At 39.8% G+C, this 144,179-nt stretch overlaps 4 protein-coding genes and 3 pseudogenes across 5 annotated transcripts; all 7 read right to left on the reverse strand.

Annotated features, from left to right (window-relative positions):
• Window positions 1–7,587: 7,587 nt before the first annotated feature.
• Window positions 7,588–8,521, reverse strand: LOC133251804 (olfactory receptor 7A17-like; annotated as a pseudogene).
• A 21,402-nt stretch (window positions 8,522–29,923) lies between these two features.
• On the reverse strand, window positions 29,924–86,961 carry LOC133250500 (olfactory receptor 7A17-like). 2 transcript variants are annotated; one of them, XM_061421821.1, is made up of 3 exons: window positions 86,874–86,961; window positions 70,335–70,498; window positions 29,924–30,971 (listed from the first exon to the last, which is right to left on the reverse strand). In XM_061421821.1, exon 3 carries the CDS (start codon window positions 30,952–30,954, stop codon window positions 30,022–30,024), a length of 933 nt encoding a protein of 310 aa, XP_061277805.1. In that variant the 5' UTR covers window positions 30,955–30,971; window positions 70,335–70,498; window positions 86,874–86,961; the 3' UTR covers window positions 29,924–30,021. The 2 variants fall into 2 exon arrangements, with proteins under 2 accessions (XP_061277805.1, XP_061277806.1); XM_061421822.1 differs by lacking the exons at window positions 70,335–70,498; window positions 86,874–86,961 and adding an exon at window positions 34,053–34,130.
• Window positions 36,863–37,786, reverse strand: LOC133250501 (olfactory receptor 7A17-like). Its single transcript, XM_061421823.1, has one exon. It carries the CDS (start codon window positions 37,784–37,786, stop codon window positions 36,863–36,865), a length of 924 nt encoding a protein of 307 aa, XP_061277807.1.
• Window positions 63,994–64,933, reverse strand: LOC133251944 (olfactory receptor 7C2-like; annotated as a pseudogene).
• Window positions 79,707–80,722, reverse strand: LOC133250499 (olfactory receptor 7A17-like). Its single transcript, XM_061421820.1, has one exon. The coding sequence runs from the start codon at window positions 80,720–80,722 to the stop codon at window positions 79,793–79,795; it is 930 nt and encodes a 309-aa protein (XP_061277804.1). The 3' UTR covers window positions 79,707–79,792.
• A 17,589-nt stretch (window positions 86,962–104,550) lies between the features above and the next one.
• On the reverse strand, window positions 104,551–105,519 carry LOC133251805 (olfactory receptor 7A17-like). Its single transcript, XM_061424593.1, has one exon. The coding sequence runs from the start codon at window positions 105,517–105,519 to the stop codon at window positions 104,551–104,553; it is 969 nt and encodes a 322-aa protein (XP_061280577.1).
• A 10,134-nt stretch (window positions 105,520–115,653) lies between these two features.
• LOC133251945 (endogenous retrovirus group PABLB member 1 Env polyprotein-like) lies at window positions 115,654–117,905 on the reverse strand (annotated as a pseudogene).
• Window positions 117,906–144,179: the final 26,274 nt, after the last annotated feature.

Below are 144,179 nucleotides of genomic sequence, written 5' to 3' on the forward strand. Positions count from 1 at the left end.
CAATAAAATAAAACTTTTTATGGCCAAAAATATCCTCCAAAAGTCAATTGAAAAGCTATGATCAGTAGAAATTTTTTGAAATGCTAAAAACTGTAGAAAAATAGATAATTATTATATAGGCCAATGCAGGAGTTGGGAGTTTGATTCTTGGGTTGGGAAGATCCCCTGGAGCAGGAAATGGAAACCCACTCTAGTGTTCTTGCCTGGGAAATCCTATGGACAGAGGAGCCTGGAGGGCTACTGTCCATGGGATCACAAAAGAGTTGGACATGACTTTGCCACGAAACAACGACAACAACATAATAATAGGCAGATCAAAATGGTGATCAAATATGTAAAGTGTGATGAATCTGAGCTATAGCTTAAGAAACAAAGAAGTGTCTTTCATACCCATCTCCTGACTGGTGGAGTCAGGAGAACCCTAAAAGAACTATCACGTTGATTGTGATTAGATCTTTTAAACTGGCAGCAAAAGCAGTTCTCTAATTTTGCTGTTAGAAACATAAAATGTTATAAGATTGGAAAGAAACCTGAAGACAACTATAAGTTCAGTTTAGTCACTCAGTCGTGTCCAACTCTTTGCGACCCCATGAACCACAGCACACAAGGCCTCCCTGTCCATCACCAACTCCTGGAGTCTACCCAAACCCATGTCCATCGAGTCGGCAACCATCTCATCCTCTGTCATTCCCTTCTCCTCCTGCCCTCAATCTTTCCCAGCATCATGGTCTTTTCAAATGAGTCAGCTCTTTGCATCAGGTGGCCAAAGTATTGGAGTTTCAGCTTCAACATCAGTGCTTCCAATGAACACCCAGGACTGATCTCCTTTAGGATGGACTGGTTGGATCTCCTTGCAGTCCAAGGGACTCTCAAGACAACTATAAATATTGCAATAAATGTTGTTTTTTTAACTCAGGCTTTCTCAACCTCAAGTGCTGTGAATATTCTGGGCCAAATCATTCTCTATTGTGTGCTCTGTCCTGTGCATTGAAAGATGTTTACAGCATCCATGGTCTCCACTCACCCCTCTCCAGTGTGACAGCTAGAAATGTCCTTGGACATTGTTCAATGTGTCCCCCAGGGAAAATCTAATCCCCTGACTAGATGCACAAATTTAAATTAACAATCTCAACATATTTTTCTAGCACTGACATAACAGCAATTTAATGATAAAGAATGTGAAAGATGGTCAAAGGTATAAATAGCACTCTTGCATTGTGAAATATGTAATCACAGAAATAAACACATTAATTAATCAAACAAAGGAACAAGAGCAGCAGTCTCTTGCCTCTGGGCTGAGTTGAACTGGCTTCCATTCTCTCTGACCATCTCATGCACCATCATCTGGGTTGTTGAACTCACCTGGATGGGAACTGAGAGGAAGGTCTCCGAGGAGGAGTCTGAACCCCTCCTTGGACGGTTAATGATGGAGACTAAGGTTCTGTCCCCAGACTAGCAGCAGGAAAGAATGATTCTACAGCCCCCCAGCCAGGATTAGGACTCAAATCAAACAAAACAAAATAAAGGCCCTTCTAGGTAAGGTTTGCAAACACTGAGGAGACTTCAGATGGGGAGATATTTATAGCTCCCTGTATCTGCTCATTAAGCACACTTCTCTCTGTTATTTCAACCTCTAAGTACATAATTGCCCTGTGGAAAGCTCTTCTGGAAGAAAGGAAATTTTTCCTAATGATTTTCTGGTCACAAGAGGCCAGTGTAGAAGTCAATTGAATCCAGTTTTGTTTTCTTCTTTTTACTCCTTCTCCATTAAATTGCCCCCCTTTCATATCTCTAAATCTCTTAGCATCTTATCTCAGCTCTCAATTAGAATTTTCTCCCAAGTCAAAAACTGAAGAACCTGTCTGGATTGGGTGTCTTGTGTCTTCAAAGCTTTGATTTATGATGGGGACACAGACTCCAAACCTCCAGAAAATTTCTGTTCTCCTTTTTAACAGGGGGAGGAACTGGGTTCTTTTGTTAGTGAACCTTGGGCACTACATACAAGCCTCCCCACCTCCAGCCTCCAGAGCCGGGCAATTGAGGATGATTCCTTGTGAAGTAGCTACAAAATCCAGGCCTTTGGATGTAAAAACTGGGGCACCAGACACATGTGAGAATTCCACTCCAAGGCATACTGGGAGTCTGGGGCATGGTAGAGAGAGAGCATGAAGATAATATTCATCTTTCAAGGTAACTGGAAAGGTTTATAGTCAGACCATGTCCTTGTATTGTAAAGTCATTAAGTTGTGTCTGACTCTTGCAACACCCCTGGACTGTAATCTGCCAGGCTCTTCTGTCCACGGGATTTCCCAGGCAAGAATACTGGAGTGGGCTGCCATTTCCTTCTCCAGGGTATCTTCCCGGACCAGGGATTGAACCCATGTTGCATTGGCAGGTGGATTCTTTACCACTGAACCACCAAGGAAGCCTGTAGGTATGTGTTAAATGAGAAGCCTGTCTTTAAGACTGCAGCTACAATTGATGATAATGTTGTAAGCTTATTTCACAGAAAGATCGAGTATCTAGGTCTGTTATTTCCTGTGTCCTGAAAGTGGTAGCAGTTTAAGAACTCTTCCTCCCTTGGTTATAGTCCTGCAGTTCTTGAGAGTACAAGCTCCACTGTCTTCCTGGGATGTAAGGTTGTCCCAGGAAGCAGCTGCAAAAATCAGGAGGCCAGACAAGGGTATAAACTCACTATCAAGTTGAAACAGAGCAGAGGCAGAGCACAAAGACTTATCCACCAGGCTCATCTCTATTCCCTGAGATCATAGCCACAGACCTATGGAGCACACCTGAACAGAAGCCTGCCCCTAAGGCCAAAGCTCCTGGACAAGCAAGTGGGGGCCTCTATTCCAGAAAGGCTGGAATGTGATTCAGTCTGCTACCTGTGCAATGTCCTGGAGGTGGTAGGCTGTCAAGAACTGTCTTTTTGATTTTGCAATCCAGTCAGACTTTGGAATGCAAGTACCCTAGCCTCTAGAGCCAGGGACACAAAGAATGTCCTCTGGAGTGCTGACAGAGAAACCGGGATGCTGCACATAAAGAAAAAAAAAAAAATCATAGAGGACCAGACATGTGCAAATCTCCCCTCTAGGTGATAATGGTAGTGTGGAGCTTGACAAAGAATGAGCCAAGGAATTATATCTTCTGATTTTAGTGATGCAGAATGACAGTGTGAGATGGCTCCCACCAATGCCTCCATTCAAGAGAGAATTTCAACAGGCTTCTGGCCTTTTGGTGGATGTAGTTAGATTAGCAACTCAGTATCCCCCAGGTGGCTCAGTGGTAAAGAATCAGTCTGCCAATGCACTAGACATGGGTTTGATTCCTGGGTGGGGAAGATCCCCTGGAGCCGGGAATGGCAACCCACTCCAGTATTCTTGCTTGGGAAATCCCATGGACAAGAGGAACTAGTGGACTATAGTCCATGGGATCTTGAAGAGTTGAACACAACTTAATGACTAAATACACAGCAACAGTCCCTCACATATAATCTAGGCACTTTTCAAACTTTTGCTTCAGCAGTGAGCCTTGAGTTTATGTGGTGATTGAGTCTATGTGTGAGCCTTTTAAAAGCAGTGTCTCCATTTGCTATGTCTCTTCGCATCTCATAGACATAAATCCTGATGGTTTTCAACATCTCCCACATGCAGGTCTTAAGAGTTGGGGTCTTAATATTAAGAGCAGGTCTTAATATAGGCTATGAACATTTTAATCCTCAAGAAGAGGCTCCAGATTTGTAAAACCCCTTCTGAATTTGGGTTGCTGCATCAGGGTTGGGGGTTTTGGCAAGAGATCATCTCAGTCTCTCCTATCTGCCTCAATGTGGTCTTTTCTCATTTGACACAAAGGAACATTTCAGCTAGTTTTCAGGTCTTTTTTGGAGGAACTTGATCCACGTGTAGCTGTAGATTCAGCATATCCATGGGAGGAGTTAATTTAGCATCTTCCTGTATCACCATCTTGGACCAGTCTCTCTATGGTTCACTTTAAATCTATGCTTAACTTTTTACAGTTTTTTTTTTTTTTTTGTTTGTTTGTTTTTTGCTCATAATGTTTTTAAAATTTTTATTGGAATACAATTGCTTTACAATGTTATGTCAATTTTTGCTGTACAACAAAGTGAATCAGCTATATGTATGTATATATTCCTACCCTCTTGAGTTTCCTTCCCACTCCACCCCCTATCTCAGGTCATCACAGAGCACCCTGAGCTGAGCTCCCTGTGTTATACAACAGCTTCCTGCCAGCTGTCTATTTTAGTCATGGTGGTATATATATGTCAATGCCACTCTCTCAGTTTGTTCCCCCTCTTTTTTCTCCTTTGTGTCCACAGGTCTATTCTCTACATTTCAATCTCTGTTCTTCCCCTGCAAATGGTTCATCAGCACCAGTTTTCTAGATTCTGTATGTATGCATTAATATATGATATTTGTTTTTCTGGCTTACTTCACTCTGTATGGTAGGCTCTAGGTTCATCCATATCACTACAACTGATTCAATTTCATTCCTTTTTATGGTTGAGTAATATTTGATTGTATATATGTACTACATCTTCTTTATCCACTCAGCTGTTGATGGACATCTAGGTTGCTTCCATATCATATCATGGCTATTGTAAATAGTGCCTCAATGAACATTGGGGTCCATGTGCTTTGAATTATCTTTTTGAATTATGGTTTTCTCAGTATATATGCCCAGTAGTGTATCCTCTCCAACTTTCTCTCAAGCTTTCTTTCTATATAAAATATAGAACCACAAATGCATTTCTGTGTGTACATACATAGGTATGCTTATGCTCATTTGAAAGGTAAGTTTATATAAATAAATAAACACAAGCTTACATTTGAACATTTTCTTAGGATTCCACAAAATACATCCACTTACATCATTAATTTCTTGAAATCCTCCTCTGAAGTTATGTTTATTATCCCACATTACCTACATAGATAATGGTTTAAGCTCAGGGAGATTAACATATTTAAACACTTTTAAAAGCCTTTCAAGTTATTGTGCACTGTCATGAATTATGTGCAATGGAAATATACAGTATGTATTGTAAATTTGGTACAGATCATTTTATTTATCATTTCAAAATATGCAGTTTATGGAATGCAATTATTTTCCAGTACGTCACTTTGAAGTCTAAAGGTGCGTGGATCGGGATAGGATCTAGAGCACAGATAGCTGATTCATACTGAGCAGTGATGGGAGATATCTCATTACCCAGGTGAAAAGAAAAGTGTCATATATGGGTATAGAAATAGAAGTGAATTAAAGCAATTCACTCTTGGTACTCTCTTGGTAAAATTCAAGATACAACCAGAGAAACAAACTGATCACATTGGGTCAAGTGAAAAAGTACCATCTCATACATCGTATCATGAATAAACCTAAGAAAAGCAATGTAGAGACTCACAGCTGAGTTCACACTCATTAGGAGATCAGCAGAGCTCAGAACAACTCTACCTTATAATCTCATCTGGTAACAAAGGCAGTATATTACAGCATTAGCTTTAGGATGGCTTGTTATGCAGCAATATCTAACTGATAAAATAATCAAAGTGAACAGAATGAGGATAGTTATAATTGCTCATGATTATTGTCATTTTGTTTGTTTGTTTGTTTTTTGTTTTTTTGTAAGGGATTTTTTTTTTGTACTTTACAATATTGTATTGGTTTTGCCATATATCAACATGAATCCGCCACAGGTATATACATATTCCCAATCCTGAACTGCCCTCATTTGTTCTTATATTTCAGGATAGCTTTCATGGTTACTCTGTCATTTCAGTTCATTTCAGATAACTGTAATTGAAATCTCTCACTGGGCTTCATTTCTCAGTAATCAAAAGAGGTTGAAAGGACATGCATGTCTATGTAGGAAAAAAGACGGTAATCCTGATTCACATGACTGGACAGCAATTGAAGATGTCTGTTGAGTCTCTCTTTGATCATAAAATGTGAATAGAATCGTGAGTATAACAGAATTATGGAGGATGATAGTGATCATTCACCATCCTTCTTGGGTTATGACAAAATGCAGTGGAGATACAGTTCCGTTAAATCAATGACATGAACCATATTACAGATCACACTGAAAGTTTTCAAGCAGAAACAGGAAGATAATTGAATAAAAAAAGAAAAAAATGTGAATCAATTTTTCACTAATATGTATAAACCTCCCCTTAACACATGGACACCAATCCTCCATTCTCCAATGAGTAGATATACAGCATGGAAAATGAGTATTTTTCAAAGTAATACAATGTATGAATCACAGTTTTGTTTCATTGTGTTGAAGGTCCCTTGGACTGCAATGAGATCAAACCAGTTAATCCTAAAACAAGTCAGTCCTGAATATTCACTGGAAGGACTGATGCTGAAGCTGCAAGTCCAATACTTTGGCCATCTGATGCGAAGAGCTGACTCACTGAAAAAGACCCTGATGCTGGGAAAGACTTAAGGTAGGAGGAGAAGAGGATGACAGAGAATAAGATGGTTGGATGGACATGAGTTTGAGCAAGCTCCAGGAGTTGGTGATGGACAGGGAAGTCTGGCATGCTGCAGTCCATGGGGTTGCAAAGAGTTGGACACAACTGAGCAACTGAACTGAAATATTGATGTTCAACTGTGATTCTAAAGCCGTATTAGGTCTATCTGTTTATTAAAGTGTTTCTTTCAGTGGGGACTCCTCTTGCAGACATGTATCTGATAATCATGTTGACCCTGGCTATTGTGGGAAATATGGATGCCAAGAACAGGATCCAAATGAGGAGAATAAAAATCAATGACTTGTCACAAATCACAATAGTATGTTACAGTCTCAATGGCGAGAAAAGGCAGATAAGATAGTGATGTACATGAGAATATTGGATATAAAGGTGAAAATAGTGTCTCAGGTTTTCCTCTGTTATAAAATTATATAAATTGTCTTCATGATCAAACACATATGTTTTTTTGATAGGGAGACTACAACTCATGACACTTCTTTTAGAGAAACAGAAGAAAAATATCTGGTAAGACAAATGTTGCTTATGGGGCTTCCCAGGTTGCACTAGGGGTAAAGAATGTGCCTGCCAATGCAGATGAAAGAGACACAAGTTTGATCCCTGGAGGAGGAAATGGTAACCCACACCAGTATCCTTGCCAGAAAAATTCCATGGATAGGGGAGCCTGGTGGACTACAGTCCATAGGGTTGCATAGTGTCAGACGTGATTGAGCAAATGAGCAGGTATGTCATTTGTGAAAAGTTATTCTAAAAAAAAAAAAAAAGAGTCTATGTTGTCTCATTTAGTCAGTGGGAATTTCCCAACATTCCTGATACATTGATGAAGTAAATTTGTGAAAGTGGGAATAAAACAAAGAGAAAGCGGATGGATGTCAGAGAGAAAAGGAAGCTTAATAAAGTGATTTACACAAATTGAATAGAAAAGTTAGTCAAATAAATGCAAATTCCAGAAATGTATTTATTTAAAAAGAGCAAGTTCTGATTTCATCATCTGATCAAATAGTCACGTTTTCTGACTCTGAGGCTTTGACCTCTGCAATCTCAAGTGCTTTTTCAGTTTTATGACAACTAGCTCTTATACAGTTCCTCTCACAAAGAATACTTTCAGAGCCCTCTTCATGTCTTTATTCCTCAGGCTGTAGATGAAGGGGTTCAGCATGGGTGTGATGACTGTGTACATCACCGAGGCTGTTGCACTTGAGTGTGCATTGTGGGTAGCTGCAGAGCTAAGGTACACTCCAAGCATCGTACAATAAAATAAGGAGACAACGGTGAGGTGAGATGCACAGGTGGAAAATGCTTTATATTTCCCCCTGAGCTGATGAGATTCTGCGTATAGAGGAGACTATCTTAGAATAAGAGTAAAGGATACCAACAAAGGGACCACCACCCAGCAGGACAGCTGCAAAATACATCACTATGTTATTAAGAAAGGTGTCAGAACAGGCAAGTTGGACCATATGATTGAGTTCACAGAAAAAGTGGGGAATTTCAATGTTTGTGCAGAAGGACAGTTGCAGCATCATTAAGCTTTGTAATGAGGAATTAAGAATATTTATGATCCAGGACATCAACACCAGCCGTCCACAAAGTCTTGGGTTCATGATGACTGTGTAGTGCAGGGGATGGCAGATGGCCACAAAGCGGTCATATGCCATCACAGTCAGGAGAAAAATGTCCAACACCGCAAAGAGGATGAGAAAATAAATCTGTGTGATGTAGCCTTCATAGGTGATCACTTTGCTCTGGGTCTGGATGTTCCACAGCATCTTTGGGATGGTGGTGGAAGTGAAACAGATGTCTACAAAGGACAGGTTGGAGAGGAAGAAGTACAAGGGGTTGTGCAGGTGGGAGTCTGAAGTGATGGCCAAGATGATGAGCAGGTTTCCAAAAGCAGTGATGAGGTACATAGAGAGGAAAGGCCCAAATATGATGGGCTGTAGTTCTGGATCCTCTGAAAATCCCAGAAGAAGAAATACTGAAATTCGTGTATCATTACCTCGTTCCATGTGATGGAAGTGGCTTCACAGAAAGAGGAAAGTAACATGACTAATTTTCACAACTACCTGGTTTACTCCCACGTTTTAAATGCTGGTATTTACATATTTCCATCATGTAATTCAATGAAATATATTTTGTGTATGAATATGGTCTCCTTTAGATTGCCTCATGCCACCATTGATATGGAATTTTTGACCTTGTCAACTCTTTCCCTGAGGGATTATGCATCCTATAATTTTCAAAGTATACCTGTGGTAGATTCATTTTGATATTTGGCAAAACTAATAAAATTATGTAAAGTTAAAAAAAAAAACTTACCCCCCCAAAAAAAGAAATTTTTTCATGCATTTCTGCAGTAAAATTGAGAGCTGACCATGTTACCAATGTCTAGGCAACAAGTATAGTTTGCTGAAGAACAAAATAGGACCCTACTATTAAATGATGGGAGTACTTTCCATGTGGTGCAGTGGTAAAGAATCTGCCTGCCTATGCAGGAGATGCAAGAGACTAGGGTTTGATCCTTGAGTCAGGAAGATCCCCTGGAGAAAGAAATGGCAGCCCACTCCAATATTCCTGCCTGGATAATCCCATGGAAACAGGAGCTCAGTGGGCTATAGTCCATGGGGTCACAGAAAGATAGACATGACTGAGCATATACACAATTTCAATGATGGAAATAGAAAATCTAAGAAAATAATAGAGATCATTACTTTTCAGATGGTGACAGGTGCTATATAGAAAGGGTAAGCTCATGTAAAGGAGAGGGTGAATTAGGCTTTTTATTTTGCATGGGTGTTTAGGTAAGACCTGCAAACAAGATGACATTTGAACAGTGACCTCAAGCAAGAGAGGGAGGGAGATGCAGTTTATGTAATGAAGTATGTCCCTGGCAGAGGAAATGTCCAGTGAAAGGCCATGAGGAATGTGCTTGTTTCCAGGGCTCGAGTCAAAGAAAGTAAAGCCAGTGCTGCAAGTGAATGAAGACGACAAAGAGTGATGAGAGATGATGTCACATCTGTTGAGGAGGGACGCAGTTTCTCGGCTACTGCTATAATCCCAGGGCAAGGGACTTCCTGTTCTGTACTATATCTTGCCCTTTATTAATCTTGTTGCAAAGGGATCCTGTGAATTGAAACAGCCCACCTCTTTAGTACCTCCCTTGATTGAATTCTGGCCCCACTACCGTAAGAGTCATCTTGGAATACATGAGAACTGGTACCCTTGTTCTGAAGATTTCTGACACCCCATCAGTAGCAAACAGACACAGAACACACTGTGTCTTTCTTCACTGTGTTATTTTCATTTCTTTCTCAGCTGCAGCATTACTGAGTACACTAGGAATGTGTGCAACCCAGGCTGGGCAGATCAATGAACCTTACACTATATAACATAGAAGTGATTCCCTGAAATTCCAATTCTCAAGTTTCCTATGGACAAATAAACCTGAGGTTCCAACTGAGATGGCCATTTTGTGTATTTAAGCAAACATTAATTTGCCTTTTCAATAAGCAGAGAGCAAAGAGAGGGAGGGAGGGAGGGAGAGAGAGTAATGATGAGAAAACTATCTTAACAAGGTCAGTTGGTCCCTGAGAGCCTGTGAGAAAGAATAATCTTCCCTGGTCCTGGAAGCATTCCAACCTTAATTATTTTCCTTTGATGCCCAGAAAAGTAATAAGAGATCCAAGAACTTGTCTGAAAGACAATAGTAGTGATACCTCTATGATGTCAAAAGATATCAAAAAACATTTTACTTATTGTTTCTCCTAAGAGAAAATGAGCAAAGGGATGAACCAACACTTCATAAAACAAAATATACAAAGTATAACCAAACTGGGCATTTTTTTTTTTGATTTTGATTTTGATTTTCATTTTTTTAAAATTAATTTTATTTTATTTTTAAACTTTACATAATTGTATTAGTTTTGCCAAATATCAAAATGAATCCACCACAGGTATACAGTGTTCCCCAACCTGAAGCCTCCTCCCTCCTCCCTCCCCATACCATCCCTCTGGGTCGTCCCAGTGCACCAGCCCCAAGCATCCAGTATCGTGCATCGAACCTGGACTGGCATCTCATTTCATACATGATATTTTACATGTTTCAATGCCATTCTCCCAAATCTTCCCACCCTCTCCCTCTCCCACAGAGTCCATAACACTGTTCTATACATCAGTGTCTCTTTTGCTGTCTCGTATACAGGGTTATCATTACCATCTTTCTAAATTCCATATATATGCGTTCGTATACTGTATTGGTGTTTTTCCTTCTGGCTTACTTCACTCTGTATAATAGACTCCAGTTTCATCCACCTCATTAGAACTGATTCAAATGTATTCTTTTTAATGGCTGAGTAATACTCCATTGTGTATATGTACCACTGCTTTCTTATCCATTCATCTGCTGATGGACATCTAGGTTGCTTCCATGTCCTGGCTATTATAAACAGTGCTGCGATGAACATTGGGGTACACGTGTCTCTTTCCCTTCTGGTTTCCTCAGTGTGTATGCCCAGCAGTGGGATTGCTGGATCATAAGGCAGTTCTATTTCCAGTTTTTTAAGGAATCTCCACACTGTTCTCCATAGTGGCTGTACTAGTTTGCATTCCCACCAACAGTGTAAGAGGGTTCCCTTTTCTCCACACCCTCTCCAGCATTTATTATTTGTAGACTTTTGGATCACAGCCATTCTGACTGGTGTGAAATGGTACCTCATAGTGGTTTTGATTTGCATTTCTCTGATAACGAGTGATGTTGAGCATCTTTTCATGTGTTTGTTAGCCATCTGTATGTCTTCTTTGCAGAAATGTCTATTTAGATCTTTGGCCCATTTTTTGATTGGGTCATGTATTTTTCTGGAGTTGAGCTGTAGGAGTTGCTTGTATATTTTTGAGATCAGTTGTTTGTCGGTTGCTTCATTTGCTATTATTTTCTCCCATTCTGAAGGCTGTCTTTTCACCTTGCTAATAGTTTCCTTTGATGTGCAGAAGCTTTTAAGGTTAATTAGGTCCCATTTGTTTATTTTTGCTTTTATTTCCAATATTCTGGGAGGTGGGTCATAGAGGATCCTGCTGTGATGTATGTCAGAGAGTGTTTTGCCTATGTTCTCCTCTAGGAGTTTTATAGTTTCTGGTCTTACGTTGAGATCTTTAATCCATTTTGAGTTTATTTTTGTATATGGTGTTAGAAAGTGTTCTAGTTTCATTCTTTTACAAGTGGTTGACCAGATTTCCCAGCACCACTTGTTAAAGAGATTGTCTTTAATCCATTGGATATTCTTGCCTCCTTTGTCTAAGATAAGGTGTCCATATGTGCGTGGATTTATCTCTGGGCTTTCTATTTTGTTCCATTGATCTATATTTCTGTCTTTGTGCCAGTACCATACTGTCTTGATAACTGTGGCTTTGTAGTAGAGCCTGAAGTCAGGTAGGTTGATTCCTCCAGTTCCATTTTTCTTTCTCGAGATAGCTTTGGCTATTCGAGGTTTTTTGTATTTCCATACAAATTGTGAAATTATTTATTCTAGCTCTGTGAAGAATACCGTTGGTAGCTTGATAGGGATTGCATTGAATCTATAAATTGCTTTGGGTAGTATACTCATTTTCACAATATTGATTCTTCCAATCCATGAACATGGTATATTTCTCCATCTATTAGTGTCCTCTCTGATTTCTTTCACCAGTGTTTTATAGTTTTCTATATATAGGTCTTTAGTTTCTTTAGGTAGATATATTCCTAAGTATTTTATTCTTTTCGTTGAAATGGTGAATGGAATTGTTTCCTTAATTTCTCTTTCTGTTTTCTCATTATTAGTGTATAGGAATGCAAGGGATTTCTGTGTGTTGATTTTATATCCTGCAACTTTACTATAATCATTGATTAGTTCTAGTAATTTTCTGGTGGAGTCTTTAGGGTTTTCTATGTAGAGGATCATGTCATCTGCAAATAGTGAGAGTTTTACTTCTTCTTTTCCAATTTGGATTCCTTTTATTTCTTTTTCTGCTCTGATTGCTGTGGCCAAAACTTCCAAAACTATGTTGAATAGTAATGGTGAAAGTGGGCACCCTTGTCTTGTTCCTGACTTTAGAGGAAATGCTTTCAATTTTTCACCATTGAGGATAATGTTTGCTGTGGGTTTGTCATATATAGCTTTTATTATGTTGAGGTATGTTCCTTCTATTCCTGCTTTCTGGAGAGTTTTTATCATAAATGGGTGTTGAATTTTGTCAAAGGCTTTCTCTGCATCTATTGAGATAATCATATGGTTTTTATATTTCAATTTGTTAATGTGGTGTATTACATTGATTGATTTGCAGATATTGAAGAATCCTTGCATCCTTGGGATAAAGCCCACTTGGTCATGGTGTATGATCTTTTTAATGTGTTGTTGGATTCTGATTGCTAGAATTTTGTTAAGGATTTTTGCATCTATGTTCATCAGTGATATTGGCCTGTAGTTTTCTTTTTTTGTGGGATCTTTGTCAAGTTTTGGTATTAGGGTGATGGTGGCCTCATAGAATGAGTTTGGAAATTTACCTTCCTCTGCAATTTTCTGGAAGAGTTTGAGCAGGATAGGTGTTAGCTCTTCTCTAAATTTTTGGTAGAATTCAGCTGTGAAGCCGTCTGGACCTGGGCTTTTGTTTGCTGGAAGATTTTTGATTACAGTTTCAATTTCCGTGCTTATGATGGGTCTGTTAAGGTTTTCTATTTCTTCCTGGTCGAGTTTTGGAAAGTTGTACTTTTCTAAGAATTTGTCCATTTCTTCCTCGTTGTCCATTTTATTGGCATATAATTGTTGATAATAGTCTCTTATGATCCTTTGTATTTCTGTGTTGTCTGTTGTGATCTCTCCATTTTCGTTTCTAATTTTATTGATTTGATTTTTCTCTCTTTGTTTCTTGATGAGTCTGGCTAATGGTTTGTCAATTTTATTTATCCTTTCAAAAAACCAGCTTTTGGCTTTGTTGATTTTTGCTATGGTCTCTTTTGTTTCTTTTGCATTTATTTCTGCTCTAATTTTTAAGATTTCTTTCCTTCTACTAACCCTGGGGTTCTTCATTTCTTCCTTTTCTAGTTGCTTTAGGTGTAGAGTTAGATTATTTATTTGACTTTTTTCTTGTTTCTTGAGGTGTGCCTGTATTGCTATGAACTTTCCCCTTAGGACTGCTTTTACTGTGTCCCACAGGTTTTGGGTTGTTGTGTTTTCATTTTCATTCGTTTCTATGCAAATTTTGATTTCTTTTTTGATTTCTTCTGTGATTTGTTGGTTATTCAGCAGCATGTTGTTCAGCCTCCATATGTTGGAATGTTTAATAGTTTTTCTCCTGTAATTGAGATCTAATCTTACTGCATTGTGGTCAGAAAAGATGCTTGGAATGATTTCTATTTTTTTGAATTTACCAAGGCTAGCTTTATGGCCCAGGATGTGATCTATCCTGGAGAAGGTTCCATGTGCGCTTGAGAAAAAGGTGAAATTCATTGTTTTGGGATGAAATGTCCTATAGATATCAATTAGGTCTAACTGGTCTATTGTATCGTTTAAAGTTTGTGTTTCCTTGTTAATTTTCTGTTTAGTTGATCTATCCATAGGTGTGAGTGGGGTATTAAAGTCTCCCACTATTATTGTGTTATTGTTAATTTCTCCTTTCATACTTGTTAGGATTTGTCTTACATACTGCGGTGCTCCCGTGTTGGGTGCATATATATTTATAATTGTTATATCTTCTTCTTGGATTGATCCTTTGGTCATTATGTAGTGACCTTCTTTGTCTCTTTTCACAGCCTTTGTTTTAAAGTCTATTTTATCTGATATGAGTATTGCTACTCCTGCTTTCTTTTGGTCCCTATTTGCATGGAAAATCTTTTCCCAGCCCTTCACTTTCAGTCTGTATGTGTCCCCTGTTTTGAGGTGGGTCTCCTGTAGACAACATATGTAGGGGTCTTGTTTTTGTATCCATTCAGCCAGTCTTTGTCTTTTGGTTGGGGCATTCAACCCATTTACGTTTAAGGTAATTACTGATAAGTATGATCCTGTTGCCATTTACTTTATTGTTTGGGGTTCGAATTTATACACCATTTTTGTGTTTCCTGTCTCGAGAATATCCTTTAGTATTTGTTGGAGAGCTGGTTTGGTGGTGCAGAATTCTCTCAGCTTTTGCTTGTCTGAGAAGCTTTTGATTTCTCCTTCATACTTGAATGAAATCCTTGTGGGGTACAATAATCTGGGCTGTAGGTTATTTTCTTTCATCATTTTAAGTATGTCTTGCCATTCCCTCCTGGCTTGAAGAGTTTCTATTGAAAGATCAGCTGTTAGTCTAATGGGAATTCCCTTGTGTGTTATTTGTTGTTTTTCCCTTGCTGCTTTTAATATTTGTTCTTTGTGTTTGATCTTTGTTAATTTGATTAATATGTGTCTTGGGGTGTTTCGCCTTGGGTTTATCCTGTTTGGGATTCTCTGGGTTTCTTGGACTTGGGTGATTATTTCCTTCCCCAGTTTAGGGAAGTTTTCAACTATTATCTCCTCAAGTATTTTCTCATGGTCTTTCTTTTTGTCTTCTTCTTCTGGAACCCCTATGATTCGAATGTTGTAGCGTTTAATATTGTCCTGGAGGTCTCTGAGATTGTCCTCATTTCTTTTAATTCGTTTTTCTTTTATTCTCTCTGATTCATTTATTTCTACCATTCTATCTTCTAATTCACTAATCCTATCTTCTGCCTCTCTTATTCTACTATTTGTTGCCTCCAGAGTGTTTTTAATTTCATTTATTGCATTATTCATTATATATTGACTCTTTTTTATTTCTTCTACGTCCTTGTTAAACCTTTCTTGCATCTTCTCAATCCTTGTCTCCACGCTATTTATCTGTGATTCCATTTTAATTTCAGGATTTTGGATCAATTTCACTATCATTATTCGGAATTCTTTACCAGGTAGATTCCCTATCTCTTCCTCTTTTGTTTGGTTTGGTGGGCATTTATCCTGTTCCTTTATCTGCTGGCTATTCCTCTGTCTCTTCATCTTGTTTAAATTGCTGAGTTTGGGGTGTCCTTTCTGTATTCTGGCAGTTTGTGGAGTTCTCTTTATTGTGGCTTTTCCTCGCTGTGTGTGGGTTTGTACAGGTGGCTTGTCAAGGTTTCCTGGTTAGGGAAGCTTGTGTCGGTGTTCTGATGGGTGGAGCTGTATTTCTTCTCTTTGTTCAGTCGCGCTCCTTTCGAAGAGTTGGATTGCCCCTCTGGGTGCCTGATGTCCTCTGCCGGCATTCAGAAGTTGTTTTTTGGAATTTACTCGACGTTTAAATGCTCTTTTGATGAATTTGTGGGGGAGAAAGTGTTCTCCCCATCCTACTCCTCCGCCATCTTGGCTCCTCCCAGTCATCCAACTGGGCATTTTTAATATCAAGCCAGAGAAGACTTGTTTCTCCTGGGCCTGTTTTATAATTACTTGACCAGTTAGTTTTTGTATGGTCTGATAAGGGATGAGGTTAGCTCCTTTCTCACTTTTCTCATGTAGCATCTTTTCTTGGCTGTTCTTGGACTTTGGGTTTTGAGAAACCCAATAGGCATACTCTGATCCTGGTTCTGAACTTCATCCAACTTGCAGAGGCCTCCTTGGGCCATGCTTTGTAAATCCATGGTGTCCTACACCATGACAATTCTGTATTTTTATGCTGAATAACTTCCTTCATATAATTAAGTCTGAGGACATTACATCATGACACATTTATTTCATTGTACTCTGACCTTATTGTTAGACTGTGTGACCCAAAAAGGCAGGGACCTTACCTGCTTTGTTCACTTTTGTACTTTTCAGAAGGGTATATAAATATATGCTTATCCAGAAAAACACAGAAGAGTGTGAAAAGCTATATAATGAAAGAATAAAGGATAGTACGTCAAGGCTGTATATTGTCACCCTGCTTATTTAACTTATATGCAGAGTACATCATGAGAAACGCTGGGCTGGAGCAAGCACAGGCTGGAATCAAGATTGCTGGGAGAAATATCAATAACCTCAGATATGGAGCTGACACCACCCTTAGAAAGTGGTGAACCAAAGTGAAGAACTAAAGAGTCTCTTGATGAAAGTGAAAGAGGAGAGTGAAAATGTTGGCTTAAATCTCAACTTTCAGAAAACGAAGATCATGGCATATGGTCCCATCACTTCATGGCAAATAGATGGGGAAACAGTGGAAACAGTGTCAGACTTTATTTTTCTGGGCTCCAAAATCACTGCAGATGGTGACTGCAGCCATGAAATTAAAAGACACTTACTCCTTGGAAGGAAAGTTATAACCAAGCTAGATAGCATATTCAAAAGCAGAGACATTACTTTGTCAACAAAGGTCCGTCTAGTCAAGGCTATGGTTTTTCCAGTGGTCCTTTATGAATGTGAGAGTTGGACTATAAAGAAAGCTGAGCACCGAAGAATTGATGCTTTTGAGCTGTCGTGTTGGAGAAGACTCTTGAGAGTCCCTTGGACTGCAAGAGGATCCAACCAGTCCATCCTAAAGGAAATCAGTCCTGAATATTCATTGGAAGGACTGATGTTGAATCTGAAAGTCCAATACTTTGGCCACCTGATGTGAAGTTGACTCATTTGAAATGACCCTGATGCTGGGAACGATTGAGTACAGGAGGAGAAGGGGATGACAGAGGATGAGATGGTTGGATGGCATCACCAACCCAATGGACATGGGTTTGGGTGGACTCCAGGAGTTGGTGATGGACTGGGAGGCCTGGCGTGCTGTGATTCATGGGGTTGCAAAGAGTCGGACACGACTGAGCAACTGAACTGAACTGAACTGAACTGAAACCAGGTTAGAGTGAAAAGTTTCTAAAAACTGTAGTGAGCAAAATTGAATGAAGAATCAGACTAAATGAAATGTGATATAAAATAGCAATAATTTAATGGCATGAATATGTGCTGATATTTAATGCAGCAAAGGCCTGATAGAAGAGAATATAACGTGTAATGTACCAAGGACTTCCTGGCACATAGTGGGTGTTCCATTATTTATTTTTGAATGATCAGGAATTAAGTCATAATAGTTTTGAACATTTAGCAAATGGCAAGGTCATGTTTCCGTTTAGTTGCAAAAGATTATATTGTCAAATAAGATCTGGCCTGAAGCTGATTCATGTTGATGTTTAATAGAAACCAAAGCAATACTGTAAAGCAACTACTGTTTAATTAAAAGTAAAAAAAAAAATTAAACAAATACTTACCAAAAACAAAAGATCAGTCATGAATGACTAGTTATCTGAAAGATTATGAAGTTGGTGTCCTAGCTCAATCATTTTACAAAAAATGAGGTATTACAATGTTGGTGTAAAGTGACCAATACATTTCAGATGAACATTCTAGAAAAGTATACATAAAATTTACTTGTGGCAAAATGAAAACCAAAAAACTCAGAAGTCGGAAGATAGATATTTTGAAATAAAATAAATATTTTATCATGAAAATATTCCCCAAAAGTCAATTGAGAAATAATAATCCATAAATTTATTTATTTATTTTTTAATATAAATTTATTTTAATTGGAGGCTAATTACTTTACAATATTGTAGTGGTTCTGCCATAAAATTTTTTGAAATGCTGATAACTGGAGAAAACTGGATAAATGATATATGACATAGTAATAACAGGCAAGTCAAAATGAGGATCAAATATGTAAAGTTTGCTGAAGCTGAGCCACAGTTTATGAAAACAAAAAAACGTCTTTCATAACCATTAGCCTGAGAAATAAGTGTAAAGACCTGTCACACTGCTTGGGGTTTGAACTTTTAAACCAGTAGCAAAAGCAGTGTTGCTAATTTTGCTGCCAGAAAACTAAAGTCTTACAGATTTGGGAAACAACCTGAAGACAGCTATAAATGTTATTGTGCAGATATTCTCTAACTCAAGTTTTCTGAGTCTCAACACTACTGACATTCCCAGTCAGATCAGTCTCTGTTGCTCTGTTTGTCCTATGCATTGAAAGATGTTGAGAGCCTCTGTGGCCTCCACCCAACTCTCTCCAGTGAGACAGTGAAAATGTTCCTGGACATTGCTCAGAATCTTCTGCATGAGAAAAATCCTTCTTGATGTGAACCACAGTTTGAGCTTAAAATCTCAACATATTTCTGTGGCATGAATGAAATAGCACTTTAATGATAAAGAGTATGAAAGGCCATTCATCAAAAGTGTGAGTAGCATAACCACACTGTGAAATATTACCTAGCCACTGACACAAATACTTTAATTAATCAAGCAAACAGACACAACGATCTTTTGCCTCTGGGCTGAGTTGAACTGGCTTCTTTTCTCTCTGACCTTCTCATGTACCATCATCTAGATTGGAGATTCACCTGGATGGGGGAACTCTGGGAGGAAGGTCTCCAAGGGGGGAGTCTGAATTCTTCTCTGGAAGGCTAATGATGGACACGAAGGCTCTGTTCCCAGACAAAACAGCAGGAAGGGATGAAGCTGCAGCCCACCCCCAACCCCAATCAGGATTAGGACTCCAAACAAAGGAAATAAAGTGTCCATCCAGCTCAAGATTACACACACTGAGAGACTGCAGATGTTAATGTTTATAGGTCCCTCTACCTGCTCATTAGGCACATTTCTTGTTATTTCAACTTCTAAGCACATAATTCCCCTGTGGAAACCTGGTCAGGAAGGAAGGAAATTTTCCCTAAAGATTCTCTATTCACAAGGGATCAGGGTAGAAGTCAAGGGAATCCATTTCTTTTTGTTTGTTTTTTCACTCCTTCTCCATAAAATTTCTTCCTTTTCAGATCTCTAAATCTCCTAGTGCCTTGTTTCAACCCTGAGTTAAAGTTTTCTCCAAGTCTAAGACTGAGTGTCTGAATTAGGTCTCTTGTATCTCCAAAGTTTTTTTTTTTTTCAAAGTTTTGATTTATGATGGGGATACAGACTCTAAATCTCCAGGACATTTCTATTCTCTTTTTCAATAAGGGGAAGAACTGAGTTCTTTTGTTAATCAACCTTGGGGCACTACATATGTTGTCTTCATGACACTTTTGCCATAACATTTAGGAACTTCATACTTACATCTCTATTTCTGAGCTTTCATGTAATTCTTCATTATAAAATATTTGTTGATGATAGTAAATATACTTGAATATTTTGTGCTAAAGCTTGATCTTAGTGCCTGATAAGAATTGATTGATTGAATATTTACAGATGTGTCATCTGTGAGGTAGTACATTTAAGAACTCCATTCTCCACTGCAGAAATGGAGCTTGGAGGAGTTTAATGATACAGCCAAAGTTAATATCTGAGTATTTGATGGTCCTTGATTGTAAACCTGTCAGGGTGTGTCTAGTTTCCAAACTGTACACCAGTAGTTCTGAATCATAGAGGATTTCCCCCTGGGCTGTTTGACAACATCTGAAATGATGCTGCCAAACATCTAAAATCTGTGGGAAAACATCCCCAGAATAGCATGCTTCCTCAAATGGCAACAATAAAGGATAGCAAAGTTATTCTAAGTCAGTCCTTTTCTAACTTCATTGTAGCTACAAATCAACAACAATCCTACTACAAATTCAGAATCTAATTCAGCAGGTCCTGGTGAGTCCAAAGACTGCATTTCTAACAAGCTGCTGGATGATGCTGACTCTACAGGTCCTGGTCTGTGGACACTCTTTGAGTAGCAAGGCTGTGATCCCATGATACAATAGTTGTAGATAGTTTTAGGTCTTCTTCCCCAAAATGTGTCTTGGCATTTAACTTTGAAGAAATAGTGTATTCACTCATTTCAGAGGCTGTGGTTAATTCTGTGTCTGTTTCTTTTATAGAAGGGTTCTTGAATGATACAAAATGATACACTTACAAAACTGACTGTATAGTAGGCAGAATGTTGTTTAGTGGCTAAGTCATGTCAACTCTTTGTGACCCCATGGACTGCAGTGCGCCAGGCTCCTCTCTCCCTGGGTTTTCCCAGGCAAGAATATTGGAGTGTGTTGCCATTTCCTCCTCCAGGGGATCTTTCTGACCCAGGGATGGAATCTGTGTCTCCTGCTTGTCAGACAGATTCTTTACTGCTGAATCACCTGGAAGCCCAATCAGCATAGTAAGCCAGCTAATATGTGTCATATTACAATTGACTGCCTTCACCCAGTTTGCCCAACTACCCCAATCCCCTTCCTCTCTGATAAACATCAATCCGTTCTTTGCATCTATAAGTTTTGGTCCATTTTTTATTTGTTTTGTTTTTTAGATTTCATGTGCAAGTGAAATCATGCTTGTATTTATCTTTCTCTGTCTGGCTTATTTAGTATGGCATAATACCTGGAAGGTCCATCCACATTGTCACAAATGGCCAGATTTTTATTTTTTATGGCTGAGTAGTATGCCATTGTGTGTGTGTGTGTGTGTGTGTGTGTGTGTGTGTGTATTTCACATCATTATCCATTCATCCATCAATGGACATGTAGGTAGCTTTCATGTCTTGGTCCATGTAAATAATGCTGCAATGAATATAAGGTTGCATATATATTTTCAAATTAATGCTCTCATTTTATTTAGAGAAATACCCAGAAGTTGAATAGATAGATAATATAGTAGTTCTATTTATAATTTTTGATGAATCTCCATACTGCTCTCCATAATGGCTGTACACATTCACATTTCTACCAACAGTGCACTAGGGTTTCCTTTTCTCCACATCCTCACCAACATTTGTTATTTCTCCTTTATCATTTTTTAAGAAGCTTTAAAAAATTAGCTTTATTAAGGTATAGTTAATATTTAAAATCATAAGATACTTGAAGTGTACATCATGATGATTTGATTTATGTATACTTTGTGAAAGGAATTCTCCTTTAACTTACACACTGATTACTTTACACACTTATCTTGTTTTTGTGTGTGTGTGTATGTGTGAGAAAATTTAAGTTCTACTCTCTTCCGTTCAGTTCAGTCACTGAGTCGTGTCTGACTCTTTGCTACCCCATGAACTGCAGCATGCCAGGCCTCCCTGTCCATCACCAACTCCTGGAGTTTACTCAAACTCATGTCCACTAATTTGGTGATGCCATCCAACCACTCATCCTCTGTCATCCCCTTATTCCATCTTCAATCTTTCCCTGCCTCAGGGTCTTTTCAAATGAGTCAACTCTTCACATCAGGTCGCCAAAGTATTGGAGTTTCAACTTCAACATCAGTCCTTCCAATGAATATTCAGGGCTCATTTCCTTTAGGATGGACTGGTTGGATCTCCTTGTAGTCCAAGAAACTCTCAGTTCAAAAGTATCAATTCTTTGCTGCTCAGCTTTCTTTATAGTCCATACATGACTATAGTCCATATAGTCCATACATCCATACATGACTACTGGAAAAACCATACCCTTGAGTAGATGGACCTTTGTTGGCAAAGTAATGTCTCTGCTTTTTAATATGCTGTCTAGGTTGGTTATAACTTTCCTTCCAAGGAGTAAGCATCTTTTAATTTCGTGGCTGAAATCACCATCTGCAGTGATTTTGGAGCCCCCCAAAATAAAATCTGCCACTGTTTCCACTGTTTCTCCATCTATTCACCATGAAGGGATGGCAAATATGCTACTGTCTTAGGAAATTTCAATGTACAATGCAGTGTTGTCAAAATAGTCATCATGATTTATTTGGTTGGCCAAAAAGTTCATTTGGGTTTTCTGTATGATATTATGGGCGGTGTGTGTGTGTATGCATATAAATTTAGATTAATATTAGACTACCCAGATGAATGGAAAAAGAAGATATGGTACATATATGCAATGGAATATAGCTCAGCTATAAAAAGGAAAGTATTGAGTCAGTTGTAGTGGGGTGGATGAACATAGAGCCAGTTATACAGAGTGAAGTAAGTAGAAAGAGAAAAACAAATATCATTTATTAATGCATATACATGGAATCTAGAAAAAATAGTACTGATGAACCTATTTAGAGAGAAGAAATGGGGATGTAGGTTAGAGAACAGACTTGTGGGCACTGTGGGGGAAGGAGAGGATAGGACCCACTGAAAAAACAGCACTGATACATAAACACTATCATGTGTAAAATAGGCAACTAGCGGGAAGCTTCTGTATAACACAGGGAGACCAGCCTCATGCTCTGTGATGACCTAGACAGGTGGAAGGGGAGAGTGGGAGGGAGACTCAAGAGGAAGGGTATAATAAATATATGTATATACATTTATGGATATAAATATATGTGTATATATATATATAAAATTATGACTTATTCACATTGACGTATGGCAGAGACCACAGCATTGTAAAGCAATTAACCTCCAATAAGAAAAAATGTCAAACACATGAAAAGATGCTCAACATCATTCATTATCAGAGAAATGCAAATCAAAACCACAATGAGGTACCATTTCATGCCAGTCAGAATGGCTGTGATCCAAAAGTCTACAAGCAATAAATGCTGGAGAGGGTGTGGAGGAAAGGGAACCCTCTTACACTGTTGGTGGGAATGCAAACTAGTATAGCCACTATGGAGGACAGTGTGGAGATTCCTTAAAAAACTGGAAATAGAACTGCCTATGACCCAGCAATCCCACTACTGGGCATATACACTGAGGAAACCAGAAGGGAAAGAGACACGTGTACCCCAATGTTCATCACAGCACTGTTTGTAATAGCCAGGACATGGAAGCAACCTAGATGTCTATCAGCAGATGAATGGATAAGAAAGCAGTGGTACATATACACAATGGAGTATTACTCAGCCATTAAAAAGAATATGTTTGAATCAGTTCTAATGAGGTGAATGAAACTGGAGCTGATTATACAGAGTGAAGTAAGCCAGAAAGAAAAACACCGATACAGTATACTAATGCATATATATGGAATTTAGAAAGATGGTAACGATAACCATGTATACGAGACAGCAAAAGAGACACTGATGTATAGAACAGTCTTATGGACTCTGTGGGAGAGGGAGAGGGTGGGAAGATTTGGGAGAATGGCATTGAAACATGTATAATATCATATATGAAATGAGTCACCAGTCCAGGTTCGATGCACCATACTGGATGCTTGGGGCTGGTACACTGGGACGACCCAGAGGCATGGTATGGGGAGGGAGGAGGGTTCAAGATGGGGAACACGTGTATACCTGTGGCGGATTCATGTTGATATATGGCAAAACCAATACAATATTGTACAGTTAAAAAATAAAATAAAATAAAATAAAAAATGTCAGGTTGTATATTTGTAACTCTGGGCTTTCCTGGTGGCTCAGATGGTAAAGAATCTGCCTGCAATGTGGGAGACTCAGGTTCGACCCCAGAGTCAGGAAGATCCCCTGGAGAAGGGAAAGGCAACCCACTACAATATTCTTGCCCTGAGAATCCCATGGACAGAAGCCCTTGGAGGCTATATTCCGCTGCTGCTGAGTCACTTTAGTCGTGTCCGACTCTGTGCAACCTCATAGACGGCAGCCCACCAGGATGCCCCGTCCCTGGGATTCTCCAGGCAAGAACACTGGAGTGGGTTGCCATTTCCTTCTCCAATGCATGAAAGTGAAAAGTGAAAGTGAAGTTGCTCAGTCATGTCCCACCCTCAGCGACCCCATGGACTGCAGCCTTCCAGGCTATTCCATCCATGGGACTTTCCAGGCAAGAGTATTGGAGTGGAGTGCCATTGCCTTCTCCGCTAAGGGGTCACAAATAGTTGGGCATGACTGCGTGACTAAATATTTGTAACTACATAGAAAAGTTGTAGGGGGTGGAGATAATAGGGAGAGTGTAGTAAAATCTTTCAGTTACAGGATGAATAAGCTCTCAGGCTCTCATCTTTCTTATAATAGCCATTCTAAAGAATGTGACATGATTTCTTTCTGTTTTGATTTGCATTTTCCTGGTAATTAATGCTGTTGAAACATCTGTTTATGTGTCTGTTTGCCACTTGTATGCCTTTTTGGAAAAATATCTAGGCCATTTTAAGAATATTAATGATTTCAATCCATGAACTTCAGGTATATCTCCATTTATTTGTGACTTCTTCAATTTCTTTCCTCCATGTTTTCTAGATTTTAGTGTATAAGTCTTTTCCCTCTTTCATAAATTGTGCCAAGTTATTTTATTTTTTATGCAGTTTTAAATGAGATCGTTTTCTACATTTCTTTTTCTGATAATTCATTATTAGAGTCTAGAAACACGAGAGGTATCTGTATGTTGATTTTGTATCTCATAGTTTCATGAAATTTATATATTAGTTCAAAAAGTTATTTGTTAGAATTTTTAAATATATAAATATATATATATAGTATCATTTTATCTGTAAATGCTGCTGCTGCTAAGTCGCTTCAGTTGTGTCCAACTCTGTGTGACCCCATAGATGGCAGCCCACCAGGCTCCCCTGTCCCTGGGATTCTCCAGGCAAGAACACTGGAATGGGTTGCCATTTCCTTCTCCAATGCATGAAAGTGAAAAGTGAAATAGTGACAGTTTTACTTCTTCCTTTCTAATTTGGATTCTTTTATTGCATTTTATTGTCTAATTACGGTGGCTAGGATTTCCAATACTATGTTGAATGAAAGTGGCCTGAGTGAGCATTCTTTTCTTTTTTCGATCTTAGAGGAAAGGTTTTCATCTTCTCACCACTGGGTATAATGTTATCTGTGGACTTGTATTTATAGCCTATATTGTGTGGTGCTATGCTTCTTCTGTACCCACTCTGTTGAGGGCTTTTATCATAAACAAACATTCAGTTCAGTTCAGTCGCTCAGTCGTGTCCGACTCTTTGCAACCCCATGAATCACAGCATGCCAGGCCTCCCAGTCCATCACCAACTCCCGGAGTTCACTCAGACTCATGTCCATCGAGTCAGTGATGCCATCCAGCCACCACATCCTCTGTCATCCCCTTAAACATTGAATTTTGTCAAATGATTATTCTGCATCTGTTGAAATGATTGGGCTTTCCAGGTGGCGCTAGGAGTAAAGAACCCACCTGCCAATCCAGGAGACACAAAGTTTCAGTCCCTGGATTGGGAAGATCCTCTGGAAGAGGAAATGATAACCCACTCCAGTGTGCTTGCCTGAAAAGTCCCATGGACAAAGGAATCTGGCGGGCTATAGTCCATGGGGTCACAAAGAAATGGACATGACTGAAGCGACTTAGCACAGCACACTGAAATTATCATATGATATTTATCCTTCCTTTAGTTAATTTGGTGTATCATTTGACTGATTTGAGGATGTTTAACCATTCTTGCATCCTTGAAGTGAGTCCCACTTGATCTTGATGTATGATCCATTAGATATATTTTTGAATTATTTGCTAATATTTTTCAAAGATTTTTGCATGTGTGTTTATCAAGGATATTGGTCTACAATTCTTTATTCTTTTACTGCCCTTGTCTGGTTTTGAATCAAGGTAATGCTGGCCTTGGAGAAGGCAATGGCACCCCATTCCAGTACGCTTGCCTGGAAAATCCCATGGGCAGAGGAGCCTGGTAGGCTACAGTCCATGGGGTCGCTAAGAGTCGGACATGACTGAGCGACCTCAGTTTCCCTTTTCACTTTCATACATTGGAGAAGGAAATGGCAACCCACTCCAGTGTTCTTGCCTGGAGAACCGCAGGGATGGGGAAGCCTGGTGGGCTGCCGTCTATGGGGTCGCACAGAGTCGGACACGACTGAAGCAACTTAGCAGCAGCAATGCTGGCCTTGTAAAGTGAGTTTGGAAGCATTTTTCCTCTTTGATTTTTTTGAAAGTTTTTGGAAGATAGATACTAAATCTTTAATGTTAGAATTTATCAGTGAAGCTTCTGGTCCTGGACTTTTGTTTGTTGTGAGATTTTTGATTACTGATTCAATATCCTTACTAGTAACTAGTGTATTCATATTTTCTGTTTCTTCATAATTCCCTCTTGGGAAAATGTTTGTTTTGTAGGAATGTTTCTGTTTCTTCTAGGTTGTCCAATTTGTTAGTATAAATATTCATAGTAGTCTCTTGTGGTCCTTTGCATTTCTATGATATTAATTGTAATTTTTCCTCTTTCATTTCTGATTTATTTGAGCCCTTTCTGTTTTTTTCTATGCTGCCATCTTGAACTGTCACCCAAATATTTTATATTAGCCCAACAAGACTCATTTTAAGCTTCTGACATCCAAGAGAATAAATGTGTTTATTTAAGCAACTAGTGTGGAAGTATTTTGCAATTGGACTAGAAGTCAAATGTAGACACTTATTTAATAAAATTTGTTTGCAAAAATAAAATTTAATCTTCTCCATTCATTAGCTTAGCTTGCGTAAGGGCATGTTATGTCAAAAACCCATATTAAGTAAATAAAAGCCCATATTAAGTAAAAAACATACTAAATCAATTTGAAGATATTCTGCCTCATTAACTGATACAATGGATTTTTTATTTTGTAGATGTAAATGTCAACTGTCTTCCTGTGATTCTTTTGTGACACTGAGGTAGGAAAAGTAATTCACATCAAATTGAGGTTACTCATTTCACTTTAAATTTTTGTGTCCATATTTCTATATTTTTACTTTATATTAATTCAAATGTTCATTATTTTCATTTCCATTCTTTCCCAATTTCTCTCATTTCCTTTCCACAGAGAAGATGTCTGTGTGCATGCACACATGTGTACTCCAATGTTTATTTGAAAGAAAAAAATGTATACACACAGAAATGAACTTTAGCCCTTAGCTGTTTTCTTTGGATTAAGAAAGAAATGTCCACACATTTCATTTGTTTCTCATAGCATCCATATGAAGTTTTGTTTAGTATTTCACAACACCTTCATAAACAAGGAAACAGGCTCAGGAGCTTAAATTTTTTCACAATTACATAATAAAACATGTAAAGCTATGTGCACTGTCAAATTAAACACAAAGAGAAATAGGCATTATGTTCTCGGTTTTGGATAGCTTTTTATTTCATTAAATCATACATTTTTTAAATTTACTTATTTAGACTCCACAGGTTCTTCACTATGGTGTGCAGGCTTTTCTCTAGCTGTGGCATGTGAGCTCTCTAGTTGAGGTGCAGGGGCTTAGTTGCCCTGTGGCATGTGGGATCTTAGTACCCAGACCAAGGATTGAACCTGTGTCCCTTGCATTGGAAGGCAGATTTTTAATCACTGGACCATCAGGGAAGCCCCTCAAACTGTACCCTTTAAATATGCAGTTTATTTGAGTAATTATATTCCAATAACTTAATTAAATGGAAAAGAATTCGATGGTGAATGGCTAAGGGTTGAATCTAGGGCCTAGGCAGTTGATTCTCACTTAACATTGGTGAGAGTTGTCTTCTGACTGAGAAGGAAGTCAAATGTCATTTATGGATATAGAAATGTTGAAATTAAATATAAGTAATTCGCATGAAAAACTCATTTTTTTTTTCTGTAAATACATCAGCATAGATACAGAAATAACCATAAACCGATTCAAGACAAAAGAGCATGGCATCCTTACTCAACATCACTTCAGTTCAGTTCAGTTCAGTCACTCAGTCGTGTCCGATTCTTTGCGACCCCATGAATCGCAGCACGCCAGGCCTCCCTGTCCATCACCAACTCCCGGAGTTCACTCAGACTCACGTCCATCGAGCCAGTGATGCCATCCAGCCATCTCATCCTCTGTCATCCCCTTCTCTTCCTGTCCCCAATCCATCCCAGCATCAGAGTCTTTTCCAATAAGTCAACACTTCGCATGAGGTGGCCAAAATACTTGAGTTTCAGCTTTAGCATTATTCCTTCCAAAGAAACCCCAGGGCTGATCTCCTTCAGAATGGATTGGTTGGATCTCCTTGCAGTCCAAGGGACTCTCAAGAGTCTTCTCCAACACCACAGTTCAAAAGCATCAATTCTTTGGCGCTCAGCCTTCTTCACAGTTCAACTCTCACATCCATACATGACCACAGGAAAAACCATAGCCTTGACTAGACGGACCTTTGTTGGCAAAGTAATGTCTCTGCTTTTGAATATACTATCTAGATTGGTCATAACTTTCCTTCCAAAGAGTAAGCGTCTTTTAATTTCATGGCTGCAGTCACCATCTGCAGTGATTTAGGAGCCCCCCAAAATAAAGTCTGACACGGTTTCCACTGTTTCCCCACCTATTTCCCATGAAGTGATGGGACCGGATGCCATGATTTTTGTTTTCTGAATGTTGAGCTTTAAACCAAATTTTTCACTCTCCACTTTCACTTTCATCAAGAGGCTTTTTAGTTCCTCTTCACTTTCTGCCATAAGGGTGGTGTCATCTGCATATCTGAGGTTATTGATATTTCTCCCGGTAATCTTGATTACAGCTTGTCCTTCTTCCACCCCAGCGTTTCTCATGATGTACTCTGCCCATAAGCTAAATAAGCAGGGTGACAATATACAGCCTTGATGTACTCCTTTTCCTATTTGGAACCAGTCTGTTGTTCCATGTTCAGTTTCAACTGTTGCTTCCTGACCTGCATACAGATTTCTCAAGAGGCAGGTCAGGTGGTCTAGTATTCCCATCTCTTTCAGAATTTTACACAGTTTATTATGATCCACACAGTCAAAAGCTTTGGCATAATCAATAAAGCAGAAATAGATGTTTTCTGGAACTCTCTTGCTTTTTCGGTGATCCAGCGGATGTTGGCAATTTGACCTCTGGTTCCTCTGCCTTTTCTAAAATCAGCTTGAATATCTGGAAGTTCACGGTTCACATATTGCTGAAGCCTGGCTGGGAGAGTTTTGAGCATTACTTTACTAGCATGTGATATGAGTGCAATTGTGCAGTAGTTTGAGCATTCTTTGGCACTACCTTTCTTTGGGATTGGAATGAAAACTGACCTTTTCCAGTCCTGTGGCCACTGCTGAGTTTTCCAAATTTGCTGGCATATTGAGTGCAGCACTTTCACAGCATCATCTTTCAGGATTTGAAATAGCTCAACTGGAATCCATCACCTCCACTAGCTTTGTTTGTAGTGATGCTTTCTAAGGCCCACTTGACTTCACATTCCAGGATGTCTGGCTCTAGGTCAGTGATTACACCATCGTGATTATCTGGGTCATGAAGATCTTTTTTGTACAGTTCTTCTGTGTATTCTTGCCACCTCTTCTTAGTATCTTCTGCTTCTGTTAGGTCCATACAATTTCTGTCCTTTATCGAGTCCATCTTTGCATGAAATATTCCCTTAGTATCTCTAATTTTCTTGAAGAGATGTCTAGTCTTTCCCATTCTGTTGTTTTCCTCTATTTCTCTGCATTGATTCCTGAGGAAGGCTTTCTTACCTCTTCTTTCTATTCTTTGGAACTCTGCATTCAGATGCTTATGTAGAGAGATTTACAGCTGACTACACACTCATGGGGAACACAACAGAAGTTGGTATAATTCCCCAGTATATAATTTCATTTGGTAATATATGTAGAGGCCTTGAATTCAATGAAATGGAAATTTGGAGAAATAAATAGAAAGATCAAGTTCTACTTCAGCAACCTGATCAAAGAATTGGGCTCTGAGGTTTTGAGCCCTAAAATCACAGGCATTTCTCCAGCCCCGATAAAACTGGTCCTTATATAGCTGCCATCCCAATGATCCTTTTCAGAGCCCTCTTTATGTCTTTATTCCTCAGACTGTAGATGAAGGGGTTCAGCACGGGTGTGACCACAGTGTACATCACTGAGGAAACAGCACTTGATTGTGAGCTGCGAGTAGCAGCAGAGCTAAGATATACTCCCAGGACTGTACAAAAGAATAAAGAGACAACTGAGAGGTGAGAGGCACAGGTGGAAAATGCTTTATACTTCCCCCGAGCAGATGAAATTCCTAGTATAGAGGAAACTACCTTAGAATATGAGTAAAGAATTCCAGTGAGGGAAATGCCACCATACACCCCAGTTACAAAATACATCAACAGGTCATTAAGAAAAGTGTCAGAACAAGCAAGTTGAACCACTTGATTAACTTCACAGAAAAAGTGGGGGATTTCCAAGTCTGTACAGAAAGCCAGCCACAACACCATTACGCTTTGTATCAAGGAATTCAGAGTACTCATTATCCAGGAGAGCAGAACCAGCAGTCCACAGACCCAGGGTTTCATGATGACTGTGTAGTGGAGGGGGTGGCAGATGGCCACAAAGCGGTCATAAGCCATCACAGTCAAGAGAAACGCATCCAATGTCGCAAAAAGTATGAAAAAATGCATCTGGATGATGCAGCCTTCATAGGTTATTACTTTGTTCTGTGTCCTTATGTTCTTCAACATCTTTGGGATGGTGGTGGAGATAAAGCAGATGTCTACAAAGGACAGATTGGAGAGGAAGAAGTACATGGGGGTGTGGAGGTGGGAGTCTGAGCTGACAGCCAGGATGATGAGCAGGTTTCCAATCACAGTGATCAGGTACATGGAGAGGAAAAGTCCAAATATGAGGAGCTGTAGTTCTGGTTCATTTGATAATCCCAGGAGAATAAATTCTGAAATTGGTGTCTCATTTCTGGGTTCCATGTGATGCAAATGACTTCCTAGAAACAAAAAATAGCATGACTAGTTTTTCAAAAATTGGCATTGCAAACATAGGTAAACTCTAACATTTATATTTTGCATTCAAAAAATATTCATGACTTTGTATAGAAATTTCCCCTTCAAGCCAATTTCCTGTGCCACCTCCAAATAGGAAAGCCTATCTTACAGTCAGCTTTTCCCCCCAGTAGTCAAGTATTCTACATTCGTAATGAGGGATTTTGTCATGCATTTGAGGGAATACAAATTTAAGACCTACCGAATTCTGGAGAAAGAGGAGAGGGTGCTGAGAGACAACAGATCATGTAGTTCAATGGTGGAGAAAACATATACGGAAAAAACTTAAAAACTCATACAAATGATCATATGTTGACAAGTGCTGTAAAGGAAAATAGATCAAATATAAAGAAGAGAGTTGATGAGGGTATTATTTTTTACTGGGTGTTCAGGTAGCCTGGAAAACATTTGATCAGAGACTTCAAGAAAGAGGAAAAAGGAGACATGGGTCTCTCTGGGTAGAAGTGTGTGCTAGTCAGAGGGAACAGCTGTGTTTCAAAACAACCAACTCCCTGACTTCCTTCTCTCCCAGTGACTCCCCACTGTGAAACAAGCCCCAAATTCAACAGCTTCAAATCCTAGCCTTGACTCTACGTGTGACTGAACCACCACTTCAGCCTTGTGCTGCCTTCACTCACATCAATCTCATGAATATTCAACTTGAGTCACAGCTTCACTTGATGCCACAGGCTCAAGATTCAGAACTTATATGCACGTCCTTAGAGAATCAACCACTCTATTTGGAATTTTCACCCCTCCCTATCTCCAAAACACCATCTTCTTTTTTCAGACTTCTTTTTCAGATCGTTTCTTTCATGAATTCTCCTCTTTTTAAAAAAATTTGTACAGAAAACAGGGAATTTCATTTATAGTCATTTAGATACAGGATTATCATTATGAGGTTTTAATTAATTCTGCATCTGTTATTCTCTGCTAGACTATAAGTGCCATACTCTTCAACTCCTTAGATTTTGTTTAGTTGTGAGCAGTACCTGAATAAATACATACTGTATGAAGGAATGAAAAAGACATGTTCTCATAGAAATCTCCAAAAAGGTCCAGGGAAACATTAACAGAGTTTTCAAAGACATGCTGGAGAAATGTTTCCCATATTCTGAGATTCACACCTATTAGAGGTTCAGACTATGTAGTTTGTAAAAATAAAATAGCATAGAAAAAATAAAATGCAAAATTAAACTGTCAGACTGCATCACATACAGTAGGATTTTTCTGATTCTCTTTGTTCAGAAGCCTGTGTTTGTGTATGTTCATGCCCATGCATGCAGGTATGGTTAGATCGCATATGAAAGGCATGTCTTAGCTGGGACAGAGTCAAAAAAGTTTCTTATACACTGCGATAAATGCAAGAAGACATTTATAAGAGACCAGTCCCTGCCAAGGGAGAAACAGTATAAATAGAGGGCAAGGCAAGAGCAGATTGCAGAAGGAGCAGATGGCAGTGTGGGGCTGAAGTGACCTCAGGCTCAAGGGCCCACACACTGACTGCACTTCTATTCCTCCAGTGCCTCACTACCGTGTCCACATCAGGCCCTCGGTCAATTCTTTATTCCATATTTATTTCTGTGTATTTGTCCACACTTATTTTCATATGGTCCAGTAGTGAATGAGACTTTCCCTTCTACTGCTTTTCTTTCTTTTTAAAAAAGATTTTATTTATTTAATTTTGGTTGTGTAGGGTCTACATTGCTGTGCGGACATTTCTCTAAATGCAACAAGCGGGGGCTGCTCTCTAGTTGTGGTGCGGCTTTCTCATTGCTGTGACTTCCCATTGCAGAGTCCAGGCTCTAGGGTGTGTGGGCTTGAGAAGTTGCACCTCCTGGGCTCTAGATCACGGGCTCAATAGTTGTGGTGCACAGGCTCAGTTGCTCCACAACATGTGGGATCTTCCTGGATCAGGGATTGGGCCATGTCTCCTACACTGGCAGGTGGATTCTTCACTACTTAGCCAGTACATAGGTCCCCTATCACTTTTCTTAAGTGGCATTTTTGTTATTCCCGTGCTTTGGTTTTCTTTCTTTCTTTTTTTTTTTTTTGATGGCAAACCCCTTGGTCACACTCTACTTCTGTTTCTGAGACTTGTCCCACCTGTGATAAACTCCTCATAATATACCCTACAAAATCCTATAAACACCACAGAACCTATCCCTTCCTTCATGTGATTTGTATCAGATGACACTTTGCAATATATGCGTTTATTTTATTCTGAAATATTTCTCCATTAAAATGTTAGATCCAAATAATCAGAGACCTCACCTGTTTTATACATTCTGTTGCCTTCATAAAGGTATGCATAAAATTACAGAGGAAATGATAGAGCAAAAAAGAAAGAAACAATAACACTCAAATGCCAGTATATGAAACAATGTGCATAGATAATACATAATAGAAAAGCAAATGATTAATCACCCCCCCAAATATATTCAGCCTCCCAGGTAACAAACCTAATGCAAAATTAAGCCTTTTAGCATAATGTGACTCTGAATACTAAATTCAATTTTTTTCAAGTGAATACTCAATGTGAGAAAAGATTCTATGAAATATGTCTTAAGAACTGTAAGCTTCTGGGTAGTAGCTATTCCATTGATCTGGATCTTCTTTATGAATATAGAACATGCTCAAATATACCCCATCTCAAAAATCAAAAATAAATACATAAAATGTCATCACTTCACTGCAAGTCATTCTTGACCAAATAGTATGTTTCCCTACTCTCTTAAACTGCAAATATCCTTGGAAATATTCAAAGTTTACTGACACCACTGTGCCTGCCATTTCTTATTGAGTCTCCCCTAACTAGGTTTTCATCCCCATCACATAATTATCAACAATTCTTGAACTGCTGAATGCAATAGGCACTTGTCTTTTTTACATATGAAACAAATTGATTATAAGTTATTAAGACACCCTTGGCTCTGGACCAGCAGTTTGGGCTTTCAGGTGACCTCAGGTAAATGTTTTTGGGTTTCATCCTCTCTGACTTTCTCCTGCTAGGCTTTCAGACTCACCCAGATAGGAAGTCTGAGAGGAAGGTCTCTGTGTGGAAATCCAAATTCCTCCTGAAGGGTTGATGGTGGAGACTGAAGCTCTGAATCCAGACAAGAAAGAAGGAAAGAGTGAAGCGTGGGTCTCTGAACCATACTTAAGAATCCAAATGCAAAACCATGCCCCATTCAGCTCAAGGTGGAGCTGCTCAGACACTGCAGCAGTGGAGATATTTATAGCTCTGTGTATTTGCTTTATCTGCTCATTATACATGTTCAGCACATTTTCCACTATTACCTCAATCTTCAAACACATCATTTCCTCAGGGGAACTTGTCTGGACAGAATTGAATTTTTTCAGCTGATTGGTCATTCCCAGGAGACCAGGTTAGAAGTCGTGTATCCAATTCTTATTACTACTCCATGAACACGCCTGTATTCCAGAGTTCTAACACTGACACTTTCTGCAACCCTGAGTCAACGTGTCCTCCAAATCTAAGTCTGAGGAACCTGTCTGGACTAGGTCCCTTGGTTCCAAAAGCACTATCTTGTGATGGGGAATGCAGCTCTTGAGATATCCAGAAAATTATTATTTCCTCCTCCATAATGGATAGAGCTGTGTTCCTTTGCTATGAAAACATAGGTAAAATAATCCCTGACTTAAAAACGCTTTTGACACATCAATTAGGTGTTTTCTGTTTTAACACAAGTAAAAAGCTAGGGTTTAATCCTTTAATCATAAAAAACTTGGTAATGATAAGAGATCCACATGGGTCTTTTAATGCACCATGGACTGAGCTTAGCATCTTATATCTGTTGTCTCATTTGTTACTTTGCAACAGAACATCTTATGAGGATGTACAATTATAAGCTTCATTCTAAATTTGCAAAACTGTGGTTCAGAAGGGTGAGGTGATTAAACTGATTATTAGGGAAATGCAAATCAAAACCACAATGAGGTATCATCTCACTCCAGTCAGAATGGCTGCTATCCAAAAATCTACGAACAATATATGCCGGAGAAGGTGTGGAAAAAAGGGAACTCTCTTACACTGTTGGTGGGAATGCAAACTAGTACAGCCACTATGGAGAACAGTGCGGAGGTTCCTTAAAAAACTGCAAATATAACTGCCTTATGACCCAGCAATCCCAGTGCTCATCATACACACTGAGGAAGCCAGAATTGAAAGAGGCACGTGTACCCCAATGTTCATTGCAGCACTGTTTATAATAGCCAGCACATGGAAGCAACCTAGATGTCCAGCAGCAGACGAATGAATAAGAAAGCTATGGTACATATACACAATGGAATATTTCTCAGCCATTAAAAAGAATACATTTGAATCAGTTCTAATGAGGTGGATGAAACTGGAGTCTATTATACAGAGTGAAGTAAGCCAGAAAGAAAAACACCAATACAGTATAGTCAACCTAGATAGCATATTCAAAAGTAGAGACATTACTTTGCCAACAAAGGTCCGTCTAGTCAAGGCTATGGTTTTTCCTGTGGTCATGTATGGATCTGAGAGTTGCACCGAGAAGAAGGCTGAGCGCCGAAGAATTGATGCTTTTGAACTGTGGCGTTGGATAAGACTCTTGAGAGTCCCTTGGACTGCAAAGAGATCCAACCAGTCCATTCTGAAGGAGATCAGCCCTGGGATTTCTTTGGAGGGAATGATGCTGAAGCTGAAACTCCAGTACTTTGGCCACCTCATGCGAAGAGTTGCCTCACTAGAAAAGACTCTAATGCTGGGAGGGATTGGGGGCAGGAGGAGAAGGGGACGACAGAGGATGAGATGGCTGGATGGCATCACTGACTCGATGGACGTGAGTCTGAGTGAACTCCGGGAGTTGGTGATGGACAGGGAGTCCTGGAGTGCTATGAATCATGAGGTCGCAAAGAGCTGGACATGATTGAGCGACTGAACTGAACTGAACGCATGTATATGGAATTTAGAAAAATGGTAGCGATAACCCTGTATGTGAGACAGGAAAAGAGACACAGATGTGAAGAACAGACTTTTGGACTCTGTGGGAGAAGGCGGGGGTGGGATGATTTGAGAGAATAGCAGTGAAACATGTATATTATCATATGTGAAATAGATCACCAGTCCAGATTCAATGCATGAGACAGGGTGCTCAGGGTTGGTGCACTGGGATGACCCAGAGGGATGGGATGGGAGGGAGGTGGAGGGGGGTGCAGGATGGGGAACACAGGTACACCCATGGGCTGATACATGTGAATGTATGGCAAAAACCACTACAATATTGTAAAGTAATTAGCCTCCAATTAAATTTTTAAAATAAAGAAAACCCAAAGCTATGAAGTGAGTAAGGTGTGTGTGGTGATTAGAACATGAGAATTTTCTAGTTCTCTTGCTCTAGGTCAGTGGTTCTCAGTCATTATTCTGTATGAGATAGAAGAAAAGGCCTGATAAAGTGAGTTACTTAAATTACATAGTGAAGGTGCCAAGTAGAGCTTATTCAATATGAGTAATACAACTTCTAACTATTCTTTTAGAAAAATAAAAGAAAAAAACTTAAAATGATATATGTCACTTGAAAAGATACTATTCTTAAATTCACATAGACTCAAGAAATAAAAGGGAATTTGCACATATTTCTGATATAAGTTTGGAAGAAAATATGTGAAAGCAGGAAAATGAAATAAATGGGAAAGCTTAATAAACTGAATTATTTACATATAAACAGAAGTTGAAGTCAAAAAATGTAAAATTAAGGAAGCAATAGAAAAGACAAATTATATATTCACAGTCTAATGGAAGAATGGCAATTTCTGGATCCACTTATTAGCTGCAGAAGAGTTTGTCCTTTTATTGCTCAGTGAATCTTTTCAGAGCCTCTTTTATGTCTTTATTCCGAAGACTGTAGATGAAGGGGTTCAGCATTGGGGTGACCACAGTGTACATCACTGAAGCTATTGCACTTGAGTGTGAGTTGTGTGCATCAGCAGGGTTAAGGTACACTCCTAGGGTTGTACAATAAAATAAGGAGACAACTGAGAGGTGAGATGCACAGGTGGAAAATGCTCTGTACTTCCCCTGAGCTGATGAGATTCCTCGTATGGAGGAAACTATCTTAGAGTAAGAGTAAAGAATACCAATGAAAGGACCACCACTCAGCAGCCCAGCTGCAACATACACCATCACATCATTAAGAAAAGTGCCAGAACAGGCACTTCGGACTACCTGATTGAGTTCACAGAAAAAGTTGGGGATCTCCGGGACTCTACAGAAGGACAGCCGCAACATCATTAAGATTTGTATCAAGGAATTCAGGGCACTCATCATCCATGACACTAGAACCAGCAGTCCACAGAGCCGGGAGTTCATGATGACTGTGTAGTGCAGGGGGTGGCAGATGGCCACAAACCGGTCATAGGCCATCACAGTCAGGAGGAAGTCATCCAACCCTGCAAAGAGTAGTAAAAAGTATATCTGGTTGATGCAGCCTTCATAGGTGATAACTTTGCTCTGCATCTGGATATTCCACATCATCTTTGGGATGGTGGTAGAGATGAAGCAGATGTCTACAAAGGACAGGTTGGAGAGGAAGAAGTACATGGGGGTGTGGAGGTGGGAGTCTGAGCTGACGGCCAGGAAGATGAGCAGGTTTCCAAACACAGTGATCAGGTACATGGTGAGGAAAAGCCCAAATATGAGGGGTTGAAGTTCTGGTTCATTTGATAGTCCAAGAAGAAGAAATTCTGAAATATGTGTATCATTCTCTGGCTCCATGTGGTGGAGGGAATGACCTGGAATTAAATCCCCCAAAATGATATGACCACTTTTCACAAAAATGAGCATTACTGGCATAGTCAAATGATACAATTTATATTTTGCAGTCATGAAATCAATGCCTATAATTTTGGTGTGAAATCTTTCCCCTTCAGGGCATTCCCTGTTCCATCTCTGATTACAAATTTCTGTTCTTTTGCAGACATTTCCCCAAGAGTTCAGGTATTGCATACTTTTAATGAGATTTTTGTCAATCCTTTGGGACTCATAAATTGAGTACTTACCAGCTTCAAGGCAAGAGGTAGAGTGTGCTGAGAGACAAAGTTCCTATAATTGGATGATGGAGAAATAATGTTAGCAAATACAAAATCATATAACATGTTAAATGGTGACAGGTAAAATGAAGGAAAAGGGGGCATAATGGAGAGAGGCTGGGGTATTATTCTTTACTGGGTGTTCAGGTAGGCTCACAAAGTAGGTAACATTTGAACAGAGATCTCAAGAAAGAGAGGCCTGCCTGGTAGAAGGAATGGCCGGTGCAAAGGCCCTGAAGGAGACACCTGTTTCAGATATTCAGGCTCCAAAGAAGCCAGTTTCCCAAGGGGAAGATACAAGAGGGAGAGTGATGAGAGAGGGGGCCAGAGGATGCTAAGGAATGAAGTGACCTTCCTGCTGCTCAACCTTAAGGTACTGCTGCTGCTGCTGCTAAGTCGCTTCAGTCATGTCCGACTCTGTGCGACCCCATAGACGGCAGCCCACCAGGCTTCCCCGTCCCTGGGATTCTCCAGGCAAGAGTACTGGAGTGGATTGCCATTTCCTTCTCCAATGCATGAAAGTGAAAAGTGAAAGTGAAGTCTCTCAGTCCCGTCCAACTCGTAGTGACCCCATGGACTGCAGCCTACCAGGCTCCTCCATGCATGAGATTGTCCAGGCAAGAGTACTGGAGTGGGGTGCCATTGCCTTCTCCGACCCTAAGGTACAGGGAGTCCGTAATTCACAAGTTGTTCTTTGCACCTTATTAATTTTATCTCCAAGGAATCCTGAGCACAAAAATCAATCCACTTTTTGTTTTCATATTTGGTTGACATTCTGTCATCTGTATTTTCAGGGGAACATTTTGGTGTACACAAGTTCACACACACACACGCAGACACACACACACACACACAGCACTGTGGTGGGGCTATTCTTCTCTCTGTAACTTTTATTTAATCCCATGTCTTTTTCCCCTGCTAGACTGTGAGAACCTTGACACATGAAGCAATATTTTACACATTCACCACCTTTTCCCTACCCCATTCCGAGCAGATTTAGTGGGGAACTGTAACTAATTCAATATATATTGCATGGACTTGAAAGAATATGGCCTCACAAAAATTGCTGCTAATAAAAGACAATGAGAGACAGAAAAGGTGCAGGGGAATACTAGAATAGGCATGGAGAAGAAGCAAGAGGAATGTTTTCATGTTCTCAGATTAGGTCCCATTGGGGGTTTTAACTATGGTTTGCAAAAATTAAATAGAATGTAATAAATGAAACACACAAAAAGTATCAGAGTGTATCATAACTAGTAAGGATACACACAAAATAATTTATGACCATCTTTGCTCAGTCATATGCGTGGGTAGGTACCTGTCTGTGTGTGGATATGTGTGTTTGTCTATGTTTGTCTATACAGACATGCTAGTGTGCATGTGCAATTGTGGAGTCACGTCTGATTCTTTGCAATCACCCCAGGATCATGATGTGAAAGGCATATCTTACTTTGGGACTTAGTCAAAAAGTCTGGAATCCACTGCAGTAAAGGCAAGAAAACTTTTAAAAGGGCAGTTCCTGCTACTGAGGGAAAATCAATATGAATAGAGAGCCCAACAGAGGAGCCAGGTTTCAGAGAGAAGAGGGAGCTGTTTGGGTGCTGAAGTACCTTGGATTCAAGGGAGCACAGACCACTGGACCTTTATTGCTCCACTTGCTTCATCATGTCATCAGTGTCAGGTCCCTGATCTAATTTTTAATCCTGTACCTATTCCTATTTATTTACCACACTAGTTTTCATATGGTCCAATAGTGAATAAGGTTGGCCTTTCTCTTATTTTTCTCTGTGTAATTCTTCTTTGTTACTCTTGGGCTGTAAATTTTTTTTTTTTTTTCCTTTCGGACATATCCAGTAGGCTTCCTTTTTGATACTAGTCCAGTTTCTGCTCCTTATACATAGTGCGAAGTTCTCCCCAGCTCACACTCCATAATATACTGCATTTGCTGCAACTGTCTCCATTCTTCAGATGAATTATTCCCAAGGATGTTATGTTATTCATGCATTTATTTTACTGTGTTCTGTTTTCTCTATTATAATATCCACATGAGCAAGAATCTCCTTTGCTTGGTTCACATTTTTGTTTTCATAAATGTGTACACATATATGGAAAAAAAATTGAAAATGAGGTGGAAACAAAACTAGGTTACATATGGCAGTATAAAAAAATTAAGTGAAATATAATTAAAGTCTGGCAGGCAGATTCTTTACCACTGTGCCACCTGAAAATCCACTAATGAAGTACTTATAAATAAATTAGCCAACCAACAAACAAACATGTCCAAGTCTTGGCTCTGAACTAGTCTCCTGAGAATCTCTTGTGACCTTGGGTAAAATTTTTCATCTTCCGTTCTCTCTGAATCTTACCTGAAGTATCTGTGAGTCCTTAGACCCACCTAGTTAGGTTCTTTGAAAGGAAGATCTTGTGTGGAAGTCTGAATTCCTTAAGGATGGTTTATGATGGAGTCTGAAGCTGTGTTCTCAGACAAGACACAAGAGGAACTAAAGCCCCTTTGCAGATGCAGGACTCCAAAAGCAATGAGCATGTCTCCTCTACTCTGAGGTGGCAGAAGCGGAAGGACTGCAGCATGTGAGATATTTATGGATGCCTAGATTTGGTCATTAGGGACACTTCCCCCTGTTACTCCATCCTTAAGCATGTGATTTCTCCCAGTGAACTGGTCTAGAGAGAAGTTTCTCGTAATGATTTTCTGTTCCCAAGAGACCAAGTTAGAAGTCAGGTGAATCCTGTTTATACTAATCCTTCTCCACGACTCTTCTGCCTTCTAGAGTTCCAAACTTCTAGCACTTTATCCCAAGTTTTCCCTTCCACACTGACTTCGGGGTCTTCTGGAAATAAGCCCTATTGTCACATATTTGGTGACTTGTCTTTCTGGTGCAGGTTCCAAGGGTTGACACATAAAATGTATGGCACTAAACTATCATCTTTTAGGAAAAATTGAAGTCGCTCAGTCATGTCCAACTCTTCATGACCCCATGGACTGTAGTCTGCCAGGCTCCTCTGTCCATGGGATTTCCCAGGCAAGAATACTGGAGTGGGTTGCCATTTCTTTCTCCAGGGGATCTTCCCAGTCCAGGGATTGAACCTGGGTCTCTCTCACTGCAGGCAGACTTTTAACCGTCTGAGTAACCAGGAAAAGATCCCTGTAAATGTGAAATCCAGCCTATTTGTGGGTTACTATGCTGGGGGTGGGGTTTTTGAAGAGACTAGTTCTCTGCCTCTTCTGCCATGTGGATGTGGTCCTATTATCCTTTGTTGTGGAGCAGATGTTCAGCTGGGGCTTCCCTGATAGCTCAGCTGGTAAAGAATCTGCCTGCAATGCAGGAGACACCAGTTTGATTCCACGGTCAGGAAGATCCTTTAGGAAAGGGATAGGCTACCCACTCTAGTATTCATGGGCTTCCCTGGTGGCTCAGATGGTAAAGAATCTGCCTCCAATGCAGGAGACCTCAGTTTGATCCTGAGGTGAGATGATCCCCTGGAGGAGGGCATGCAACCAACTTCAGTATACTTGCCTGGAGCATCCCCATGGACAGAGAAGCCTGGTAGGTTACAGCCCATGGGGGTCACAAAGAGTTGGGGACAACTGAGTGACTAAGCACAGCACAGCGGCACAGAGATTCAGGTAGTTTTCTGAGGAAATTTATCCACACGTAGCTGTAGATTAGGGGTGTCCATGGGTTTGAGTTTAGGATTTTTCTATGCTGCCATCTTGTACTGCCACCCCCAACATTTGATATTAGCCCAACAAGACTCATTTAAAGCTTTTGACACCTGAACTATAAAAGCATATATTTTCTTATTTTAAGAAACTTATTTGGCAGTATTGTACAACAGCAACATGAATCTAATATAGACATTTATTTAATAAAATTTGTTTACAAGAATTTATTTTAAACTTCTCAATGTATTCATAAGCTGGCCTTGAATAAGGGCATTTTATGTGGAAAACCGTACGTAGGAAAAAAAAATCATTTAAATCAATTTGAAGATCTTCTACTTCATTAGCTGATACTGTGAACTCCTCATTCAGTTCAGTTCAGTTTAGTCAGTCAGTCATGTCCGACTCTTTGCGATCCCATGAATCATAGCATGTCAGGCCTCCCTGTCCATCACCAACTCCCGGAGTTCACTCAGACTCACGTCCATTGAGTCAGTGATGCCATCCAGCCATCTCATCCTCTGTCGTCCCCTTCTCCTCCTGCCCCAATCCCTCCCAGTATCAGAGTATTTTTCAATGAGGCAACTCTTTGCATGAGGTGGCCAAAGTACTGGCTTTTCAGCTTCAGCATCATTCCTTCCAAAGAAATCCCAGGACTGATCTCCTTCAGAATGGACTGGTTGGATATCCTTGAGTCCAAGGGACTCTCAAGAGTCTTATCCAACACCACAGTTCAAAAGCATCAATTCTTCAGTGCTCAGCTTTCTTCACAGTCCAACTCTCACATCCATACATGACCACTGGCAAAACCACAGCCTTGACTAGACGGACCTTTGTTGGCAAAGTAATGTCTCTGCTTTTCAATATGCTGTCTAGGTTGGTCATAACTTTCCTTCCAAAGAGTAAGCGTCTTTTAATTTCATGGCTGCAGTCACCATCTGCAGTGATTTTGAACTCCTCATTACATAATTGTAAATGTTGCCTGACCAGGGTGCCTTGTGATATTATGATAGAAAACGCACCCATTATGCAAGCTGAGATCACCTATTGTACTTTAAAATTTTGTGTTTATATTTCTACATTCTTCTGCTTCATGATAATTCAAATATTCAACCTTTTTTGGGTGGGTCTCTACAGTGTACAGGCTCTTTGTTGTGGTGTGCAAACTTCTTTATTTGTTGTGCATGAACTCGAGAGCAAGCAATCTCAGTAGTTGTTGCTTGTAAGTTTCTCTAGTTGCAGCATGTGGGCTCTAGTTGTGGTGCATGGGTTTGGTTGCCCCGTGGTATGTGGGATCTTACTTCCCTGACTAGGGATTGAAAGCATGTCCCCTGCATTGAAAGGCGGATTCTTAACCACCTGATCACCAGTGAACTCCCAAAATGTTCATTGTTTTCATTTCTATTACTCTCAGGTTTCCTTTTAACACAGAGGAATTAACAGTTGTGTCCATGTGTGTATATGTGTGTGTATAATTGTGTTTATTTGAAAGAAAAATGCATACAAGCACACAGATAATCAGATACAACATTTACCCTTGTATTCTTTGGACTGAAAAATGAACTACACCTTTCATTTATTTCTCAGAGTATCCACGTGAAGTTTGGCTTAGTATCCCCACAAAAGCTTCAGAAATATGCAATCTGAGGCTCAAGGAACTGAAATTTCTCATAATTATGTAACAAAGCATTTAAAGATATGCTTTAAATTATACTATCCAATTATACAGAAGTGGAAACATGCAATATGCTCTTTAATTTTTGTATAACTCCTTTAATTTATCAAATTGTACAGTCTAAGTATGCAGTTTTTTGTGTGCAATTATACTCTGATTATTTAATTAAATTTAAACAATTCAATGGTGTATGGCTAAGGGTAGGATGTAGGCATAGATAGCTGGTTCTCATTTAACAAAGATAGGAGATATGTCATCTAACAGGGAAGAAAGCCAAGTATTATTTGTAGATGTAAGGACACTGAAACTAAATTTAAGTAATGTGCATGGTAAACTCATTCTTTTCTGTAAATATATGGCTAGTCTTAACGGAACTATAGTAAACTGAAGATAAATTGATTCAAGACAGAAAAGCACTGCAGCCTTGCTAACATCATGGATGAGCCTTAAAAATACAGTATAGACACTGACAGCTGACTACACACTCATGAGCTACACAAAGAAATCAATACAACTCTCCAGCATAAAACTTCATTGGTAGTAAGGATATTATGGTAACAAAAAAGATCTTCACGACCCAGATAATCACGATGGTGTGATCACTGACCTAGAGCCAGACATCCTGGAATGTGAAGTAAAGTGGGCCTTTGAAAGCATCACTACGAACAAAGCGAGTGCAGGTGATGGAATTCCAGTTGACCTATTTCAAATCCTGAAAGATGATGCTGTGAAAGTGCTGCACTCAATATGCCAGCAAATTTGGAAAACTCAGCAGTGGCCACAGGACTGGAAAAGGTCAGTTTTCATTCCAATCCCAAAGAAAGGCAATGCCAAAGAATACTCAAACTACTGCACAATTGCACTCATCTCACATGATAGTAAAGTAATGCTCAAAATTCTCCAAGCCAGGCTTCAGCAATACGTGAACCGTGAACTTCCAGATGTTCCAGCTGGTTTTAGGAAAGGCAGAGGAACCAGAGATCAAATTGCCAACATCCGCTGGATCATGGAAAAGGCACGAGAGCTCCAGAAAAACATCTATTTCTGCTTTATTGACTATGCCAAAGCCTTTGACTGTGTTGATGACAATAAACTGTGGAAAATTCTGAAAGAGATGGGAATACCAGACCACCTGACCTGCCTCTTGAGAAATATGTATGCAGATCAGGAAGCAAGAGTTAGAACTGGACATGGAACAACAGACTGGTTCCAAATAGGAAAAGGAGTACATCAAGGCTGTATATTGTCACCCTGCTTATTTAACTTATATGCAGAGTACATCATGAGAAACGCTGGACTGGAAAAAGCACAAGCTGGAATCAAAATTGCCGGGAGAAATCTCAATAACCTCAGATATGCAGATGACACTACCCTTATGGCAGAAACTGAAGAGGAACTAAAAAGCCTCTTGATGAAAGTGAAAGAGGAGAGTGAAAAAGTTGGCTTAAAGCTCAACATTCAGAAAACAAAGATCACGGCATCCGGTCCCATCACTTCATGGGAAATAGATGGGGAAACAGTGGAAACTGTGTCAGACTTTATTTTGGGGGGCTCCTAAATCACTGAAGATGGTGACTGCAGCCATGAAATTAAAAGGCGCTTACTCCTTGGAAGGAAAGTTATGACCAACCTAGATAGCATATTCAAAAGCAGTGACATTACTTTGCCAACAAAGGTTCATCTAGTCAAGGCTATGGTTTTTCCTGTGGTCATGTATGGATGTGAGAGTTGAACTGTGAAGAAGGCTGAGTGCCAAAGAATTGATGCTTTTGAACTGTGGTGTTGGAGAAGACTCTTGAGAGTCCCTTGGACTGCAAGGAGATCCAACCAGTCCATTCTGAAGGAGATCAGCCCTGGGATTTCTTTGGAAGGAATGATGCTGAAGCTGAAACTCCAGTACTTTGGCCACCTCATGTGAAGAGCTGACTCATTGTAAAGGACTCTGATGCTGGGAGGGACTGGGGGCAGAAGGAGAAGGGGACGACAGAGGATGAGATGGCTGGATGGCATCACTGACTTGATGGACGGGAGTCTGAGTGAACTCTGGGAGTTGGTGATGGATAGGGAGGCCTGGCGTGCTGCAGTTCATGGGTCACAAAGAGTCCAACACGACTGAGCAACTGAAATAAACTGAACTGAAATTGACATAGAATGGCTTGTTATGCAGCGACAGCTAACTGATACAATAATCCAAATGAACAGAAACAAGAGCAATTGTAACAATCTACAGCATTTTTTTTTTTTTGGTATATGCTCTTATATTTGTGTAGAACATCCATGGTCATTCCATTACCCAAGATTATTTCAGGTAACTATAATAACAATTGACTATTTTCTAGGAAACTAGAAGAGGTGGACAGACATTCCTGTTAGTACAGAAAAACTGGTTTATCTGAATCATATGACTGGGCAGGATGCCAGCCTCTCTTGTGGATCATCCTTTGATCATGAGGAAGGAAGAGACTCCTGAGTTTGAAAGACATGAGAAATGGATGAATTGATGTTGTTCACTCATCATCTTTGTGAACTGGTGACACATCAGGAAAGAGGAGATATTTCATAAAACAACTGAATGAATCATGTTAGAAGGTAGCAATAGAAGTTTTCAAGCACAAACAGGACAAAAATAATGTGACAAAATGTAAAAGACAGTAACAAACCCTTCACCTCAATTAATAAAACCTGTCACTTGTGGGGAGACATCTTATCAGTTCTGTTCAGTTCAGTCGCTAAGTTGTGTCTGACTCTTTGAGACCCCATGAATCGCAGCACGCCAGGCCTCCCTGTCCATCACCAATTCCCGGAGTCTACCCAAACTCATGTCTGTTGAGTTGGTGGTGCCATCCAGCCACCTCATCCTCTGTCGTCCCCTTCTCCTCCTGCCCCCAATCCCTCCCAGGATCAGGGTCTTTTCCAATGAGTCAACTCTTTGGATGTGGTGGCCAAAGTATTAGAGTTTCAGCCTTAGCATCAGTCCTTCTAATGAACACCCAGGACTGGTCTGCTTTAGAATGGACTGGTTGGAACTCCTTGCAGTCCAAGGGACTCTCAAGAGTCTTCTCTAACACCACAGTTCAAAACATCAATTCTTCAGTGCTCAGCTTTCTTCACAGTCCAACTCTCACATTCACTGGAAAAACCATAGCCTTGACTTGGTGGGCCTCTGTTGGCAAAGTAATGTCTCTGCTTTTGAATATGCTATCTAGGTTGGTCATATCTTCCCTTCCAAGGAATAAGCATCTTTTAATTTCATGGCTGTAATCACCATCTGCAGGCATTTTGGAGCCCCAAAAATAAAGTCTGACACTGTTTCCATTGTTTCCCCATCTATTTGCCATGAAGTGATGAGACCAGATGCCATGAACTTTGTTTTCTGAATGTTGAGCTTTAAGCCACCTTTTTCACTCTCTTCTTTCACTTTCATCAAGAGGTTTTTTTGTTCCTCTTCACTTTCAGTCATAAGGGTGGAGTCATCTGCATATCTGAGGTTATTGATATTTCTCCAGGCAATCTTGATTCCAGCTTGTGCTTCTTCCAGCCCAGCATTTCTCATGATGTACTCTGCATATAAGTTAAATAAGCATGGTGACAATATACAGTCTTGTTGCTGCTGCTAAGTCGCTTCAGTCGTGTCCAACTCTGTCTGACCACAGAAACGGCAGCTCACCAGGCTCCCCCATCCCTGGGATTCTCCAGGCAAGAACACTGGAGTGGGTTGTCATTTCATTTTCCAGTGTATGAAAGTGAAAAGTGAAAGTGAAGTCGCTCAGTCGTGTCCAACTCTTCGCCACCCCGTGGACTGCAGCCCACCAGGCATGTACCCCTTGGCCTATTTGGAAGCAGTCTGTTGTTCCATTTTCAGTTCTAACTGTTGCTTCCTGACCTGCATATAGGTTTCTCAAGAGGCAGATCAGGTGCTCTGGTATTCCCATCTCTTTCAGAATTTTACACAGTTTACTGTGATCCACACAGTCAAAAGCTTTGGTATAATCAACAAAGCAGAAATAGATGTTTTTCTGGAACTCTCCTGCTTTTTTGACGATCCAGCGGATGTTGGCAATTTGATCTCTGGTTCCTCTGCCTTTCCTAAAACCAGCTTGAACATCTGGAAGTTCACGGTTCACGTATTGCTGAAGCCTAGCTTGGAGAATTTTGAGCGTTACTTTACTAGCATGTGAGATGAGTGCAGTTGTGTGGTAGTTTGAGTATTCTTTGGCACTACCTTTCTTTGGGATTGGAATGAAAACTGACCTTTTCCAGTCCTGTGGCCACTGCTGAGTTTTCCAAATTTGCTGGCATATTGAATGCAGCACTTTCACAGCATCATCTTTCAGGATTTGAAATAGGTCAACTGGAATTCCATCACCTGCCTCGCTTTGTTCGTAGTGATGCTTTCTAAGGCCCACTTGACATCACATTCTAGGATGTCTGGCTCTAGGTCAGTGATCACACCATCGTGATTATCTGGGTCGTGAAGATCTTTTTTGTACAGTTCTTCTGTGTATTCTTGCCACCTCTTCTTAATATCTTTTGCTTCTGTTAGGCCCATACCATTTCTGTCCTTTATCCAGCCCATCTTTGCATGAAATTTTCCCTTGGTATCTCTAGTTTTCTTAAAGAGATCTCTAGTCTTTCCCATTCTGTTGTTTTCCTCTATTTCTTTGCATTGATCACTGAGGAAGGCTTTCTTATCGCTCCTTGCTATTCTTTGGAATTCTGCATTCAAATGAGAATATCTATCATTTTCTCCTTTGCTTTTCACTTCTCTTCTTTTCACAGTTATTTGTCAGTCCTCCCCAGACAGCCATTTTGCTTTTTTGCATTTCTTTTCCATGGGGATGGTCTTGGTCCCTGTCTCCTGTAGAATGTCACGAACCTACATCCATAGTTCATCTATCAGATCTAGTCCCTTAAATCTATTTCTCACTTCCACTGCATAAGGCTTTAATAAATAGATGTGCAGCATGAAAAAGAAACATTGTGCACAGTCACCAAATGTGTGACTTGACATGTTGCCTCCTAATGGGTCATCTTGATCATACCAGTCCAATTTATTCCAATTTGTCTTTCCATGTAGATTTCAACTGGAAGACACATATTTTTTTTTTGGCCAGTGACTGTGATAAGCATTTGGACATCAAGGTGAATAACTGAATAAAACCAGGAGAGCAATTATAAAACACATGTTTGTAATGTGAGTGCTAGAAACTTAGCTTTTGATTTCTGAGGCATTCACTTCAAAGACAATTATGGCAAAAAATATATTGCCAGCAGCTATGTAACACAGCTACTAGACTTGTATCCAGTGACACCCCCCCCCCCCCACCCTGCCACCCCAACAATGAAGTCTCTTTTAGATTTACCCCCTGGATAAAGAGAACTTGTGAACTTGTTTCCCTTCTGTTCAGTCACTCAATCATGTCCAACTCTTTGTGACCCCATGGACTGTAGCCCACCAGGCTCCTCTGTCCATGGGATTCTCCAGGCAAGAATACTGAAGTGGGTTGCCATTCCCTTTTCCAGGGGATCTTCTTGACCCAGGGGTCAAACCTGGGTCTCCTGCATTGTAGGCAGATTCTTTGCCATCTGAGCCACCAGGGAAGGGTGGATGCTGCTAAGTCACTTCAGTCATGTCCGACTCTGTGCGACCCCATAGACGGCCTCCTACCAGTCTCCTCTGTCCCTGGGATTCTCCAAGCAAAAACATTGGAGTGGGTTGCCATTTCCTTCTCCAAAGCCTGAAAATGAAAAGTAAAAGTGAAGTCGCTCAGTCGTGTCCGACTCTTAGCGACCTCATGGACTGCAGCCTATCAGGTTCTTCCATCCATGGGATTTTCCAGGCAAGAGTACTGGAGTGGGGTGCCACTGCCTTCTCCAAAGGGTGGATGAGCACACTTTAACTGTCTGGAAGAGTTGAATTCATATAAATGGAAATTCTAGAAAATAAATAGAAGGAGTAAGTCCTGCTCTTCAACAATCTGATCAAAGAATTTGGCTCTAAGGCTTTGAACCCTACAGTTATGGGCACTTCTTGGGCCCAAGGACAATTGCCCCTTTTATAGCAGCCATCCCAATGTTTCTTTTCAGAGCCCTGTTTATGTCTTTGTTCCTCAGGCTGTAGATGAAGGGATTCAGTATGGATGTAACCACAGTGTACAATTGTACTTGAGTGTTAGCTGTTTGTAGCAGCAGAGCTAAGGTACGCTCCTAAGGCTGTACAATAAAATAAGGAGGCCACTGAGAGGTGAGATGCACAGGTGGAAAATGCCTTATACTTCCCCTGAGCTGATGAGATTCCATGTATGGCAGAAACTATCTTAGAGTAAGAGTACAGGATACCAGTGAGGGAAACACCATCCAAAAATGGCAGCTGCAAAATACATCACTATGTCATTGAGATACACGTCAGAACAGACAAGTAGGACCACCTGATTGAGTTCACAGAAAAAATGGGGGGTCTCCAGGATTCTACAGAAGGACAGCCACAACATCAGGAAGCTTAGTAGCAAGGAATTCAGGACACTCATCATCCAGGACACCAGGACCAGCAATCCACAGAGCTGAGGGTTCATGATGACTGTGTAGTTCAGGGGGTGACAGATGGCCATGAAGCAGTCATAGGCCATCACTGTCAGGAGAAAGATGTCCAACTCTGAAAAGAGCATGAAAAAATACATCTGGGTGATGCAGCCTTCATAGGCTATAAGTTTGCTCTGGTTCTGGATGTTCTACAGCATCTTTGGGGTGGTGGTGGAAGTGACACAGATGTCTACAAAAGACAGGTTGGAGGGGAAGAAGTACATGAGGGTGTGGAGGTGAAAGTCTGGGCTGACAGCTAGGACGATGAGCAGGTTTCCAAATACAGTGATCAGATCCATGGAGAGGAAATGTCCAAAATAAGAGAGGCTGCCATTCTGGTTCCTTTGAAATTGCCAGAAGAAGAAATTTTGAAATTCGTGTAGCATTCCCTGGTTCCATGTGGAAGAGGTGACTGCCAGGAGACAAAAAGTAACACGATCAGTTTCTCAACTATGTGGTTTGTAAGAATAAGATAAAATAGAATATATAAAACACAAAAGAAAATATCAGTGTGCATCATACATAGCAAGGGGTTTTTTTTTTTGTTGTTGTTCTTTTTGTTCAGATATGTCTGTACGTGTGTGTTCGAATGTGCATGCAATGTGCATGTGTGCGAATTTCTTGCTTGCTTGTGTACATATGCTGGATCACATGTAAAAAGTATGTTGTGCTCTGGGACACAATCTGAAATTTTTTTAATCCCTTGAATTAAATGGAAGAATTGTTTTTGAAGAAGATAAGTTTCTGCTGATGGAAGAAGAATGTGAATAAAGAGTTCAACGAAAGAGGCAAATTGCAGAGAGAACAGGCAACAGTGTGTTCAGACTCAATGGACCACACACTGACTGCACTTTTCCCCTTCACTTAATTATTGTATCCACATCAGACCACTGACTCAATTTTTATGAGTGAGTAAGACTGATCTTTTTCTTACTTTTCTTATGTGGCATCTTTCTTTGTTATTCTTGGCCTTTCAGTTTTGATCTCCTTTTGACAAATCCAGTGGGTCCACACTACTCCTGTTTCAGATTCTCTTCCCACATGCAAAGACCTCCCCATAATATGCTCTATAAAGTCCTACATGCCACAAAACCTACCTTTTCCTTCATTTAATTTATATCTGAGGACACTTGGTCATACATGAATTTATTTTACTGTAATCTTTCTCCACTAAAATATTAGCTCTAAATGGACAGGGACTTCATGCTTTGTTCACTATTAATGGGCTTGTCAGGTAGCACAGTGATAATCTGCCTGCCATGCAGGAGATGCAGGTTTGTTCCCTCAGTCAAGAAGGTCCCCTGGAGTAGGATAGGATATGGCAACCTGATCAAGTATTCTTGCCCGGGAAATGCCATGAACAGAGGAACCTTGTGGGCTATAGTCCATGGGGCTGCAAAGAGTCAAAAATGACTAACTTGCCGGGGTCCAGCCCCGGTGGATCCAGGGAATTCGAAGCGGGGACGGCGTCGGCGAGGATCAGGAAACAACTGCTTAATTAAACTTTAATTAAGGATATAAAGAGTAATAGAATAAGGATAGCTCAGTGAGGAAATTCAGTGGAGAAAAGAGGCTGAATAATTCAGCCAGAAGGTGAGAGAAAGAACGACATGGGGAGACCATGTTTCGGTGAACAAGGTCCGCACTTTATTTTCCAAAGTAGTTTTTATACCTTAAGTTATGCATAGAGGATAATGGGGGAAGGGGTAGAGTCATGCAGTAAGCCAGGCTTTCTTCCTGCAAACTTATCATATGCAAAAGTTTAGGTGATTTGCATCATCTTCTGGCCCGGAGGCCTGTTAACGTTTTAAGAAACTTATTTTTCTCTAAAGGTGATTATTCTAAAGTCAGGCGCCAGCCTCCAAAAAGCATTAGATAAAGTTGCATTCCTACAGAGCAAAGGTGTGGTGGGCTATAACAAGAAAAAGAATTAACTCAACTGTCCCAGGATACAAACATTAAAGCTACTACTTACACCAATTATATTAATCAATACACTGCCAGGGATACAGCAGGTAAGGGATATGGAAACTTAGCAGCAAACATTGGCCCAACAAGTGAAAATCCCTTCACCAAAACAATTTCTAATCAATCTTTTAACTACTCAAAGGAATCTGTGTTTAGACAGTTTAGAACATCTCCTGCCTCTCACAGTTGGGAGGCTCTGAACAATCACATGTGGCCGGAAAAACCTATTCAGGCAGGCTAGAGGATTTTCAAAGGAGTTTGTAGGTTGAAACACTGTCACACCCAGGAATTATTAACTGGAGCTGTAAGCTAACTCTTTTTTCAGAGAGAGGTAGTGGGGGCCAGCCCCCCGTAAAGTCAGAGGTGTAGGTGAAAGCACAAAGCAGAAAGTAGGCAGACTCTGGTTTTGGGGGTAGATGCTCGAGAATTTCCAGGGAGACTCCTGAGGCTTGATCCCGCCTTTGCATATGCCAAGCCTCCTTCCTCAAGACCTTTGCCAGGGGCGGAGCTCGCTCCCCGCACTAACTGACTTTCACTTTTCTTTTTTTTAAAGCATAAATAGATTCAACCATCCTTATGAAAAAGATAGAAGAAATATTTGAGTGCAGAAACACATGTTCCACAAGAGGGCAGAAAATGTTATTTACAAAATTGATCTAGTCACAAAAGGCAATTGTAGTACTAGGTGAAAATGGGAAATAAGATGGCAATTTATAGAAAAGGTGGTTTCTTATTTCTAAGGATGTTGAAGAACTTTGTGTGTGTGAAAAGCAATGAGAGGGAGGACAAAATGTGACCGACTGATAACTTTGATCACTCACAGTTTTTAAACTCTCACATAACACAGCAAACACATTATACACTACACACATATAAGATTTAAATGGCAAATATTAATAGGAAGCTTCTGTAAAAATTGTAATTCTTTGTTTAGAAGAATGCAAACCGTTCCCCTCTCCCGCCCCGCCATGAATATAGAGACTGGAATAGGGAATCCAGATTAGTTGAACTAGTTATAGCTAAGAGCAGTTTGGGTGAAATAGTGCCACAGAAATGGTGGCTGACACACTTGTGTAGGGGAGGGGGAAAATAGGGAGAAAAAAGCTACATATTTCTCTGTTTTCAGCAAGAAGAATTGACAAAGTATTAAAAATACACCTCATTCTCCTGGTCTTCCACATGCTGTAGTGCAATTCCTTTCCTTTCTGAGCTGGAGATGAAATACATTGTAAAGAAAATGATACAGCAAAACAAAAAAGAATAAAAACATCCAGACACCAGTAGGTAAAGCAAAACATGCATAGACAATTAGCAACAGAGATAGCAAATGGCTAATAAAAACTGCAAATAAATTTAGTTTTCAGGTAATGAAATAATTGCAAAGATAAACGGTTTATCATATGTCTGTTTGTATTTTAAAAGCATATTTCCCTAATGAATACTCAGTATGAAAGAAGATTCGGTAATATATGTGTCTCAAGAAGTGTAGTTTTCAGGTAGTAGATACTTCTATTGATCTGGATCCTCCTAATGAATACAGAACAAGCTCAAATACACCTCATCTTAAAAATTTCAGAAAAAACAATTACTTCACTGCAAACCTCTCCTGACCAAATAGTTTATTTTCCTACTCCCCTAAACTGCAATAAACTTCTTGGAAATGTTCAAATTTTAATGATATCACTGGGCTCCCCATTTTTTCCTGAGTCTCATTCAACTAGATTTTCATTCCCATTACTTAGTTGTCAACAGCAATCCTTGAATTGCTGAATCCAACAGATATCTGTCATTTAAAAATATTTAATAAATTGATTATGAATTAATAAATCAAACAAGAAAACAAACATGGAGTTTTCTCGGCTCTGGGTCAGCTGTTTGTGTTCTCAGGTGACTTCAGGTACGTCTTGGGTTTCATTCTCTCCAGCTTTCTCCTCCAGTGTCTGTGGGGCTCTTGGACTCACCTGGATGGAAAGGCAGATTGGAAGGTCTCTGTGTGGAAGTTCAAAATTCCTCCCTGGATGGTGGATGGTGGAGGCCGAAGCTCTGTCTTCTCACAAGAAAGAAGGAAAGAGTGATGCATTGGTCCCTGAGCCAGACTTAGGAGTCCAAATGCAAAAAGCATCCCTGCTGTAGCTCAAGGTTTAACATGCTTAGATCTTGCAGTAGTGGAGATATTTATAGCTCTGTATATGTTCTGTATCTGTTCATTATACCTCTTTATCACATTTTCCATTATTGCTTGAATGTTGACTACATCATTTCCTCAGGGGAACCTGTTTGGAAACAATGGATTTCCCCCCACCCCCCAAACCCCCTGCCCCCTCCGCCTGCTGATTCGCTGTTCCCAAGAGTCCAGGTTAAACATCAGGTGTATTCAATTCTCGTTACTTCTCTACTAACTCTCCTATCTCCCAGAATTCTAACATTGAAAGTTTTTACAACCCTCAATATTTCTTCCAAATCTAAGCCTGAGGAATTTGTCTTGACTAGATCCTTTGAGTCTCAAGAGCCATAACGTAACTGCCATGCTATGAGAATACAGCACCTGATATATCCAGGAAATTACTATTTCTTCTTCAATAAGGGAGAAAACTGTGTTCTCTTGCTAGAACACCATTGTGGAGAGGGGGACTTTTCCAGGTGGCTTAGTGGTAACAAATCTGCCTGCCAAGCAGGAGATGCAAGTTCTATCCCTGGGTTGGGAAGATTCCCTGTAGAAGGAAATGGCAACCTACTTCAGTATTCTTGACTGGGCAATCCCATGGACAGAGGACCCTGGTTGGTCACAGTCCATGAGACTGCAAAGAGTTGGGCATGCCTGAGCAACTAACACTTTCACTTTCACCCAAACATCTATAATGTACAGGATAGCACCAAATACAAATAATTATCTTGCCACAAATGCCAATAGTGAGAAGATGAGAAAGCCTATTCTAGGCCAACACTTCTATACATTGTACATAAGAATCCCCTAGGATTCTAGTACTAAATCAGATTCTGATTCAACAGGTCCTGGGTGTTCTGAGGTTCTGAATTTTCAACAAGGTTCTGGGTAACGTTGCTAATGCATGCATGTCTTGGTCTGTGGATTATTCTTTGACTAGCAAGGTTGTGGTCTTGTGTTAGAGTCTGGACTAGGTAGTTGTAGGTTCCTTTGCACCAAAAATTGTCTTGGCATGTAACTTCAAAAGAATGCTTTTCATCATTAAGAAGCTATAATACATTTTGTGTTTCTTTTATTTACAATCCTTTATTGTTTAGTTGCTAAGTCGTGTCTGACTCTTTTGGGACCCTATTGACCGTAGCCTGCCAGGCTCCTTTGTCCATGGGCTACTGAAGTGGATTGCCATTTCCTTCTCCAGGGCATCTTTCTGGCCCAGAAATGGAACCCACATCTCTTATCTCCTGCATTGCAGGTGGATTCTTTCCTGCTTAGCCACCTGGGAAACCCCTTATGGTCCTTAAGTAAATAAGTAAGTAACTGTTACTTGCTCAGTTGTGTCCAACACTTTGCGACCCCATGGACTGCAGCACACCAGGCCTCTCTGTTCATAATCAACTCCTGGAGTTTACTCAAACTCATGTTCATTGAGTCGGTGATGCCGTCCAACTATCTTATCCTCTGTCGTCCCCTTCGCCTCCTGCCTTCAATCTTCCTAGCATCAGGGTATTTTCCAGTGAGTCAACTCTTTGCATCAGGTGGCCAAAGTATTGGAGTTGCAGCTTCAACATCAGTTCTTACAGTGAATATTCAGGACTGATTTCCTTTAGGATGGACTGGTTGGATTTCCTTGCAGTCCAAGGGACTTGCAAGAGTCTTCTCCAACACCACAGTTCAAAAACATCAATTCTTCGGTGCTCAGCTTTCTTATAGTCCAACTCTCACATCCGTACATGATCACTGGAAAAACCATAGCCTTGACTAGACAGATCTTTGTTGGTAAAGTAATGTCTCTGCTTTTGAATATGCTATCTAGGTTGTTCATAACTTTCCTTCCAAGGAGTAAGTGTCTTTTAATTTCATGGCTGCAGTCACCATTTGCTTTGATTTTGGAGCCCAGAAAAATAAAGTCTGACACTGTTTCCCTTGTTTTCCCATCTATTTGCTATGAAGTGATGGGACCGGATGCCATGATCTTCGTTTTCTGAATGTTGAGCTTTAAGCCAACTTTTTCACTCTCCACTTTCACTTTCATCAAGAGGCTTTTTAGTTCCTCTTCACTTTCTGCCATAAGGGTGGTGTCATCTGCATATCTGAGTTTATTGAGATTTCTCCCAGCAATCTTGATTCCAGCTTGTGCTTCTTCCACCCCAGCATTTCTCATGATGTATTCTGCATATAAGTTAATTAAGCAGGGTGACAATATACAGACTTGACATACTCCTTTTCCTATTTGGAACCAGTCTGTTGTTCCATGTCCAGTTCTAACTGTTGCTTCCTGACCTGCATACGGATTTCTCAAGAGGCAGGTCAGGTGGTCTGGTATCCCCATCTCTTTCAGAATTTTCCACAGTTTATTGTGATCCACATAGTCAAAGGTTTTGACATAATCAATAAAGAAGAAATAGATGTTTTTCTGGAACTCTTTTGCTTTTTTGATGATCTGGTGGATGTTGGCAATTGGATCTCTGGTTCCTCTGCTTTTTCTAAAACCAGCTTAGTCCTTAAGTGACAGCAAATAATAGGCCTATGAAAACTACTTTTGATGATCAGAGTAATGGCCTCCAAGTGATGACTACATCCTAATCCCCAGAACCTTTGATTATATTATTTTACATAGCAAGAGGGGATTACGGTAGCAGATGGAGGAAGGTTGCTAATCAGTGACTTTAAGATAAGAAGATTGACTATGATTATCTGGAAGAGACTAGTGTAATCACAATGAACCTGTTTCTGTAGAAGAAGAAGACAAAAAGGTTGAAATCAGAGAAAGATTTGAAAATGTTACATTGCTGACTTTGCAGAGAAGGCAATGGCAACCCACTCCAGTATTCTTGTCTGGAGAATCCCAGGGACAGGGGAGCCTGGTGGCTGCCATGTATGGGGTTGCACAGAGTCAGACATGACTGAAGTGACTTAGCAGCAGCAGCTGTCTTTGAAGCTGAAGAAAGGCCTATGAGTCAAGAAATTCTTGTGGCCACTAGAAACTAGAAAAGGAAATGAATCAGATTCTCCTCAGAGACCATGCAGGCATGTTGACTTTAGCTTACTGAGATATTTGCCTTCTGATCTTCAATTGTAAGAGCAAAATATTTTTTTATTTCAATCCCTATTGTGGTAATTTGTTACCGTAGCTATGAATGTATTACTACATGTAATATGGACAATTATTCAATAATTTTTTTAGAAATCGAATTTAAGTTTCTCAATTCATTTTTTTGTGATGCCTTATGTTTTGTTAGTTTCATTTAATTCATAACATATATAATTACTTCCACTCTCCCTTTTTGGCTGTGCTGGGTCTTCCTGGGGGCACACTGGCTTTTCTATAGTCACAGTGTGCAGAGATTTCCCTTGTTGCAGAGCATGGGCTCTAGAACACATGGGCTCAGTAGCTGTGGTGTGGAGCTCTCTAGTTGTGGTGCATGGGATCGTAGCTTTCAGATCAGGGACTGAATCTGTGTCCCCTGTATTGGAAGGCTGATTCTCAACCACTGAATCACCAGGGAAGCCCCTATATTGTTAATCTGATAGCAAAAAGTAAACATGCTTTAGTAGAATTTTTTAAAGTATTAAAAACAAGACAAAATCATTCATCATACCATTACCAATCAGATAATTACTGTGACAAATTATTTCACTGTATATTTATTTGCGTGTTTAAAATTTTTTATTGAAGTATAGGTAACTTAAGAATATCATATTAGCTTCTGGCATATAAACAATGATTCAAAATTTTATAGATTATGCTCCCTTTAAAGTTATTTGATAATATTGATTATGAATTCCCATGACTACTTCACTGTGTACCCCAACCCAAGGTGTGTGAATGCTCTGGCCCCAACTGCTCAATGCTACAGCCTAGCACAGATCTGGGGTGGCTGAAGCAGAGGATGTGACTGTGGCTTGCATCTGAGAGGATCCAAAGATGCCTACACAGGCAGAGTATTGGACCTCCATAAGCACACAAACCCTTATTGTTTCAGCATCCCCCTTTATTGAGACAAAGGCCCCAGTGTGTGAAGAAGGAAAACTTACACTTAAAGAGAACAGAGCCAGCCCTAGCCTGATGAACAGGCCTTCTGCTCTATCAACTTGGGAGCAACGTGACACGAACAGGATGGTGATGGCCACTAAGCAGAGAGGAAGACCCATGTCACATTCTACACCAGGCTCTAGCTCTCCCATCGCCAAGGTTATAGCAGCCAGCACTGCCTATGGAAAGATATGACTGTCATCCATGTCAAATCCAGCCATCCCACCAAAGGTATTGGACATAAGCAATTAACATAGAGACACTGCTAAATAAGAAAAGCCCTTTAAGATTACAATAGGTAATTGTTTCACCGAAATTCATTACAGACAGAGAGAAAGTTAAGTAAAATGAAAGTAAGTAGGAACTATTCTCATGAGGGCTTCCCTGGTGCTTGCTGCTGCTGCTAAGTCGCCTCAGTCGTGTCCGACTCTGTGCGACCCCATAGACAGCAGCCCTCCAGGCTCCCCGTCCCTGGGATTCTCCAGGCAAGAATACTGGAGTGGGTTGCCATTTCCTTCTCTAATGCATGAAAGTGGAAAGTGAAGTCGCTCAGTCGCGTCCGACTCTGTGGGACCCCATAGACGGCAGCCCTCCAGGCTCCCCCGTCCCTGGGATTCTCCAGGCAAGAATACTGGAATGGGTTGCCATTTCCTTCTCTAATGCATGAAAGTGGAAAGTGAAGTCGCTCTGTCGTGTCCGACTCTTAGCGACCCCATGGACCGAGGCTCCTCCGTCCATGGGATTTTCCAGGCAAGAGTACTGGAATGGGGTGCCATTGCCTTCTCCACTTCCCTGGTGGGTCAGTGGTAAAGAATCTGCCTGCAATGCAGGAGATCTGAGTTCAGTCCTTGGGTTGGGAAGATCCCCTGGAGAAGGGAATGGAAACCCATTCCAGTACTCTTTCCTGGAGAATTCCACAGAAAGTCGAGCCTTGTGGGCTACAGTCTATAGGGTCGCACAGAGTTACATGTGACTGAAGCTACTAAATAGCAGCATTCTCATTTGAAAGAGCAAGAAAAAGCCTCTGTATAAATTAAAAAAAAAATGTAAGTGAAACAGAAATAAATAATATACCAAAGATTTCAAAACGTTTGTAATAAAAATATATTGATAATAAACATGAATTAGGGAAAAGAATTAACCTAAACACAGATCAATTGAATAAGGAACTAAAAGTCCCCAGGTGGCACTAGTGGCAAAGAACCCACCAGCCAATGCAGAAGACATAAGAGATGTGGGTTCAATCCCTGGGAAGATCCTTTAGAGGAGGAAATGGCAGCCTACTTCAGTATTCTTGTCTGGAGAATGCCATGGAAGAGGAACCTGGTGAGCTACAGTCTGTAGGGTCTCAAAGAGTCAGACATGACTGAAGTGACTTAGCATAGACCCAAAGATATAAAGCTCTGTATAGTCAAAGCTATGGTTTTTCCAGTAGTCATGTACAGATGTGGGAGTGGGACTATAAAAAAAGCTGAGCACCAAAGAACTGATGCTTTTGAACTGTGGTGCTAGAGAAGAATCTTGAGAGTCCCTTGGACAGCAAGGAGATAAAACCAGTCAATCCTAAAGGAAATCAACCCTAAATAGTCAATGGAAGGGCAGATACTAAAGCTGAAGCTCCAATACTTTGGCCACTGGATGCAAAGAGCTGACTTATTGGAAAAGACCCTAGTGCTGGGAAAGATTTAGGGCAGGAGGGAAAAGGGGCAACAGAGGATGAAATGGTTGGATGGCATCATCAACTCAATGAACATGAGCTTGACCAAACTCCAGAAGATAGTGAAGGACAGGGAAGTCCGGCATGCTGCAGTCCATGGGGTCACAAAGAGCTGGACATGACTGAGTGACCGAACAACAGCAAAAGTATAAAGAAGACCCGATAAAAATTATATAATTTAATATCTAAAATAAAAAGCACTCTAGAAGAAATGAAGGGCATACTCAATGACACAGAAGAATGCACAAGTGATTTGGAAGATAGAATAGTGGAGATTATCTAATCATAAGAGCAAACAAAAAGAAATAAAAAAACAGTGCAACATATGAGATCTCTGGGATAATGTCAATTGTGTCAACATTTGCATTATAGGGATTGAAAATGAAGAGGGATAAAAGTGTATTGAAAAGGTATTTGAAGAAATTATGACTAAAACCTTCCCAAACTTAAGAAAGAAACAGGTATCCAAGTATAGGAAGCATAGTGGGTCCCAAAGCAAGATGAGGCCAAACAGACCTACACTAAGATATATTATAATCAAACTGGGAAAAGATAGATAAAGAGAGAATTTTAAAGGCAGCAAGAGAAAAACAGAGTCATATATAAGGGAATCCACATATCAACTGATTTATCTGTAGAAACTTTGCAGGCCAGAAGAGAGTGACCTGATACATTCAAAGCACTGAAAGGGAAAATCCTGCAACCTAGGATCTCCTACCCTGGAGGTCATCATTTAAAATAGAAGCAGAGACAAAGAAGTTCTCAGACAAGCAAAAATGGAAATATTTCATCAATAGGAAACCTACCCTAAAAGAAAAGGTGTAGTCTTCTCTAAATATAAAAGAAATATCTATAGGAAAGGGAAAATTCCACTAGGAAAGGCAAATATATAGTAAGGATTAAAGATTACTTAAATAATCAGCACATAGATTAAAAGACAAAGATATTTAAAAGTAATTATGATGGCATTGTACAGGAGACAGGGATCAAGACCATCCCCATGGAAAAGAAATGTGAAAAAGCAAAATGGCTGTCTGAGGAGGCCTTACAAATAGGTGTGAAAAGAAGAGAAGTGAAAAGCAAAGGAGAAAAGGAAAGATATAAGCATCTGAATGCAGAGTTCCAAAGAATAGCAAGGAGAGATAGCCTTCCTCAATGATCAATGCAAAGAAATAGAGGAAAACAACAAAAAAGTGCTTCACGACCCAGATAATCATGATGGTGTGATCACTCACCTAGAGCCAGACATCCTAGAATGTGAAGTCAAGTGGGCCTTTGAAAGCATCAGTATGAACAGAGCTAGTGGCAGTGATGGCATTCCAGTTGAGCTATTTCAAATCCTGAAAGATGATGCTGTGAAAGTGCTTCACTCAATATGCCAGCAAATTTGGAAAACTCAGCAGTGGCCACAGGACTGGAAAAGGTCAGTTTTCATTCCAATCCCAAAGAAAGACAATGCCAAAGAATGCTCAAACTACCACGCAATTGCACTCATCTCACATGCTAGTAAAGTAATGCTCAAAATTCTCCAAGCCAGGCTTCAGCAGTATGTGAACTGTGAACTTCCAGATGTTCAGGCTGGTTTTAGAAAAGGCAGAGGAACCAGAGATCAAATTGCCAACATCTGCTGGATCATCGAAAAAGCAAAAGCGTTCCAGAAAAACATCTATTTTTTGCTTTATTGACTATGCCAAAGCCTTTGACTGTGTGAATCACAATAAACTGGTGAAAATTCTGAAAGAGATGGGAATACCAGATCACCTGACCTGCCTCTTGAGAAACCTATACGCAGGACAAGAAGCAACAGTTAGAACTGGACATGGAACAACAGACTGGTTCCAAATAGGAAAAGGAGTACGTCAAGGCTGTATATTGTCACCCTGCTTGTTTAACTTATATGCATAGTACATTATGAGAAATGCTGGGGTGGAAGAAATACAAGCTGGAATCAAGATTGCTGGGAGAAGTATCAATAACCTTAGATATGCAGATGACAGCACCCTTATGGCAGAAAGTGAAAAGGAACTAAAAACCCTCTTGATGAAAGTGAAAGAGGAGAGTGAGAAAGTTGGTTTAAAGCTCAACATTCAGAAAATGAAGATCATGGCATCTGATCCTATCACTTCATGGCAGATAGATGGGGAAACATTGGAAACAGTGTCAGACTTTTTTTTTTTTGGCTCCAAAATCCCTGTAGATGGTGATTGTAGCCATGAAATTAAAAGATACTTACTCTCTGAAGGAAAGTTATGACAAACCTAGATAGCATATTGAAAGGCAGAGACATTACTTTGTCAAAAAAGGTCCATGTAGTCAAGGTTATGGTTTTTCCAGTGGTCATGTATGGATGTGAAAGTTGGACTGTGAAGAAAGCTGAGTGCTGAAGAATTGATGCTTTTGAGCTGTGGTGTTGGAGAAGACTCTTAAGAGTCCCTTGGACTTCAAGGAGATCAAACCAGTCCATCCTAGAGGAGATCAGTCCTGGGTGTTCATTGGAAGGACTGATGCTGAAGCTGAAACTCCAATACTTTGGCCACCTCATGCGAAGAGTTGACCCATTGGAAAAGACTCTGATGCTGTGAGGGACTGGGGGCAGGAGGAGAAGGGGACGACAGAGGATGAGAATGCTGGATGGCATCACCAACTAGATGGAAATGAGTTTGAGTGAACTCTGGGAGTTTGTGATGGACAGGGAAGCCCGGTGTGCTGACAGAAAGAGTCAGACACAACTGGGTGACTGAACTGAACTGATGACTATAATAGACAGTAAATAGATAAGCATGAATATGTAAAATATAACATAAAAACACAACATGTGGGGTATAGGAGCATACAAATGTAAATATTTAAAATATGTTTGAACTTAAATGACTATCAGCTTATTCAAGTAGATATAATTATGAGTGAAGAAATATGAAATCACAAATCCAAAAACCTATAGGAGATAAACAAAAATAAAAAAGGAAGGAACTCAAGTATACCATCAAATAAACTCATCAAATCACAACAGGAGAAACAAAAAGAAGAAATGAACAAGAAGAACTATGAAAACAACTGAAAAAAAGGAATAAAATAGCAATAAGTACATAGCTATCAATATTTACATACCAATGGACTAAATGTTCCAATAAAAAAAACATAGCGTGGCTGGTTGGAAAAAAAAGTCCTTCAATAAGCTGCCTGCAAAAACTCACTTCAGGGCTAAAGACACAAACAGACTGAAAGTGAGGGGATGGAAAAGATAGTTAATGCAAATGCAAACAACAAGAATGCAGGGGGAGCTCTACTCATGTGAGACATAATAGAGTTTAAAACAAAGGCTATAACAAAAGACAAAGAAGGACATTCTGTAATGATGAAGGGATCGTTACAAGATGAGGATATTACAGTTGGTAGCATACACATACCTAATACAGGAGCACCTATGTATTTAAAGCAAATACTAACAGACATGAAGGGAGAAATTGGCAATAATACAATAATAGCAGAGAATTTTAACACCCTAGTTCCACCAATGGGAAGATCATCCAGATCAATAAGGTATCAGTGGGACTAAATGACACAATAGGCCAATTGAACTAAATTGCTATCTAGAGGAAATTACATCCAAACCCAGCAGAATACACATTCTTTTTAAGTGGAGATGAAATGATCTCCTGGATAGATCACATACAAGGTCACAAAACGCCCTCAATCAATTTAAGAGAACAGAAATTACATCAAGCATTTTCCTTGACCACAATTGTATGAAACTAGAAAACTACAGAAAGCAAACTAAAAAAAGCTAGATATGGAACAGGTTATTGACCACAGCTTCAGGATGAATGGACCCTGCTTACCCCTTGTTTTCAGAATTTTAGTCTCTAGAACTGTGAGACAATAAATTTCTGTTGTTTAAGCCAACTATTTATGGTACTTTGTCATAACAGCCCCCCAAAAATAATACACCATCTTTAAATATAGTCCAAGTCAAGACACAGTAAGATATAGTGATTACAGAACAGAAAAATTAAACTAATGTTTAGATATATCCAAGATTGTGAAAAATGCCTACCAATGGTTTGATCCTTGCTACTTATGAGAGTCCTACAACAATCCCATCATTGAGAGATGGTGCCCTGCTGAGGAGTCTCCCTAGGGTCCCCTTCAGTCTCTGTTCCTCAGACTGTAGATGAAGGGGTTCAGCATGGGGGTGACCACAGTGTACATCACTGAGGCCACCAGAATTGTCCTAGAGGATGAAGTGACTGCAGAACTGAGATAGACCCCTAGGCCTGTGCTATGGAACAAAGAAACCACAAAAAGGTGAGATCCACAGGTGGAAAAAGCTTTTACTTGCCCCTGGCTGAAGAAATTCTCAGGATGGAGGAGAAAATCTGAGAGTAAGAAAAGAGGATCCAAAAGAGAGGAAAAACAGCTAGAATAATAGCCACAAAATACACCACTATGTTATTGATCAGGGTGTCAGAACAGGTAAGCTTCAGGACTTCAAGAAGATCACAAAAAAAGTGTGGGATCTTCATGTTCATGCAGAAGGACAGCCTCAAGACAGTCAAAGTCTCAAGCAGGGAGCTTGTGACACTGAGGCACCAGGAACCCAGAGTCAGCATCCCACAGACCCAGGGGTTAATGATGACCATATAGTGCAGAGGGTGACAGATGGCCACAAAGCGGTCATAGGCCATCACACTCAGGATTAAAATGTCCAGGCATTCAAATACAAAGAACAAAAATATCTGGATGATGCAGCCTTCATAAGTGATAACTTTGCTCTGTGTCTGGATGTTCCATAGCATCTTTGGGATGGTGGTGGAGGTGAAACCGATGTCTGCAAATGACAGGTTGGAGAGAAAGAAGTACATGGGGGTGTGGAGGTGGGGGTCTGAGATGATGGCCAGGTTCCCAGCAAATGTGACCACGTACAAGGACAGAAACAGCCCAAAGAAGAGAGGCTGCAGGTCTGGGTCCTCTGTGAATCCCAGGAGGAGAAAGCTTCTTGTTTGGTTTATTTCCATGTGGCTGTCAGGTTTGTTCAGAATCAGCTGAAAAGAAACACAGAATTCACTCCAGATAATCATTAGTGCGAATGACAGAAATATCCTTAATCCAAACCCAGGGAGATGTCATTCATTTGGGGCTAAAAATTTGATCTATTTGGTAACAAATTGTGGTTGCCATTGCTACTTGGAAAATCTGTTCCTAGGTTCAGTAGCTCTCTCTGAATAAAAAGTATTTGGTAGAAATAAGGGGAGAAAAGATCAATAATTGTACCATAAGTTGAAAAATTATAAATAAGAATATACTATGGAGAGAATTAGGATATAAAAAAGAATCTATTTGACTGATAAAAATTAATGTATTTAATCTATAAAGTCCTAAGTGTAAATCATAGAAAGATTAATGCATGAATTTAGAAAAAGGCATAGGATATTAAAGGTTCATAAAAGAAAGTGTAAAAAGGCAATAAATGTTAGACAAAAATTCTTTCTACTATTGCTCTATGAGGGATACTGTCTTCATTGCTAGAATTTATGTCTCTTCACAAAAGATTAAGAAGGAAAAATTCCATCATGTGGAAAGAAAAATAAAATTTCAAACACTTGCTATGAGAGGATAGTTGATCTGCTTTTCTGGCCTTGAGAAATTAAATCAGCATATAGATCTTTTATAATTAGACACATACTTGTACAAACCCAAGGGGAAATGACCTATAACAAGACACACTAAACTGTGGACAGGAATCACCTTTGAGTCGCAATAAAAGTCTAGATTTTTAGATTCATTTTATCCTACTATTTCTTTCTTTTTTTTTAATTTTATTTTATTTTTAATCTTTACATAATTGTATTAGTTTTGCCAAATATCAAAATGAATCCGCCACAGGTATACATGTGTTCCCCATCCTGAACCCTCCTCCCTCCTCCCTCCCCATACCATCCCTCTGGGTCGTCCCAGTGCACTAGCCCCAAGCATCCAGTATCATCACACAGGTACTCTATCTCAAGAGTGAAAAGCATTTTAAAATTTGAAGATGCACTTCAGTTTTACAAAACAAAACTAACTAAAGCAGAAAATTAAGCAAAAAGCAGAGCTAATAAATGAAGAAGAAAAATTTTACAGCCAAGAAATAAATTCCAGTGCTAATTCTTTGACAAAATCAAATAGAGAAAATCAGATGCATAATGAAAGCAATAAGAAGAAAGAGAAGGAACAGAAATGCCTAAAATTAGGAAAGAGAAAAATGGACACATATAGAAGAAAATACTTTCCTTTGCAAGATGATATTACTTATAAATCCTCATTAAAAATGGAAAATCTCTAAGAAATAAATTAATTGATTGGTTAATTCAGCATGTAGGATAACAGATCAATAATTAGAAAATCAAAACTTACCTTCAAAATTACCATGGAAATATGTGAGAGAAACATTAAAAGAATTCCCCTTTAAGTATTAAACAAGAAAAGAAAGTTTACAACCACAAATACTATTTACTAACACCCTTGAGATCTGAAATTGTTGTTTGAAAATTATAGATTGGTTTCTGATAATAAATTGAAAGCTGAAAACCTCTATCAGTGAACATAATTTTAATAAGACAGCTGATATAACACAAATTTGTAAAAACCAATAGCTATGTTAACGTGACATTCAATTGCAGATGCTGATATATTATATATTGTTCAGTTCAGTTCAGTTCAGTTCAGTCACTCAGTCATGTCCGACTCTTTGCGACCCCATGAATCGCAGCACGCCAGGCCTCCCTGTCCATCACCAACTCCCGGAGTTCACTCAGACTCATGTCCGTTGAGTCAGTGATGCCATCCAGCCATCTCATCCTCTGTCGGTCCCTTCTCCTCCTGCCCCCAATCCCTACCAGCATCAGAGTCTTTCCAAATGAGTCAACTCTTCGCATGAAGTGGCCAAAGTGCTGGAGTTTCAGCTTTAGCATCATTCCTTCCAAAGAAATCCCAGGGCTGATCTCCTTCAGAATGGACTGGTTGGATCTCCTTGCAGTCCAAGGGACTCTCAAGAGTCTTCTCCAACACCACAGTTCAAAAGCATCAATTCTTTGGCACTCAGCTTTCTTCACAGTCCAACTCTCACATCCATACCTGACCACTGAAAAACCATAGCCTTGACTAGAAGGACCTTTGTTGGCAAAGTAATGTCTGCTTTTGAATATGCTATCTAGGTTGGTCATAACTTTCCTTCCAAGGAGTAAGTGTCTTTTAATATCATGGCTGCAGTCACCATCTGGAGTGATTTTGGAGCCCAGAAAATTAAAGTCTGACACTGTTTCCACTGTTTCCCCATCTATCTGCCATGAAGTGATGGGACCAGATGCCATGATCTTCATTTTCTGAATGCTGAGTTTTAAGCCAACTTTTTCACTCTCCTCTTTCACCTTCATCAAGAGGCTTTTTAGTTCTTCTTCACTTTCTGCCATAAGGGCTGTTTTACAAAAATCATTTCTATCTAGTTCCAAAACATTATCATTATTATGGAAATCTCTGTACTAACTACCTGTGTAACTTTTCTGTAAATCTCAAATTATTCAAATGTGAAAATTGGCAGAAAAAATGAGTGTGAGAGAAAAAAATAGCATTCATAATTAACGTTAAATCTCTTAAAAACAGATTACAATCATTTCAAGACAGCCTTCAGAATGGGAGAAAATAATAGCAAGTGAAGCAACTGACAAACAACTAATCTCAAAAATATACAAGCAACTCCTACAGTTCAATTCCAGAAAAATAAACGACCCAATCAAAAAATGGGCCAAAGAACTAAATAGACATTTCTCCAAAGAAGACATACAGATGGCTAACAAACACATGAAAAGGTGCTCAACATCACTCATTATCAGAAAAATGCAAATCAAAACCACAATGAGGTACCATTTCACACCAGTCAGAATGGCTGCTATCCAAAGGTCTACAAGCAATAAATGCTGGAGAGGGTGTGGATAAAAGGGAACTCTCTTACACTGTTGGTGGGAATGCAAACTAGTACAGCCACTATGGAGAACAGTGTGGAGATTCCTTAAAAAACTGGAAATAGAACTGCCATACGACCCAGCAATCCCACTGCTGGGCATACACACCGAGGAAACCAGAATTGAAAGAGACACGTGTATCCCAATGTTCATCGCAGCATTGTTTATAATAGCCAGGACATGGAAGCAACCTAGATGTCTGTCAGCAGATGAATGGATAAGAAACTGTGGTACATATACACAATGGAGTATTACTCAGCCATTCAAAAGAATACATTTGAATCAGTTCTAATGAGGTGGATGAAACTGGAGCCTATTATACAGAGTGAAGTAAGCCAGAAAGAAAAACACCAATACAGTATACTAACGCATATATATGGAGTTTAAAAAGATGGTAATGACAACCCTGTATGCGAGACAGCAAAAGAGACACAGATGTATGCATCAGAACAGTCTTTTTTAAAAGAACAGTCTTTTGGACTCTGTGGGAGAGGGAGGGGGCAATGATTTGGGAGAGTGGCATTAAAACATGTATAATATCATATAAGAAATGAATTGCCAGTCCAGGTTCAATGTAGGATACAGGAAGCTTGGGGCTGGTGCACTGGGATGACCCATACCATCCTATGGGAAGGGAAGTGGGAGGGGGGTTCAGGATGGGGAACACGTGTACACTCGTGGCGGATGCATGTTAATGTATGGCAAAACCAATACAATATTGGAAAGTAAAAAAAAAAAAAAAATACAATCATTTCAAACAGTAACAAAAATAGAAATCTGGAACAGGAACTGGAAACCACAAACATACAATAAATGAGAATGATAAATTTATTATATAAGCTAAAAATTATTGAGGATTACCAAATGTTGAGCACCTGTGCTATGTTTAATAGCCTTAGCTCTTTTTATCATCATCACAATTGGTGTGTGCCTGATAAGTCACTTCAGTCATGTCTGATTCTTTGTGACCCCATGGACTGTAGGCCACCAGGCTTCTCTGTCCATGGGATTATCCCTGTAGGAATAATGGAACTGGTTGGCATTTCCTCCCCTAGGGGATCTTTGCAACCCAGGGATCAAAACCACTGTCTCCTATGGCTCCTGCACTGCTGGCGGATTCTTCACTGCTGAGTCACCGGGGATGCCCTGTATTGAGGTATAGTTAACAAATAACATTATATTAGTTTCAGGTGTATGGCATAATGATTTGATATGTGTATGTACTGCAAACTGATGACCATAATAGGTATAATTAACAACTATTTCCATACATAATTATGACATTTTTTTCTTGTGATAAGAACTTCTAAGATCTAGTCTTGTAGGAACTTCCAAATATACTATTCAGTATTAACTATAGTCACCATGCTTTACATTATAGTCCCATGGTTTATTTTACAACTGGAAATCTGTATCTTTTGACTTTCTTAATCCATTCCACCCACTGTCTCAGGCAGACACTGAACTTCACTACTTTTTTAAAAGAATGAATATGTGTTTACAGTAATGCAGTGATAATGATTAATATGTATAGATGATCACAGAGTGTTAGGGACAATTTAGGAACTTTAAAGGCATTATCTCCTTGGCTTTCCTGGTGGCTTTGTGGTAAAGTATTTGCCTGCCAGTGGAGGAGACACATGTTCAATCGCTGACTGGGGAAGATCCCACATGCTAAGGAGCAATTAAGCCCCTGTGCCACATTTCCTGAGCCTGTGCTCTAGGGCCCTGGAGCCACAGGTACTGAAGCCTGAGTGCCCTAAAGCCTATGCTCCACAACAAGAGAAGTCACAGCAGTGAGAAGCCATGCACTATGCCTAGACAGTAGCCCACACATGCTGTAACTAGAGAAAAGCCCCTGCAGCAGTGGACCTAATATGGCCAAAAATAAACAAATACAAATTTTAAAAAATGCATTTTATCCTTTAACTTAATCATCTTAATATTATGAAGTGGATAGTACCATGATCCCCATTTTACAAAATTTAAAACTGAGAGCCAGAATCATTAACTAACTTAATGTGAGAAGATGTATAAACAGATATGCAAGTGTTAACTATATGGAACCCAAGGGATTGTTTCTTTTTTGAATGTATTAATTAAATTTGATAGATGAAAGAATAAAGGTGCATCTTTGATAGAGGAAAATATAGGAACCTGTAACGGCTCCTTAAAAATGTCTAAGATAGTTGGATAAGAACCTCTGGAGACATTTTGGCAGCCGAGGCATCAGTTCCCATTAGAATGGTGAGATGTTCTCAGAATTGGGTTTTAGAAGAGAGGAGGATGCTGAAAGAGATTGAAAGAGACTCAGGATGTGAATTGTGTAGAATGTTTTAGCAAATGGACTCTTACCATTGTGTTATCCTCATTTGTGCCACCCATGTTAATACTCTGAGAATTCTGCCTGTCTCCGTACCTGTTTCCCATGGTACACCCTCAGTGGGTCTCTAGTTTCCTCGGTCCTTTCTTTCCTGGGTAATGGATGGTCAACTCAGCTCCAAGGAAGTGCAGGGAGGTGACATCAGGCATACATTCTTTGAAAGGGCACCGCTGAACTTCCTCCTTCCTGGGACTGTGGAGCTGTAGTGAGAGGAGAAAGGGACATATTTACCATTTCTGGGGCTTCAGAGGTTGAATTCTCACAACTTCTCATTAAGTTAATTGTTCCATGTCACTCTATTCTAGGAGAAATTTGGTTCCCATGAGTGAGGAAGCTAAAACAGAAAGGAGCTTTTCTTCTGCTAGGTTTGTACCCATGGGAGCATCTTGGCTTTGATATATGCGTACTCCTTCCCATGCACCTTAGTCATGATGCTCTTTTCTCCATATGTCTTGTCTCTAGTGTCCTTTCCCATGAGTATTTCCTCAACATTTCAGTTGAAATCTGTTTGACTATCAAAGACATGCTGGCAAATGGTTCAGGACCACATGAGTCCCAAGCACCTGGACTTGGAGTTGTCAACAAAGACCTGGCACATACCCAACTCCCAACAAAACCATTTCTAATGACTTCTAGTCACACTATTCAAGGTGCAATCTACAGAAGTTTCCAGGCATGCAATGAGAGAAATATGGTAAGGTAAGAGGTGGACGTCTGGCTATATAGGCAGGACTCTGCAGATATCCATAGCTTTACAAGGTCAAAACAAATCCATTAGACCCTCCTTGATATTCCAATCCAGAGGATAACACCATCTTTATTAATTCATAAGGTACTGTTTTTAAAATCATAATCAACAATATCAAAGCGTTTTCAGAAAATAGGAACAGGCCATCACTTAGGGTGCTTAGGTATGATCTTGCATATCTGTTGGATTTACTTCCTTTTCTCCATTCATGAGGGAAGTGCTGTTTTCTATTCTGCTCGTGGTGGATCTGAATGTCCAAGTTTTATAACCACTGGGTACTTCCTATACTTGAAACATTTTTTCATCTATTTTCTCCCATAATCTGGCTTCCCATTTTAATATCAGCTAACTTGTACCTGTTAATATCACTAATAATCTACTAGTAGCCTCATCTGATGATCATCCATTTAATTATCTTCTGATGTTTGACATGTCAACATTTCATCCTTGAAACTCTTTATACTTTTGATTTCAATTCCTATTCTCTCTGTCCTCCCATCTTTCCAAACTTTTCTGCTTTTACAGGAAACTCTAATATCTTAACACCCCACAAAAACACATAAAATACTGGGGAAAATGGTGAGTATCAACTTCATGAATATGAAAAACTACTGATGGTTCAGAGCAAAAAAGTGAACACTTAAGAAAAAGGCAACTGGAATCAGATTATAAAACTTTTTGATAATTTAATTTATTATTTCCCCAACATCCCCTTCTTGGGTCAGTAGCAGTGTTGCAGATGGCACCACAGTCCCTGTGTGGATTCTTAGTGATGGAGAACAAAAAGATGTGGCTTTCTGTTTTGACCTTTCTTTTGACTCCTCAAAGGATTTGCAAAATTTACTTCGAACAGAGAGATTCCAAGTTACTTTGCCTAACTTGGAATTTCTCTCAAGGTGGGAAAGCAGCTCTGTGGACTGTGATTGTTGAGCATGTTTAAAGACCGATGAACTACCTCCTGGTGTCTGGGGCAGAAGATATGAAATGGGGCAAACAGTAGGCACACTGAAATTTCTTTGAGGAAAGACTGGAGAGGGAGATGCTTTGGAAGCATGACTATGAAAGTATTCACATATTATTTAGAATTTAAAAGACTGGGCAGAAAGCCTGATCAGAAAAAAAAAGCCCTAATTTCTCACCTCTGACTGATAGTCAAGGCTCTGGGCAAGCAGCATGTGAAGACAGAGGTAAATAATTATTAAATGTTCAGCAGAGGATTAAAAGAAGTCCAAGTGTACACAGGCACGTGAACATGGGCACACACACACACACACACACATCCAAACAATAAAGTTTGAGAAAGTTTATTTGGATCCAGAATTTAGGAAATCTATCATTAGCTGATCATTAAGATAACAGAACAGAGACTTTAGTGATCCCATATAGCAAAAAATATAGTCTATAAAATTTAGTTTATAAAAATCATTAAGCAAACAAACAAATACAGTCTACAATACAACAGCAATGTAGCTCAAGGAGGAGGTACATATCTGATTTCTGAAATTGTGACAATTTAATATTCACAATATTTAGTTTTCAGCAATAAGGAGGATAAATATGAATAATGCATAGAAATGAGAAATTATGACTCTTTCACAAGAACAAATCAAATAGTAGAATCTGAATTTGGGACTCTGGGCTTGTCAGAAGAAGACTTAATATAAACTGTCTTAAATGTACTCTGAGAGCTAAAGAGAGCCATGTACAAAGAATTAAAAGAAACCAGGAGGATGCAAGAATTTGTGTATAAAGGGAGTCCCAGAAGAGTAGTCGAGGGAAAGTGGCAGAACAAATGTTTTAAAAAATAATGACTGAAAAGTTCCCAAAGTTGATGAAATACATGAATCTATGTGTTTAGGAAGCTCAAAATATTCCAAGCAGGATAAACTTAAAGAGATCTATCCTGAGACATATTGTAATCAATTTGCCAAAAGAGAAAGACAGAGAGGACCTTGAAAGCAGCAAAAGAGAAGTGACTTCTCACAGAAGAAGTATATTAGTAAGATTAACAGTTGATTTCTAATGGGAAGTGTGAGACTTAGATTTAAAGTTCTAGGGGAAAAGCTCTTAACCAGCAAAACTATATCCAGCAAAACTACCCTTCAAAAATGAAGGATATTATCTATTAACAAATTAAGCCATGATACAACTTGCATGAAAAGGCAAAATATTATGAAAGTGAAGGATATTCAATACAAAGACTGTGTATTGTATGATTCCTTGTATATAAACTGCATATAATATATAGATACATAGAGTCATACATGGAACACTTTTTCAGGGACTAGAAAAGGAAGTAATGGGGAGCAACTGTTCTTATAATGTATAAATGGTTTTATGTTGACATGATGAAAATGTTTTAAAACTAGATTGATGTGGTAGTTGTACAATACTCTGAATGCTCTAAATGATACTGAACTGTTTGTCTTAAAATGGTTAATTTTATGTTATGTGAATTTCAACTCAAATTATTTTTTAAAGAAGGAGAAATTAAGACATTCCCAGATAAACAAGTTGAAATTTGTTTTGGTAGATATACTTTCTACATAATGCTTTGTGATCAACACAGTCAAAGGCTTTAGCAAAGTCAATGAAGCAGAAGTAGATGTTTTTCTGGAATTCCCTTGATATTTCTATGATCTAACAGATGTTCCCAATTTCATCTCTGGTTCCTCTGCCTTTTCTAAATCCAGCTTGTACATCTGGAAGTTCTTGTTTCAGGTACTGTTGAAGCCTAGCTTGAAGGATTTTGAGCGTTTCCTTGCTAACATGTGAAATGAGTTTAATTGTGTGGTAGTTTGAACATTGGAGAAGGCAATGGCAACCCACTCCAGTACTCTTGCCTGGAAAATCCCATGGACAGAGGAGCCTGGTGGGCTGCAGTCCATGGGGTCACTAGGAGTCGGACACGACTGAATGACTTCACTATCACTTTTCTTTCTTTTTTTTTAAATTTTATTTTATTTGTAAACTTTACAATATTGTATTAGTTTTGCCAAATATCGAAATGAATCCGCCACAGGTATACCTGTGTTCCCCATCCTGAACCCTCCTCCCTCTTCCCTCCCAATACCCTCCCTCTGGGTCATCCCAGTGCACCAGCCCCAGGCATCCAGTATCGTGCATCAAACCTGGACTGGCGACTCGTTTCATACATATTATACATGTTTCAATGCTATTCTCCCAAATCTCCCCACCCTCTCCCTCTCCCACAGAGTCCATAAGACTGATCTATATATGAGTGTCTCTTTTGCTGTCTCATACACAGGGTTATTGTTACCATCTTTCTAAATTCCATATATATGCGTTAGTATACTGTATTGGTGTTTTTCTTTCTGGCTTACTTCACTCTCTATAATAGGTTCCAGTTTCATCCATCTCATTAGAACTGATTCAAATGTATTCTTTTTAATGGCTGAGTAATACTCCATTGTGTATATGTACCACAGCTTTCTTATCCATTCATCTGCTGATGGGCATCTAGGTTGCTTCCATGTCCTGGCTATTATAAACAGTGCTGTGATGAACATTGGGGTACACGTGTCTCTTTCCCTTCTGGTTTCCTCAGTGTGTATGCCCAGCAGTGGGATTGCTGGATCATAAGGCAGTTCTATTTCCAGTTTTTTAAGGAATCTGCACACTGTTCTCCATAGTGGCTGTACTAGTTTGCATTCCCACCAACAGTGTAAGAGAGTTCCCTTTTATCCACACCCTCTCCAGCATTTATTGCTTGTAGACTTATGGATCGCAGCCCTTCTGACTGGTGTGAAATGATACCTCATAGTGGTTTTGATTTGCATTTCTCTGATAATGAGTGATGTTGAGCATCTTTTCATGTGTTTGTTAGCCATCTGTATATCTTCTTTGGAGAAATGTCTATTTAGTTCTTTGGCCCTTTTTTTGATTGGGTCCTTTATTTTTCTGGAGTTGAGCTGTAGGAGTTGCTTGTATATTTTTGAGATTAGTTGTTTGTCCATTGCTTCATTTGTTATTATTTTCTCCTATTCTGAAGGCTGCCTTTTCACCTTGCTAATAGTTTCCTTTGTTGTGCAGAAGCTTTTAAGTTTAATTAGGTCACATTTGTTTATTTTTGCTTTTATTTCCAATATTCTGGGAGGTGGGTCATAGAGGATCCTGCTGTGATGTATGTCGGAGAGTGTTTTGCCTATGTTCTCCTCTAGGAGTTTTATAGTTTCTGGTCTTACGTTTAGATCTTTAATCCATTTTGAGTTTATTTTTGTGTATGGTGTTAGAAAATGTTCTAGTTTCATTCTTTTACAAGTGGTTGACCAGTTTCCCCAGCACCACTTGTTAAAGAGACTGTCTTTTCTCCATTGTATATTCTTGTCTCCTTTGTCAAAGATAAGGTGTCCATATGTGCGTGGATTTATCTCTGGGCTTTCTATTTTGTTCAATTGGAAAAGAAGAACTAAAAGTCTCACTGTTTGCAGATGACATGATCCTCTACATAGAAAACCCTAAAGACTCCACCAGAAAATTACTAGAACTAATCAATGATTATAGTAAAGTTGCAGGATATAAAATCAACACACAGAAATCCCTTGCATTCCTATACACTAATAATGAGAAAACTGAAAGAGAAATTAAGGAAACAATTCCATTCACCATTGCAACGGAAAGAATAAAATACTTAGGAATATATCTACCTACAGAAACCAAAGACCTATATATAGAAAACTATAATACACTGGTGAAAGAAATCAAAGAGGACACTAATAGATGGACAAATATACCATGTTCATGGATTGGACGAATCAATATAGTGAAAATGAGTAAACTACCCAAAGCAATTAATAGATTCAATGCAACCCCTATCAAGCTACCAACGGTGTTCTTCACAGAGCTAGAACAAATAATTTCACAATTTGTATGGAAATACAAAAAACCTCGAATAGCCAAAGCTGTCTTGAGAAAGAAGAATGGAACTGGAGGAATCAACCTACCTGACTTCAGGCTCTATTACAAAGTCACTTTTCACTTTGATGCATTGGAGAAGGAAATGGCAACTCACTCCAGTGTTCTTGCCTGGAGGATCCCAGGGACGGGGGAGCCTGATGGGCTGCCATCTATGGGGTCGAACAGAGTCAGACACGACTGAAGCAACTTAGCAGCAGCAGTTTGAACATTTTTGGCATTTCCCTTCTTTGGGATCGGAATGCAAACTGACCTTTTCCAATCCTGTGGACACTGTTGAGTTTTCCAAATTTACTGGTGTATTGAGTGCAGTACTTTGACAGCATCATATTTTAGGATTGAATCAGATATACTGCGCTTAGTTGCTCAGTTGTGTCTGACTCTTTCTGACCCCATAGACTGTAGCCCACCAGCTTCCTCTGTCCATGGGGATTCTTCAGGCAAGAATAGTGGAGTGGGTTGCCATGTCCTTCTTCAGGGGATCTTCCCAGCCCAGAGATTAAACCCTGGCCTCCCACACTGCAGGCGGATTCTTTACTGTCGGAGCCACCAGGAAAGCCCTGAATCAGATGCATATGTGTTAACTGGAGCCACTAAATTAATGTTAATAAAGGAAATTGTTCTCTAAGGCAGTGCACCAAGTGTTTACTCAGGACTCTGAAAGCTCTTGTCACTCAGATGGGATTTGCCCTTTCACTCTCGTCAAGGTTGGCTGCTGAATTTCCCCCAAATACCTCAATACCCAAGCCATTATACAACATCACTGCCTCAGTTTTACTACAGGGTGTGGATTATCATGTGTCATGTCTCTAGCCTATGTTAAGAAATATTCAAAAATCTTACAATGTTTTTCAGTTCCTTGAAGGAATTGGCTGGAGACAGTGCTTTCTTCATCACACAATGTGACTGTTTTATGAGAATTAGGAAGATCAATGTCCTTTTGAACAAGATCTTCCTGCTTGTAACAAGCAATTTTTTGTTTTAATGTTCTGGATACTGTCAATCTTGTGATTGCTCATTATAGATTGGTTATGTAACTTTTCCGTTCCCCTCTTCCCTTTTGACAGAGCCTGATTATATCTGGAAGCAGTGAGATGCCCAGCAAAAATACCATATTTTCCACATCCTTTTCAATCATGGACAGTCATGGACAATATGTTAAGGTATTGGGTGGGAATATTGAAATGCTCTGTAGCAGCCTTTTCTCTTTCTATCTGGAATTTGCACAAGACGATGAGACTCTTGGAGCTGACATATCTTGGAAAACTATACGTTACACATGCAGGAACAGAGAGGTAGAATGAATCCTGAGACATTGTTCATGTTCTTCTTTTATGAGGCAGATAAATTAGCCCTTCAGTTCAGTTCAGTTCAGTCACTCAGTCGTGTCCGACTCTTTTCGACCCCATAAATCGCAGCACACCAGGCCTCCCTGTCTATCACCAACTTCCGGAATTCACCCAGACTGACATCCATCGAGTCAGTGATGCCATCTCATCCTCTGTCGTCCCCTTCTCCTCCTGCCCCCAATCCCTCCCAGTATCAGAGTCTTTTCCAATGAGTCAACTCTTCGCATGAGGTGGCCAAAGTACTGGAGCTTCAGCTTTAGCATCATTCCTTCCAAAGAAATCCCAGGGCTGATCCTCAGAATGGACTGGCTGGATCTCCTTGCTGTCCAAGGGACTCTCAAGAGTCTTCTCCAACACCACAGTTCAAAGGCATCAATTCTTCAGCGCTCAGCCTTCTTCACAGTCCAACTCTCACATCCATACATGACCTCAGGAAAAACCATAGCCTTGACTAGATGGACCTTTGTTGGCAAAGTAATGTCTCTGCTTTTGAATATGCTATCTAGGTTGGTCACAACCTTCCTTCCAAGGAGCAAGCGTCTTTTAATTTCATGGCTGCAGTCAACATCTGCAGTAAATTAACCCTTAATTGTAGGTACACAATTTACTTTTTTTCTTTTATGTAACAGGACTATCTTTTCAGGAAAATAAGATGAAAGTTACTTGGGATAGTATATATCATTTGAGAAGAAATTATTCTTAAGAAATCCACGCACATATGGACACCTTATCTTTGACAAAGGAGGCAAGAATATCCAATGGATTAAAGACAATCTCTTTAACAAGTGGTGCTGGGAAATCTGGTCAACCACTTGTAAAAGAATGAAACTGGACCACTTTCTAACACCATACACAAAAATAAACTCAAAATGGATTAAAGATCTAAACGTAAGACCAGAAACTATAAAACTCCTAGAGGAGAACATAGGCAAAACACTCTCCGACATACATCACAGCAGGATCCTCTATGACCCACCTCCCAGAATATTGGAAATAAAAGCAAAAATAAACAAATGGGACCTAATTAACCTTAAAAGCTTCTGCACATCAAAGGAAACTATTAGCAAGGTGAAAAGACAGCCTTCAGAATGGGAGAAAATAATAGCAAATGAAGCAACCGACAAACAACTAATCTCAAAAATATACAAGCAACTCCTACAGCTCAACTCCAGAAAAATAAAGGACCCAATCAAAAAAAGGGCCAAAGAACTAAATAGACATTTCTCCAAAGAAGACATACAGATGGCTAACAAACACATGAAAAGATGCTCAACATCACTCATTATCAGAGAAATGCAAATCAAAACCACTATGAGGTACCATTTCACACCAGTCAGAATGGCTGTGATCCAAAAGTCTACAAATAATAAATGCTGGAGAGGGTGTGGAGAAAAGGGAACCCTCTTATACTGTTGGTGGGAATGCAAACTAGTACAGCCACTATGGAGAACAGTGTGGAGATTCCTTAAAAAACTGGAAATAGAACTGCCTTATGATCCAGCAACCCCACTGCTGGGCATACACCCTGAGGAAACCAGAAGGGAAAGAGACACGTGTACCCCAATGTTCATCGCAGCACTGTTTATAATAGCCAAGACATGGAAGCAACCTAGATGTCCATCAGCAGATGAATGGATAAGAAAGCTGTGGTACATATACACAATGGAGTATTACTCAGCCATTCAAAAGAATACATTTGAATCAGTTCTAATGAGGTGGATGAAACTGGAGCCTATTATACAGAGTGAAGTAAGCCAGAAGGAAAAACATAAATACAGTATACTAACGCATATATATGGAATTTAGAAAGATGGTAACAATAACCCGGTGTACGAGACAGCAAAAGAGACACTGATGTATAGAACAGTCTTATGGACTCTGTGGGAGAGGGAGAGGGTGGGAAGATTTGGGAGAATGGCAATGAAACATGTAAAATATCATGTAGGAAACGAGTTGCCAGTCCAGGTTTGATGCACGATGCTGGATGCTTGGGGCTGGTGCACTGGGACGACCCAGAGGGATGGTATGGGGAGGGAGGAGGGAGGAGGGTTCGGGATGGGGAACACATGTATACCTGTGGCGGATTCATTTTGATATTTGGCAAAACTAATACAATTATGTAAAGTTTAAAAATAAAATAAAATTGGAAAAAAAAAAGAAATCCTTGTTGTTCTATGAATGAAATAAAAATATCCAAATATTTCAGATCAAAACTTGGGAAACATTTTGTGTCGTGGGATAAAAGATAAATGGGAAAACTTTATTAGACTCAGGAAGTGAATTGCAAAGTGAGTTACTTAAATTGTATAAAGAGGTGGAGACAAAGAAATGGACACTCATGGAAATCAATAGAAGGAACAAGGTTTATTTCCACAATGGATCAAGGAAAAGCAGTTCCTGGCTCAGTTGCTCTTTGTCCTGCAATCAAAGGCACTTCTTGAGATGCAGGAAAGCCATCCTGGTTAGAGCTGCTGTCCCATAAATGCTTTCAGAGCTCTCTTTATGTCTTTATTCTGCAGACTGTAGACGAAAGGGTTCAACATGGGTGTGACCACAGTGTACATCACTGAGGCTGTTGCACTTGAGTGGGAGCTGTGGGTACCAGCAGAGCCAAGGTACACTCCAAGGCTTGTACAATAAAATAAGGAAACAACCAAGAGGTGAGATGCACAGGTAGAAAATGCCTTATACTTCTCCTGAGTTGATCCGATTCTACATATGGAGGAAATTATCTTAGAGTAAGAGTAAAGGATTCCAGCCAGGGGACCAATGGCCAGAAGCAGTGATGTAAAATATATCATCATGTTGTTAAGAAAGGTGTCAGAACATGCAAGTTGGATGACCTGATTGAGTTCACAGAAAAATTGGGGGATTTCTAAGTCTTCACAGAAGGTCAGATCCAAAACTATTAAACTTTGTAGCAAAGAGTTCAGGACACCCATGATCCAGGACATCAGCACCAGCACTCCACAGAGCCAGGGATTCATGATGACCGTGTAGTGCAGGGGGTTACATATGGCCACGAAGCGATCATAGGCCATCACAGTCAGGAGTAAGTCATCCAACACTGCAAAGAGTACAAAAAAATACATCTGTGTGATGCAGCCTTCATAAGTTATAACTTTGCTCTGTGTCTGGATGTTCCACAGCATCTTTGGGATGGTGGTGGACGTGAAACAGATGTCTACAAAGGACAGGTTGGAGAGGAAGAAGTACATGGGGGTGTGGAGGTGGGAGTCTGAGTTGACAGCCAGGATGATGAGCAGGTTCCCAAATACAGAGATCAAGTACATGGAGAGGAAAAGCCCAAATATGAGGGGCTGAAGTGCTGGTGCATCTGAGAATCCCAGAAGAAAAAATTCTGAAATTCGTGTATCATTCTGTGGTTCCATGTGCTGGAGGTGACTACAAGAAAAATTTAAAAAGATTAATTTTCACATAAGCAACTTGATAACTTAGAATTAATAACTGACTTAAGAACCTAGAATTAATGCTATGTTTATATTGTAGAGCCAATATATTAATTTCTGTATTTGGTGGCTTGCCTGGTCCTCATTAAGGGGATCCTTATTCCATTTTTATAGAATTCCTTTCCCACTGTCAGCCTGATAGTCAAGCATAGTGTATACTACTGTTTTTGAGAATATCTTTCATGCATTTGAGGAATATATATTGACTACAGACAATTCTTCAGGCATAGCCAGAGCATAGGGATGTTTAAAAATAAGTCTTTACAATCTAAAGACTTATGGCAGTGAGAAAATATAATCAAACAAAAATAATAACAATGTAACATGTTTAATAGCCCAGATGCAATGAAGAAAAAGAAAGCATATATAAAGGAAAGAGTGGATAGAATGTGTTATTTTTATTGGGACTTCAACCAAGACATGCAAATAAAGTAGCACTTTAACAGACACCTTAAAGAAGAATGAGAGAGAGAGAGAGAGAGAGAGAGAGAGACAAGGTTATCTGAGGAATATGTGCCTGGTAGAAGGAACAGCCAGTGCAAAGACCCTGGGGAAGAAGTGTGCTTCAGAAGCTCAAGGCCCAGAATGAGCCAGTGTGTGGTGGGAAAAGAATAAGCCATAGAGTGATGAGAGATGATGTTAGAGGATGTTGAGGAGGGAGGAAACCTGTCTGCTGCTGCTCAGGCTTTAAGATACAGCGAGCCCATTGTCCACACTATGTATGTAAATCTTGCACTTTACTAATCTCATTGTAAAGGCATCTGATGAATTTAAAATGATCCCTTCCTTAGCACTTTCTTGAATGAGTTATGGTCTCTGTATTATGAGTTACTTTGGAATACACCATTCCAGGTACCCCTACTCTGAGCACTGCTCTCAGTTCACAAAGCATGCACACACACACAGACACACACACACAGACACACACACACTCACACAACATTCCCAGGCCTCCTAATCAATGTTATTTCCATGTTCCTTCACTCCGTCTCACACTGTTTCACTGTTTAGGCTCCGAGTAGATACAACTCTAGCTGTCCAGATCAAATATATTTTCTCTAGAGAATTTAGAAATGGTACCCAGAAATTCTTAAGACTCCCATGGACAAATAGACTTGGGCTCCATATTGGTATGTCCATTTTTCTGCTTTATAATTAAATAAACATGAACAATCTGTCCATAAACATAGAGAAAGAGGACTGAAATGGACTCGAGAAAGAAAATATCTAATAAACTCAGGTGATCCCTGAGAGACTTTGAGACAGATAAAGCTTCTTTGGTTTTTGGCAGCCTAATTAACCCCATTTGATGCCAAGCAAAAATAATAATAATAAAATTGCTTAAAAGATAAAAGTGGTAATAAATGTATGATGTGAAACACTTTAAAGATTGAATGCCCCAAAATAAATTTAAAAAATAAAATAAACACAAAACAAAACACAAGCAAAAGATTGAATGCCCCTAGTGAAAACTGATCAGAGAAAATAAAATAATGATTCACAAAAGGAAATATACAAAATAAAATATGCTTTGACTGTTGTTAATATCAAACAGAAGGAGACTTGTTTTTCCTGTGACTGTCCTGTATTTGACCAGTTGTTTTCTATGTGATTGAATAGAAGATTAGGGAAGCCCCTTTCTCAGTTTTCTCATGTGGCATCTTTCCTTTGTTTTCCTTCTACTGTGGGTTTTGATCTCATCCTGATAAGTCCAGTGGGCATACTTTAATATCAGTCTTTATCCAACATGCAAAGACATGCAAAGACCTCCTAGACAACAGCCTGTAAAATTCTATACATACCATGACAATCCCATCCTTTCAATAGCTGAATAACTTTATATGATTTAAGCCTGAGCACACTGTGACAGATACATTTATTCCATTGTACTCCGACTTCTCATTATAATGCAAGATCCAAGCAAGCAGGATTTCACCTGTTTTGTTCACTTTCCTATTTTCAAACGTATGCAAATATATGTGCTGTGTTCAGTTGCCCAGTCTGACTCTTTGCGACGCTATGGACTGAAGCCCACTGGGCTCTTCTGTCCATGGGATTTTTCTGGCAAGTTTACTGAAGTGGGTTGCCATTTCCTTCTCCAGGGGATCTCCCAACCCAGGGATCGAACCCGTGTCTCTCATGTCTCCTACACTGCAGACAGATTCTTTACCACTGAGCCACTGGGGAAGCCATGCAAAAATATGTGCACCTACAAATTTAAGTAAATGTGAAGTTATATAAAGTAAAAAGAATGACAGAGAGGATGAACCAGGTTATACACAGTAGTTTCAAAGGAACTATATTTAACATAATTGAAAGATGCATCAAAAGCTTACTGCAATGAGACATAAAATAATTTGATGACTTCAACATGGACTGATAATTAAGTTGAAAATCACATAGACATAAAAGAATATGATATATAATATTCCTAGAAATTTTGGCACTTAGCAGGTGCTTAGTTATTATTTGTTGAATGAATCAATAAATTAGGTCTCAGTATGTAAGGGTATTTAGTATGTCAAGGTCATATTTCAATAGGTTTGTAAAGGTTGGATTGTTGACTGAAATCTGGCAGAATAGATATCTAATTGGAAGAAAATTAAGTTGATTCCCAGCTTTGGTCCTACTGCAATGAATCAGAGGGATTATATATTCACTGTAAGAGTAAGCAATACCCTCAGGTGAACATTTAGAAAACCACACATAAAATCTACAGGAAGGCCAACTATCTTATTTTTTTCCTTTTGAACTTTGTATTTTATATTAGTGTATAGCCTATTAAAATGTTGTGAGAGTTTCAGGTGGACAACAAAGGAATTCAGCCATATGTACACAGGTATGCATTCTCTCCCAAATGTCCCTCTCATCGAGGCTGCCACATAACGTTGAGCAGAGTTCCCTGGGCTATACAGTAGGCCCTTGTTGGTTATCCATTTTAAATATAGCAAGAGGGCCAACTATCTTAACTAAGGAAAGAAACTCAGAAGTAAGAAGATAAGATACATTTAACTAAATACAATGTAAAACATTTTAATAGCCAAATCACCGTTCAAAAGTCAGTTGAGAAACTGTAATTAAAAAATAAATCATTTGAAAAGTTCACAGTGGTAGAATAATAGGCATAAGGCATATGGGCATAAAATAATATAGGCAAGTCAAAATGGTGATCAAATATATGAGTCTTTGATCAAAGTCAGGAATAGTTGGAAAACAATAAATACCTCTTTCACAAAAAAAATGTTAAAGAGCTGTCACATTGATTGGGATTGGGACTTTTAAACAGGTAGTAAAGGAGTTCACTAATGCTTCTGACAAATGTAAAATGTTCCAAGTTTGGGGAAGCAGGCTGAAGAAAGGTATAGCTATTAATAGTACAGAAGTTCTTTAACTGGGGGTTTCTCAGTCTCAGCACTATTGACCTTCTAGGGCAGGTTGGTCTCTGTGGTGGGGTCTGTCCTGTGCCTTGTAGGATGTCTAGAGCTTCCCTGGTTTCCATCCACTCCTTTTCTGTGTGACAGACAGACATTTTCCCACACATTGCTCAATGTCTCCTGGGAGAAAAATCACTCCTGGTTAGAACTACAATTTGAACTTCACAATCTCACAGTATTTTTATAGCCTTGTTATAACAGCAGCAGAATAACAAAGAATATGAAGGATCTTCAAAATTATGAGCAGCAGAGTCCCATCATACCATTTTTTTTAAACAATGAGAGGATTTTATATAGTTTGTGGTTCTACTTATCTACTGATAACACAAAACAATGGTTCTCAAAGAGTCTCTGAGAACTTTACAAAGGAGTTCTGTGACATCAAAACTGTTTTCATAGCAATACTAAGATTGTTTTCACTCTGGTTCCATCATGAGGGTCCAACAGAGGGTTCTACAGGCACATGACATGTGGCATCCCAATAGCTGAATGTAGAAGCAGACATGAGATCTAGTTGCCTTTTCCTCCCACCCAGGGATATTTTAAAAGTTATTTTTAGTTGAAGGGTAATTGCTTTACAATGTCATGTTGGTTTCTGCCACCATTGTGGCATATTACACAGCCACTGAAAGAATGAAATAAACAAAAGGAGTATCTACGATGTACATAGGATTCTATTCATGCATTTTTAGAAAAGCATATGAATAGGCATGTGTGCATGATATAGAAACAAATTTTAAGTGAAAGTAATAACCCTCAGCAGTAAAGAATCTGCCTGTCATTCAGGAAACTGAGGGAGATACAGGTTAAATCCCTGGGTCAGAAAGATCCCCTGGAGGAGGGCATGGCATTCCACTCCAGTATTCTTGCCTGGAGAAACCTATGGACAGAGGAGCATTGCAGGCTACAGTCCATGGGTTGCAAAGAGTCAGACATGACTTAGCAATGACACAATCACAACTTATGAAAAAACTGTCAGTAAGAATGAATTAGGTTAAATATAGTGGTTTCAAAACAACTGTTTATAACAAAATTTAATGAAAATCTACATCTAACATATAAAAATATAAAACAGTAATAATTTAATAACATCAGTATAGGTCACTAATCGAAGACTAAATTATCAGAGACTTGGACATAAAATAATATAACAAAACCTTTTGAAGTGGGAGGTAGTATCTGTGTTATAATTTCATCTTATCTAAAGCTTTATGAGTTTAAACATGTTTATTGAGATATTGGTTGTTTCTAGTCTTATGGTAAAAAAAAATAGGTCTTTTTTTTGTTGAATATCTTCAAATGCCTAAGGGGATGTGAGTTTTAGAAATACATCTAATCCCAAAATGCCAAACAGAACAGTAAGGAATAAAGGAATGTGAAAAATAGTCAGCAATATATATAAAGAGTGATTTATTATCCTTAAGGGATGCAGGAGAACTTTCACTTTTCATTGTCATTTTCATTTAAAACAAAGATTCACAAGTGAAAATTACTGGAATGAAAGCCATTGTAGTAAAAAAAAAAAAGAAAAAAGCAATAGAGAGAAACAATAAAGCTAATAGGCTCAACTCCACAATTTATAAATTATCATACATTCACTACATGTATGTCTACACATACATAAAAGAACTAAGTGTCATTGTCTGCTGCTGCTGCTGCTAAGTCGCTTCAGTCGTGTCCGACTCCGTGGGACCCCATAGACGGCAGCCCACCAGACTCCCCCGTCCCTGGGATTCTCCAGGCAAGAACACTGGAGTGGGTTGCCATTTCCTTCTCCAATGCATGAAAGTGAAAAGTGAAAGTGAAGTCGCTCAGTCTTGTCTGACTCTTAGAGACCTCATGGACTGCAGCCTATCAGGTTCTTCCATCCATGGGATTTTCCAGGCAAGAGTACTGGAGTGGGGTGCCATTGCCTTCTCTGAGTGTCATTGTCTAGTTGGTAAAAATAGCAATTTCTCTTTTGAAAGAAAGCAGTCAAAATGAGGAATAAAAATGCTCTGACCCACTTTGTTAAAACAAAGGACTCAGACTATTTGCAATAGAGAATGTAAGTGGTTAACTAACCCATGAAAATATATTATCTCATAGGGAATGAAATAATTATAAAGTAATGTTTATTTGCATATAATTTTTAACCTATTAATTTTTTTTTCTATGTGAATACCCAGAATGAGGGAAGATACTGTGAAATGTATGTCTCATTTACGGCTACTGCAAGTATGTATTTGCAAACTTTCCCTGGTCTGGATCTTTCTCATCAATGTGGAAACAAAGTCAATTATGCTCCATTTTAAAAATAAAAGAAATGCCATCATTTCACTGTGTATCTTGCCAGATCAATATTTTACTATTCAATATATTACTATTTACTATTTACCCCTTATTAAAAAGATCCTTGGGCTTATACTCTACTATCATTTAAGTATCACAAATGACAATTGCTTTGCTGAGATCAAGTTCCCTTCTCCTTTGGCATTATAAATAAATACATTAATTTATTAAGCAAGCTAGCAAATAGCTACAGTGATCTTTGGGCTCAGAATTAGGCTGCAATGGCCCTTGGGTGACCTCAGGTCACTTTCTAGGCTTCTATTCTCTTTGATCTTTTCCTGCAGTATCTACTGAAATCTCAGGCTCACCTTGATGGGAACTCTGAGAAGAAGATCACTGGGTCAGATGGGGCGCTGACCTGACGTCAGGGCCACGGCCCGGACAGTTGGCTCGGCGGCGGCGGAGCGGCAGGAGCGGCGGCGCGAGCGGGGCTGCGCCGCGGGGCGCGCAAAAAAAAAAAAAAAAAGAAGATCACTGGGTGGAAGTCTAAATTCCTCCCTGGATGACTGATGATGGAGACTGAAGCTCTATATCCAGACAAAGCAGCAGGAAGGGGGCAAGCCCTGGTCTCCAAGGAAGATTTAAGAGTCTAAACAACTGTGTTCTGTGCAGACTAAGGTTGCACATGCCCAAGGACTGCTGCTCCCTTTATCTGCTCATTAAGAATGTTTCCTTTTTGTTACTCTAGACTGGAAGAACATGATTTCCCTCTGGGACACTGCTCTGACAAAAAGGAAAGTTTCCAGCTGATTTCCTGCTCCTAGGAGACTATGTAGATAAGCCAGGTAATTCAGGTCTTGTTACTCCTCCTACATTAACACTCCTGTCTTCAAGAGCTTCTAGCACTTCATCACAATACTGATTTCGAATTTTCTCAAAAGTCTAATACTGAAGAATTTGCCTTAACTAACACTTTGGATCCTCAAAGCATTGACTTGTGGGGTCAAATCAGTATCTCAAGACAATAATTATTCTCCTCCTAAGAAAAGAGGGTAATACTGTGTCTTTAAATAAAAAACAAAACAAACTGGGGCACCAAATTCATTGGCTTCAGGATAATATTTTAAAAAACAATTAAGAATTTCAAACTTATGCCACAAGTTCACAGATATCATTAGTTCTTATTATAAAATACTTAGTAGTTACAGTAGGAGGTACACTTAGATTCTAAGCACCGTAACCTAGTTTAGCATAACAAAGAGATTCGACTTATTTTTTTAATGAAATTTCAATCTATGAAGTAATACTTTTATAAACTCTATTTTCCATTGTAGAAATGTATCTTCAGATCAGATCAGATCAGTCGCTCAGTTGTGTCCAGCTCTTTGTGACCCCATGAATCGCAGCATGCCAGGCCTCCCTGTCCATCACCAACTCCCGGAGTTCACTCAGACTCATGTCCATTGAGTCGGTGATGCCATCCAGCCATCTCATCCTCTGTCATCCCCTTCTCCTCCTGCCCCCAATCCCTCCCAGCATCAGAGTTTTTTCCCATGAGTCAACTCTTTGCATGAGGTGGCCAAAGTACTGGAGTTTCAGCTTTAGCATCATTCCTTCCAAAGAAATCCCAGGGCTGATCTCCTTCAGAATGGACTGGTTGGATCTCCTTGCAGTCCAAGGGACTCTCAAGAGTCTTCTCCAACACCACAGTTCAAATGTATCTTAGAGGGATTTAATACTCTGTCCAGTATAAACCAAGTAAGGAGTGGAGTCTTGATTGAAAATGCCATCAGGATGCTTCTAACTCTCAAACTCTGAGGCACTGGTCATCAACCAGAAATGATTTGTCCTCTGGGGATATTGGCAATGTCTGAATTGTTTTTCAGTGGCTCAATCATGTCTGACTCTCTGCAACACCATGGACTGCAGCATTCCAGGCTTCCCTGCCCTTCACTATCTCCTGGAACTTGCTCAAACTCATGTCCATTGAGTCGATAATGCCACCCAACCATCTCATCCTCTGTCATCCCCTTCTCCTCTTGCCCTCAATCTTTCCCAACATCAGGATCTTTTTCAATGAGTCAGTTCTTCACATCAGGTGGCCACAATATTGGAGCTTCAGCACCAGTCCTTCCAGTGAATATTCAGGGTTGATTTCCTTTAGGGTTGACTGGTTTGATCTCCAGTGGCTCTAAAATAACTGTAGGAAACAAAGTATATAGAAGAATATTAAACTAATTTATATAAATATTAAATGTTTGTCATTAAGTGACCGTGATATAAGTGATTAATTCACGATTATGTTGCCAAAGCCTTGGGAATAAATGAACGTAACAAGAGCCTTCTGAAAGAGGATATAACGTATCTAAAAGTTATAATTTTATCTTATATAAAGATATATGGATTTAAAGATGTTTTGGAAGATAATCTTCAATCAAGTGTAAAAGAGAATGCCTTGCAGCTGATGGACAAAGGTGACACAAGTTTCAGAAACAGATCTATTCATAAAGAACAAAAGAAAGAAAGAAGAGTAAGCGAGATTTGAAATCTAGTTGTACGTAGGCATAAAGGGTGATATATTAGAACAAAGCATGCAGAAGAACCTCCACTTTGTATTTTGTTTGAAGTACAGATTCTCAAGTGAATAACAATAAAGTGACAGCTCTTTTCTTTCTGTCAAAAAAGGGGAAACACATTATGAATGACTAGATAGAAGTAACCACACAAAATGTATACATTTTTACTTTCTCCCTAGTAAATTTATATGTATATAAATGAACACATGGAAAACAGCTAGCTGGTGAAAACAAAATCTCCAATTTGTTTGAATAAGTACAAACAAAAAGGGAATAGAAACACTGAGCCCTCAAAAAGTAAAGAACTCCCACAGATAATTATGATACAGATGGTATATGTCTAACAAACCTGAAGACACATTCAGCTTCATAAGTGAATTGCAAAGTAAAACTTGTTAACACATCTCTTTTCACATATAATTTTATTTCATGTGAATACACATTCTAGATGATACCATGAGAGGTATATCTCATAAATTTCTTTTCAAGAAAATATTTTCAAGCATTCTTTGCTCTGGATTTTTTTCATTAGTATAAAAAGTCAAATAAGCCCCATTTTAAAAAGAAGTGTCTTCACTTCATTGTATATCTATCTTCAGCTAATGCCCTGTTCCTCTACTTCAGTTAATTCCAAAGATCCAGGATCAGATGGTAGTTGTATGTTTAATTTTTTCAGGAACTTCATACTATTTCACATAGTGGCTGTGACAATTTACATCCTCATCAATAGTGCACAAGGGTTCACTTTTCCACACATCTTCAGCAACATTATTTATCTCATCTTTTCTGTAATAGCAACTCTAAATGATGTAAGACAATATTTCTTTGTGATTTAGATGTTGACTTCCCTAATGGTTAGACATGTTGAACATCTTTTCATGTACTTGTTGGCTGTTTGTATGTCTTTTTTTAAAGAATAAATTTCTATCAAGTTTTTTGCCTGTTTTCTAATTGGATTATTTGAGTTTTGCTATTGAGTTGTAGGAGTTCCTTATATATTTAGAACATATTTAGATATAGGGTTTGAAATATTTTCTTTCATTCCATCAGTTTCCTCCAACACTTTGGCCACCTGATGAGAAGAGCTGACTCATCAGAAAAAACCCGATGCTGGGAAAGATTGAGGCAAGGGGAGAAGGGGATGACAGAGGACGAGATGGTTGGATGGTATCACCAGTTCAGTGGACATGAGTTTGAGCAAGCTCTGGGAGATGGTGAAGGACAGGGAATCCTGGCGTGCTACAGTCCATGGGGTCGCAAAGAGTCAGACGTGACTGAGTGACTGAATAACAACAACAATCAGTTGCCTCCTCATTTTGTTGACTATTTTACTGCAAAGATTTTTAGTTTAGTATTTTCCCATTTTAAAATTTTTATTTTGGTTCCTTGTATTTTTGGTGTCACGTCCAAAGAAATCATTGACAATACCAATGTCAGGGAGGTGTTCCTTGTACTTTATTCTAGGAATTTTACAATTTTAGTTTTTATGTTTAAGTTTTTAATCCATTTCAAGTTAAATTTTTATTTGTTCAGGATAGGGATCCATTTTGTTCTCTTTATTATCCAGTTTTATTAGCACATTTTTTGAAGACACTGTTCTTTCTTAATTGAATTTTCTGGGCTCTGTTAAATAATAGTAGATGGCGTATAAAAGGGTTTATTTTCAGGCTCTCAATTCTATTCAGTTATGGCCATTTTTATGCTAGTAGTATACAGGTTTATTTTTATTTATTTATTTTTTTAAATTTTATTTTATTTTTAAACTTTACATAATTGTATTAGTTTTGCCATTACTATAGTTTTATAATGAAATTTGAAATCATGAAGTATGATGCCTCCAACTTTCTTCTTTTATGAGATTGTTTTGGCTATTTGGGATCTTTTATGATTCCATAAAAGCTTTAGGATTTTAAAATATATTTCTTCAGTTAATGCCATTAGAATTTTGTTAGTGATTTCATAGAAACTTTAGATGGATTTGAGAAGTAAGGACAGTCTGAAAATACTAAATCTTTGGATCCACAAATAAAGAAAATCTTTCAATTTATTTGTGTCTTGGTTCAATTTCTCTCATCAGTATCTCATAGTTTTGTGTGTCTTTCACTTCCTTGGTTAAGTTTACTCTTAGGCATTTGTAATTTTGATGCTATTATAATGTTGTTTTAACTTCTTTTTTGATGGCTTACTATTAGTGTATAAAGGAACATTTTTGTATGTTGATTTTATATTAATGTATGTTGATGTGGTATACTGAAACAGCTATTTTGTCCATTGTTTCTAACAACTTTTGGTGAAGTCTTTAGGGATTTATATTCAAACAGAGACAATTTTCTTCCTTTTGATTTTAGATGATTTTTATTTCTTTTTCGTGTCTAACTGATTTAGGTAAAACTTTTAGTGCTATGTTGAATTGCAAACGTGAGAGTGACACCCTTGTCTTGTCCCTTATCATAGAGAGAAAACTTTGAAACTGTCGCTGTTGAGTATGATAACTGTGACTTGTCACATCATTTTGAGGAATGATCCATCTGTTCTAAATTTGTTGAGACTGTATCATAAAAGGAAGTTGAATACAAAGTTGAATTTTTATTTACTTTATCTTTAGTTCTATCAGTGTTGTGTGTGTATCATGTTTATTTCTTTGCACATAGGGAACCACCCTTATATTCTAGAAATAAATCTCACTTGATCACGATGTATATTTCTCTCTTATTGATAGTTTATGCATCTATGTTAATTAGGAGTATCAGTTTGTCATTTTCTTTTCTTGTATGGTCTTTTCTGGTTTTGACAGCAAGGTAAGAGTGTCCTCGGAAAATGAATTTGGGAGTGTTCCCACCTCTTAAATCATTTGGTGGACTTTGAGAAAAATTTTTAATTCTTTAAATTTTGGTAGGATTCACAGTAAAATCATAAGTTCGTTGCTTTTGTCTGCTTTTTGTGCTGCTATTTTTGGGAAGTTCATGGTTACTGATTTATTTGCCTTATGCTTTATTTGTTGGTTCAGACTTTTTATTTCTTCACAGTTTTGTCTTGGCAGTCAAAGCCCTTCAGCAATCAGCCTGTCAAGTGTATTCTGACAGTATTCACAGATGGAGGTGCTCAAGGCAAGGAGTAGAGTGTATTTTAATTGGAGGCTAAGAACTTTACAATACTGTTGTGTTTTGCCACATATGAATCAGCTATGGGTGTACATGTGTTCCCCATTCAGACCCTGCCTCCCACCTCCCTCCCCATCCCATCTCTCAGTATCATCCCAGTGCACCAGCCCTGAGCACCTTGCCTCATGCATTGAACCTGGACTGGTGATCTATTTTACATATGATAATATACATGTTTAAGTGCTATTCTCTCAAATCATCTCACCCTCACCTTCTCCCACAGAGTCCAACAGTCTGTTCTTTACATCTGTGTCTCTTTTGCTGTCTCACATATAGGGTCATCATTACCATCTTCTAAATTCCATATATATGCATTAACATATTGTATTGGTGTTTTTCTTTCTGACTAACTTCACTCTGTATAATAGGCTCCAGTTTCATCCACCTCATTAGAATTGATACAAATGCATTCTTTTTAATAGCTGAGTAATATTCTATTGTGTATATGTATCATAACTTTCTTATCCATTTGTCTACATGGACATGTAGGTTGCTTCCATGTCATGGCTATTGTAAACAGTGCTACAGTGAACATTGGGATACATGTGTCTCTTTCAATTCTGATTTCCTCAGTGTGTAGGCCCAGCAGTGGGATTGCTGGGTCATATGGCAGTTCTATTTCCAGTTATTTAAGGAATCTCCACAATGTTCTCCATAGTGGTTGTACCTGTTTGCATTCCCACCAACAGTGTAAGTGGGTTCCTTTTTTTCTGCAACCTCTACAGCATTTATTGTTTGTAGACTTTTGGATAGCAACCATTCTGACTGGTGTAAAATGGTACCTCATTGTGGTTTTGATTTGTATTTCTCTGATAATGAGTGGTGTTGAGCATCTTTTCATGTGTTTGTTAGCCATCTGTATATCTTCTTTGGAGAAATGTGTGTTTAGTTCTTTGGCCCATTTTTTGATTGGGTCACTTAGTTTTCTGGAATTGAGCTGCAGGAGCTGCTTCTATATTTTTGAGATTAGCTGTTTGTCAGTTGCTTCATTTGCTATTATTTTCTCCCATTCTGAAGGCTGTCTTTTCACCTTGTTTATAGTTTCCTTTGTTGTGCAAAAGCTTTTACATTTAATTAGGTCCCATTTGTTTATTTTTGCTTTTATTTCCATTAATCTGTGTGGTGGTTGATAGAGGATCCTCCTGTGATTTATGTTACAGAGAGTGTTTTACCTATGTTTTCCTCTAGGAGTTGTATGGTTTCTGGTCTTACATTTAGACCTTTAATCCATTTTGAGTTTATTTTTGTGTATGGTGTTAGAAAGTGTTCCGCTGCTGCTGCTGCTAAGTCACTTCAGTTGTGTCCGACTCTGTGCAACCCCACAGACGGCAGCCCACCAGGCTCCTCTGTCCATGGGATTTTCCAGGCAAGAGTCTGGAGTGGGGTGCCATTGCCTTCTCCAAGAAAGTGTTCTAGTTTCATTCATTCACAAGTGGTTGACCACTTTTCCCAGCAACACTTGTTAAAGAGATTGTCTTTTCTCCATTCTATATTCTTGCCTCATTTGTCAAAGATAAGGTGTCCATAGCTGTGTGGATTTATCTCTGGGCTTTCTATTTTGTTCCGTTGATCTGTGTTTCTGTCTTTGTGCCAGTACCACACTGCCTTGATGACTGTTGCTATGTAGTATAGCCTGAAGTCAGGCAGGTTGATTTCTCCAGTTCCATTCTTCTTTCTCAAGATTGCTTTGGCTATTGGAGGTTTTTTGTATTTACATACAAATTGTGAAATTATTTGTTCTAGCACTGTGAAGAATATCATTGGTAGCTTGATAGAGATTGCATTGAATCTATAGATTGCTTTGGGTAGTATACCAATTTTCACTATATTGATTCTTCCAATCCATGAACATGGTATATTTCTCTGTCTATTTGTGTCATCTTTGATTTCTTTCATCAGTGTTTTATAGTTTTCTATATATAGGTCTTTTGTTTCTTTAGGTAGATTTGTTCCTAAGTATTTTATTCTTTTCATTGCAATGGTGAATGGAAATGATTCCTTAATTTCTCTTTCTGTTTTTCCATTGTTAGTGTACAGGAATGCAAGGGATTTCTGCGTGTTAATTTTATATCCTGCAACTTTATTGTATTCATTAATTAGCTTTAGTAATTTTCTGTTGGAGTCCTTAGGGTTTTCTATGTAGAAGATCGTATCATCTGCAAAGAGTGAGAGTTTTACTTCTTCTTTTCCAATCTGGATTCCTTTTATTTCTTTTTGTGCTCTGATTGCTGTGGCCAAAACTTCCAAAACTATGTTGAGTAGTAGTGGTGAGAGTGGGGATCCTTATCTTGTTCCTGACTTTAGTGGAAATGCTTTCAATTTTTCACCATTGAGGATAATGTTTGCTGTGCATTTATCATATATGGATTTTATTATGTTGAGGTTTGCTCCTTCTATGCCTGCTTTCTGGAGGGTTTTTTTTTTTTTTATCATAAATGGATGTTGAATTTTGTCAAAGGCTTTCTTTGCATCTATTGAGATAATTGTATGGTTTTATCTTTCAATTTGTTAATGTGGTGTATTACACTGATTGACTTACGAATATTGAAGAATACTTGCATCCCTGTGACAAAGCCCACTTGGTCATGATGTATGATCTTTTTAATATGTTGTTGGATTCTGTTTGATATAATTTTGTTAAGGATTTTTGCATCTATGTTCATCGGTGATATTGGCCTGAAGTTTTCTTTTTTTATGGCATCTTTGTCAGGTGTTGGTATTAGGGTGATGGTGGCCTCATAGAATGAGTTTGGAAGTTTACCTTCCTCTGCAATTTTCTGGAAGAGTTTAAGTAGGATAGGTGTTAGCTCTTCTCGAAATTTTTGATAGAATTCAGCTGTGAAGCCATCTGGTCCTGGGCTTTTATTTGTGGAAGATTTCTGATTATGGTTTCGATTTCTGTGCTTCTGATGGGTCTTTTAAGATTTTCTATTTCTTCCTGGTTCAGTTTTGGAAAGTTTTACTATTCTAAGAATTTGTCCATTTCTTCCAAGTTGTCAATTTTATTGGCATATAGTTGCTGATAGTAGTATCTTATGATCTTTTGTGTTTCTGTGTTGTCTGTTGTGATTTCTCCATTTTCATTTCTAATTTTATTGATTTGATTCTTCTCACTTTGTTTCTTGATGAGTCTGGCTAATGGTTTGTCTATTTTATTTATCTTCTTGAAGAACAAGCTTTTAGCTTTTTTGATTTTTGCTATGGTCTCTTTTGCTTCTTTTGCATTTTTTTCTGCCTTAATTTTTGTGATTTCTTTCCTTCTACTAACACTGGGGTTTTTCATTTCTTCCTTTTCTAGGTGCTTTTGGTGTGGAGTTAGGTTATTTATTTGATTTCTCTTCTGTTTCTTGAGGTAGGCTTGTATTGCTATGAACATTCTCCTTCAGTTCAGTTCAGTTCAGTCATTCAGTCGTGTCCAACTCTTTGAGACCCCAGGAACTGAAGCACACCAGGCCACACTGTCCATCACCAACTCCTGTAATCCACCCAAACCCATGTCCACTGAGTCAGTGATGCCATCCAACCACCTCATCCTCTGTCATCCTGTTCTCCTCCTGGCCTCAATCTTTCCCATCATCAGGGTCTTTTCCAATGAGTCAGCTCTTCTCATCAGGTGGCCAAAGTATTGGAGTTTCAGCTTCAACATCAGTCTTTCCAATGAACACCTAGGACTGATCTCCTTTAGAATGGACCAGTTGGATCTCCTTGAAGTCCAAGGGACTCTCAAGAGTCTTCTCCAACACCAAATTTCAAAAGCATCAATTATTCGGGGCTCAGATTTCTTTATAGTCCAACTCACACATCCATACATGACCACTGAAAAAACCATAGCCTTGACTAGACGGACCTTTGTTGGTAAAGTAATATCCCTGCTTTTTAATATGCTGTCTAGGTTGGTTATAACTTTCTTTCCAAGGAGTAAGTGTCTTTTAATTTCATGGCTGTGATCACCATCTGCAATGATTTTGGAGCCCCGCAAAATAAAATCAGCTATTGTTTCCACTGTTTCCCCATCTATTTGCCATGAAGTGATGGGACCAGATGCCATGATCTTCGTTTTCTGAATGTTGAGCTTTAAGTCAACTTTTTCACTCTCATCTTTCATCACTTTCATCAAGAAGCTCTTTAGTTCTTTTTCACTTTCTGCCATAAGGGTGGTGTCATCTGCATATCTGAGGTTATTGATATTTCTCCCGGCAATCTTGATTCCAGCTTGTGCTTCTTCCAGCCCAGTGTTTCTCATGATGTACTCTGCATATAAATTAAACAAGCAGGGTGACAATATACAGCCTTGACGTACCCCGTTTCCTATTTGGAACCACTCTGTTGTTCCATGTCCAGTTCTAACTGTTGCTTCCTGATCTGCGTATAGGTTTCTCAAGAGGCAGGTCAGGTTGTCTGGTATTCCCATCTCTTAAAGCATTTTCCACAGTTTTTTGTGATCCGCACAGTCAAAGGCTTTGTCATAGTCAATAAAGCAGAAATAGATGTTTTTCTGGAACTCTCTTGCTTTTTCCATGATCCAGTGGATGCTGGCAATGTGATCTCTGGTTCCTCTACCTTTTCTAAAACCAGCTTGAACATCTGGAAGTTCACAGTTCACGTATTGCTGAAGCCTGGCTTGGAGAATTTTGAGCATTACTTTACTAGCGTGTGAGATGAGTGCAATTGTGCGGTAGTTTGAGCATTCTTTGGCATTGCCTTTCTTTGGGATAGGAATGAAAACTGACCTTTTCCAGTCCTGTGGCCACTGCTGAGTTTTCCAAATTTGCTGGCATATTGAGTACAGCACTTTCACACCATCATCTTTCAGGATTTGAAATAGTTCAACTGGAATTCCATCACCTCCACTAGCTTTGTTCATAGTATTGCTTTCTAAGGCCCACTTGACTTCACATTCCAGGATGTCTGGCTCTAGGGGAATGATCACACCATCGTGATTATCTGGGTCATGAAGATCTTTTTTGTACAGTTCTTCTGTGTATTCTTGCCACCTCTTCTTACTATCTTCTGCTTCTATTAGGCCCATAACATTTCTGTCCTTTATCGAACCCATCTTTGCATGAAATGTTCCCTTTGTATCTCTAACTTTCTTGAAGAGATCTCTAGTCTTTCCATTCTGTTGTTTTCTTCTATTTCTTTACATTGATTGCTGAAGGAGCCTATTCTCTTCTTGCTATTCTTTGGAACTCTGCATTTAGACGGTTATATCTTTCCTTTTCTCCTTTGTTTTTCACTTCTGTTCTTTTCACAGCTATTTTTAAGGCCTCCCAGACAGGCATTTTGCTTTTTTTGCATTTCTTTTCCATGCGGATGGTCTTGTTCCCTGTCTCCTGTACAATGTCATGAACCTCACTCCATAGTTCATCCAGCACTCTATCAGATCTAGGCCCTTAAATCTATTTCTCACTTCCACTGTATAATCATAAGGGGTTTGATTTAGGTCATACCTGAATCGTCTAGTGGTTTTCCCTACTTTTTTCAATTTAAGTCCTAATTTGGCAACAAGGAGTTCACGATCTGAGCCACAGTCAGCTCCTGGTCTTGTTTTTGCTGACTGTATAGAGCTTCTCCATCTTTGGCTGCAACGAATATAATCAACCTGATTTCTGTGTTGACCATCTGGTGATGTCCATGTGTAGAGTCTTCTCTTGTGTTGGAAGAGGACGTTTGCTGTGATCAGTGCGTTCTCTTGGCAAAACTCTATTAGCCTTTGCCCTGCTTCATTCCGTATTCCAAGGCCAAATTTGCCTGTTACTCCAGGTGTTTCTTGACTTCCTACTTTTGCATTCCAGTCCCCTATAATGAAAAGGACACCTTTTTTGGGTTTTAGTTCTAAAAGGTCTTGTAGGTCTTCATAGAACTGTTCAACTTCAGCTTCTTCAGCGTTACTGGTTGGGGCATAGACTTGGATTACTGTGATATTGAATGGTTTGCCTTGGAAACAAACAGAGATCATTGTGTTGTTTTTGAGATTGCATCTAAGTACTGCATTTTGGACTCTTTTGTTGACCATGATGGCTACTCCATTTCTTCTGAGGGATTCCTGCCTTCAGTAGTAGATATAATGGTCATCTGAGTTAAATTCACCCACTGCAGTCCATTGTAGTTTGCTGATTCCTAGAATGTCGACATTCACTCTTGCCATCTCTTGTTTGACCACTTCCAATTTGCCTTTATTCATGGACTTAATATTCCAGGTTCCTATGCAATATTGCGCTTTACAGCATCGGACCTTGCTTCTATCACCAGTCACATTCACAGCTGGCTCCATCCCTTCATTCTTTCTGGAGTTATTTCTCCACTGATCTCCAATAGCATATTGGGCACTTACCGACCTGGGGAGTTCCTTGCAACCCCCATTCAATGCTTAAATTAAATATGAATCTACTTTATGTATGTTCTAGGTACTTTTTAACCTCCTGCTTTGGTGTTAGGTCCTGGGGTAAGCGAATCTACACATGAATTCTATGAGAGCAGATTTTTCCCTCTCCACTGACTTTTGGGTCTCCTGCACATAATCTCATTTGTTTTCAAAGCCACATATTCTGGATACTTGTCTCTCTGGTGCAGATAGGCCCCAAGGGTTGGCCTGTTTAGTCTGATGTGAGGCATACACCTCTTGTCCCTCAGGGAACATCTCTGTTAAGTGTAAGATCCCGCCTATTTGTGGGTCACCAATGCCAGGGGTGGGGTTGTTAGAGAGACCACTTCTCTTCTTCTACCATCCTGATGTGTTCCTATTATTATTTATTGTGAAGGAAAAGTTCATCTAGTTTCCATACCTTTTTCAGAGGAAGTTGATGCATAGGTAGCTGTAGATTAGGTGTGTCCATGGATGGAGGTGAGTGTAGGATATTACTATGTTGCCACATTGAACTGTGTCTCCAGACATTTGATATAAGCCCAATGAGACTCATTTATTTTAAGTTCCTTACACCCAGAACTGTAAGAGCATATATTTGTTTATTTTAAGCAACTAGTTTGGGAGTATTTTACAACAATAGAAATCTAATATAGACATTTATTCAATAAAGTTTGTTTGCAAGGATTGAGTTTAAACTTCTCAGTTCATTCATTGCTGCTGCTGCTGCTGCTGCTAAGTCGCTTCAGTCGTGTGCGACTCTGTGCGACCCCATAGACAGCAGCCTACCAGGCTCCTCCATCCATGGGATTTTCCAGGCAAGAGTACTGGAGTGGAGAGCCATTGCCTTCTCTGCAGTTCATTCATTAGCTTACCTTAACTAGGTTATTTGTTGTTGAAAATCCACATTAAGTAAAAAAAAAAAAAAAGTTTCAGTCTATTTGAAGGTCTTCTATCCCATTAGCTGATACAATGAATTCCTCACTGCCTTACTTTGTTGTACACGTGCCTCACTGTGATGCCTTTTGACATGAAGACAGGAAATGTGATCTATTATGAAAACTGAGATCACTCACTGTACTTAAATTTTTATGTCTATATTTCTACATTATTTTATTTCATTTTACTTGAAATGTTCATTCTTTTCATTTCTATTCTCTCCAATTTTCTCTCAGTTTTCCCTTTAATATAAAGATGGATCCTAATCTTGTCTGTATGTGTGTACATATACGTGTAGGATTATGCTTATTTGAAACAAAAATGCAGCCAAACACACACACACACACACACAGAAATAGATGCAACATATACTCTTGAGTGTTTTCTTTGGGCTAAAAGTTGAATTTCCATATTCATTTCATTTATTTCTTATTGTGTCCCTATTAAGTTATGTTTATTATTCCACATAACCTTCAGAAATAAGGAAACAGAGGCTCAAATAGTTGAAAATTTTCATAATTACATAAATACTTTAGAATTATTACACTGTCATGGTTCGATGCACAATACTAGATGCTTGGGGCTGGTGCACTGGGACAACCCAGAGGGATGGTACGGGGAGGGAGGAGGGAGGAAGGAGGCGGGTTCAGGATGGGGAGTACGTGTATACCTGTGGTGGATTCATGTTGATATATGGCAAAATCAATACAATATTATAAAGTTAAAAAATAAAAAACAGAAAAAAAGTAAAAAAGTAAAACTATTACATTGTCAAATTATCCACAAATGAAAATATTTAGTAGATTATCTTATTTTTGTATAATTCTTTTAATTCATTAATTTGTACACTTTATGAAGTTTTGTCTGTATAATTATACTCCAATAATTTAATTAAATGGGAAAAATCTGATGGTGCATGGCTAAGGGTTGAATCTATAAGCATAGACAGCAGGTTCTCACTTAACAGGGCTGTGAGATACATGTTCTAATTGGGATATATGTTCTAGATATATAATCTGTGTTATTAAATTTAAGTAGCTCATGTGATAAGCTAATTTTTTATGTAAGTAGAAGTTAAATCTTAAGATAAAATTATGATAAACTGAGAGAAAAAATTGATTCAAGACAAACAAGCACTATGGTCATACTAACATCATGAGTTCAGTTCAGTCACTCAGTTGTGTCCGAATCTTTGCAGCCCCGTGGGCTTCCCTGTCCAGCAGCCAGGCTTCCTTGTCCAGCAGCAACTCAATGAATGAGTCTTAAAAACACAGTGTGACAGCTGACTACATGCTTATGAGGAGCACAAAGAAATTAGTATGACTCCACAGCTTAAAAATTTGTCTAATGATAAAGATACTAGATATTATTATTTAATCCCATTGACACAGAATGATTTGTTATGCATCGATAACTAATGATCCAATAATGAGCATGAACAGAATGAGTGCAATTATAATAATCTGGAGATTTTAATTTTTGGCATATATTCTGATATTTGAAGAAAAGACACCTGGTCATTGTGTTATTTCAGTTTATTTCAGATAACTGTAGGAACAAGTGACTATCTTGAGGCTCCCTTCTAGGTAACTAGGACACACATAGGAACATGCATGTTTGTGCAGAAAAATGGATGACCCTGAATCATATGACTGAGAAGGATATCAAACTCCCCTATGGATGATCCTCTGATCATTAAGAATGAAGAGATTCCTGAGCATGAAGGAGATGAGAAATGAATGAACTGACATTATTCATTCATCATTCCTTATTTTTTTAAATTTTATTTTATTTTTAAACTTTACATAATTGTATTAGTTTTGCCAAATATCAAAATGAATCCTTATTTTTAGCAAAAGTCAGGAAAAGGGAGAGATTTCATAGAACAAGAGAAAGAGTCTTAATAGTTAGCAGGATTAGAAGTTTCCAAGCAGAAACAGGATAACAATGATGTAATAAAACATAAAATACAGTAACCAATCATTCATCTCAATGAATATAATTCCTGACTTATGATAAAACACCTTCTATGCATTAATAAATAGATGTACAACATGAAAAATATTGTGCACAGTAACAGAATGTATGACTTGACATTTTGCTTCCTCATATTTATGGCCATCTGTGATACTAAAATCATACTGTAAAAAATAAAAAATTGAAGTGGTCCATTTTCAAGGACAACTAGCCTAGAGTGACAGCCTGCTGATGTAATAAGCATCAGGATACTTGTACAGGAAAATCCAGACAAAGGGAGAGTAACAAATCCAGGTGACTTCCTTGGGAAGATTATTGACCCTGTAGTTACTCATGCCAATGAGGAACTGTGAGAGTTCCTTGCACGAGGAGGGGATAAAAACCCCATTGTAACAGTTCTGGGTTTGCCTGCCCACCAGACACCAAATCTTGCAAGACTGTCATTAAAGCCTCGCTTCTCCCTGAACCTCGTGTCTTCATGTTCTTTCCTGGGGTTTGGGCCAGTGGCTTTATTTCCTGAAGTATCACTCAAATTTTTCTTTCCATGTAAACTTCCATATGAGATATGTATTTGATAATCAATTTTTGCAAGTGACTGCGGTAGGCATTCTGGACACCAAGGTGGATAATTGAATAAGACAGAAGAGCAGTTATAAAACACAGTAGCAGGCTTGTAGCTTTAATATCTGATACCAAGATTTTGATTACAATGTAAGAGCCAGAAATTCAACTTTTGATTTCCGAGGCATTCATTTCAAAGACAGTCATGTAGAATAACCATATTGCTAACTGCTGCTATTGTTCAATCACTAAGTCGTGTCTGACTCTTTGCAACCCCATGGCCTGCAGCATGCCAGGCTTCCCTGTCCTTCTCTATCCCTAGGAGCTTGCTTAAACTCATGTCCATTGAGTCAGTGATGCCATCCAACAATCTTATCCTCTGTCATCCCCTTCTCTTCCTGCCCTCAATCTTTTCAAGCATTAGGGTCTTTTCCAATTAATTGGCTCTTTGCCTCAGATGGCCAAAGTATTGAAGCTTCAGTTTCAGCATCAGTCCTTCCAATGAATATTCAGGGTTGATTTCCTTTAGGATTTATTGATTTTATCTGTTTGCAGTTGGAGGGACTCCCAAGAGTCTTATCCAATACCACAGCTCGAAAGCATCAATTCATCAGTGGCTTCCCTTGTGGCTTAGCTGGTAAAAAATCCACCTGCAATGGTGGAGACCTGGGTTCGATCCCTCGGTTGGGAAAAGCCCCTGGAGAAGGAAAGGGATACCCACTCCAATATTCTGGCCTGGAGAATTCCAGGGACTGTATAGTCATTGAAGTCACAAAGAGTTGGACACAACTAAGTGACTTTCACTTTCACACTTTTCAGCCTTTTTAATGGTCCAACACACATCTGTATGTGACTACTGGAAAAAGCTATGTCAGCTTTGACTATGCAGAACTTTGTTGGCAAAATGATGTCTCTGCTTTTCAATGTGCTGCCAAGTTTTATCATAGCTTTTCTTCCAAGGAGCAAGTGTATTTTAATTTCATGTCTGCAGTCAACATCATCAGTGATTTTGGAGCCCAAGAAAATAAAATCTGCCACTGTGTACATTTTTTCCCCATCTATTTGCCATGAAGTGATGGAACCAGATGCCATGATCTTAGTTTTTTTTTTTTTTTTTTTTGATGTTGAGTTTTAAGTCAACTTTTCCACTCTCCTCTTTCACCTTCATCAAGAGACTCTTTTGCTCCTCTTCACTTTCTGCCATTAGGGTGGTGTCATATGCATATTGTCAGCTGTACGACACAGCTACTACAGAAGCATTCAAGTCACCCCCACCAATGAAGTTGCCCTTTTAGAAAGCCTGAGTAAATAGATGACTGAGCACGTGAGTGAACCTGCTTTTTCCTGATCATGCCCTTATTCCACTATTTGTTTTAAATTCACCAATAATGAGTGAACTAGAAGACTCTTAGCCACCCCACCCACAAAACCCAATACAGGCAGAGCCCCCCAGTCAGTGCTCTCTTTTTCTCTCTACCTAAGACCTAAGTGATGGCATGCTATTACCCTCCAGTATTGGTGATTACAAACTTTGTAGGTTTTTTAAATTTTCCTAATAGATATTGCCAAGAGGCATCTTTCAGTCATAATAAATACCAGAAGGACCTCTCCAGTAACAGCATAGACTTGATCAGGAAGATGTCTGTGTTTTCTTGAAATAATTAATACAAGCCAGGTGAGCGCCTCAGATACTCCTAGCCAATAGTATCACTATCAGTAGGCTGGGACTTAAATGGATTAATGTTCAAATCTACAAGGTGAAGAACAAAAGTTAAAGTGGCAGTAGAAAAATAATGGATTAAAGTAAAATCCGTAGCTTCATATTTTCCTCTACAATGAAATAACATAAATGGCTTTAGTTGCCAAATCTAGTTTGTTTTCCCCATGTAAGTAATACACTCATACAGAAAACAAAAGTAAAATCACTTGGTATGATATGTATCATTGAGAAGAAATAATTTTTAAGGAATGGACTTCCCTGGTGGATCAGTGATAAATAATCCATCAGTCAACACAAGAGATGCATATTCAATTCCTAGTCTGGGAAGATGCCCTGGGAAAGAAAATGACAACCCATTTCTCAGTATTCTTGCCTGGGAAACCTCATGGACAGAGGAGGCTGGCAAGCTACATACAGTCCATGAGGTTGCAGAGTCAGACACAACTGAGTGACTAAACAATAACAATTTTTAAATAATCCAATTTGCCCCAGGTAAGATACTGAAATCTTCAAATGTTCTTGGTCTAAAATTAAGAGAAAACTTTGTGAATGCATGAATATGAAAAAAGGGGAAACTGTCTATGTATCAGACAGATCTGAAACTTAATAAAGTGAGTGACAAATTGTGTAGAGGAGTTAAATTCAAACAAATGAAAACTCCAGGTTATAAATAGGAGTAGCAAGTTCTACTTTAGCAATCTGATTAAGGAAAAGCAATTTCTGCCTCTGTGGCTTTGAATCCTATAGTCATGGGTACTTCTTTAGCCCCAGGACAATTGGCCCATATAGAACTGCCATCCCAATGATTCTTCTCAGAGCCCTCCTTATGTCTTTGTTCCTCAGACTGTAGATGAAGGGGTTCAGCATGGGTGTGACCACAGTGTACATCACCGAGGCTGTTGCACTTGACTGTGAGCTGTGGGTAGTACCAGAGCTAAGATACACTCCTAAGGCTGTACAGTAAAATAAGGAGACAACTGAGAGGTGAGATGCACAGGAAGAAAATGCTTTATACTTCCCCTGAGCAGATGAGATTCTTCGTATGGAGGAAGCTATCTTAGAGTAAGAATAGAGGATACCAGTGAGGGAAACACTGCCTAACAGCGTAGTTGCAAAATACAGCACAATGTCATTAAGAAAGGTGTCAGAACAGGCAAGTTGGACCACCTGAGTAATCTCACAGAAAAAGTGGGGGATTTCCAAGTCTGTACAGAAGGACAGCCACAACACCATTAAGCTTTGTAACAAGGAATTCAGGACACTCATCATCCAGGACATCAGAGCCAGGAGTCCACAGACCCGGGGATTCATGATGATTGTGTAGTGCAGAGGATGACAGATGGCCACGAAGCGGTCATAGGCCATCACGGTCAGGAGGAAGATTTCCATTGTGGCAAAGAGCAGGAAAAAGTGTATCTGGGTGATGCAGCCTTCATAGGTTATTGCTTTGTTCTCGGTCTGTATATTCTTCAGCATCTTTGGGATGGTGGTGGAAGTGAAGCAGACGTCTACAAAGGAGAGGTTGGAGAGGAAGAAGTACATGGGGGTGTGGAGGTGGGGGTCTGAGCCGATGGCCAGGATGATGAGCAGGTTTCCAATCACAGTGATCAGGTACATGGAGAGGAAAAGTCCAAATATGAGGGGCTGAAGTTCTATTTTCTTTGATAATCCCAGAAGAAGAAATTCTGAAATTTGTGTCTCATTCCCTGGTTCCATGTGGTGAATTTGACAGGCACAAAAGACAAAATACTATGGCTAATTTTCTCAAAGATTTGCACTGCAGACAAAGTTGAAATTCTACAATTTATATTTTGCACTCAAAAATCCATATCCATAATTTTTGTATGGAATTTCCATTTTGAAGGATCCCCGGTGCCATCTCAGAATAGGAATGCCTATTCCACATTGTTTTTCCTCTAGTAGTCATGTACTCTACACTGTTAGTGAGAAATTCAGAATGCCTCGAATATGGTAAAGGTATTTTGGTTTACTTTGTTCAGCTCTGTGTGTGTTTGTTGGCATATGAAACATGTGTATTTTTTTTGCTTAAATGTGCATACATGCTGGATCACATGTAAAAGGTATGCCATCGCACAGAGTTGGACATGACTAAAGCTACTTAGCAGCAGCTCTAGGATATAGTCCAAAATGTTTCTAATCAATTGCAGTAATTGAGGAATAGTTTATTTTTTGTTTGTTTATTTTTTAAAAGACAAGTTCCTGCCGAGGGAAAAGCAATATGAATAAAGAGTTCAGCAGAAGAGACAGGTCGCAGGGAGAACAGCAGCAAGGTGTTCAGACTCAAGGGACCACAGCTTCTTCCTCCATTAAAATGTGAGAAACAGATGGGCGGGACCTCACCTGCTTTGTTCACTCTGTGGTTTCATCAGTGTATGCATATACAAAGAAACACATTTTTAGAAAATGAAATTTGTAGAATAAAAAGAATAGAACTAGAAATAAAACCTGTTTAAATTATAGTGCATTGGAAACAAGTTGGCTAAACAAAATTGAACTAAAAATTAAGATGAAATTATGAAAGAAAAATATAAAATAACCATGGTCACACTGATACTGGTTTTGTATATAATTGAAATGGACAAGTGAATGAAATATAATTTAAAAAAATAGTATGGGAAACAGTGGGCTTTCCTATGGCTCAGACGGTAAAGATTCTGCCTGCATTGCACAAGACTCAGGTTTGATCCCTGGCTTGGAAGATCCCCTGGAGAAGGAAATGGCAACCCACTCCAGTATTCTTGCCTGGAGAATTTCATGGACAGAGGAGCCTGGTGGGGTACAGTCCATGGGGTTGCAAAGAATTGGACATGGCTGAGTGACTAACACACACACACAGGGGAAACAGTAACTAAAATTATAATTTCAGTCAGTATAAATATATATATATATATATATATATATATATGTATTTAAAGATCCTTATGAGAAAGATATGTGATCTTTGTTGAATGCAAAAGAATATGTTCCACAAGATGGCAGCACTTGATTAATACTTTAAAAATAGATCTGCTGAAGACAAAAGGTAGCAGTAAGGAAAAATAAGTGAATAATAAGCAACGGAAACATATACATTACCGTATGTAAAATAGATCACCAGTGGGTATTTGCTATATGGTGCAGGGAACCCACAGCTGGTGCTTTGTGACAACCTAGAGGGTTGTGATGGGGTGGGAGGTGGGAGGGAGGTTCAAGAGAAGGAGGACATATGTATACCTATGGCTGATCTGTGTTGATGTGTGGCAGAACCCAATGCAATGTTGTAAAGGAATTATCCTTCAACTAAAACTAAAAAAGAGAATAAAAGTAAAAAAAAAGAAGCAATCAATCTAAAGGTGTTTTTTTTTTTTTTTTTAACCACTGCAAATGTAGAACTTTCTGTGTTTAAAGAGCAGTGGGAGGAAAGACAAAATATGACTAACTGATAGATTTGACCACTCACAATTTATGAACATGCACACAACCCAACAAATACATTACACATACATACAAGGATTAAATGGAAATTAGCAAAGTCTTTCAAAAATTATAATTGTTTGAAAGAATGCATAAAACATAAAAAAGAGAGACTGGAATAGGAAATTCAGACCAGGGAACTGGTTGCAGCTTACAGCAGTTTTGGGTGAAATGGTGTCTGACATACCTGTGATGGGGAGGGAAAGAGTGGGGAGAGAGAAGTTGCATGCATTTCTATTTTAGCAAGAAGATTCCTCAAGGTATTTAAAATACATTTCATTCTCCCCTTCTTCTGCAGGCTGGAATACAGTTCTTGGGCTTTTATCTCACAGCTTGAGATGAAATAAATTATAAAGGAAATTATACAGCAAAAAAAGAAGGAAAAAAAAAAAACAGAAAAAATAACAGCACTCAAGTACCAGTATGTAAAACAAAGAACATGCAGAAACAGTTTTCAGTACAGAAAATAAAATAAACAAAAATCCCCAAATATATTCAGCCTCCCAAGTACTGAAATAATTGTGAAGTAAGGCCCTTTACCATATGACTGTTTGCATATTAAATGTAGTATTTCATTCTTTTTAATGGCTGAAGAATATGTCACTGTATATACGTACTATATCTTCTTTATCTATTCATCTGTTATTGGACATCTAGGTTGTTTCCATGTCCTGCCTATTGTAAATAGTGCTGTTATGAACACTGGAGTACATGCGTCTTTTCCATTATGGTTTTCTCAGGGTATATGTCCAATTGGGATTGCTGGGTCAAATGGGAGGCTTGGGAGGGAGGGGATGTATGGATAATTATGGCTGATTTGCATTGTTGTATGGCAGAAAACACAACATTGTAAAAATTACACAAAAAAACGCCAAAACATAAAAGAGATACAGTTAAATGCAATATATTCAGGTGAATACTCTGTGAGAGAAGATTCTATGAGAAGTATATTTCAAGAACTGTAGTTACAAGGCAGGAGATAAGTCCATTGATCTGGATCTTCCTAATGAATATAGAGCCTTCTCAAACATACCTTATCTTAAATATTAAAAGTAAATTAATAAAATGTCGTCACTTCACTGCAGATCTCTCTATGTCTGCTAGTCTATTTTCCTACTTCCCTAAACTGCAAATCTCTTGGAAATTATAAAATTTTACTGACAACACTATGCCTCCCTTCTTGAGTCTCATTCAACTAAATTTTCATTCCCAAACTTAACTGGCAACAATAAATCTTGAATTGATGAATCCAATAGATATTTCTCTATTTAACATTATAAATAAATTGATTATAAATTAGTTAATCAAGCAAATAAACATGGAGATCTCTCAGCTCTGGGTCAGCTGTTTGGGTTTTCAGGTGACTTCAGGTAAATGTTCTTGGGTTTCATTCCCTCTGACTTTTCTCCAGCAGTGTCTATGGAGCTCTTAGACTCACCTGGAGGGGAAGTCTGAGATGAAGGTCTCTGTGTGGAAGCCGGTGCCTCCCTGGATGGTGGGGACTGAAGCTCTGTCTTCAGATGAGAAAGAAGAAAGGAGTGAAGCATGGGTTCCTGAGACAGACTTAGGAATTCAAGTGCAAAAATCATACCTTCTCCAGCTTAAGGCTGAACATGCTCAGGTACTGTAGCTGTGGTGATATTTACAGCTCTGTATGTTAACTGTATCGGCTCACTACATCTGCTCATTAATACATTTTCCACTATTACTCCAAGCTCTGAGCGTATTTCCCCAAGGGAACTTGTTTGAATAAAACTGGAAAGTTTTCCTGCTGATTTGTGTTCTCAAGAGACCAAGTTAAAAGTGAGGTAAATCCAGTTCTTTTTACTACTCCATGAGCTCTTCTGGCTTTCAGAGGTCTAATGTTTTAACTTTCCACAACCCTGAGTCCAAGTTTTCTCCAAATCTAAGGCTGAGAGCCTGTCTGGACTAGTTAACTTGGGTCTCAAAAATATTGACTTGTGATGGGAACACAGTTCCTGATATCACCAGAAACTTACTATTTATTCTTCAATAATTTAGCAAGCTGTGTTCCTTTGCTTTAAAACCATGGGTAAAATAAACTTTGGCTTCATAATGCTTTTGACCCATCAATTAGGAGTTTCATGCTTATATTTTTAAAACTTTTGGTAATTATATGAGATAAATTTAGATCATTTAATACACTGTGGACTGGGGTTAGAATCTTATATTGTCTCATTTATTTCTTGCAAAAGTCCACCCTATGAAGACTCTGCAGTTATGATCCTCCTTCTTAATTTTTGGCATTAGGTGATTGATCCAAAGTTATGAACTGAGTAAGGTGTGTGCTTTGATTAGAACACAAGATATTTCTAGTTCTCTTGTTCTCCTCTTCTCCAGGTCCTGTTGGTAAATTAAAAAGATTCTCCAGATTCTGTCTTACTAATCTATTATGATCCAGGACATGTTTTCCTTTGTAATGGCAACCCACTCCAGTACTCTTGCCAGGAAAATCCCATGGACGGAGGGGCCTGGTGGGCTGCAGTCCATGGGTCGCTAGGAGTCGGACACGACTGAGCGACTTCACTTTCACTTTTCACTTTTCACTTTTCACTTTTCACTTTCATACATTGAAGAAGGAAATGGCAACCCACTCCAGTGTTCTTGCCTGGAGAATCCCAGGGACGGGGGAGCCTGGTGGGCTGCCGTCTCTGGGGTCGCACAGAGTCGGACACGACTGAAGCAACTTAGCAGCAGCAGCAGCAGCAGCAGAGTTGCACTATTACAATCATTGATTGAACACAAAACTATGTATCTGATCAACTGCTTCAAGTCACCTGCTTTGTTTAGTCGCTAAATCGCATCTAACTCTTTGTGACCCCGTGGACTGTAACCCATCAGGCTCTTCTGTCAGTGGGATTCTCCAGGCAAGAATACTGGAGTGGGTTGCCATTTCCTTCTCCAGGGGACCTTCCCAAGCCGAGTCAGTGATTGATCCCATATCTCCTGCATTTCCGGGTGGATTCTTTAACCACTGAGCCACCTGGGAAGCCACTTCCCTGATAGCTCAGTGGTTAAATAATCCACCTGCAATGCAGCAGACCCCAGTTTGATTCCTGGGTCGGGACAATCCACTGGAGAAGGGATAGGCTAACCACTCCCGTGTTCTTGGGCTTCCCTTGTGGCTCACCTTGTAAAGAATCCACCTGCAGTGTGGGAGACCTGAGTTTGATCCTTGAGTTGGGAAGAGCCCGTGGAGTAGGGAAAGGCTACCCATTCCAGTATTCTGGCCTTGAGAACTGCATGAACTATATAGTCCATGGGGTAAACTTACTAGTTTACAAACAATTGGAAGACAAATTAAAATTGCTTGCTTAGATGACTAAGGCTTTACTGTTTGTGAGGTTTGGCTGAGGGAGTATTCCTAGCAGTTTCAATTCTAAAACTGCCCCCTTTTCCATAGGTTTCAGGTCTTGCTGAATGAGCTAATTAGGCTCAGTGTCAGGTCCTTGTGGAGTGTACCTATGTTATTGAGTCCAATCTCACTCTACTTGCTGCCAATAAATCTGAGAGAGGAGGTGTTGAGATCAAGATGACAGATTAATGTCTCAAAATAACCGTTTTATGGGAGCTGGATGCCAGGTTTTGTTTTTATAGAATAAAGATGGTGGGGGGAGGTGAGGAAGCAAAGTAAAAAGTCCAATAATCTTGAAAATATCTCCTAAAATGGCAAGCCTTAGAGGGGATAAGTTAATTTCTTCTTTCCTCTAGCCATCCACAGGTGAACAGAGTCCTGAAGGCACTTTGAGTTAATATTCAGGCAGAGGAGCAGGGTTCCTCAAGGCTGGCCATTGTGTATAAACAGTACCCTTTTAGTGAACAAAAGCAAAGGGAAGCAAATGTTAAAGTAAAGGATCTGACCTGAAGTCAGAATTGGCTCTTCCCTGCAATATTTACATTCTGGTTTGTAGAGATTTGCAAGAGAAAGGAAAGTGGTTTTTAGTTCCTCAAAGAACATGTCTGTCAGCTAAAAGATTATTTTTCAGTGACAAGATTTTGAACTGAACAGAATTTTATGTGTTGCATGTTCTGGAACTTTAGAGTTTAATTTATCATGTAACATTTATCACATTAGGTAGTTAGAATAGGAAAAAGGAGTCCAATATGGTGGTGGCTATAATACAAAGAAGGGAAAAGCCCATGAAAATAGAACAAAGGAAGGCCCGAGGACCAGAGTGAAGACCTCAGGTAAAATAAACAGCCCTCCTGGCTAGCCCAATTTACACAGGGCAGGGCAGGCTCAGTGGGGAGGAGACAAATGTATAAAAGGAGGAAGCCTAGAAAGATTGGGACCTCTCTTCTCTTAGTCTTTTGGGTCTGCCCGCCCTCACTCCTCGATGGTGTACTATCCTTTGTTTTTCCTAATAAAACTAAGCTATAACACTGGTCCGTCTGTTGCTTCAAATTTTTTGCTGCAGCAAGACAAAAGCGAGGAAATTACACACTCCCCGAACATCTCTGGTGCCATTTCTTGGCTTTAATCTGGCTGAAACAACCTTAGCTCCAGCCCCATGAGGCAGAAGCCAAGAACAGCAGAAGCCCAACTCCATGAAAGCTCATGCAGTGGAAGCTGAACGTGAAGAAAACCCAGCACAATGGAAGTGACAAGAAGCCCTGCGTGCTGGAAACCAGAATAGTCAAAGCAAACTCAGCAGAAAGCTCACATGGCTCAGTCTCAGATTCTAGAAGACCTCTGGTTGGGGTGGGAAGCCCTCACCCCTATGGCTGGAAGGACATATGGCTAAAAAATCTTAATTCCTTTACAATCTCTTGTTTCTTGTTTTCTCAAACCCCCTGCGAATAGGTGAGCAGCAGTGCCCCAGGGTTTCCTGAAGGCTCCACTATCTGTGGTGCCCTAGTAGCTGTTGCCCAAGCACGTGGGGGTTCTTCTATCCTTAATCTTTGTGCCAAGAATCAGGCCAATGAAAACTATGAGCACAGTCAGGTATTTAACAGGTTTTCCAGCAGGTTGTGAAAGGGACTCCTTGGCACATTTTTCCCTCCCGTCCTTCAACATCTCTCTCCCAGGACTTGAGCCCTGCCAAAACCCATGGTGCCTGGCTTCAGAACCTAATGAAGCTCAGGCTCTGATATCTCATTGCAAAAATTCAGTGAGAGACACAGTGATAGGTAAGAGGTGGATTTGTTTGGATTCAGAGAAAAGGACACTCCACAGGGTGTGGGCCATCACAGAGGAGAGTGAGGTGGCCATGGAATGTGGTGTGGTTAGTTTTTGTGAGCTGGGTGATTTAATATGCTAATGAATGTGAGGGTCATTCTAACAATTGGGGAACCACCCACTCCTCAGTCTTTTGACAGTGCCTTGGAACTGTCATGGCACCTCTGGGTATGTTGTTTAGCTTGTGGATTGGGGATCAAGGTTTAGTTGAATGTGACTTGTCATCTTAGACCCATTTGATTTTAATCAGTTTATGTTATGCTCTTGGGCTATGTAATTTTTTCAGAAGTTGTCCCCTGCCCCATTCCCTCGTGTTTCATGTTCTTTTCCTGAGCCCCATCTGGGCCCACAATGTTGCCTCTACAATCTTCTGGAGGGACAACCAGAAAATAGCTGGCCCTTGGGAGGGAAATACTGTATAATATCCAATCCCTCTAGATATTCAGGCCTTCATCTTTCATGTTTCCTGCAACATGTGTAACAATAGCATTTTTCAGTGGATCCACTTGGGTGGGTGATGGACACACAATACCTGCTAGAAGTCCATCAGATGGCATCCCTTCAAGGGAAATTGGGCTTCCAGGGATAATGTTTGCCACTTTGGGAGTTAGTCCTGCAGGCCATTTAGGCCCAAACCCTTACCACACTTCTAAAGTTACAAACATACACCCGGATCAAATCTCCACTCCCCTTTTATGGAACATCTGGTTTGTTGCCTCTAATCAATTTGTTCTTAAGCCACTTACTAACCCCTACAACCAGGACCCTGCCCCTTATAGGCAACATTGCTTCACCCCACTTATTATTAAAATACTCTTGATGCTTCTAACGGGACCAGATAACCCACTCCTTTGTCATTACATCTGCTATTACCTAAAGTGGGTCTATGACAGTGAAATGTTTACCATTGGAAACACCCTAAACTGCTCTTATGAAGGAGTAGGGGAGGAAATCAATGACTTACATTCCCTCAGAACAATAAGAAGATAAGGCTTATGGCTGTTTTACCAGGTTCCCAGTCTCAGGGCACAGGCTTGGATTGCTTTACATCATGGTATCTATTCCCATCCATGGTCGACAAACTGGCAATGAGTTAAGATTACAACCCCTTAATTCTTCCCAGCACTGGTCACACTGGAGACCTTGGGGATGCCCAACTGCAGCCCAGGGTCCCAGGAGGTCGACTTGCCTCGACCTGTTTAGGGATCTGGCCCTTGGAAGGTTGTCACACCTCAACCTGCTTGGGGATCCACCAGTCCAGGGGGTCCCAGGAGGTTGATATTCCTTGATCTGCCCAGAGACCCAATCCTCAGGAAGCTGGCATGCCTCGACCTGTCTGGGGATTCGATCAACTGGAGGCTGTTATGCCTCAACCTGCCTGGGGATCTGCACCCTGACTGGGGAAACCTGGCTCTCAGGATGCAACAGTACTGGGTAGGATAAGCTTCAGAAAGACTCACCCCTAAGAAAGTCCACCCATGGAAATAGAAGGAAGCCTATTAGCCGTGGGACTATGCTCAGTCTCAGAAATAACTCAGGAGCCCAACGAGAACCACATGGCCTTTCTGGAAAGGCTAAAGGAGGCCCTCCGAAAGTTTACCAATCTGGGCTTAGACTCTTATGAGGGACAGGTGATTTTAAAGGACGAATTCCTGTTCCAATGTGCATCAAACATCAGGATAAAGTTACAACAGCTACAGCAGCAGGGCCCTTTGCTTCATTAGATGAGATGGTCCAGACAGCCACCAATACCTTTTATAATGGAGAATATGAGAGGGAGGCCAAGGCCCAGGAAAGGGAGAAAAGGAAAGAGACAAGGCATGCCCAGATGCTGGCCGCTTTCCAGGGAAGTGCTACGGCAAACCCCGAGTCTTTAAACGACGAGGCATGAGGCAAATGCCTAATCTGTAGACAAGTGGGACATTGGCAAAGAGTGTCCAAACCATGACAAGTCTCCTAAAATGGCTTGCTACAAATTCCATCAACTGGGACATTGGGCGGCACTCTGCCCTCAGGACCCAAGAGCCTTGAGGTCAAGTGCCAAGCCTTCCCTCATGATGATTAAACAGAACTGATGAGGCCCGCTCCAGCCAGCCTGCCTGTCACAGATAATCATCACGGGGCTGAAGCCAAGGGTGCACATGGATGTGGCAGGTAGGTCCAAGAATTTCTTGGTTGACACAGGGGCTACCTACTCTGTCCTGACCTCCCACTCCAGAGCCTTCTCCCCGCAAACCTGTACCATTTTGGGTGCTACAGGAAAAACGATTAACAAAAAGACTAACCTGAGCACTTTGTTCCTGGGATGGGCTAATATTTTCCCACCAGTTTCTGGTAGTCCCTAAGTGTCCTACTCCCTTATTGCAAAGAGATGGCTCCCTGCCTTCGAAATCTTGCAGTTATTGCAGCCTTGATAGAAGATGCTTTAAAACTCTCTCTTGGGGCCAAACTAACTATTTTTACCAGTCACCAAGTGAAACAACTCCTGAATGATAGAAGCCATTTATGGATGTCAGATCAAAGGATTCTCAGATATCAAGTAGTGCTGATAGAAAATCCAGACCTGACTATATCCCCTTGTGAGGTTCTTGACCCAGCCACCCTCCTGCCTACCCCCAAGGGCTCTCTCCCCTTTCACTCTTGCCAGGAAACCTTGGACCACTGGGGGAAAAAAAAAAAAAAAACAACGAGAGGGATTTTCAGAAGACCCTCTGACCAATTCTGAGGAAATCGGGTACACAGATGGAAGGAGTGTTGTCTTGGATGGAAAAAGAAGACCTGGATAAGCAGTAGTCTCCAATTTCGAGACCATAGAGGCTAAACCTTTGCCAGCAGCTACTTTAGTCCAATTAGCTGATCTTATAGCCCTGATTTGAACTTTAGAGCTGGGAAAAGGAGACAGAGTAGCCATTTACACTGACTCCAAGTATGCCTTTCTGGTGCTACATGAACATGCTGCTATTTGGAAAGAAAGAGGCCACTTGACCACACGAGAGATCGCAATCAAATATGGTGATCAAATCCTTAGGCTCTTAGAGGCAGTTCATCTGCCCACCGAGGTTTCAGTCTCCTTTTGTAAAAGACATCAAAAAGGGAGCACAGAAGTGGCACTATGGAACTGAAAGGTTGTTGCTGAACTATGAAAAGACACTGAGATTCTTGGCCTCCAGAGGAGAAGAATTCAATCCTGGGCCAGAGACGAGGCTTGATCGCTCAGAGCTTTTGTGTAATAAAGTTTTATTAAAGTATAAAGGAGATAGAGAAAGCTTCTGACATAGGCATTAGAAGGGGGCAGAAAGAGTACCCCCTGCTAGTCTTCAGTTGGATGTTATATAGTCACTAGCAGTTTGTTAATGAAAGACAGGAATGGATAAAATCTCAGAATGGCACCAGGCCCCTCATCCATAGATGTATTTTGGGATAATCTTGGCACCAGACAAGTCATCCTGGGCCATAAAACGATTGACTTGAATCTTGTAGAAAGGCAGACTACCACACAGTTTTGTTTACATAGTTTAGGGGAACAATGTCTAACATAATGATTTGTCAAGTCGGTTCTGAGGCATTAGGCTGAACCGACTTGAAGACAGAGTTTGGGGTAAATGCACAGTGTATTAACATAGTTTAAGACAAACATTTCCATAAGAAAAATGCATTGGTTAACTCAAGGTTTGAGAATAGTTAACTTCAGGTGAAGCCAGGTGTCATTATGGCAACACAGTATTCTAAGAGAAACCTTTTAAATTTGTATAGAGAAGAAAAAAATATTGCTAGTTTGTTTCCTCCTACCGCTTAAGGGAGAGAAAAATGTCTGACACTTGCAGCCTGTTTCCTCCGTTTGGAGACCCCTGGCCTTCCTGCCTCTTACCCTCTCAGTCCCCCTTTTTCTTTTAGGAGAATCATGTTGCCTAGGAAAAAGGGGCATCGTTCTCATTCTGTAATTGCTTCTGAGCTGACAAGGGGCATTCTCCCTAAATTGGTGAGGCAACATATTCTCCTAACCCTCATACTGAGGATTTCTGATCCAGGGGCCCCAAGTAGTAGTTGGAAGAAGCTGCAGCAGTAGCAGGAATTTGAGCAACCATTTGTAACTTAAAAGCTTTCATGCGACTAGAAACAAATCCAGTTACAGATTAAGGAAGCAAACAGCAAAGACAAAACAATCAGAATTATTATAATTAAGACAGTTTTCCACTATGGGGAACTAGTTAATGTCTCCCAAAGGGAGGCAATTGAGGCTTCAGGAGCATCCATAGCCCCAATCATCTTGTTCATGTATTTAGTAAAATGAGTAATATTAGTGCTTATATCAGGTATATATGTACAGCATTGGGTATGAATAATGGAACCAGTTCCTTCTTGTGCAGCTGTCAGAATATCTAAAGCCAATCCGTTTTGTAAATCCACCTTTCTAATTTGTGCTTGTTCAGCATTAAGAGCTGACATAGCTTTCTGAGAATTTTGTAATGCCTGTTGAGCAAAATTAGTCAAAGCATCCACTCGTAGCATAACATCTGTAGCTCCCAAAGAGGGAACAAACACGGCAGCCAAATAATCATACCAGTGAAATACAGACCTTGCCCACTGAGTTTTAAGGTAGGGTAAATTAGCAGGCTTTTCTGGAAGATCTGAAAATATAAAGCCATGAGTAAAGGCTAGAGCTAGGGTACATCTCCCTATCCAACAGGGGAAAGCCATGCCCATAGGTAAGAGCCACATATCCAGTAAGTGCCTTTTGGAGCAAGCCAGCATGACTGAGATATCCAGTCCCAATTAGTGCCTGGCCAGACAAAGGGAGAACCTGAACTGGGGTTGGAAAACACGGGGATGATTACGTTGCATATTTCCTGAGGCAAAAATCCCAATTGTTTCCAGTCATTGTAATTAAGTTGTTGGCTAAATTTGGGGATGGCTCTGTTTGTTCCCAGCATATAGGGGCAGTAGATATTAGACGTTCTTTTTCAGGAGTTAGCCATATAACCTCATCCCATGTTTGATAAACGTCAGATAAAAAACCATTAGATCTAGACCTATTTGCCTCATGTGTAGCGAAATAGTCATTAAAATGAGACAATGTATAATCAAAATTAAAAGTCACATTATGCTCATAGTTAAAGTACAAAGTGTTGCACCAGTCTATTTTAGGGTTGGTAGATGTCATCAGATGAAGAAGAGGTGTCACATATGATTGCTGTCGAAGGTATTCGCAGACTTGGAGAAAGTTTTTTCCTTGAAGTGGAGATGTCCACCACGGGAAGCCTTCCACTGATGAAGAGGGGAGCACTCCGCAGACCCAGTAGTTAGACTGATTGTGGAATGCAGCATAGGAGTGAGCCCAGGACAGGAAGGCATTGTCTTGAGGATCAAATGGAAGACTCAGGATTTGTGGAGTAAGTAGAAGTAGGCTCACATAGATTATCAGGCCCATCTGAAAAGTACAAAGTCAGAGAATAGAAAGTAAAGACATAAAATGAAGTCACTTAGTTCTGGTCAGGGTGCCACCTCTTAACTCGAGTGTGATGTATCCACAAATCAATTCACTTTGACAGCTGTGGGAGAAGAAAGAATAACCTGGTAACGGCCTTCCCAGAGGGCTCGAGGGATGGGCCCCCAGATCCCAATGTTTTTATGAGGACCTCAGTTCCTGGCTCAAATAGAGGCTTGCTTGATTCAGAGGCTGGTTCAGGAGTTGCCTCCCGGAGTTCTGTTAATGCCTGTTGAAAAGTTGAGAGCTGAGTTACATAACTAGTTAATTCCAAGTCTTCAGGGTCTATAACAATGTCTGTGTATAAGAAAGGCCTTCCATAAATATATTCAAAGGGGGACAGTCCCTCCTTTTTTGGGGCAGTTCGAGCCCTCATGAAAGCTATGGGTAGGACTTTAATCCAATTGTCCTACATCTCTTAATTTGCATCGATGTCTTTTCATAATGTCATTAGCTTTTTCAACCTTTCCTGAGGATTGAGGTCTCCAGGAACAGTGTAAGTGATATTCTATTACTAGAGCTTTAGATACCCCCTGAGTTACAGCAGCTTTAAAGGCAGAGCCATTGTCACTCTGAAGGCTCTGTGGCAGCCCAAACCTGGGGATAATTTCATGGATTAAAATCTTTATAACCTCCTTAGCCTGTTCATTACAACAGGGAAAAGCCTCAATCCAACCAGTAAAAGTGTACACCCAAACTTGTAAGCAAGAATATCCATTAGCTTTTTGCATATGTGTAAAATCAATTTACCAGTCCTCTCCAGGATACTTTCCACTTCGTTGTAATCCAGACTTTGCTAGCTTTTCAGTCTTTGGGTTATTTTTCTGACAAATCTCACACCTTTTGATAATGTTCTTTAAAGTTTTCATTACATTTTTGCCTTCAAACAAACGAGAAGCCATCTGGTAAGTACTCTCTGCACTCAAATGAAAACTCTGGTGTAAACTCTTAAGAATTTTCCATTGAGCATTTTCAGGAATTATTAATTGTCCATCCTCAGACTGTAACCATCCTTTATCAGTAATCTTTGCTTCTCTTTTCTCATATCTTTCTAATTCTTCCTCAGTATATTGTGGTTTTTCCTGTTCCACAGGACCTGTCCAGATCAAAGGCGTCTGCAGTGAAGGGGTTTTGTAAAGTCCCACTTTGCTGGCGTGTCAGTCAGCCAACTGCTTACCTTCAGGTACTTTACTCCCATCCCTGCTGTGCCCTTTGCAATGCATATCAGCTACTTCTTTAGAACAATATAGAACAGTTAAAAGTCTCTCAATCTCTCTGAAATGCTTAATAGGTTCTCCTGTTGCTGTTTTAAACTGTCTTTCTTTCCATATTGCAGCATGAGCATGTAAAGTCAAATAAGCATACTTAGAATCAGTGTATATATGTACCCGCTGCCCTGTACTTAACTCAAGAGCTTGGGTCAGAGCCACAAGCTCCACTAACTGAACACTGGTTCCCTGGGGGAGAGATTTTGCTTCTAAAGCCTGTTCAGCAGTCACCACAGCATAACCTGCTTTACCCTTTCCATCCCGAACAAAAGCACTGCCATCTGTAAATATTTCCATGCCAGGATTTTCTAATGGGGTATCCATTAGATTTTCCCAAGCTGCATAATTTAAAGTTAGAAATTGGGAATAATCGTAATCAGGTGTTTTATTTTCCGTCTCAGGAAGGCAAGTGGCAGGATTTAAATTTCCACAAACTTTAAGGTTAGTTACTGGGCCTTCTAACAACAATGACTGATATTTAAGAAGCCTACTGTCTGTCATCCAAATATTAACCTTAGAATTTAAGATTCCACTGACATCATGTGAAGTCAGTACAGTAAGGTTTCATCCATTAATTATTTTTAAATCTTCAGGTGCTAATAAAGCCGCTGCTCCAGTTAGTCTTAGGCAGTGGGGTCACCTGCATGAAATTACATCTAATTCTCTGCTTAGATAAGCAATAGGTTGTTGGTGAGGCCTTCTGGGTTGTGTCAAAACTCCCAAGGCCCTGCCTTTTCTTTCAGTGACAAATAAATTAAATCCTGACCCTGTGGGCAAACTCAGAGCGGGAACCTGCAAGAGAGCAGTTGGAAGAACCTTAAAAGCCTTTTGAGTATCTGGAGACCAAACCAGTTTGTCGGTTTGGGCCTGCTGAGTTTCAGCTATAAGTTTATATAAAGGCTGGGCAAGTTCCCCATAACCTGGAATCCAAATGCAACAGTAGCTTGTGATTCCCCAAAATCCTCTAAATTGTCTTAAAGTCATAGGTAGGGGATGATTTAGTATAGGTTTAAATCTCTCAGGGCCTATGGCCCTAGTCCCTTCTGATATGATTAGGCCCAAATATCTAACAGATTGTTGACAAAGCTGAGCCTTTTCTCTTGATGCCTTGTTTTTGTTTGTTTTTTCTTTTTTTTTTAATACAAATTTATTTATTTTAATTGGAGGCTAATTACTTTACAATATTGTATTGGTTTTGCCAAACATTGATATGAATCCACCACAGGTGTATATGTGTTCCCCATCCTGATCTCCCTCCCATCTCTCTCACGATACCATCCATCTGGGTAATCCCAGTGCACCAGTCCTGAGCATCTTGTACCATGCATCGAACCTGGGCTGGCGATCCATTTCACATATGATAATATACATGGTTCAAAGCCATTCTTCCAAATAATCCCAAACTTGCTCTCTCCCACAGAGTCCAAAAGACTGTTCTATACATCTGTGTCCTTTTGCTGTCTCACATACAGGGTTATCATTTCCATCTTTCTAAATTCCATATATATGCATTCAGTTCAGTTCAGTTACTCAGTCGTGTCTTAGTCTTTGTGACCCCATGAATTGCGGCGCGCCAGGCCTCCCTGTCCATCACCATCTCCTGGAATTCACTCAAACTCACGTCCATCGAGTCAGTGATGCCATCCAGCCATCTCATCCTCTGTCATCCCCTTCTCCTCCTGCCCCCAATCCCTCCCAGCATCAGTGTCTTTTCCAATGAGTCAACTCTTCACATGAGGTGGCCAAAGTACTGCAGTTTCAGCTTTAGCATCGTTCCTTCCAAAGAACACCCAGGACTGATCTCCTTAAGAATGGACTGGTTGGATCTCCTTGCAGTTCAAGGGACTCTCAAGAGTCTTCTCCAACACCACAGTTCAAAAGCATCAATTCTTCAGCACTCAGCTTTCTTCACAGTCCAACTCTCACATCCATACATGACCACTGGAAAAATCATAGCCTTGACTAAACGAACCTTTGTTGGCAAAGTAATGTCTCTGCTTTTGAATATGCTATCTAGGTTGGTCATAACTTTTCTTCCAAGGAGTAAGCGTCTTTTAATTTCATGGCCGCCATCACCATCTGCTTTGATTTTGGAGCCTAGAAAAATAAAGTCTGACACTGTTTCCAATGTTTCCCCATCTTCTTGCCATGAAGTGATGGGACCAGATGCCATGGTCTTAGTTTTCTGAATGTTGAGCTTTAAGCCAACTTTTTCACTCTCCTTTCACTTTCATCAAGAGGCTCTTCAGTTCCTCTTCACTCTGCCATAAGGGTGGTGTCATCTGCATATCTGAGGTTATTGATATTTCTCCCGGCAATCTTGATTCCAGCTTGTGCTTCATCCAGCCCAGCGTTTCTCATGATGTACTCTGCATATAAGTTAAATAAGCAGAGTGGCAATATACAGCCTTGACGTACCCCGTTTCCTATTTGGAACCAGTCTGTTGTTCCATGTCCAGTTCTAACTGTTGCTTCCTGACCTGCATACAGGTTTCTCAAGAGGAGGTTACGCGGTCTGGTATTCCCATCTCTTTCAGAATTTTCCACAGTTTATTGTGATCCACACAGTCAAAGGCTTTGGCATAGTCAATAAAGCAGAAATAGATGTTTTTCTGGAACTCTCTTGCTTTTTTGATGATCCAGAGTGTGTTGGCAGTTGGATCTCTAGTTCCTCTGCCTTTTCTAAAACCAGCTTGAACATCTGGAAGTTCACAGATCATGTATTGCTGAAGCCTGGCTTGGAGAATTTTGATAACATGTGAGATGAGTGCAATTGTGTGGTAGTTTGAGCGTTCTTGGAATTACCTTTCTTTGGGATTGGAATGAAAACTGACCTTTTCCAGTCTTGTGGCCACTGCTGAGTTTTCCAAATTTGCTAGCATGTTGAGTGCAGCACTTTCACAACATCATCTTTCAGGGTTTGAAATAGCTCAATTGGTATTCCATCACCTCCACTAGCTTTGTTCACAGTGATTGTTTTTAAGGCCCACTTGACTTCACATTGCAGGATGTTTGGCTCTAGGTGAGTAATCACACCATTGTGATTATCTGGGTCGTTAAGCTCTTTTTTGTACAGTTCCTCAGTGTATTGTTGCCACCTCTTCTTAATATTTTCTGCTTCTGTTAGGTCCATACCATTTCTGTCCTTTATCGAGCCCATCTTTGCATGAAATATTCCTTCAGTATCTCTAATTTTCTTGAAGAGATCTCTAGTCTTTCTGTTACACTGCTTTTACAGTGTCCCCCAGTTTTGGGTTGTTGTGTGTTTCATTTTCATTCGTTTCTATGCATATATTCATTTTTTAAAGATTTCTTCTGTGATTTATTGGGTATTCAGCAGCATGTTGTTCAGCCTCCATATTTTGGAATTTTTAATAGTTTTTCTCCTGCAGTTGAGATCTAGTCTTACTGCATTGTGGTCAGAAAAGATGCTTGGAATGATTTCAATTTTTCTGAATTTACCAAGGCTAGATTTATGGCCCAGGATGTGATCTATCCCAGAGAAGGTTCAGTGTGTGCTTGATAAAAAGGTGAAATTCATTGTTTGGGGGTGAAATGTCCTATAGATATCAATTAGGTCTAACTGGTCTATTGAATCATTTAAAGTTTGTGTTTCCTTGTTAATTTTCTGTTTAGTTGATCTATTGATATGTGTGAGTGGGGTATTAAAGTTTCCCACTATTGTGTTATTCACACAAAGGGGAAGTAGATAATTTCCCCTTTCATATTTGTTAACATTTGTCCTAAATATTGTGGTGGTCCTATGTTGGGTGCATATATATTTATAATTGTTATATATTCTTCTTGGATTGATCTTTTGATCATTATGTAGTGTCCTTCTTTGTCTCTTTTCACAGCCTTTGTTTTAAAGTCTATTTTATCTGGTATGAGTATTGCTACTCCTGCTTTCTTTTGGTCTCTAATGCATGGAATATCTTTTTCAAGCCCTTCACTTTCTGTCTGTATGTGTCCATTGTTTCGAGGTTGGTCTCTTGTAAACAACATATATAGGGGTCTTGTTTTTGTATCCAATCAGCCCATCTTTATCTTTTTGTTGGGGAATTCAACCCATTTACATTTAAGCTAATTATTGACAAGTATGATCTCGTTGCCATTTAGTTTATTGTTTTGGGTTCGAGTTTATACACCCTATTTAGGTTTCCTGTGTAGAGAAGATCCTTTAGCATTTGTTGGAGAGCTGGCTTGGTGGTGCTGAATTCTCTCAGCTTTTGCTTGTCTGTAAAGCTTTTGGTTTCTCCTTCATATTTGAATTAGATCCTGGTTGGGTATAGTAATCTGGGCTGTAGGTTATTTTCTTTCATCACGTTAAGTATGTCCTGCCATTCCTTCCTGACCTGAGGAGTTTCTATTGAAAGATCAGCTGTTGTCCTTATGGGAATCCCCTTGTGTGTTATTTGTTGTTTTTCCCTTGCTGCTTTTAATATTTGTTCTTTGTGTTTGATCTTTATTAATCTGATTAATATGTGTCTTGGGGTGTTTTGCCTTGGGTTGACCCTGTTTGAGACTCTCTGGGTTTCTCGGACTTGGGTGGTTATTTCCTTCCCCATTTTAGGGAAGTTTTAAACTATTATCTCCTCAAGTATTTTCTCATGGTCTTTCTTTTTGTGTTGTTCTTCTGGGACTCCTATGATTCTAATGCTGGGGCATTTAATATTGTCCTGGATGTCTCTGAGATTGTCCTCATTTCTTTTAATTTGTTTTTCTTTTTTCCTCTCTGTTTCATTTATTTCTACCATTCTATCTTCTACCTCTGTTACTCTACTGTTGGTTCCCTCTAGAGTGTTTTTGATCTCATTTATTGCATTATTCATCATATATTGACTCTTTTTTATTTCTTCTAGGTCCTTGTTAAACCTTTCTTTCATCTTCTCAGTCCTTGTCTCCAGGCTATTTATCTGTATCTCCATTTTGTTTTCAAGATTTTGGCTCATTTTTACTATCATTATTCGGAATTCTTTATCAGGTATATTCCCTGTCTCTTCCTCTTTTGTGTGGTTTGGTGGGAATTTATCCTGTTCCTTTACCTGCTGGATATTTCTCTGCCTTTTATCTTGTTTATATTGCTGTGTTTGGGGTGGCCTTTCCATATTCTGGTAGTTTGTGGAGTTCTCTTTATTGTGGAGTTTCCTCGCTATGGGTGGGGTTGGACGGGTGGCTTGTCAAGATTTCCTGGTTAGGGAGGCTTGTGTCATTGTTCTGGTGGGTGGAGCTGGATTTCTTCTCTTTGGAGTGCAGTGAAGTGTCCAGTAATGAGTTATGAGATGTCAATGCGTTTGGTGTGACTCTGGGCAGCATGTATATTGAAGCTCAGGGCTGTGTTTCTGTGTTACTGGAAAATTTGAATGGTATGCCTTGCTCTGGAACTTTTTGGCCCTTGGGTGGTGCTTGCTTTCAGTGTATGTATGGAGGCATTTGATGAGCTCCTGTCGATTAGTGTTCCCTGGAGTCAGGAGTTCTCTGGTGTTCTCACGATTTGGACTTAAGCCTCCTACCTCTGGTTTTTCAGTCTTATTTTTATGGTAGCCTCAAGTCTTCTCCATCTATACAGCACCAATGATAAAACATCTAAGTTAAAGATGAAAAGTTTCTCCACAGTGAGGGACACCCAGAGAGGTTCACAGAGTTACATGGAGAAGAGAAGAGGGAGGATGGAAATAGAGGTGACCAGAAGGAGAAGAGGGGGAATGAAAAGAGAAGAGAGCAAGCTAGCCAGTAATCACTTCCTTATGTGCTCTCCACAGTCTGGACCACTCAGAGATGTTCACGGAGTTACACAGAGAGAAGAAGAGGGAGGAAGGAGACAGAGGTGGCCAGGAGGATAAAAGGGGGAATCAAAAGGAGAAAGATAGATCCAGCCAGTAATCAGTTCCCTTAGTGTTCTCCACTGTCCAGAACACACAAAGAAATGCACAGAGTTTGGTAGAGAAGAGAAGGGGTGGGAGGATATAGAGGCGACCTGGTGGAGCAAAAGGAGAGTCCAAAGGTGGAGAGAGCAGTCAAGTCAGTAATCTCTCTCTCAAGTAAAAATGGGTACTGAAGACTAGGTTCTTAAAGGTACAAATTGATAACAAATACCAAAAATCAAAGATTAAAATTCTAGAGTAGAGATTGGATTCTCAGAAATACAATATGAAAGAAAAAAACAAAGTCACAAAAATTATAATATATATATATGAAGTTTTCTTTAAAAATAGGGTCTTTTTTTGCAAAGTAATAGTAGGTTATAAAAATGAAAATTAAAGGAGTAATAGAGGACTTTAAAATACATATTTTTTTAATTCAAAAAATGGTAATAGTAAAAATATACCTAGGACTTTCTCTGATGTTGTGGACAGTATGGGGTCAGTTCATTTTCAGATAGTTCCTTGATCCGGCTTATACTTCTCAAGATCTATAGGCCCCTTCCTATGTAGTTGGTGCTAACTACAGGGTTTTAATATATTGCACCTGTCACTTCCAAGGTGGTTCCCTCTGTTTATTTTAGCTTCTTCAGTGTTTAATTTCAGCCCTGACACAAAGGGGTAGTGGTGGAAACTTTTTTATGCTCACTTGTTCAGTCGTGCTGTGGGGAGGGAAGAACACTGCAGACAGATATCACTGGCATGTGCTCTCAGTGTCTTGGCCACACTGGGTTTGCCCCCACTCACGGCGTGTGTGCTTTCCCTGTCTACACTGCTTAGGCTCCAGGTTGCCCTGCCAGGAACTGGGTAATATGTACTTCCCTGGTGTAAGCCGCTCAGTTTCAGGTACTTGGGTACTTCACAAAGGCACAGACTTGGTTGGGCCTGCGTTTTGTGCCCATCCCAGGTCTGAGCAGCTCTGACCAGGTGCTTGGTGAGCACATTCGCTGTGACTTATCGCCTCCCTTGTCCCTGCTGCTCAGTTTTCTGGGTGTGCAACCAGGGCACCTTTTCAGGTGTGCTGTGTGTCTCTTCTGGGGAGCTGATCTCTGGCTGTGACCCTCCTGAATCCAGAATCCCAAGAAGTCTTGGTTAACAATGAAGCCTGCTTGCAGTTTGGTAGATGATGCCTCTCTGGGGCCACGATTGCCCCCTTCCGGCTCTGACTGCCCTCACCTGCTTGTCTCCTGAGGTGGATGGGCCGGTCTACAGCCGGCTAGCTCTGCTCAGTTCTTTGTTCTGTGAGCATGCCTGGCAGTGTCTTAGGTTAGGGCTTTTCGTGGGATAGCTATCCCACAGTCTGGTTTGCTATCTCAAGTTAGTTCCCTCAGATTGCTCTTGGGGCATTCAGGCTGGGTCCTTACTCTAAGCAATGCAGCCTGCGCCTCCCTGCCCAGCCCCCACTTGTTGGGATGTGGCACATGTGGGCGTCTGCCCTGCTTCTCCTCTGGGAGTTACCGTTAGGCACGTAATCAGTGGGTTTTAATTATTTATTTATTTTTCCTCCTGATTATGTTGCCCCCTGAGGTTCCAAGGCTTGCCACAGACTTGCCAGTGAGAGTGTTTCCTGGTGTTTGGAAACTCCTCTCTTTTTAAGACTCCCTTCCCAGGATGGATCTCCGTCTCTACCTCTTCGTCTCTCTTTTTATCTTTTATATTTTTTCTTTCCTCTTTTCGAAGACAATGGGCTGCTTTTCTGGGGGCCTGATGTCCTCTGCCAGCATTCAGAAGTTGTTTTGTGGAATTTAGTCAATGTTCAAATGTTCTTTTGATGAATTTGTAGGAGAGAAAGTGGTCTCCCTGTCCTATTCCTCCACCATCTTAGGACAACCACCCCTCTTGATGCCTTGTAACTGCAGCCTGCCAGAAAGTTTAAGAAATCTTCTGAGGCCCGTGAACAAGCTTCCTCTGTCTCAGCACAGAGCAAAACATCATTTACATATTGTAACACCACCGCTTCAGAGCTATTAAAGTTTTGTAGATCCTGTAACCAACTATGTCCAAATAAGTGAGGACTGTCACAAAATCCCTGGGACAAAACTGTCCAGGTTAACTGAGAAGCTGGCTGCGTAGAGTCTTCAAAGGCAAATAAAAATGGACTTTCCTCCGCCAAAGGCACTGAATAGAAGGCATCTTTTGTTGGGGGCCAGAGTGAGGCACTCCGCCCATGGCAAAGGTCATGAGGAAGGAGGCTCGACATACACAAAGGCGGGATTGAGCCTCAGGAGTCCCCCTGTAAATCCTTGAGCATCTACCCCCATAACCAGAGCCTGCCTGCTTTACTACTTTGTGCTCCCACCTACACCTCTGACTTTACGGGGGGCTGTCCCCCACCACCTCTTTCGGAGAAGGAGTTAACCTAGAGCTCCAGTTAATAAAAACTCCTGGGCGTGACAAGAGTGTTTTAACCTACAAACTCCTCTGAAGGTTCTCTGGCCTGCCACATGTGATTACTCACAGCCTCCCAACCGTGAGAGGCATGAGATGCTTTAAACCTTCTAAAAACAGGTTCCTTAGAAAAGTTAGAAAGCTATAAGTATAAGTATAGTGGGCTGATTAGAAATTGTATCGGTGAAGGGTTTTTCATTTGTTGAGCCAATGCTTGTTGCTAAGTCTCCATATCCCCTGCCCTTACACACATTAACGAGTATATAGAAGAAATAAGTATTAACCTCTGATATTAATCACGTTAGACCTTAGGCTAAGTAAATTCTTTCCTTAACTAAAACCCAATATACCCGCACCCTATAGGAATGTAACTTTATTTGGGTGGTGTCTGTTTTAAGAATAATCACCCCTGGAGAAATAAGTGTCCTTGTTGACTGACCACTGTCACAAGGAGAGGGTCATAAATTGTCAGCAGGCCCCCTGGCCAGAAGATGATGTAACACCCCTAAGACCTCTGTATACATTTGTATGAAGCATCTGACTTTGACAAAAGTCAGGACTGCTGACCCCACGTGACTTTTGCATAACACCTCAGTGTATAAAAGTAGACCATGGAAAATAAAGAATTGGGATCAGTTTCTTGAAATACTGGTCTCCCCATGTCGCTCTCTCTCTCACTCTGGCTGAGTCTCCATCTGGAGCGCGGAACCCACCAAGCTTACTAATTTTGCCTGGGCTTCTAAGGTCCGACTGGGGAGGCCTCAGTGTCTCCTCTCCTTCGGGAGAACGGAAGGACGCCTGCGGCCTATGTAAGTGGTGCAAACTTCTTGTCTTTAAGTTTTATTGGTCTCCCGCGTAAACCAAGCTACTCAGCCTCTTTTCTCCACTGAATTTTCCTACTGAGCTATCCTCATTCTATTACTCTTTACATCTCTAATTAATATCTAATTGAAGCTATTGTATCCTGATCCTCACCGACCCCATCCCGGCTTTGAACGCCCTGAATCAGCCGAGGCTGGACCCCGGCAATCTTTCAAATAAATTACTGAGAAATATTTGGCTCATTCAGGAATTTCAGACAATAGAGTATAAAGATTAGGCACCACTGGGTGTAAAGGAACTACAGCCTCATTTACAATTTGTAAATCTTGAACAAGTCTCCATTTAACATTTGATTTCTTTATACCCAAAATAGGAGTGTTGCATGGACTGTTACAGGGAATTAATAGTCCCTGCTCCTTTAAAGTTTTGATGATGGGTTTTACCCTTCCTTAACCTCAGGTTTCAGTGGATCCTGCTTCTTGTGTGGAAATAAGTGTGGGTCTTTGAGCTTGACAACTATAGGAATAGCATTTTGTGCTCGACCCACAGATTTTCCATCAGCCCAGAATCTAGGATTTACATTTTGTTCCATTAAAGGGAGAGAAAGGGAGGGCTCTATATTCATGAAAACAGAGGCATGGATCTTGCTCAGCATATCCCTCCCCAAAAGGGTGAGGGAGACTCTGGCATGATCAGAAACTCGTGTGAAAATAGCACAGAATCCCAGTTACAAGATAAAGAATAACTGAAATAATACCTTTTGGCTCATCCAGACAGTCCCATTACGGAAGCAGATTGGGAAGAAAGTGGGCCAGGAGCTTCAGTAAGCACAGGGTAAGTTGCCCCAGTATCTAATAGGAAATTGACGGATTGGCCCCCCACACTTCTTAATACCCGGGGTTCCTCAAGTGTAATTAGGATGGGAGCCTGTGTGGGGGCCGCTGGGCACCTTCAGTCCTGATTGTCTTGAGAGTCCAATCCCTGAAACCTATGCCTCTAGGGGCAGTCTCTCCTCCAGTGAGGTCCCTTGCAGACTGGACATGGAGCTGGGGGTGGCTTGGATGCCTGAGGGCAATCCCGGTTGAGGTGCCCTCCTTTCCACAGTAATAGAAATCCCATCCCTTTTCACCTGGGTATCTCTGGGAATATTTTTCAGGCTGTTTAAGAATGGTTCTTACAGCCATTGCAAAGGCTTCCGCCATAATAGACTGTCTGAGCCAGCTGTAACAGATTATCTACAGACTTATTTGGTCCATCAGTTCAGTTTAGTTCAGTGCAGTCTCTCACTCAGGTCCGACTCTTTGCGACCCCATGAATTGCAGCACGCCAGGCCTCCCTGTCCATCACCAACTCCCGGAGTTCAGTCAAACTCATGTCTATCGAGTCGGTGATGCCATCCAGCCATCTCATCCTCTGTCGTCCCCTTCTCCTCCTGCCCCCAATCCCTCCCAGCATCAGCGTCTTTTCCAATGAGTCAACTCTTCACATGAGGTGGCCAAAGTATTGGAGTTTCAGCTTTAGCAGCAGTCTTTCCAATGAACACCCAGGACTGGTCTCATTTAGGATGGACTGGTTGGATCTCCTTGCAGTCCAAGGGACTCTCAAGAGTCTTTTCCAACACCACAGTTCAAAAGCATCAATTCGTTGGTGCTCAGTTTTCTTCACAGTCCAACTCTCACATCCATACATGACCACTGGAAAAATCATAGCCTTGACTAAACGAACTTTTGTTGGCAAAGTAATGTCTCTGCTTTTAAATACACGATCTAGGTTGGTCATAACTTTCCTTCCAAGGAGCAAGCATCTTTTAATTTCATGACTGCAGTGATTTTGGAGCCCCCCAAAATAAAGTCTGACACTGTTTCCACTGTTTCTCCATCTATTTGCCATGAAGTGATGGGACCACATGCGATGATCTTCGTTTTCTGAATGTTGAGCTTTAAGCCAACTTTTTCACTCTCCTCTTTCACTTTCATCAAGAAGCGTTTTAGTTCCTCTTCACTTTCTCCCATAAGGGTGGTGTCATCTGCATATCTGAGGTTATCGACACTTCTCCTGGCAATCTTGATTCCAGCTTGTGCTTCTTACACCCGTTTTAATTTCTTACTGCTTATATCTGGAGCTGACTGAGTGAGAAATCTATCCTTTAAGATCACTTTTCCCTCTTCATTTTTGGGGTCAATCTCAGTGAATCTGCGAAGGGCTTCTCTCTTTCTATCTAGGAATTTAGCAGGAGCTTCCTTCTCCTCCTGTTCTATGTTTGCCAATTTGCCATAGTTTACAGGCTTAGCACGTGCTTGCCTGAGTCCTTCAAGAATACATCTGATAAAATGACTCTGATCCCATCTTCCTTTAGCTGTGTTGTAGTCCCAGTCTGGTTCTATAATTGGGACTGCCTGATTCCCAGTGGGGAGGGCGGTTATCTCATCCTCCCTCTTCCCTACTGATTCATTACCAAGCCATTCATCTCCATAAGCAACTGCTTTTCCCAAAACTCGACTTTTTGAGTCGGGAGTCAGCATTTGTCCCAAGATATACATCACATCCTTCCAAGTATGGTCATAAAGCAGAGTAACACCTTTAAAAGCTCTAATATATTTTTCTGGGTCCTCTAAATAGTCTCCCAGATCCTCTTTGGTTCTTTGTATTTCTTGATAAGGAAAAGGCTTATTAACTCTCATAGACTGATTATTTCTCCAGGTGAGTGCTTCATGAAGAGGCAACAGCTCGTGTGGCTGTTCCTCAGCCTCTCTGGCTGCTCTGCACATATGATCCCAGGGATAGATTGAAGAAACCCGTTTTTCTTTATCTCTTTGTCTCCTGTCCTCCATCTTGTCTCTTACTTAGATGGTCTGAGTCTCTACTGAAACCACAGTAGTCTGAGGTCATACTGAGACAGGAGTTGTTTGGACCCTACTCGGGCAGTTTGACTCTCAGTTTGGGTTTCTACTGAGACCAAGGCAATCCTTCTTGGGGGTGTTCTCCGACTTTCAGTTTGCTCAGTTGGGAGCCCCGGGTAAAGGGACAAAGTAGGAGGATAGGAGGGAGCTAAAGGTGTCACACCCAAATTATACCATTAGGACACAAGCCTGGCATATTTTGCAGAGAGAAAAAGGGCAACAGATAGGTTACTTCTACCCATTTCCCTTGTTTTCTACAGAACCAGCCTAATTGTAAAACAGTATTATACTTAAGAGACCCTCTAACTGGCCACCGTTTGCCATCCTCCAGTGGGTACTGCGGCCATTCAGTATCACATAGGAAGACCAGGTGTGTCTTCTTTAAGCCCTGGGGATCAAATCTATCCCAGTTTTTCCAGATACAGTTCAAAGGAGTGAGGCTGGAATTGTTAGCTCCCATCTGTAAGAGAGAAAAAAAAGTAACCAGCACCATCTTTCTGAGCAGCATCCCTCCCTGCTCTAAATGGGGGTGTAGACAGACTTTACACTGAAGCTTTTCTTTCCTGGTCAGACATAGTCTGTCCTTTACTGACGCAGGCATCATAGTTGTCCCAACCAATTCTACCACCAAGACGGGGTGGGGATGTACGAGGGGTAGACCTGATGGCATCCCTGACTGACGTCCAGCTCCTCACCATTAAAACCTTGCTTGCCTCTGTGCACACGGAACCTTCTCCAGGATAGATCACATCCTGGGCCATAAAGCTAGCCTTGGTAAATTCAGAAAAATTGAAATCATTCCAAGCATCTTTTCTGACCACAATGCAGTAAGATTGGCTCTCAATTACAGGAGAGAAAATCTATTAAAAATTCCAACATATGGAGGCTGAACAACATGCTGCTGAATAACCAACAAATCACAGGAGAAATCAAAAAAGAAATCAAAATTTGCATAGAAACGGATGAAAATGAAAACACAACAACCCAAAACCTGTGGGACACGGTAAAAGCAGTCGTAAGGGGAAAGTTCATAGCAATACAGGCATACCTCAAGAAACAAGAAAAAACTCAAATAAATAATCTAACTCTACACCTAAAGCAACTAGAAAAGGAAGAAATGAAGAACCCCAGTGTTAGTAGAAGGAAAGAAATCTTAAAAATTAGGGCAGAAATAAATGCAAAAGAAACAAAAGAGACCATAGCAAAAATCAACAAAGCCAAAAGCTGGTTCTTTGAAAGGATAAATAAAATTGACAAACCATTAGCCACACTCATCAAGAAACAAAGGGAGAAAAATCAAATCAATAAAATTAGAAATGAAAATGAAGAGATCACAACAGACAACACAGAAATACAAAGGATCATAAGAGACTACTATCAGCAATTATATGCCAATAAAATGGACAACGTGGAAGAAATGGACAAATTCTTAGAAAAGTACAACTTTCCAACACTGGACCAGGAAGAAATAGAAAATCTTAACAGACCCATCACAAGCATGGAAATTGAAACTGTAATCAGAAATCTTCCAGCAAACAAAAGCCCAGGCCCAGATGGCTTCAAAGCTGAATTCTACCAAAATTTTAGAGAAGAGCTAACACCTATCCTACTCAACCTCTTCCAGAAAATTGCAGAGGAAGATAAACTTCCAACTCATTCTATGAGGCCACCATCACCTTAATACCAAAATCTGACAAAGATGCCACACACAAAAAAAATAAAATAAAATAAAAGAAAAGAAAATTACAGGGCAATATCACTGATGAACATAGATGCAAAAATCCTTAACAAAATTCTAGCAATCAGAATCCAACAATACATTAAAAAGATCATACACCATGACCAAGTGGGCTTTATCCCAGGGATGCAAGGATTCTTCAAAATATGCAAATCAATGTAATACACCACATTAACAAATTGGAAAATGAAAACCATATGATTATCTCAATAGATGCAGAGAAAGCCTTTGACAAAATTCAACATCCATTTCTGATAAAAACCCTCCAGAAAGCAGGAATAGAAGGAACATACCTCAACATAATAAAAGCTATATATGAGAAACCCACAGCAAACCTTATCCTCAATGGTGAAAAATTGAAAGCATTTCTTCTAAAGTCAGGAACAAGACAAGGGTGCCCACTTTCACCATTACTATTCAACATAGTTTTGGAAGTTTTGGCCACAGCAACCAGAACAGAAAAAGAAATCAAAGGAATCCAAATTGGAAAAGAAGAAGTAAAACTCTCACTGTTTGCAGATGCCATGATCCTCTACATAGAAAACCCTAAAGGCTCCAACAGAAAATTACTAGAACTAATCAATGATTATAGTAAAGTTGCAGGATATAAAATCAACACACAGAAATCCCTTGCATTCCTGTACACTAATAATGAGAAAACAGAAAGAGAAATTAAGGAAACAAATCCATTCACCATTGCAACGAAAAAAATAAAATACTTAGGAATATATCTACCTAAAGAAACTAAAGACCTATATATAGAAAACTATAAAACACTGGTGAAAGAAATCAAAGAGGAACTAATAGATGGAGAAATTTACCATGTTCATGGATTAGAAGAATCAATATAGTGAAAATGCGTATAATACCCAAAGCAATTTATAGATTCAGTGCAATCCCTATCAAGCTACCAATGGTATTTTTCACAGAGCTAGAACAAATAATTTCACAATTTGTATGGAAATACAAAAAACCTCGAATAGCCAAAGCTATCTTGAGAAAGAAGAATGGAACTGGAGAAATTAACCTGCATGACTTCCAGCTCTTCTACAAAGCCACAGTAATCAAGACAGTATGGTATTGGCACAAAGACAGAAATACTGATCAATGGAACAAAATAGAAAGCCCAGAGATAAATCCACACACATATGGACACCTCATCTTTGACAAAGGAGGCAAGAATATACAATGGAGAAAAGACAATCTCTTTAACAAGTGGTGCTGGGAAAACTGGTCAACCACTTGTAAAAGAATGAAACTAGAGCACTTTCTAACACGGTACACAAAAATAAACTTGAAATAGATTAAAGATCTAAACATAAGGCCAGAAACTATAAAACTCCTAGAGGAGAACATAGGCAAAACACTCTCCGACATAAATCACAGCAGGATCCTCTATGACCCACCTTCCAGAATATTGGAAATAAAAGCAAAAATAAACAAATGGGACCTAATTAAACTTAAAAGCTTTGCACAACAAAGAAAACTATTAGCAAGGTGAAACGACAGCCTTCAGAATGGGAGAAAATAATAGCAAATGAAGCAACGGACAAACAACTAATCTCAAAAATATACAAGCCACTCCTACAGCTCAATTCCAGAAAAATAAATGACCCAATCAAAAAATGGGCCAAAGAACTAAATAGACATTTCTCCAAAGAAGACATACAGATGGCTAACAAACACATGAAAAGATGTTTAACATCACTCATTATCAGAGAAATGCAAATCCAAACCACTATGAGGTACCATTTCACGCCAGTCAGAATGGCTGTGATCCAAAAGTCTACAAGCAATAAATGCTGGAGAGGGTGTGGGGAAAAGGGAACCCTCTTACACTCTTGATGGGAATGCAAACTAGTATAGCCACTATGGAGAACAGTGTGGAGATTCCTTAAAAACCTGGAAATAGATCTGCCTTATGACCCAGCAATCCCACTGCTGGGCATACACACTGAGGAAACCAGAATTGAAAGAGATACATGAACCCCAATGTTTATCGCAGCACTGTTTATAATAGCCAGGACATGGAAGCAACCTAGATGTCTGTCAGCAGATGAATGGATAAGAAAGCTGTGGTACATATACACAATGGAGTATTACTCAGCCATTCAAAAGAAAACATTTGAATCAGTTCTAATGAAGTGAATGAAACTGGAACCAATTATACAGAGTGAAGTAAGCCAGAAAGAAAAATACCAATACAGTATACTAACGCATATATATGGAATTTAGAAAGATGGTAACAATAACGCTGTGTATGAGACAGCAAAAGAGACACTGATGTATAGAAGAGTCTTTTGGACTCTGTGGGAGAGGGAGAGGGTGGGAAGATTTGGGAGAATGGCATTGAAACATGCATAATATCATATATGAAAAGAGTCGACAGTCCAGGTTCAATGCACGAAACTGGATGCATGGGGCTAGTGCACTGGGATGACCCAGAGGGATGGTTTGGGGAGGGAGGAGGGAGGAGGGTTCAGGGTGGGGAACACATGTATACCTGTGGCAGATTCATTTTGATATATGGGAAAAACAATACAATACTATAAAGTTAAATAAAATAAACTTTAAAAAGATAAATAAAACCTTGCCTCTGATGCCACCCGGGGTGCAATCAGAGTAACCTTCTGGAATGCCTCCCGAGCTAAGACCGCTAGGGGAAACATTCATCACCTGAGTGCTTGTGCACAACCCTGAGTATATTCCTTACCACAATAAGACCGATATGAAAATAAAACTGAGATGTTCCTTCCAAGCATCACCACACCAGTATAAGAGCCTCCTCTGTTCCACTAAGAGCCAGTGTTACCAAAGGGAAAAAAACCCATTGCAGTTCCAATCTGAGTAACCTTTAATCTCAGAGATGCTCTTGGATCTAGAGCTCCATCTAGCTTCTGGACTTTTGATTCCTAGCGAGGCTAGGCACTTCCTGACTACCAATCCAAGTTTGGGACCTAAGTAACAGTACACAGTAACAGCATAGATTACAAGTCCCTTGAAAATCTATGATCCGATAGGTTAGGTTAGTACTTCTAATTCCTGAAGAGTTATGAAATGGTCAAACAGACTGAAAAGTTTGACCGAGAAAGGAGAGTTCGGTCCACATGCTTTGTCTATTTCTGGTCGGTCCCTGAAAGAGATATTGGGTGTCTCTTGGCATTGGCAGGTCGGTATAAACCCCACTCTTGGCATTGGCAGGTTGGTATAAGGTTTCTGTCATAAGCCGTATGAGATCACTGCAGAACCATAGAGCAGAGGTCCTCACTTGCTTCGCACAGGGTATTTCATTCGTTCACACAAGCACACCGTACAGTTAGTAAAATACACCAGAAAACGTGTTCGCTATGAGAACAAAGAACTAGAGCTCCAAGCATCTTTACCTAGTCATGAAGAATCCTGAATGAGCCCCCAAGATGAAAGGTTGTTGCTGAACCACGAAAAGATGCTGGGATTCTTGGCCTCTGGAGGAGAAGAATTCAATCTGGGGCCAGAGACAAGGCTTGATCGCTCAGAGCTTTTGTGTAATAAAGTTTTATTAAAGTATAAAGGATAGTATACTCATTTTCACTATATTGATTCTTCCAATCCATGAACATGGTATATTTCTCCATCTATTAGTGTCCTCTTTGATTTCTTTCACCAGTGTTTTATAGTTTTCTACATATAGGTCTTTAGTTTCTTTAGGTAGATATATTCCTAAGTATTTTATTCTTTCCGTTGCAATGGTGAATGGAATTGTTTCCTTAATTTCTCTTTCAGTTTTCTCATTATTAGTGTATAGGAATGCAAGGGATTTCTGTGTGTTGATTTTATATCCTGCAACTTTACTATAATCATTGATTAGCTCTAGTAATTTTCTGGTGGAGTCTTTAGGGTTTTCTATGTAAAGGATCATGTCATCTGCAAACAGTGAGAGTTTTACTTCTTCTTTTCCAATTTGGATTCCTTTGATTTCTTTTTCTGCTCTGATTGCTGTGGCCAAAACTTCCAAAACTATGTTGAATAGTAATGGTGAAAGTGGGCACCATTGTCTTGTTCCTGACTTTAGAGGAAATGCTTTCAATTTTTCACCATTGAGGATAAGGTTTGCTGTGGGTTTCTCATATATAGCTTTTATTATGTTGAGGTATGTTCCTTCTATTCCTGCTTTCTGGAGAGTTCTTATCATAAATGTATGTTGAATTTTGTCAAAGGCTTTCTCTGCATCTATTGAGATAATCATATGGTTTTTGTTTTTCAATTTGTTAATGTGGTGTATAACATTGATTGATTTGCGGATATTGAAGAATCCTTGCATCCCTGGGATAAAGCCCACTTGGTCATGGTGTATGATCTTTTTAATGTATTGTTGGATTCTGATTGCTAGAATTTTGTTAAGGATTTTTGCATCTATGTTCATCAGTGATATTGGCCTGTAGTTTTCTTTTTCTGTGGCATCTTTGTCAGGTTTTGGTATTAGGGTGATGGTGTCCTCATAGAATGAGTTTGGAAGTTTACCTTCCTCTGCAATTTTCTGGAAGTTTGAGCAGGATAGGTGTTAGCTCTTCTCTAAATTTTTGGTAGAATTCAGCTGTGAAGCTGTCTGGACCTGGGCTTTTGTTTGCTGGAAGATTTTTGATTACAGTTTCAATTTCCGTGCTTGTGATGCGTCTGTTAAGATTTTCTAATTCTTCCTGGTCCAGTTTTGGAAAGTTGTACTTTTCTAAGAATTTGTCCATTTCTTCCACATTGTCCATTTTATTGGCATATAATTGCTGATAGTAGTCTCTTATGATCCTTTGTATTTCTGTGTTGTCTGTTGTGATCTCTTCATTTTCATTTCTAATTTTATTGATTTGATTTTTCTCCCTTTGTTTCTTGATGAGTCTGGCTAATGGTTTGTCAATTTTATTTATCCTTTCAAAGAACCAGCTTTTGGCTTTGTTGATTTTTGCTATGGTCTCTTTTGTTTCTTTTGCATTTATTTCTGCCCTAATTTTTAAGACTTCTTTCCTTGTACTAACCCTGGGGTTCTTCATTTCTTCCTTTTCTAGTTGCTTCAGGTGTAGGGTTAGGTTATTTATTTGACTTTTTTCTTGTTTCTTGAGGTATGCCTGTATTGCTATGAACTTTCCCCTTAGGACTGTTTTTAAAGTGTCCCACAGGTTTTGAGTTGTTGTGTTTTCATTTTTGTTAGTTTCTATGCATACTACCCAAAGCAATTTATAGATTCAATGCAATCCCTATCAAGCTACAAATGGTATTCTTCACAGAGCTAGAACAAATAATTTCACAATTTGTATGGAAATACAAAAAACCTCGAATAGCCAAAGCTATCTTGAGAAAGAAGAATGGAACTGGAGGAATCAACCTGCCTGACTTCATGCTCTACTACAAAGCCACAGTAATCAAGACAGTATGGTACTGGCACAAAGACAGAAATATTGATCAATGGAACAAAATAGAAAGCCCAGAGATAAATCCACGCACATATGGACACCTTATCTTTGACAAAGGAGGCAAGAATATCCAATGGATTAAAGACAATCTCTTTAACAAGTGGTGCTGGGAAAACTGGTCAACCACTTGTAAAAGAATGAAACTAGAACACTTTCTAACACCTTACACAAAAATAAACTCAAAATGGATTAAAGATCTAAACGTAAGACCAGAAACTATAAAACTCCTAGAGGAGAACATAGGCAAAACACTCTCCGACATAAATCACAGCAGGATCCTCTATGACCCACCTCCCAGAATACTGGAAATAAAAGCAAAAATAAACAAATGGGACCTAATTAAACTTTAAAGCTTCTGCACAACAAAGGAAACTATTAGCAAGGTGAAAAGACAGCCTTCAGAATGGGAGAAAATAATAGCAAATGAAGCAATGGACAAACAACTAATCTCAAAAATATACAAGCTACTCCTACAGCTCAACTCCAGAAAAATAAATGACCCAACCAAAAAATGGGCCAAAGAACTAAATAGACATTTCTCCAAAGAAGACATACAGATGGCTAACAAACACATGAAAAGATGCTCAACATCACTCATTATCAGAGAAATGCAAATCAAAACCACTATGAGGTACCATTTCACGCCAGTCAGAATGGCTGTGATCCAAAAGTCTACAAGCAATAAATGCTTGAGAAGGTGTGGAGAAAAGGGAACTCTCTTACACTGTTGGTGGGAATGCAAACTAGTACAGCCACTATGGAGAACAGTGTGGAGATTCCTTAAAAAACTGGAAATAGAACTGCCTTATGATCCAGCAATCCCACTGCTGGGCATACACACTGAGGAAACCAGAAGGGAAAGAGCCACGTGTACCCCAATGTTCATCGCAGCACTGTTTATAATAGCCAGGACATGGAAGCAACCTAGATGCCCATCAGCAGATGAATGGATAAGAAAGCAGTGGTACATATACACAATGGAGTATTACTCAGCCATTAAAAAGAATACATTTGAATCAGTTCTAATGAGGTGGATGAAAGTGGAACCTATTATACAGAGTGAAGTAAGCCAGAAAGAAAAACACCAATACAGTATACTAACGCATATATATGGAATTTAGAAAGATGGTAACAATAACCCTGTGTACGAGACAGCAAAAGAGACACCGATGTATAGATCAGTCTTTTGGACTCTGTGAGAGAGGCAGAGGGTGGGGAGATTTGGGAGAATAGCATTGAAACATGTATAATATCATGTATGAAACGAGTCACCAGTCCAGGTTCAATGCACGGTACTGGATGCTTGGGACTGGTGCCCTGGGACGACGCAGAGAGAGGGGAGGGGAGGGAGGAGGGAGGAGGGTTCAGGATGGGGAACGCGGGTATACCTGTGGCGGATTCACTTCGATATTTGGCAAAACTACTACAATGTTGTAATTTTAAAAATAAAATAAAATAAAAAAAAGTATAAAGGAGATAGAGAAAGCTTCTGACATAGGCATCAGAAGTGGGCAGAAAGAGTACCCCCTGCTAATCTTCAGCTGGATGTTTTATCAGTTCAGTTCAGTTCAGTCGCTCAGTCGTGTCCAACTCTTTGAGACCCCATGAGTCATAGCACGCCAGACCTCCCTGTCCATCACCAACTCCCGGAGTTCCCTCAGACTCACGTCCATCGAGTCAGTGATGCCATCCAGCCATTTCATCCTCTGTCGTCCCCTTCTCCTCCTGCCCCCAATCCCTCCCAGCATTAGAGTCTTTTCCAATGAGTCAACTCTTCCCATGAAGTGGCCAAAGTATTGGAGTTTCAGCTTTAGCATCATTCCTTCCAAAGAAATCCCAGGGCTGATCTCCTTCAGAATGGACTGGTTGGATCTCCTTTCAGTCCAAGGGACTCTCAAGAGTCTTTTCCAACACCACAGTTCAAAAGCATCAATTCTTTGGCGTTCAGCCTTCTTCACAGTCCAACTCTCACATCCATACATGACCACAGGAAAAACCATAGCCTTGACTAGACGGACCTTTGTTGGCAAAGTAATGTCTCTGCTTTTTATTTAATTTAATTTATTTATTATTTTTTAAATTTTATTCTATTTTTAAACTTTACATAATTGTGTTAGTTTTGCCAAATATCAAAATGAATCCACCACAGGTATACATGTGTTCCCCATCCTGAACCCTCCTCCCTCCTCCCTCCCCATACCATCCCTCTGGGTCGTCCCAGTGTACTAGCCCCAAGCATCCAGTATCGTGCATCGAACCTGGACTGGCATCTCGTTTCATACATGATATTTTACATGTTTCAGTGCCATTCTCCCAAATCTTCCCACCCTCTCCCTCTCCCACAGAGTCCATAAGACTGTTCTATACATCACTGTCTCTTTTGCTGTCTCGTACACAAGGTTATTGTTACTATCTTTCTAAATTCCATATATATGCGTTAGTATACTGTATTGGTGTTTTTCCTTCTGGCTTACTTCACTCTGTATAATAGGCTCCAGTATGCTATCTAGGTTGGTCATAGCTTTCCTTCCAAGGAGTAAGCGTCTTTTAATTTCATGACTGCAGTCACCATCTGCAGTAATTTTGGAGCCCCCAAAAATAAAGTCACTAGCAATTTGTTAATGAAAGAAAGGAATGTCTTAAAACTCAGAATGGCACCAGGCCCCTCATCCATAAGATGTATTTTGGGATGACCTTGTCACCAGACAAATCATCCCGGGCTATAAAATGATTGATTTGAATCTTGTAGAAAGGCAGATTACAATGCAAATAGTTTCGTTTACATAGATTAGGGGAACAATGTCTGAGTATAACATACTGGTTTGTCAAGTCATTTCTGAGCCATTAGGCAGAACCGACTTGAAGACAGAGTTTGGGGTAAATGCATAGTACATTAACATAGCTTAAGAAAAACATTTCCATAAGAAAAATGCATTAGTTAACTCAAGGTTTGAGAATAATTAACTTCAGGTGTCATTATGGCAACACAGTATTATAAGATAAACCTCCTTTTAAATTTGTATAAGGAAGGGAAAAAAAAATATATCACTAGTTTGTTTCCTTCTGCCGCTTAAGAGAGAGAAAAATATCTGACACTTGCAGCCTATTTCCTCCATTTGGAGACCCCTGGCCTTCCTGCCTGTTACCCTCTCAGAACCTAACAGCTGATCAGGCAACTAAGAGAGCAGCATTATAGAACAATGACCGAATAGGGATTGCCACCTTAGTTCCACAGACTAATTTGCCAGAAACTCCTTCATATACTGAAGGTGAGATTCTTAAAACTAAGAGTGAGGGCTTTCAAGAAGATCTCATGGGGTGGTTCCACAAGGAGGGGCTCCTTTTTTCTGCCTGGGAACCTCCAATGGAAGTTGGTTAACTCCTTACATGCCACACTCATTTAGGTAAAATGCCTTCCAAAGATTACTAGAAAGTTCCTTCAGAGGAACAGGTCTTGTTCCACTTGCCAATTAAACAACTCCCAAGAAGCTCAAAGACCCCAGCTGACTCAACCCATCTAACAATGTGGGACCTACTCAGGAGAGGACTGGTAGATGGACTTCACCCAGATGCCAATTTCTCAAGGGTATAAATACCTATTAATCATGATAGACATATTCACAGGATGGACTGAAGGCTTTCCCACCCAGAATGAGAAGGCTGAGGAGGTGGTAAAAAACTGATCCATGAAATCATTCCAAGATTTGGTCTGCCCAGGTCATTACAGAGTGACAATGGGACATCATTTACTTCTAAGGTCACACAAGGGGTCTCTAAAGCATTGGACATTACTTATTACCTCCATTGTGCCTGGAGGCCTCAGTCTTCAGGAATAGTAAAAACAGCCAACCAGCTCTTAAAATCAGCGATAAAAAGATAACCCAGGAGACCTCCCTGGGATGGAAGGAGTCTTTACCAGTAGCTCTCTGCACCCATAAGGCCCCTGAGGAACAGGTTGGTCTTAGTCATTATGAGATGCTATATGACAGACCTTTTGTTTGTGTCAATGAGCTCTTCCTAGATCCAGAGGCTCAGACCCTCTGGTCTTATACCATGGCCATTGGGCAACTCCAACAGGATATACGCTTGTGGGGGTATCTGTCAGGAGCCAAAAGATTCTAAAGATATTTACCTACTACATGGTAAGAGTCACCACTATATGCTCCAGGGACTCAAGTCCTAATTAGAATCTGGAAGAATGGATCCCCAAAAGCTCAACTCCAGCCCACATGGAAGGGTCCCTACCTGTGATACTTTCCAGCCTCACAACAGTCAAGGTACCAGGACATGAATCCTAGATTCACTACTCATGAGTCAAGCTGTTGGGAGCCATGTTAGGCATTACTGACAAAATGGAGGCATTTAGGGAGGCCCTAAACCCCCTCCCTTTGTTCTGTAGGCACAGACCCAGAATGAAGGAGTTAGGCTTTGTGATTCTGACCTATATTTTCCTTTCCTCAGCTGAGTTGACTGAAGAGAATATTAAGGTGCTTATTGTTTTTGAGAGGAGCATGAGAAGGCATAAAGCCTTCTGCAGCTGTGCTCAAAGAATAATTCATAAAGTTAATCACTGACATTTGTTCAAGGACTTTTACAAAAAAGTGTTCCAGGGTAAGCACACAGGCCACAGCTTGAGGCCATGGGAGGGATTGCTATCTGAAGCCCATTTGTGAGAAAAGTGTTTATGGCAAAGGAGTTTTCTGAGTTTAGGGCTTAAAAATAATTAAAATAGTTAGAAACTAAAGATTTAAGGATTGCTGTAATGTTAGCATATTCTACTATAGCTTATAGAAATTAGGGACTTTAGAGATATTATTAGCTAGAAGCCCTTTCTAAAAAATAGTGAGCTTAGGATACTAGGGGCAAACAGGACTTAGAAAGATAAGAATTAAACTGAGGAATGTGGTATGCAGCCTAGATATCAACATGAGTTACAGTGTATTCACAAAACACATGAAGAAAAGTAGATAAGAGAATCACTGAAGAAAGAACTCCTTTTGAGGGGCAACAATGATTTTTAGAGAAAAATAAATCTGGGTCAATGGGAACTAAAAATATCAAACCTCTGACCTAATGTTTTTGTAAAAGTATAAAAGAAAATCATAAACTTGAAATAAACAGGCAGTCCAAGAAAAATGAGAGGCTGCCTCAGTTTCTCACCAACACCACTCACCCCTTCAGGTTGAATCCCTGGCTGCTACAGCTGGACTCCAACATCAAGCCATGAGAGAAAACAGAAGAGGACACTCAATACAGTGTGAGCCCCTGGCAGGTCTCAGATACCTATCCAGGACTACAAATGAGTGCCATTCTAATGAACACCCCCAAAATTAAGTTTCTGGGGATAAGATTTCTCAGGTCAGCACTAAAGAGCCAGCACAACTTGGTGGCGGTTGTACTCCAAAATAGACAGGATGCAGATCTCCTGATTCTTGAACAAGGAGGGACTTGAGCCATCTTGAATGAAACATATTGTTTCTGGATAAATATCTCCAGCCAAGTTAAACAATGTCTCAGAGTCCTCAAGAAAAACATTCAAGCCTTACAGGATTTCAAGGAACGAGCTGGAGAGTTCTTGGAGTGGCTACAGTCTCTTTGGGGGATCCTTCTCCTGCAGAGGGGGAATTTAGAGCTGGCTAATGGCCCTCCTAATCCCTGTTATCACCATGTGATTGCTTCATGTATTATCAATTGTCTAACCCATTTTGTCTCTGCCCAGGTCAACACGATACAACATGC

Source organism: Bos javanicus, chromosome 7, assembly GCF_032452875.1.
Source record: "Bos javanicus breed banteng chromosome 7, ARS-OSU_banteng_1.0, whole genome shotgun sequence".
In the NCBI taxonomy this organism is placed as follows: domain Eukaryota; kingdom Metazoa; phylum Chordata; class Mammalia; order Artiodactyla; family Bovidae; genus Bos; species Bos javanicus.

Excerpts from the sequence above, each read along its gene's own strand:
- LOC133250500 (XM_061421821.1), bottom strand. The coding sequence starts at position 30,954 with ATGGAACCCAGAAATGAGACACCAATTTCAGAATTTATTCTCCTGGGA.
- LOC133250501 (XM_061421823.1), bottom strand. The coding sequence starts at position 37,786 with ATGGAGCCAGAGAATGATACACATATTTCAGAATTTCTTCTTCTTGGA.
- LOC133250499 (XM_061421820.1), bottom strand. The coding sequence starts at position 80,722 with ATGGAACCACAGAATGATACACGAATTTCAGAATTTTTTCTTCTGGGA.
- LOC133251805 (XM_061424593.1), bottom strand. The coding sequence starts at position 105,519 with ATGGAACCAGGGAATGAGACACAAATTTCAGAATTTCTTCTTCTGGGA.